The sequence below is a fragment of the Lepisosteus platostomus genome, chromosome 5 (genome assembly GCF_059453375.1).
Source record: "Lepisosteus platostomus isolate fLepPlt1 chromosome 5, fLepPlt1.hap1, whole genome shotgun sequence".
Classification (NCBI taxonomy): Eukaryota; Metazoa; Chordata; class Actinopteri; order Semionotiformes; family Lepisosteidae; genus Lepisosteus; species Lepisosteus platostomus.
In genome coordinates this window covers 25,996,446-26,140,624 of record NC_142615.1, presented here as the reverse complement: position 1 = coordinate 26,140,624, position 144,179 = coordinate 25,996,446, and positions in this window count along the sequence as shown.

Genomic DNA, 144,179 nt, shown 5'->3' with positions numbered 1-144,179 from the left:
GCGCGCCTCCTGACCATCCTGAGACTCAGCCCGGACAACCACGGAACGGCCAGTGTGTTGGCGTGCCAGTGTGTTGTGTGCCTGACACCCTCCCCTCTACTCTCTGCGTTAAGTAGTGTTGTCAAGCCCTGACATCCCACCCCTTCCACTCTCTGCGTAAAGAAGTGTCGTATGGCCCTCACATGCACCCCTCCACTCTTTGCATTAAGCAGTGTCATATGGCCCTGACATTCCACCCCCGCCACTCTCTGCATAAAGCAGTTTCATCAAGCCCTGACATCCCACCCCCGCTACTCTCTGAGTAAAGCAGTACCATCAAGTCATGACATCCCACCCCCGCCACTCTCTGCGTAAAGCATTCTCATCAGGCCCTGACATCATACCCCCGCCACTCTCTGCGTAAAGCACTGTCATATGGCCCTAACATCCAACCCTCGCCACTCTCTGCGTTAAGAAGTGTCGTATGGCCCTGACACCCACCCCTCCACTCTCTGCTTAAAGCACTGTCGTATGGTCCTGACGTTGAACCCCCGCCACTCTCTGCGTAAAGCACCCACCTTTACACTCTCTGCATGAAGTAGTCTAGTCAGGCCCTGACATCCCACCCCCGCCACTCTCTGCGTAAAGCACTGTCGTATGGCCCTGACACCCACCCCTCCATTCTCTCCCTTGAGCTGCGTAGTCAGGCCCTGACATCCCACCCCCTCCACTCTCTGCGTAAAGCAGTATCGTTAGGCCCTGACATCCCACCACTGCCACTCTCTGCGTAAAGAAGTGTCGTATGGCCCTTACACCTACACCTCCACTCTGTGCTTTAAGCAGTGTTGTCAGGCCCTGACTTCCTACCCCTGCCACTCTTTGCGTAAAGAAGTGTCGTATGGCCCTGACATCCCGCCCCTGCCACTGTCTACATAAATAAGTGTCGTATGGCCCTGACACCCACCCCTCCACTCCTTGCATAAAGCAGTCTCATCAGGCCCTGACATCCCATCAACGCCACTCTCTGCGTAAAGCACTGTCATATGGCCCTAACATCCAACCCTCGCCACTCTCTGCATAAAGTAGAGTCTTCAAGCCCTGACATCCCACCCCCACCACTCTGCGTAAAGCAGTATCGTTAGGTCCTGACATTCCACCCCTGTTGCTCTCTGCGTAAAGAAGTGTCGTATGGCCCTGACACCCACCCCACTACTCATTGCATAAAGCAGTGTCGTCATACCCTGACATCCCACCCCCGCCACTCTCTGCGTAAATCAGTATGGTCAGGCCCTGACATCGCACCCCTCCACTCTCTGCGTTAAGCAGTGTTGTCAGGCCCTGACATACCGCATCCTCCACTATCTGCGTAAAGCACTGTCGTGTGGCCCTGACATCCAAGCCTCGCCACTCACTGGGTTAAGCACTGTCGTATGGGCCTGACACCAATCGCTCCACTTTCTGCGTAAAGAATTGTCGTATGGCCCTGACACACACCCCCGCCACTATCTGCGTAAAGCAGTATCGTCAGTCCCAGACATCTCACCCCCGCCACTCACTGCGTAAAGCAGTATGATCAGGCCCTGACATCCCACCCCCGCCTCTCTCTGCATAAAAGCACTGTCGTCAAGCCCTGAAATCCCACCCCGCCATTCTCTGCGTAAAGCAGTATGGTCAGGCCATGACATCCTACCCCCTACACTCTCTGCATAAAGCATTGTCGTATGACCCTGACATCCCACCCGACCCGCTCACTGCGTTAAGCACTTTCGTATGGCCCTGAAACCAATCCCTCCACTCTCTGCTTAAAGAATTGTCGTATGGCCCTGACACCCAACCCTCCACTCTCTGCGTTAAGCAGTGTTCTCAGGCTCTAACATCCCACCCCTGCCACTTTCTGCGTAAAGAAGTGTCGTATGGCTCTGACACCCACCCCTCCACTTTCTGCTTAAAGCAGTGTCGTCAAGCCCTGATAACCCACCACCGCCACTCTCTGCGTAAAGCAGTATGATCAGGCCCTGACATCCCACCCCCGCCTCTCTCTGCATAAAACAGTGTCGCCAATACCTGACATCTCACCCCTGCCACTCTCTGCGTAAAGCAATATGGTCAGGACATGATATCCCACCCCCGCAACTCTCAACCTAAAGCACTGCCATATGTCCCTGACACCCACCCCTCCACTCTCTGCGTTAAGCAGTGTTCTCAGGCTCTGACATCCCACCCCTGCCACTGTCTACGTAAAGAAGTGTCGTACGGCCCTGACATCCCTCCCCCTACACTCTCTGCATAAAGCACTCTCGTATGGCCCTGACATCCCACCCCCGCCACTCTCTGTATAAAACAGTGTCGCCAAGTCCTGACATCCCACCCCCACCACTCTCTGCGTAAAACAGTATGGTCAGGCCATGACATCGCACCCCCGCCATTCTCTGCCTAAAGCACCGTCATATGGCCCTGATACCCACCTCTCCACTCTCTGCGTTAAGGAGTGTTGTCAGGCCCTGACATCCCTCCCCCTGTACTCTCTGCGTAAAGCACTATCCTATGGCCGTGACATCCCAGCCTCACCACTCACTGCGTTAAGCACTTTCGTATGGCCCTGAAACCAATCCCTCCACTCTCTGCGTAAAGAAGTGGCGTATGGCACTGACATCCCACCCCCGCCACTCTCTGCATAAAGCAGTGTCGTCAAACCCTGACAACCCACCCCCTCCACTCTCTGCGTAAAGCAGTATCGTCAGGCCATGACATCTCACACCTGCCACTCTCTGCGTAAAGCAGTATCGTCAGGCCCTGACACCCACCCCTCCACTCTCTGCGTAAAGCAGTATGGTTTGCCCTGACATCCCACACCTGTCACTCTCTGCGAAAAGAAGTGTCGTATGGCCCTTACACCCTCCCCTCCACTCTCTGCGTTAAGCAGTGTTGTCAGGCCCTGACATCCCACCCCTGCCACTCTCTGCGTAACGAAGTGTCGTATGGCCCTGACATCCCACCCCCGCCACTCTCTGCATAAAGCAGTTTCGTCAAGTCCTGACATCCCACCCCTGCCACTCTCTGCGTTACCCCATTCGTATGGCCCTGACACCCACCCCTCCACTCTCTGCGTAAAAAAGTTTTGTCTAGCCCTGACATCCCACCCCCGCCACTATCTGCGTAAAGCAATGTTCTATGGTCCTGACATCCGACCCCCACCACTCTCTGCGTAAAGCAGTATCGTCAGGCCCTGACATCCCACCCCTGCAACTCTCTGCCTAAAGAAGTGTCATATGGTCCTGACACCCACCCCTCCACTCTCTGCGTTAAGCAGTGTTGTCAGGCCCTGACATCCCACCCCCTCCACTCTCTGCGTAAAGCAGTTTCGTCAGGCCCTGACATCCCAACCCCTCCACTATCTGCGTAAAGCTCTATCGTATGTCCCTGACATCCCAGCCTCGCCACTCACTGCGTTATGCACTGTCGAATGGCCCTGACACCCACCCCTCCACTCTCTGCGTAAAGAAGTATCGTCAGGCCCTGACATCCCACCCCTGCTACTCTCTGCCTAAAAAATTGTTGTATGGTCCTGACACCCACCCCTCCACTATCTGCGTTAAGCAGTGTTTTCAGGCCCTGATATCCCACCCCCTCCACTCTCTGCGTAAAGCAGTTTCGTCAGGCCCTGACATCCCACCCCCGCAACTCTCTGCCTAAAGCACAGTCATATGGCCCTGACACCCACCCCTCCACTCTCTGCGTTAAGCAGTGTCGTCAAGCCCTGACATACCACCCCCTCCACTCTCTGCTTAAAGCTGTATCGTCAGGCCCTGACATCCCTCCCCTGCCACTCTCTGCCTAAAGAAGTGTCGTATGGCCCTGACACCCACCCCTCCACTCTCTGCGTTAAGCAGTGTTGTCATGCCCTGACACCCACCCCTCCACTCTCTGCGTTAAGCAGTGTCGTCAAGCCTTGACATCCCACCCCCTCCACTCTCTGCGTAAACAGTTTCGTCAGGCCCTGACATCCCACCCCCGCAACTCTCTGCCTAAAGCACAGTCATATGGCCCTGACACAAATACCCTCCATTCTCTGCGTTAAGCAGTGTTGTCAGGCCCTGACATCCCACCCCTGCCACTCTCTGCGTAAAGAATTGACGTATGGCCCTGACACCCACCCCTCCACTTTCTGCATAAAGCAGTGTCTTCATGGCCTGACATCCCACCCCCACCACTCTCTACGTAATGCACTGTCGTATGGCCCTGATATCCAACCCCCGCCATTCTCTGCGTTAACCCCTGTCGTATGGCCCTGACACCCACCCTTCCACTCTCTGCATAAAGCAGTCTCATCAGGCCCTGAGATCCCACCCCCGCCACTCTCTACGTAAAGCACTGTCGTATGGCCCTGAAATCCAACCCCCGCCATTCTCTACGTAAACACTGTCGTATGGCCCTGTAATCCATCCCCTAACACTCTGTGCGTAAGGAAATGTCGTATGGCCCTCACACCCACTCCGCAACTCTCTGCATAAAGCCGTGTCGTCAAACCCTGATATCCCATCCCTGCCACTCTCTGCGTAAAGGAGTATCGTCAGGCCCTGACATCCCACCCCTGCCACTCTCTGCGTAAAGACGTGTCGTATGGCTTTGACATCCCACCCCCACCACTCTCTGCATAATGCAGTGTCGTCAAGCCCTGACATCCCAACCCCGCCACTCTCTGCCTAAAGGAGTATCGTCAGGGTCTGACATACCACCCCCGCCACTCTCTATGTAAATAAGTGTCGTCAGGCCCTGACATCCCACCCCCGCCACGCTCTGCTTAATGCGGTATCTTAAGGCTCCAACATCCCAGCCCCTCCACTATCTGCGTAAAGCAGTATCGTCAGGCCTTAACACAAATCCCTCCAGTCTCTGCATAAAGCATTGTCTTATGGCTCTGTCACCCACCCCTCCACTCTCTGCATAAAGCAGGGCCGTCAAGACCTGATAGTCCACCCTCGCCACTCACTGCGTAAAGGAGTATCGTCAGGCCCTGACATCCCGCCCCTGCCATTCTTTGCGTAAAGAAGTGTCGTATGGCCCTTATATCCCACAACCGCCACTCTCTGCATAAAGTAGTGTGGTCGTGCCCTGAAATCCCACCCCCGCCACTCTCTGCCTAAAGCACTGTCGTATGGCCCTGACACCCACCCTTCCATTCTCTGCATAAAGCAATGTCGTCAAGCCCTGACATCCACCCCTCCACTCTTGCATAAAGCAGTCTCATCAGGCCCTGACATCCCACCCCCGCCAGTCTCTGCTTAAAGCAGATTCGTATGGCCCTGACATACAACCCCCGCCACTCTATGAGTAAAGCACTATCATCAGGCCCTGACATCCTACCCCTGCCACTCTCTGCCTAAAGAAGTGTCGAACGGCCCTGACACCCAACTCTCCACTCTCTGCGTAAAGCAGTATGGTCAGGCCTTGATATCCCAGCCTCGCCACTCACTGCGTTAAGCACTTTCGTATGGCCCTGACACCAATCCGGCTACTCCCTGCGTAAATAATTGTCGTATGGCCCTGACAATCACCCCTCCCCTCTCTGCATGAAGCAGTGTCTTCATGCCTTGTCATCCCACCCCCGCCACTATCTGCGTAAAGCAGTATCGTCAGGCCCTGACATCCCACCCCTGCCACTCTCTGCGTAAAGAAGTGTCGTATGGCTCTGAAACCCACCCCTACACTCTCTGCATTAAGCTGTGTTCTCAGGTTCTCACATTCCACCCCCGCCACTGTTTATGTAAAGAAGTGTTGTATGGCCCTGACATCCACACCTCCACTCTGTCCATAAAGCCTTGTCTTCATGCCCAGACATCCCCCCACCGCCACTATCTGTGTTAAGTAGTATCGTCAGGCCTTGACATCCCAGCTCTGCCACTCTCTGTGTAAAGAAGTCCCGTATCGTCCTGACACCCACCCCTCCACTCTCTGAATGAAGCAGAGTCGTCAATCCCTGACATCCCACCCTCACCACAAACTGCGTAAAATTGTGTCGTAGGGCCCTGACATCTCACTCCTGCCACTCTCTGCGTGAAGCACTGTCGTATGGCCCTGATATCCCACCCTCGCCACTCACTGCGTTAAGGAGTATCGTCAGGCCATGACATCCCACCCCGGCCACTCTCTGCATAAAGCCGTGTCGTCAAACCCTGATATCCCATCCCTACCACTCTCTGCGTAAGGAGTATCGTCAGGCCCTGACATCCCACCCCGGCCACTCTCTGCATAAAGCCGTGTCGTCAAACCCTGATATCCCATCCCTGCCACTCTCTGCGTAAGGAGTATCGTCAGGCCCTGACATCCCACCCCTGCCACTCTCTGCATAAAGACGTGTCGTATGGCTTAGACATCCCAACCCTCGCCACTCTCTACGTAAATAAGTGTCGTCAGGCCCTGACATCCCACCCCCGCCACTCTCTGCTTAATGCGGTATCTTAAGGCCCCAACATCCCAGCCCCTCCACTATCTGCGTAAAGCAGTATCGTCAGACCCTAACACAAATCCCTCCACTCTCTACATAAAGCAGTGTCTTATGGCTCTGTCACCCACCCCCGCCACTCTCTGCATAAGGCAGTGTCTTCAAGCCCTGATATCCCACCACTGCCACTCTCTGCGTAAAGGAGTATCGTCAGACCCTGACATCCCACCCCCACCACTCTCTGCATGAAGCAGTCTCGTCAGGTCCTGACATCCCACCCCCGCCACTCTCTACGTAAAGCAGTATGGTCATGCCCTGAAATCCCACCCCCGCCACTCTCTGCCTAAAGCACTGTCATATGACTCTGACACCCACCCCTCCACTCCCTGCGTTAAGCAGTGTCTTCATGCCCTGACATCCCACCCCCGCCTCTCTCTGTGGAAAGCATTATCATCAGGCCCTGAAATCCCACCCCCGCCACTCTCTGCCTAAAGCACTGTCATATGACTCTGACACCCACCCCTCCACTCTCTGCGTAAAGCAGTATCGTCAGGCCCTGACATCCCACCCCTGCCACTCTCTGTATAAACAATTGTCGTATGACCCTGACACCCACACCTCCACTCTCTGCATAAAGCAGTGTCTTCATGCTCTGACATCCCACCCCTGCCACTCTCTACGTAAATAAGTGTAATATGGCCCTGACATCCCACCCCCTCCACTCTCTGCATAAAGCAGTATCGTCAGGCCCTGACATCACACCCCTGTAACTCTCTGCGTAAAGAATTGTCACATGGCCCTGACACCCACCCCTCCACTCTCTGCGTTAAGCCATGTTTTCAGGCCCTGACATCCCACCCCTGACACTCTCCACGTAAATAAGTGTCGTCAATCCCTGACACCCACTCCTCTCACCATGAAATCCCACCCCCAACACTCTCTGCGTGAAGCAGTATCGTATAGCCCTGAAACCCACCCCTCCACTCTCAGCGTATAGATGTGTCGTATGGCCCTGACATCCCACCTCCGCCACTCTCTGCATGAAGCAGTGTTCTCAAGGCTTGATTTCCCACCCCCGCCACTCTCTGCATAAAGCAGTGTCGTTAAGCCCAGACATCCCACCTCCTCCACTCTCTGCATAAAGAAGATTCATCAGACCATGAAATCCCACCCCCAACACTCTCTGCGTGAAGCAGTATCGTATAAGCCCTGAAACCCACCCCGCCACTCTCTGTGTAAAGCATTATCATCAGGCCCTGAAATCCCACCCCTGCCACTCTGCCTAAAGCACTGTCATATGACTCTGACACCCACCCCTCCACTCTCTGCGTAAAGCAGTATCGTCAGGCCCTGACATCCTACCCCAGCCACTCTCTGCGTAAAGCAGCATCGTAAGGCCATGACATCCCACCCCTGCCACTCTCTACGTAAATAAGATTCGTCAGACCATGAAATCCCACCCCCGACACTCTCTGCGTAAAGCAGTATCGTATAGCCCTGAAACCCACCCCTCCACTCTCTGAGTTAAGCAGTATCGTCAGGCCCTGACATCCCACCCTCGCCACTCACTGCGTAAATCAGTGTCTTCATGCCCTGATTTCCCACCCCTGCCACTCTCTGCGTTAACCCCTCTCGTATGGCCCTGACACCCACCCCTCCACTTTCTGCATAAAGCAGTGTCGTCAAGCCCTGAAATCCCACCTCCTCCACTCTCTGTGTAGAGCAGTATCGTCAGGCCCTGACATCACACCCCTGTAACTCTCTGCGTAAAGAAGTGTCGTATGGACCTGCCATCCCACCCCCGCCACTCTCTGCATAAAGCAGTGTTGTCAAGACTTGACATCCCACCCCCGCCACTCTCTGCATAAAGCAGTGTTGTCAAGACTTGACATCCCACACCCGCCACTCTCTGCATAAAGTAATATCGTCAGGCCCAGACATCCCACCCCGCCACTCTCTGCGTAAAGCAGTATCGTCAGGCCCTGACATCCCACCGCCGCCACTCTCTGCGTAAAGCACTGTCGTATGGCCCTGACATCCAACCCCGCCACTCTCTGCGGAAAGAAGTGTCGTATGGCCTTAAAATCCCACCCCCGCCACTCTCTGCGTAAAGCAGTATCGTCAAGCCCTGACATCCCACCCCTAACAAACTCTGCGTAAAGAAGTGTCGTATGGCCCTGACATCCCACCCCCTCCAGTCTCTGCGTTAAGCAGTGTTGTCAGGCCCTGACATCCCACCTCTGCCACTCTCTGCATAAAGCAGTGTCGTCAAGCCCTGACATTCCACCCCTCCACTCTCTGCGTAAAGCAGTATCGTCAGGCCCTCTTATCCCACCCCTGCCACTCTCTGCGTAAAGAAGTGTCGTACGGCCCTGACATCCCAGCCCCGCCACTCTCTGCATAATGCAGTGTCGTTAAGCCCTGACATCCCACCCCCGCCACTCTCTGCATAAAATAGTATCGTCAGGCCCTGACATCCCACCCCGCCACTCTCTGAATAAAACAGTGTCGTGAAGCACTGACATCCCAACCCCGCCACTCTCTGCGTAAAGCAGTTTCCTCAGGCCCTGACATCCCACCCCTCCACTCTCTGCGTAAAGAATTGTCGTATGGCCCTGACATCCACCACTCCACTCTCTGCATAAAGCAGTATCGTCAGGCCCTGACATCCCAACCCTGCCACTCTCTGCGTAAAGAATTGTCGTATGGCCCTGACATCGAACCCCGCCACTCTCTGCGTTAAGCAGTTTCGTCAGGGCCTGACATCCCACCCCTGTCACTCTCTGCCTAAAGAAGTGTCGTATGGCCCTGACACCCACCCCTCCACTCTCTGCGTTAAGCAGTGTTGTCAAGCCCTGACATCCCAACCCTGCCACTCTCTGCGTAAAGAATTGTCGTATGGCCCTGACATCGAACCCCGCCACTCTCTGCGTTAAGCAGTTTCGTCAGGGCCTGACATCCCACCCCTGTCACTCTCTGCCTAAAGCAGTGTCTTATGGCCCTGACATCCCACCCCCCCACTCTCTGCGTAAAGCACTGTCGTATGGCCCTGACACCAATCTCTCCACTCTCTGCGTAAAGAATTGTCGTATGGCCCTATCACCCACCCCTGTACTCTCTGCATAAAGCAGTCTCATCAGGCCCTGACATCCCACACCCGCCACTTTCTGCGTAAAGTACTGTCCTATGGCCCTGACATCCAACCCCACCACTCTCTGCGTAAAGAAGTTTCGTCAGGCCCTGACATTCCACCCCTGCCACTCTCTGCATGAAGCAGTTTCGTCAGGCCCTGACATCCCACCCCTGCCACTCTCTGCATGAAGCAGTGTCTTATGGCCCTGACATCCCTCCCCCGCCACTCACTGCGTGAAGCACTGTCGTATGGCCCTGACACCAATCCCTCCACTTTCTGCGTAAAGAATTTTCACATGGCCCTGACACCCACCATTCCACTCTCTGCTTAAAGCAGTATCGTCAGGCCCTGACATCCCACCCCCGCCACTCTCTGCGTAAAGCAGTTTCGTCAGGCCCTGACATCCCACCCCTGCCACTCTCTGCGTAAAGAAGTGTCGTATGGCCCTGACACCCACCCCTCCACTCTCTGCATAAAACAGTGTCGTCAAGCCCTAACATCCCACCCCCGCCACTCTCTGCGTAAAGCACTGTCTTATGGCCCTGACATCCAACCCCCGCCACTCTCTGCGTAAAGAAGTGTCGTATGGACTGACACCCACCCCTCCACTCTCTGCATAAAGCAGTCTCATCAGGCCCTGATATCCCGCCCCCACCACTCTCTCCGTAAAGCACTGTCGAATGGCCCTAACATCGAACCCCTCCACTCTCTGCGTAAAGCAGTTTCGTCAGTCCCTGACATCCCACCCCTGTCACTCTCTGCCTTAAGAAGTGTCGTATGGCCCTGACACCCACCCCTCCACTCTCTGCGTTAAGCAGTGTTGTCAGGCCCTAACATCCCACCCCCGCCACTCTCTGCGTAAAGCACTGTCGTTTGGCCCTGACATCCAACCCCCGCCACTCTCTCTGCCATAAGACACTCCTTTATGCAGAGAGTAGAGGTGTGGGTGATAGGGCCATACGACAATTCTTTACGCAGAGAGTGGAGGGATTGGTGTCAGGGCCATACGACAGTGCTTTACGCAGTGAGTGGCGAGGCTTGGATGAAAGAGCCATACGACAGTGCTTTACGCAGAGAGTAGAGGGGGTGGGATGTCAGGGCCTGACAACACTGCTTAACGCAGAGAGTGGCGGGGTTCGATGTCAGGGCCATACGACAATTCTTTACGTAGAGAGTGGCGGGGTTGGGATGTCAGGGCCTGACGAAACTGCTTAACGCAGAGAGTGGCGGGGTTCGATGTCAGAGCCATACGACAATTCTTTACGCAGAGAGTGGCAGGGTTGGGATGTCAGGGCCTGACGATAATGCTTTATGCAGAGATTGGAGTGGTGGATGTCAGGGCCATGCGACAATTCTTTACGCAGAGAGTGGAGAGATTGGTGTCAGGGCCATACGACAGTGCTTTACGCAGAGAGTGGCGGGGATGGGATGTCAGGGCCATAAGACACTGCTTTACACAGATAGTGGCAGGGGTAGGATGTCAGAGCTTGAAGACACTGCTTTATGCAGAGAGTGGTGGAGTTGAGATGTCAGGGCTATAAGACACTCCTTTATGCAGAGAGTAGAGGGTTGGTGATAGGGCCATACGACAATTCTTTATGCAGAGAGTGGTGAGGGTGGGATGTCAGTGCCTGACGAATCTGCTTTACGCAGGAAGTGGCGGGGGAGGGATGTCAGGGCATGTAGACACTGCTTTATGCAGAGAGTGGAGTGGTGGATGTCTGGGCAATGTGACAATTCTTTACGCAGAGAGTGGAGGGATTGGTGTCAGGGCCATACGACAGTGCTTTACGCAGTGAGTGGCGAGGCTTGGATGAAAGGGCCATACGACAGTGCTTTACGCAGAGAGTAGAGGGGGTGGGATGTCAGGGCCTGACAACACTGCTTAACGCAGAGAGTGGAGGGGTGGGTGTCAGGGCCATACGGCACTTATTTACGTAGAGAGTGGCGGGGGTGGGATGTCAGGCCCTGACGAAACTGCTTAACGCAGAGAGTAGCAGGGTTCGATGTCAGGGCCATACGACAATTCTTTACGCAGAGAGTGGCAGGGTTGGGATGTCAGGGCCTGACGATACTGCTTTATGCAGAGAGTGGAGTGGTGGATGTCAGGGCCATACGACAATTCTTTACGCAGAGAGTGGAGAGATTGGTGTCAGGGCCATACGACAGTGCTTTACGCAGAGAGTGGCGGGGGTGGGATGTCAGGGCCATAAGACACTGCTTTACACAGATATTGGCAGGGGTAGGATGTCAGAGCTTGACGACACTGCTTTATGCAGAGAGTGGAGGGATTGGTGTCAGGGCCATTCAACACTTCTTTATGCAGAGAGTGGCAGGGGTGCGATGTCAGGGCCTGACGATACTGCTTTACGCAGAGAGTGGCGGGGGTGGGATGTCAGGACTTGACGACACTTCTTTACGCAGAGAGTGGCAGGGGTGGGATGTCAGGGCCTAACGACACTGCTTTATGCAAGAGTGGAGGGGTGAGTGTAAGGGCCATACGACAATTCTATACGCAGAGAGTGGTGAGGGTGGGATGTCAGAGCCTGACGATACTGCTTGACGCAGAGAGTGTCAGGGGTGGGATATTAGGGCATGAAGGCACTGCTTTATGCACAGAGTGGAGTGGTGGGTGTCAGGGCCATGCGACATTTCTTTACGCAGAGAGTGGAGGGATTGGTGTCAGGGCCATACAACAGTGCTTTACGCAGTGAGTGGCGAGGCTTGGATGAAAGGGCCATACGAAAGTGCTGTACGCAGAGAGTAGAGGGGGTGGGATGTTAGGGCCTGACAACACTGCTTAACGCAGAGAGTGGAGGGGTGGGTGTCCGGGCCATACGACACTTCTTTAGGCAGAGAGTGACAGGGGTGGGATGTCAGGGCCTGACGAAACTGCTTTATGCAGAGAGTGGCGGGATTTGATGTCAGGGCCATACGACAGTGCTTTACGCAGAGAGTGGCGGGGGTGGGATGTCAGGGCTTAATGAGACTGCTTTATGTAGAGAGTGGAGGGGTGGGTGTCAGGGCCATACGACACGTCTTAACACAGAGAGTGGTTGGGATGGGATGTCAGGGCCTGACGACACTGCTTTATGCAGAGAGTGGCAGGGGTGGGATGTCAGGGACTGACAATACTGCTTTATGCAGAGAGTGGCAGGGGTGGGATGTCACGGCCATAGGACAGTATTTTATGCAGAGAGTAGAGGGGTGGATGATAGAGCAATACGACAATTCTTTACGCAGAGAGTGGTGAGGGTGGGATGTTAGGGCATGAAGACACTGCTTTATGCAGAGAGTTGAGTGGTGGGTGGTCAGGGCCATGCGACAAATCTTTACGCAAAGAGTAGAGAGATTTGTGTCAAGGCCATATGACAGTGCTTTACGCAGTGAGTACAGGGGGTTGGATGTCAGGTCCACAAGACAGTGCTTTACGCAGAGAGTGGCGGGGGTGGGATGTCAGGGCTTGACGACACTGTTTTATGCAGAGAGTGGAGGGGTGGGTGTCAGGGCCATACAACACTTCTTTACGCAGAGAGTGGCAGGGGTGGGATGTCAGGGTCTGACGACACTGCTTTATGCAGAGAGTGGCAGGGGTGGGATGTCAGGGCTTGACGACACTGTTTTATGCAGAGAGTGGAGGGGTGGGTGTCAGGGCCATACAACACTTCTTTACGCAGAGAGTGGCAGGGGTGGGATGTCAGGGTCTGACGACACTGCTTTATGCAGAGAGTGGCAGGGGTGGGATGTCAGGGCCTGACGAAACTGCTTTACGCAGAGAGTGGCAGGGCTGGATGTCACGGCCATAGGACAGTACTTTACGCAGAGAGTGGCAGGGGTGGGATGTCAGAGACTGCTTTATGCAGAGAGTGGCGGGATTTGATGTCAGGGCCATACGACAGTGCTTTACGCAGAGAGTGGCGGGGGTGGGATGTCAGGGCTTGATGAGACTGCTTTATGCAGAGAGTAGAGGGGTGGGTGTCAGGGCCATACGACACGTCTTTACACAGAGAGTGGTTGGGATGGGATGTCAGGGCCTGACGACACTGCTTTACGCAGAGAGTGGCGGAATTTGATGTCAGGGCCATACGACAGTGCTTTACGCAGAGAGTGGCGGGGGTGGGATGTCAGGGCTTGATGAGACTGCTTTATGCAGAGAGTAGAGGGGTAGGTGTCAGGGCCATACGACACGTCTTTACACAGAGAGTGGTTGGGATGGGATGTCAGGGCCTGACGACACTGCTTTATGCAGAGAGTGGCAGGGGTGGGATGTCACGGCCATAGGACAGTACTTTATGCAGAGAGTACAGGGGTGGGTGACAGGGCAATACGACAATTCTTTACGCAGAGAGTGGTGAGGGTGGGATGTTAGGGCATGAAGACACTGCTTTATGCAGAGAGTTGAGTGGTGGGTGTCAGGGCCATGCGACAAATCTTTACGCAAAGAGTAGAGAGATTGGTGTCAAGGCCATATGACAGTGCTTTACGCAGTGAGTACAGGGGGTTGGATGTCAGGTCCATAAGACAGTGCTTTACGCAGAGAGTGGCGGGGGTGGGATGTCAGGGCTTGACGACACTGTTTTATGCAGAGAGTGGAGGGGTGGGTGTCAGGGCCATACGACACTTCTTTACGCAGAGAGTGGCAGGGGTGGGATGTCAGGGCGTGACGACACTGCTTTATGCAGAGAGTGGCAGGGGTGGGATGTCAGGGCCTGATGAAACTGCTTTACGCAGAGAGTGGCGGGGTTGGATGTCACGGCCTAGGACAGTACTTTACGCAGAGAGTGGCGGGGGTGGGATGTCAGAGATTGCTTTATGCAGAGAGTAGAGGGGTGGGTGATAGGGCCATACGACAATTCTTTACGCAGAGAGTGGTGAGGGTGGGATGTCAGGGCCTGACGAGACTGCTGTACGCAGAGAGTGGAGGTGTGGGTATCAGGGTCATACGACAATTGTTTATACAGAGAGTGGCAGGGGTGGGATGCCAGGGCCTGATGATACTGCTTTACGCAGAGAGTGGAGGGGTGGGTGTCAGAGTCATATGACAGTGCTTTAGGCAGAGAGTGGCGGGAGTGGGATTTCAGGGCCTGATGATAATGCTTTACACAGAGAGTGGCGGGGGTGGGATGTCAGGGCATGAAGACACTGCTTAACGCAGGGAGTGGAGGGGTGGGTGTCAGAGTCATATGACAGTGCTTTAGGCAGAGAGTGGCGGGGGTGGGATTTCAGTTCATGACCATACTGCTTTACGTAGAGAGTGGCGGGGGTGGGATGTCAGGACCTGACGAGACTGCTTCATGCAGAGAGTGGCAGTGGTGGGATATCAGGGCTTGAAGACACTGCTTTATGCAGAGAGTGGCGGGGGTGGGATTTCAGGGCCATACGACACTTCCTTACGCAGTGAGTGGCGAGGGTGGGATATCAGGGCTTGACGACCCTGCTTTATGCAGAGAGTGGAGGGGTGGGTGACAGAGCTATAAGACACTGCTTTATGTAGAGAGTGGAGGGATTTGTGTTAGGGCCTGACGATACTGCTTTACGCAGATAGTGGAGGGGCTGGGATATTGGGGCCTTAAGATACCACATTAAGCAGAGAGTGGCGGGGGTGGGATGTCAGGGCCTGACGACACTTATTTACGTAGAGAGTGGCAGGGGTGCGATGTCAGGGCCATACAACACTTCTTTACGCAGAGAGTGGCAGGGGTGCGATGTCAGGGCCTGACAACAGTGCTTAACGCAGAGAGTGGAGGGGTGGGACTCAGGGCAATATGACACTGCTTTATGCAGAGAGTGGAGGGGTGGTTGTCAGGGCCATACGACAGGGGTTAACGCAGAGAGTGGCGGGGGTGGGATGTCAGGCCATGAAGACACTGCTTTATGCAGAGAGTGGAGGGGTGGGTGTCAGGACCATACGACAATTCTTTACGCAGAGAGTGGCAGGGGTGGCATGTCAGGGCCTGACAACACTGCTTAACGCAGAGAGTGGTGGGGGTTGGATGTCAGGACCATACGACTGTGCTTTAGGCAGAGAGTTGCGGGGGTGGGATGTCAGGGGTGACGAAACTCCTTTACGCAGATAGTGGAGGGGGTGGGATATCAGGGCCTGAAAACACTGTTAACACACAGAGTGGAGGGGTGGGTGTCAGGACCATATGACACTTCTTTAGGCAGAGAGTGACAGGGGTGGGATATAAGGGCCTGGCGATACTTCTTTACGCAGAGAGTGGTGGGGGTTGGATGTCAGGACCATACGACTTTGCCTTACGCAGAAAGTGGCGGGGGTGGGATGTAAGGGCTTAACGACACTGTTTTATGCAGAGAGTGGAGGGGTGGGTGTCAGGGCCATACGACACTTCTTTACGCAGAGAGTCGCAGGGGTGGGATGTCAGGGCTTTACAGCACTGCTTAACGCAGAGTGTGGAGGGGGTGGGATGTCAGGACATGACAAAACTGCATAACGCAGAGAGTGGAGAGGTGGGTGTCAGGACCATACGACACTTCTTTAGGTAGAGAGTGGCAGGAGTGGGATGTCAGACCCTGACGATACTCCTTTCCGCAGAGGGTGGGGTGTCAGGGCTTGACGACACTGCTTTACGCAGAGAGTGGAGGGGGTGGGATGTCAGGGCATGACAACACTGCTTAACGCAGAGAGTGGAGAGGTGGGTGTCAGGACCATACGACATTTCTTTAGGCAGAGAGTGGCAGGGGTGGGATGTCAGGGCCTGATGATACAGCTTTAAGCAGAGAGTGGAGGGGGTGGGATGTCAGGGCTTGACGACACTGCTTTATGCAGAGAGTGGAGGAGTGGGTGTGAAGGCCATAAGACAATTCCTTACGCACAGAGTGGTAGGGGTTGGATTTCAGGGCCATACGACAGTGCTTTACGTAGAGAGTGGCGGGGGTTGGATTTCAGGGCCATACGACAGTGGTTTACGTAGAGAGTGGCGGGGGTGGGATGTCAGGGCATGACAGAACTGCTTAACGCAGAGAGTGGAGAGGTGGGTGTCAGGGCCATACGACAGGGGTTAACGCAGAGAGTGGCGGGGTTGGGATGTCAGGCCATGAAGACACTGTTTAACGCAGAGAATGGAGAGGTGGGTGTCAGGACCATACGACATTTCTTTAGGCAGAGAGTGGCAGGGGTGGGATGTCAGGGCCTGATGATACAGCTTTAAGCAGAGAGTGGAGGGGGTGGGATGTCAGGGCTTGACGACACTGCTTTACGCAGAAAGTGGAGGGGGTGGGATGTCAGGGCATGAGAACACTGCTTAACGCAGAGAGTGGAGAGGTGAGTGTCAGGAGAATACGACACTTCTTTAGGCAGAGAGTGGCATTGGTGGGATATCAGGGCCTGACAATACAGCTTTAAGCAGAGAGTGGAGGGGGTGGGACGTCAGGACTTGACGGCACTGCTTTTTGCAGAGAGTGGAGGAGTGGGTGTGAGGGCCGTACGACAATTCTTTACGCAGAGAGTGGTGGGGGTGGGATGTCAGAGCCTGACGATAGTGCTTTACGCAGAGAATGGCGGGGGTGGGATCTCAGGGGCTGATGAGACTGCTTTACGCATAGAGTGGAAGGGTGGGTGTCAGGGCCATACGACAGGGGTTAACGCAGAGAGTGGCGGGGGTGGGATGTCAGGCCATGAAGACACTGCTTTATGCAGAAAGTGGAGGGGTGGGTGTCAGGGCCATACGTCAATTCTTTACGTAGAGAGTGGCAGGGGTGGGATGTCAGGGCCTGAAAACACTGCTTAACGCAGAGAATGGAGGGTATGGGTGTCAGGCCCATATGACTGTGCTTTAGGCAGAGAGTTGCGGGGGTGGGATGTCAGGGCCTGACGAAACATTTTACGCAGAGAGTGGAGGGGGTGGGATGTCAAGGCTTGACGAGACTGCTTTATGCAGAGAGTGGAGGGTTGGGTGGCAGGGACATACGACACTTATTTACGTAGAGAGTAGCGGGGGTGGGATGTCAGGGCCTGACGATACTGCTTTACGCAGATAGTGGCGGGGGTGGGATGTCAGGGCATGGAGACACTGCTTTATGCAGAGAGTGGAAGGGTGGGAGTCAGGACCATACGACAGAGCTTTACACAGATAGTGGAGGGGGTGGGATGTCAGGGCTTAACAACACTGCTTAACGCAGAGAGTGGAGGGGTGGGTGTCAGGGCCTGACAACACTGCTTAACGCAGAGAGTGGAGGGGTGGGTGTCAGGGCCATACGACACTTCTTTAGGCAGAGAGTGGCAGGGGAGGGATATCAGGGCCTGACGATACAGCTTTAAGCAGAGAGTGGAGGGGCGGGTGTCAGGGCCAAATGACTGTGCTTTAGGCAGAGAGTTGCGGGGGTGGGATGTCAGGGCCTGACGAAACTGCTTTACGCAGAGAGTGGAGGGGGTGGGATATCAGGGCCTGAAAACACTGCCTAACGCAGATAGTGGAGGTGTGGGTGTCAGGACCATATGACACTTCTTTAGGCAGAGAGTGGCAGGTGTGGGATGTCAGGGCCTGACGATACTGCTTTACGCAGAGAGTGGTGGGGGTCGGATGTCAGGACCATAGAACATTTCTTTACGCAGATAGTGGCGGGGGTGGGATGTCAGGGCTTGACAAAACTTTTTTACGCAGAGAGTGGAGGGGTGGGTGTCAGGGCCATACGAATGGGGTTAATGCAGAGAGTGGCAGGGGTGGGATGTCAGGACTTGACGAAACTGCTTTATGCAGAGAGTGGCGGGGGTGGGATGTCAGGGCCATACGACACTTCTTTACGCAGAGAGTGGCAGGGGTGGGATGTCAGGGCCTGACAACACTGCTTAACGCAGAGAGTGGAGGGGTGGGTGTCAGAGCCATACGACACTTCTTTACGCAGAGAGTGGCATTGGTGGGATATCAGGGCCTGACAATACAGCTTTAAGCAGAGAGTGGAGGGGGTGGGACGTCAGGACTTGACGGCACTGCTTTTTGCAGAGAGTGGAGGAGTGGGTGTGAGGGCCGTACGACAATTCTTTACGCAGAGAGTGGTGGGGGTGGGATGTCAGAGCCTGACGATAGTGCTTTACGCAGAGAATGGCGGGGGTGGGATCTCAGGGGCTGATGAGACTGCTTTACGCATAGAGTGGAAGGGTGGGTGTCAGGGCCATACGACAGGGGTTAACGCAGAGAGTGGCGGGGGTGGGATGTCAGGCCATGAAGACACTGCTTTATGCAGAAAGTGGAGGGGTGGGTGTCAGGGCCATACGTCAATTCTTTACGTAGAGAGTGGCAGGGGTGGGATGTCAGGGCCTGAAAACACTGCTTAACGCAGAGAATGGAGGGTATGGGTGTCAGGCCCATATGACTGTGCTTTAGGCAGAGAGTTGCGGGGGTGGGATGTCAGGGCCTGACGAAACATTTTACGCAGAGAGTGGAGGGGGTGGGATGTCAAGGCTTGACGAGACTGCTTTATGCAGAGAGTGGAGGGTTGGGTGGCAGGGACATACGACACTTATTTACGTAGAGAGTAGCGGGGGTGGGATGTCAGGGCCTGACGATACTGCTTTACGCAGATAGTGGCGGGGGTGGGATGTCAGGGCATGGAGACACTGCTTTATGCAGAGAGTGGAAGGGTGGGAGTCAGGACCATACGACAGAGCTTTACACAGATAGTGGAGGGGGTGGGATGTCAGGGCTTAACAACACTGCTTAACGCAGAGAGTGGAGGGGTGGGTGTCAGGGCCTGACAACACTGCTTAACGCAGAGAGTGGAGGGGTGGGTGTCAGGGCCATACGACACTTCTTTAGGCAGAGAGTGGCAGGGGAGGGATATCAGGGCCTGACGATACAGCTTTAAGCAGAGAGTGGAGGGGCGGGTGTCAGGGCCAAATGACTGTGCTTTAGGCAGAGAGTTGCGGGGGTGGGATGTCAGGGCCTGACGAAACTGCTTTACGCAGAGAGTGGAGGGGGTGGGATATCAGGGCCTGAAAACACTGCCTAACGCAGATAGTGGAGGTGTGGGTGTCAGGACCATATGACACTTCTTTAGGCAGACAGTGGCAGGTGTGGGATGTCAGGGCCTGACGATACTGCTTTACGCAGAGAGTGGTGGGGGTCGGATGTCAGGACCATAGAACATTTCTTTACGCAGATAGTGGCGGGGGTGGGATGTCAGGGCTTGACAAAACTTTTTTACGCAGAGAGTGGAGGGGTGGGTGTCAGGGCCATACGAATGGGGTTAATGCAGAGAGTGGCAGGGGTGGGATGTCAGGACTTGACGAAACTGCTTTATGCAGAGAGTGGCGGGGGTGGGATGTCAGGGCCATACGACACTTCTTTACGCAGAGAGTGGCAGGGGTGGGATGTCAGGGCCTGACAACACTGCTTAACGCAGAGAGTGGAGGGGTGGGTGTCAGAGCCATACGACACTTCTTTACGCAGAGAGTGGCAGGGGTGGGATGTCATGGCCTGAGAACACTGCTTAACGCAGAGAGTGGAGGGTTGGGTGTCAGGGCCATACGACACTTCTTTACGCAGAGAGTCGAGGGGTGGGTGTCGGGGTCTTACGACGATGCTTTATGCAGAGAGTGTAGGGGGTAGGATGTCAGGGCCTGACCATACTGCTTTACGCAGAGAGTGGCGGGGTGGGATTTCAGGGCTTGACGACACTGCTTTATGCAGAGAGTGGCGGGATGGGATGTCAGGGCCATACGACACTTCTTTACGCAGAGAGTGGAGGGGTGGGTCTCAGGGCCTTATCATACTGCTTTACGCAGTGAGTGGCGGGGGTGGGATGTCAGGGACTGACGATACTGCTTTACGCAGATAGTGGCGGGGGTGTGTGTCAGGGCCATATGATAGTGCTTTAGGCAGAGAGTTGCGGGGGTGGGATGTCAGGGCCTGACGAAACATTTTACGCAGAGAGTGGAGGGGGTGGGATGTCAAGGCTTGACGAGACTGCTTTATGCAGAGAGTGGAGGGTTGGGTGGCAGGGACATACGACACTTATTTACGTAGAGAGTAGCGGGGGTGGGATGTCAGGGCCTGACGATACTGCTTTACGCAGATAGTGGCGGGGGTGGGATGTCAGGGCATGGAGACACTGCTTTATGCAGAGAGTGGAAGGGTGGGAGTCAGGACCATACGACAGAGCTTTACACAGATAGTGGAGGGGGTGGGATGTCAGGGCTTAACAACACTGCTTAACGCAGAGAGTGGAGGGGTGGGTGTCAGGGCCTGACAACACTGCTTAACGCAGAGAGTGGAGGGGTGGGTGTCAGGGCCATACGACACTTCTTTAGGCAGAGAGTGGCAGGGGAGGGATATCAGGGCCTGACGATACAGCTTTAAGCAGAGAGTGGAGGGGCGGGTGTCAGGGCCAAATGACTGTGCTTTAGGCAGAGAGTTGCGGGGGTGGGATGTCAGGGCCTGACGAAACTGCTTTACGCAGAGAGTGGAGGGGGTGGGATATCAGGGCCTGAAAACACTGCCTAACGCAGATAGTGGAGGTGTGGGTGTCAGGACCATATGACACTTCTTTAGGCAGAGAGTGGCAGGTGTGGGATGTCAGGGCCTGACGATACTGCTTTACGCAGAGAGTGGTGGGGGTCGGATGTCAGGACCATAGAACATTTCTTTACGCAGATAGTGGCGGGGGTGGGATGTCAGGGCTTGACAAAACTTTTTTACGCAGAGAGTGGAGGGGTGGGTGTCAGGGCCATACGAATGGGGTTAATGCAGAGAGTGGCAGGGGTGGGATGTCAGGACTTGACGAAACTGCTTTATGCAGAGAGTGGCGGGGGTGGGATGTCAGGGCCATACGACACTTCTTTACGCAGAGAGTGGCAGGGGTGGGATGTCAGGGCCTGACAACACTGCTTAACGCAGAGAGTGGAGGGGTGGGTGTCAGAGCCATACGACACTTCTTTACGCAGAGAGTGGCAGGGGTGGGATGTCATGGCCTGAGAACACTGCTTAACGCAGAGAGTGGAGGGTTGGGTGTCAGGGCCATACGACACTTCTTTACGCAGAGAGTCGAGGGGTGGGTGTCGGGGTCTTACGACGATGCTTTATGCAGAGAGTGTAGGGGGTAGGATGTCAGGGCCTGACCATACTGCTTTACGCAGAGAGTGGCGGGGTGGGATTTCAGGGCTTGACGACACTGCTTTATGCAGAGAGTGGCGGGATGGGATGTCAGGGCCATACGACACTTCTTTACGCAGAGAGTGGAGGGGTGGGTCTCAGGGCCTTATCATACTGCTTTACGCAGTGAGTGGCGGGGGTGGGATGTCAGGGACTGACGATACTGCTTTACGCAGATAGTGGCGGGGGTGTGTGTCAGGGCCATATGATAGTGCTTTAGGCAGAGAGTAGCAGGGGGGCAATGCCAGAGCCTGACAACACTGCTTAAGGCAGAGAGTGGCGGGGTGGGATGTCAGGGCCTGATCATACTGCTTTACGCAGAGAGTGGCGGGGGTGGGTTATCAGGGCTTGACGACACTGCTTTAAGCAGAGAGTGGAGGGGTGGGTGTCAGAGCCATACGACACTTCTTTACGCAGAGAGTGGCAGGGGTGGGATGTTAGAGCCTGAGAACACTGCTTAACGCAGAGAGTGGAGGGTTGGGTGTCAGGGCCATACGACAATTCTTTAAGCAGAGAGTGGAGGGATTGGTTTCAGGGCCATACGAAAGTGCTTAACGCAGTGAGCGGGTCGGGTGGAATGTCAGGGCCATCCGACAATGCTTTATGCAGAGAGTGTAGGGGGTAGGATGTCAGGGCCTGACCATACTGCTTTACGCAGAGAGTGGCGGGGTGGGATATCAGGGCTTGACGACACTGCTTTATGCAGAGAGTGGCGGGGTGGGATGTCAGGGCCATACGACACTTCTTTACGCAGAGAGTGGAGGAGTGGGTCTCAGGGCCTTATCATACTGCTTTACATAGTGAGTGGCGGGGGTGAGATGTCTGGGACTGACGATACTGCTTTACGCAGATAGTGGCGGGGGTGTGTGTCAGGGCCATACGACAATTCTTTACGCAGAAAGTGGAGGGATTGGTGTCAGGCCCATACGACAGTGCTTAACGCAGTGAGTGGCGAGGCTTGGATGTCAGGGCCACACGACAGTGCTTTACGCAGATAGTGGAGGATGCGGTATGTCAGGGCCTGACAACACTGCTTAACGCAGAGAGTGGAGGGGTGCGATGTCAGGGCCTGACCATACTGCTTTACGTAGAGAGTGGTGGGGGTGGGATGTCAGGGCATGACGACACTGCTTTATGTAATGAGTAGTGGGGTGGGTGTCAGGGCCATACGACACTTCTTTACGCAGAGAGTAACAGGGGTGGGATGTCAGGACCTAACGATACTGCTTTACGCAGAGTGGGGGGGGTGGGATGTCAGGGCTTGAAGACTCTGCTTTATGCAGAGAGTGGCGAGGGTTGGATGTTAGGGCCATATGAAAGTGCTTTACGCAGAGAGTGGCGTTGATGGGATGTCAGGGACTGATGAGACTGCTTTATGCAAAGAGTGGAGGGGTGGGTGTCAGGGCCATACGACACTTATTTATGTAGACAGTGGCGGGGGCGGGATGTCAGGGCCATACGACACTTCTTTACGCAGAGAGTGGCAGGTGTAGGAAGTCAGGGCCTGACAACACTGCTTAAAGCACAGAGTTGAGGTGTAGGTGTAAGGGCCATACGACACTTCTTTACGCAGAAAGTGGCAGGGGTGGGATGTCAGGGCCTGACGATACTGCTTTACGCAGAGAGTGGAGGGGGTGGGATGTCAGGGCCTGACTACACAGCTCAACGGAGAGAATGGAGGGGTGGGTGTCAGGGCCATACGACAGTGCTTTACGCAGAGAGTGGCGGGGTTGGGATGTCAGGGCCTGACGATACTGCTTTTCGATGAGAGTGGCGGGGGTAGGATGTCAGGGCCTGACTAGACTACTTCATGCAGAGAGTGTAAAGGTGGGTGTCAGGGCCATACGACACTTATTTACGTTGAGAGTGGCTGGGGTGGGATGTCAGACCCTGACGATACTCCTTTACGCAGAGAGTGGCATTGGTGGGAAGTCAGGGCCTGACAACACTGCTTAACGCAAAGAGAGGAGGGGTGGTTGTCAGGGCCATACGACACTTCTGTAAGCAGAGAGTTACAGGGGTGTGATGTCAGGGCCTGACGATAATGCTTTATGCAGAGAGTGGAGGGGTGGGTGTCAGGGCCATACGACTTCTTAAGGCAGAGATTGGCGGGGGTGGGATGTCAGAGCCTGAGAATACTTCTTTACGAAGAGAGTGGAGGGGTGGGTGTCAGGGCCATACGACACTTCTTTAGGCAGAGATTGGCGGGATTGGGATGTCAGGGCCTGACGATACTTCTATACGAAGAGAGTGGAGGGGGTGGGATGTCAGGGCCTGACTACACAGCTTAACGGAGAGAATGGAGGGGTGGGTGTCAGGGCCATACGACAGTGCCTTACGCAGAGAGTGGCAGGGGTGGGATGTCAGGGCCTGACGATACTGCTTAACGCAGAGTGTGGCGGAGGTAGGATGTCAGGGCCTTATGTGACTGCTTTATGCAGAGAGTGGAGGGGTGCGTGTCAGGGCCATACGACACTTCTTTACGCAGAGTGTGACAGGGGTGGGATGTCAGGGCCTGACAACACTGCTTAACGCAGGGAGTGGAGGGGTGGGTGTCTGCACCATGCGACACTTCTTTAGGCAGACAGTGGCAGGGGTGGGATGTCAGGGCCTGATGATACTGCTTTACGCAAAGAGTGGCGGGGGTTCAACGTCAGGACCATACGACAGTGCTTTAAGCAGAGAGTGGAGGGGTGGGTGTCAGGTCCATACGACAGTGGTTAATTCAGTGAGTGGCAGGGGTGGGATGTCATGGTCTGACGAATCTTCTTTATGCAGAGAGTTGCGGGGGTGGGATGTCATGACCTGATGGTACTGCTTTACTCAGAGAGTAGCGGGGGTGGGATGTCAGGGCTTGATGAAACTGCTTTATGCAGAGAGTGGCGGGGGTGGAATATCAGGGCCATATGACACTGCTTAATGCAGAGAGTGGAGGGGTGGATATGAGGCCATACGACACTTCTTTACGCAGAGAGTGGCAGGGTTGGGATGTCAGGGCTTGACAACACTACTTAATGCAGAGAGTAGAGGGGTGGGTGTCAGTGCCTGACAACACTGCTTAACGCAGAGAGTGGAGGGGTGGGTGTCAGGGCCATACGACACTTCTTTATGCAGAGAGTGGCGGGGTTGGGATGTCAGGGCTTGACTACACTGTTTTATGCAGAGAGTGGCAGGGGTGGGGATGTCAGGGCCATACGAAACTTCTTTATGCAGAGAGTGGCATTGGTGGGATGTCAGGACCTGACAACACTGCCTAACACAGAGAGTGGAGGGGTGGGTATCAGGGCTATACGACACCTTTTTAAGCAGAGATTGACAGGGGTGGGATGTCACGGCCTGACAATACTGCTTTACGAGAGAGTGGCGGGGATGGGATGTCAGTGCCTGACGACACTGCTTTATGCAGAGAGTGGAGGGGTGGGTGTCAGGGCCATTCGACACTTCTTTACGCAGGGAGTGGCGGGGTTGGGATGTCAGGGCTTGACTACACTGTTTTATGCAGAGAGTGGAGGGGTGGGTATCAGGGAATACGACAGGGGTTAACACAGAGAGTGGCAGGGGTGGGATGTCAGTGCATGAATACACTACTTTATGCAGAGAGTGGAGTGGTGGGTGTCAGGGCCATACGACACTCATTTACGTAGAGAGTGGCGGGGGTGGGATGTCAGGGCCTGACGATACTGCTTTACGCAGAGAGTGGCGGGGGGGGGGGGATGTCAGGGCCATACGACACTTCTTTACGCAGAGAGTGGCATTGGTGGGATGTCAGGACCTGATAACACTGCTTAACGCAGAGAGTGGAGGGGTGGGTTTCAGGGCAATACGACACCTTTTTAAGCAGAGAGTGACAGGGTTGGGATGTCACGGCCTGACGACACTGCTTTATGCAGAGAGTGGAGGGGTGGGTGTCAGGGCCATACGACACTTCTTTAGGCAGAGAGTTGCAGTGGTGGGATGTGAGGGCATGACTATACTTCTTTACGCAGAGAATGGAGGGGTGGGTGTCAGGGCCATATGACACTTCTTTAGGCAGAGAGTTACAGGGTTGTGATGTCAGGGCTTGACGACACTGCTTTATGCAGAGAGTGGAGGGGTGGGTGTCATTGCCATACGACACTTCTTTAGGAAGATATTGGCGGGGGTGGGATGTCAGAGCCTGACAACACTGCTTAACGCAGAGAGTGGAGGGGTTGGATATCATGGCCTGACGATACCACTTTACGCAGCGAGTGGCGGAGGTGGGATGTCAGGGCCATACGACCCTTCTTTAGGCAGAGAGTGACAGTGTTGGAATGTCAGGGCCTGACGAAACTGCTTTACACAGAGAGTGGTGGGAGTTGGATGTCAGGGCTTGAAGACATTGCTATATGCAGAGAGTGGCGGGGGTGGGATGTCAGGGCCTGATGAGACTACTTTATGCAGAGAGTGGAGGGATGGGCGTCAGGGCCATACGACAGTGCCTTACGCAGAGAGTGGCAGGGGTGGGATGTCAGGGCCTGACGATACTGCTTAACGCAGAGTGTGGCGGAGGTAGGATGTCAGGGCCTTATGTGACTGCTTTATGCAGAGAGTGGAGGGGTGCGTGTCAGGGCCATACGACACTTCTTTACGTTGACAGTGGCGGGGGTGGGATGTCAGAAACTTACAACACTGCTAAACGCACAGAGTGGAGGGGTGGGTGTCAGGGCCATACGACACTTCTTTACGCAGAGTGTGGCAGGGGTGGAATGTCAGGGCCTGACAACACTGCTTAACGCAGGGAGTGGAGGGGTGGGTGTCTGCACCATGCGACACTTCTTTAGGCAGACAGTGGCAGGGGTGGGATGTCAGGGCCTGATGATACTGCTTTACGCAAAGAGTGGCGGGGGTTCAACGTCAGGACCATACGACAGTGCTTTAAGCAGAGAGTGGAGGGGTGGGTGTCAGGTCCATACGACAGTGGTTAATTCAGTGAGTGGCAGGGGTGGGATGTCATGGTCTGACGAATCTTCTTTATGCAGAGAGTTGCGGGGGTGGGATGTCATGACCTGATGGTACTGCTTTACTCAGAGAGTAGCGGGGGTGGGATGTCAGGGCTTGATGAAACTGTTTTATGCAGAGAGTGGCGGGGGTGGAATATCAGGGCCATATGACACTGCTTAATGCAGAGAGTGGAGGGGTGGATATGAGGCCATACGACACTTCTTTACGCAGAGAGTGGCAGGGGTGGGATGTCAGGGCTTGACAACACTACTTAATGCAGAGAGTAGAGGGGTGGGTGTCAGTGCCTGACAACACTGCTTAACGCAGAGAGTGGAGGGGTGGGTGTCAGGGCCATACGACACTTCTTTATGCAGAGAGTGGCGGGGTTGGGATGTCAGGGCTTGACTACACTGTTTTATGCAGAGAGTGGCAGGGGTGGGGATGTCAGGGCCATACGAAACTTCTTTATGCAGAGAGTGGCATTGGTGGGATGTCAGGACCTGACAACACTGCCTAACACAGAGAGTGGAGGGGTGGGTATCAGGGCTATACGACACCTTTTTAAGCAGAGATTGACAGGGGTGGGATGTCACGGCCTGACAATACTGCTTTACGAGAGAGTGGCGGGGATGGGATGTCAGTGCCTGACGACACTGCTTTATGCAGAGAGTGGAGGGGTGGGTGTCAGGGCCATTCGACACTTCTTTACGCAGGGAGTGGCGGGGTTGGGATGTCAGGGCTTGACTACACTGTTTTATGCAGAGAGTGGAGGGGTGGGTATCAGGGAATACGACAGGGGTTAACACAGAGAGTGGCAGGGGTGGGATGTCAGTGCATGAATACACTACTTTATGCAGAGAGTGGAGTGGTGGGTGTCAGGGCCATACGACACTCATTTACGTAGAGAGTGGCGGGGGTGGGATGTCAGGGCCTGACGATACTGCTTTACGCAGAGAGTGGCGGGGGGGGGGGGATGTCAGGGCCATACGACACTTCTTTACGCAGAGAGTGGCATTGGTGGGATGTCAGGACCTGATAACACTGCTTAACGCAGAGAGTGGAGGGGTGGGTTTCAGGGCAATACGACACCTTTTTAAGCAGAGAGTGACAGGGTTGGGATGTCACGGCCTGACGACACTGCTTTATGCAGAGAGTGGAGGGGTGGGTGTCAGGGCCATACGACACTTCTTTAGGCAGAGAGTTGCAGTGGTGGGATGTGAGGGCATGACTATACTTCTTTACGCAGAGAATGGAGGGGTGGGTGTCAGGGCCATATGACACTTCTTTAGGCAGAGAGTTACAGGGTTGTGATGTCAGGGCTTGACGACACTGCTTTATGCAGAGAGTGGAGGGGTGGGTGTCATTGCCATACGACACTTCTTTAGGAAGATATTGGCGGGGGTGGGATGTCAGAGCCTGACAACACTGCTTAACGCAGAGAGTGGAGGGGTTGGATATCATGGCCTGACGATACCACTTTACGCAGCGAGTGGCGGAGGTGGGATGTCAGGGCCATACGACCCTTCTTTAGGCAGAGAGTGACAGTGTTGGAATGTCAGGGCCTGACGAAACTGCTTTACACAGAGAGTGGTGGGAGTTGGATGTCAGGGCTTGAAGACATTGCTATATGCAGAGAGTGGCGGGGGTGGGATGTCAGGGCCTGATGAGACTACTTTATGCAGAGAGTGGAGGGATGGGCGTCAGGGCCATACGACAGTGCCTTACGCAGAGAGTGGCAGGGGTGGGATGTCAGGGCCTGACGATACTGCTTAACGCAGAGTGTGGCGGAGGTAGGATGTCAGGGCCTTATGTGACTGCTTTATGCAGAGAGTGGAGGGGTGCGTGTCAGGGCCATACGACACTTCTTTACGTTGACAGTGGCGGGGGTGGGATGTCAGAAACTTACAACACTGCTAAACGCACAGAGTGGAGGGGTGGGTGTCAGGGCCATACGACACTTCTTTACGCAGAGTGTGGCAGGGGTGGGATGTCAGGGCCTGACAACACTGCTTAACGCAGGGAGTGGAGGGGTGGGTGTCTGCACCATGCGACACTTCTTTAGGCAGACAGTGGCAGGGGTGGGATGTCAGGGCCTGATGATACTGCTTTACGCAAAGAGTGGCGGGGGTTCAACGTCAGGACCATACGACAGTGCTTTAAGCAGAGAGTGGAGGGGTGGGTGTCAGGTCCATACGACAGTGGTTAATTCAGTGAGTGGCAGGGGTGGGATGTCATGGTCTGACGAATCTTCTTTATGCAGAGAGTTGCGGGGGTGGGATGTCATGACCTGATGGTACTGCTTTACTCAGAGAGTAGCGGGGGTGGGATGTCAGGGCTTGATGAAACTGTTTTATGCAGAGAGTGGCGGGGGTGGAATATCAGGGCCATATGACACTGCTTAATGCAGAGAGTGGAGGGGTGGATATGAGGCCATACGACACTTCTTTACGCAGAGAGTGGCAGGGGTGGGATGACAGGGCTTGACAACACTACTTAATGCAGAGAGTAGAGGGGTGGGTGTCAGTGCCTGACAACACTGCTTAACGCAGAGAGTGGAGGGGTGGGTGTCAGGGCCATACGACACTTCTTTATGCAGAGAGTGGCGGGGTTGGGATGTCAGGGCTTGACTACACTGTTTTATGCAGAGAGTGGCAGGGGTGGGGATGTCAGGGCCATACGAAACTTCTTTATGCAGAGAGTGGCATTGGTGGGATGTCAGGACCTGACAACACTGCCTAACACAGAGAGTGGAGGGGTGGGTATCAGGGCTATACGACACCTTTTTAAGCAGAGATTGACAGGGGTGGGATGTCACGGCCTGACAATACTGCTTTACGAGAGAGTGGCGGGGATGGGATGTCAGTGCCTGACGACACTGCTTTATGCAGAGAGTGGAGGGGTGGGTGTCAGGGCCATTCGACACTTCTTTACGCAGGGAGTGGCGGGGTTGGGATGTCAGGGCTTGACTACACTTTTTTATGCAGAGAGTGGAGGGGTGGGTATCAGGGAATACGACAGGGGTTAACACAGAGAGTGGCAGGGGTGGGATGTCAGTGCATGAATACACTACTTTATGCAGAGAGTGGAGTGGTGGGTGTCAGGGCCATACGACACTCATTTACGTAGAGAGTGGCGGGGGTGGGATGTCAGGGCCTGACGATACTGCTTTACGCAGAGAGTGGCGGGGGGGGGGATGTCAGGGCCATACGACACTTCTTTACGCAGAGAGTGGCATTGGTGGGATGTCAGGACCTGATAACACTGCTTAACGCAGAGAGTGGAGGGGTGGGTTTCAGGGCAATACGACACCTTTTTAAGCAGAGAGTGACAGGGTTGGGATGTCACGGCCTGACGACACTGCTTTATGCAGAGAGTGGAGGGGTGGGTGTCAGGGCCATACGACACTTCTTTAGGCAGAGAGTTGCAGTGGTGGGATGTCAGGGCATGACTATACTTCTTTAAGCAGAGAATGGAGGGGTGGGTTTCAGGGCCATATGACACTTCTTTAGGCAGAGAGTTACAGGGTTGTGATGTCAGGGCTTGACGACACTGCTTTATGCAGAGAGTGGAGGGGTGGGTGTCATTGCCATACGACACTTCTTTAGGAAGATATTGGCGGGGGTGGGATGTCAGAGCCTGACAACACTGCTTAACGCAGAGAGTGGAGGGGTTGGATATCATGGCCTGACGATACCACTTTACGCAGCGAGTGGCGGAGGTGGGATGTCAGGGCCATACGACCCTTCTTTAGGCAGAGAGTGACAGTGTTGGAATGTCAGGGCCTGACGAAACTGCTTTACACAGAGAGTGGTGGGAGTTGGATGTCAGGGCTTGAAGACATTGCTATATGCAGAGAGTGGCGGGGGTGGGATGTCAGGGCCTGATGAGACTACTTTATGCAGAGAGTGGAGGGATGGGCGTCAGGGCCATACGACACTTCTTTACGTAGAGAGTAGTAGGGGTGGGATTTCAGTGCCTGACGATACTGCTTTACGCAGAGAGTGGCAGGGGTTTTATGTCAGGGCCAAACGACAGTGCTTTACGCAGAGATTGGCGGGTGTGGGATGTCAGGGCTTGACGACACTGTTTTATACAGAGAGTGGAGGGGTGGGTGTCAGGTCCATACGACAAATCTTTATGCAAGAGTGGCGGGGGTAGGATGTCAGGGCCTGACGATACTGCTTTACGCAGAGAGTGGCGGGGGTGGGATGTCAGGGCATGACGACACTGCTTTATGCAAAGAGTGGTGGGGTGGGTGTCAGGGCCATACGACACTTCTTTACGCAGAGAGTGGCGAGGGTTGGGTGTTAGGGCCATATGACAGTGCTTTACGCAGAAAGTGGCGGGGGTGGGATGTCAGGGCCTGATGAGATTGCTTTACGCAGAGAGTGGCAGGGGTGGGAAGTCAGGGCCTGACAACACTGCTTAAAGCACAGAGTGGAGGTGTAGGTGTAAGGGCCATACGACACTTCTTTACGCAGAGACTGGCAGGCGTGGGATGTCAGGGCCTGACGATACTGCTTTACGCAGAGAGTGGAGAGGGTGGGATTTCAGGGCCTGACTACACAGCTCAACGGAGAGAATGGAGGGGTGGGTGTCAGGGCCATACGACAGTGCTTTACGCAGAGAGTGGCGGGGTTGGGATGTCAGGGCCTGACGATACTGCTTTTCGATGAGAGTGGCGGGGGTGGGATGTCAGGGCATGAAGACACAGTTTTATGCAGAGAGTGGAGGGGTGGGTTTTAGGGCCATACGACACTTATACTCGTAGATAGTGGCGGGTGTGGGATGTCAGGGCCTGACGATACTCCTTTACGCAGAGAGTGCCGGGGGTGGGATGTCAGGGCATGAAGACACAGCTTTATGCAGAGAGTGGAGGGGTGGGTTTTAGGGCAATACGACACTTATACTCGTAGATAGTGGCGGGGGTGGGATGTCAGGGCCTGACGATACTGCTTTACGCAGAAAGTGGCGGGGGTGGGATATCAGGGCTTGACGACACTGCTTTATGCAGAGAGTGGAGGGGTGGGTGTCAGGGCCATACGACACTTCTTTAGGCAGAGATTGGCGGGGGTGGGATGTCAGCGCCTGACGATACTTCTTTACGCAGAGAGTGGCAGGGGTGGGATATCAGGGCTTGACGACACAGCTTCATGCAGAGAATGGAGGGGTGGGTGTCGGGGCCATCCGACACTTCTTTACGCTGAGAGTGACAGGGGTGGGATGATAGGGCCTGACGTTACTGCTTTACGTAGAGAGTGGCTGGGATGGGATGTCAGGGCTTGACGACACTGCGTTATGCAAAGAGTGGAGGGGTGGGTGTCAGGGCCATATGGCACTTCTTTACACAGAGAGTGGCAGGGGAGGGATGTCAGGGCCTGACGATACTCCTTTACGCAGAGAGTGGCAGGGGTGGGATATCAGGGCTTGACGACACAGCTTCATGCAGAGAATGGAGGGGTGGGTGTCAGGGCCATACAACACTTCTTTACATAAACAATGGTGGGGGTGGGATGTGAAAACCTGAGAACACTGCTTAATGCAGAGAGTGTAGGGGTGGGATGTCATTGCCATACGACAGTGCTTTACGCAGAGAGTTGAGGGTTGGGTGTTAGGGTCATACGACAATTCTTTATGCAGAGAGTGGAGGGATTGGTATCAGGGCCATATGACAGTGCTTTAGGCTCAGAGTGGAGGGGGAAGGATGTCAGGGCCTGATGAGACTGCTTTATGCAGATAGTTGAGGGGCGGGTGTCAGGGCCATACGACACATCTTAACGCAAAGAGTGGCTGGGGTAGAATGTCAGAGCCTGATGAAAGTGCTTTACGTAGAGATACTGTCAGGGCCTGACGATACTGCTTTACGCAGAGAGTGGCGGGGGGGGGGATGTCAGGGCCATACGACACTTCTTTACGCAGAGAGTGGCATTGGTGGGATGTCAGGACCTGATAACACTGCTTAACGCAGAGAGTGGAGGGGTGGGTTTCAGGGCAATACGACACCTTTTTAAGCAGAGAGTGACAGGGTTGGGATGTCACGGCCTGACGACACTGCTTTATGCAGAGAGTGGAGGGGTGGGTGTCAGGGCCATACGACACTTCTTTAGGCAGAGAGTTGCAGTGGTGGGATGTCAGGGCATGACTATACTTCTTTACGCAGAGAATGGAGGGGTGGGTTTCAGGGCCATATGACACTTCTTTAGGCAGAGAGTTACAGGGTTGTGATGTCAGGGCTTGACGACACTGCTTTATGCAGAGAGTGGAGGGGTGGGTGTCATTGCCATACGACACTTCTTTAGGAAGATATTGGCGGGGGTGGGATGTCAGAGCCTGACAACACTGCTTAACGCAGAGAGTGGAGGGGTTGGATATCATGGCCTGACGATACCACTTTACGCAGCGAGTGGCGGAGGTGGGATGTCAGGGCCATACGACCCTTCTTTAGGCAGAGAGTGACAGTGTTGGAATGTCAGGGCCTGACGAAACTGCTTTACACAGAGAGTGGTGGGAGTTGGATGTCAGGGCTTGAAGACATTGCTATATGCAGAGAGTGGCGGGGGTGGGATGTCAGGGCCTGATGAGACTACTTTATGCAGAGAGTGGAGGGATGGGCGTCAGGGCCATACGACACTTCTTTACGTAGAGAGTAGTAGGGGTGGGATTTCAGTGCCTGACGATACTGCTTTACGCAGAGAGTGGCAGGGGTTTTATGTCAGGGCCAAACGACAGTGCTTTACGCAGAGATTGGCGGGTGTGGGATGTCAGGGCTTGACGACACTGTTTTATACAGAGAGTGGAGGGGTGGGTGTCAGGTCCATACGACAAATCTTTATGCAAGAGTGGCGGGGGTAGGATGTCAGGGCCTGACGATACTGCTTTACGCAGAGAGTGGCGGGGGTGGGATGTCAGGGCATGACGACACTGCTTTATGCAAAGAGTGGTGGGGTGGGTGTCAGGGCCATACGACACTTCTTTACGCAGAGAGTGGCGAGGGTTGGGTGTTAGGGCCATATGACAGTGCTTTACGCAGAAAGTGGCGGGGGTGGGATGTCAGGGCCTGATGAGATTGCTTTACGCAGAGAGTGGCAGGGGTGGGAAGTCAGGGCCTGACAACACTGCTTAAAGCACAGAGTGGAGGTGTAGGTGTAAGGGCCATACGACACTTCTTTACGCAGAGACTGGCAGGCGTGGGATGTCAGGGCCTGACGATACTGCTTTACGCAGAGAGTGGAGAGGGTGGGATTTCAGGGCCTGACTACACAGCTCAACGGAGAGAATGGAGGGGTGGGTGTCAGGGCCATACGACAGTGCTTTACGCAGAGAGTGGCGGGGTTGGGATGTCAGGGCCTGACGATACTGCTTTTCGATGAGAGTGGCGGGGGTGGGATGTCAGGGCATGAAGACACAGTTTTATGCAGAGAGTGGAGGGGTGGGTTTTAGGGCCATACGACACTTATACTCGTAGATAGTGGCGGGTGTGGGATGTCAGGGCCTGACGATACTCCTTTACGCAGAGAGTGCCGGGGGTGGGATGTCAGGGCATGAAGACACAGCTTTATGCAGAGAGTGGAGGGGTGGGTTTTAGGGCAATACGACACTTATACTCGTAGATAGTGGCGGGGGTTGGATGTCAGGGCAATACGACAGTGCTTTTCGCAAAGACTGGCGGGGTGTGGAAAGTCAGGGCCTGATGAGACTGCTTTATGCAGAGAGTGGAGGGGTGGGTGTCAGGTCCATACGACACTTCTTTACGTAGACAGTAGCGGGGGTGGGATGTCAGAGCCTTAGAACACTTCTTAACACAGGGAGTGGAGGAGTGGGTGTCAGGGCCAAATGACACTTCTTTACGCAGAGAGTGGCAGGGGTGGGAAGTCAGGGCCTGATGAGACTGCTTAACGCAGAGAGTGGAGGGGTGGGTGTCAGGGCCATATGACACTTCTTTACGCTGATAGTGGCAGGGTTGGGATGTCAGGACTTTACAACATTGCTATATGCAGAGAGTGGAAGGTTGGGTGTCAGGGCCATACGACGGGTTAACGCAGAGAGTGGCGAGGGTGGGATGTTAGGGCCATACTACAATTCTTTACGCAGGTCAGGATTGGTGTCAGGCCCATACGACAGTGCTTAACCCTAACCCTAACCCTAACCCTAACCCTAACCCTAACCCTAACCCTAACTCTAACCCTAACCCTAACCCTAACCCTAACCCTAACCCTAACCCTAACAACGCCTGAAGAAGACCCAGGCAGGTCGAAACGTCGCGACACTAAGAAAAGCAAGATTGCCTTTTCACGGAGCCACAGACTCTACAGAGGTAAATTGCCTAACAGTGGAAACCTAACGGTGCCAACGAAGCTTTAGGCATTTAACTGGTAAGTATGGATCGTTATGGTATGCGTCAACCCGGAGTTGACAACGCACGCTGCCGTACGGTCACTCTCCACACCGCCGCCCACACCGCCTACACACCAAACCACACCACATCAAACACATCAAACAGACAGGATACCTTCCAACTAGGAACCAGGATCATCTACAAAATGATCCAGACAGTCCACCACCTAAAAAACACAGCAGTTTCCGGAGGGGAGAACCAGGCACCCGCCAGCCTACGACGGAAGACAGAGGAACTCAAGCACCTCATAAGACCGGCCAACCCAACCGCACTCACATGTTTGAAGCTAGTAAGCAATGCCAAAAACTGGCTCCACACCTCATTGCAGATCCTCGAAGAGCACTACGAGGAAACTCTCACACATCTGTCCAGACGACTGGAGGACCTGGAGCTTCCCCGCTGGGAACAAGCTTTCGCGGTTGCCTCCAACTGGGCAAAGAAAAATTATGGGAGGAAAATACAGAAGGACACGTTGGACCATACACAAGCTATGGTTACTGCTACACTTAGCAACAAGGAATCCACTATCCCCACGTCTCCAAACAGATTCCAAATACTCGACACACTAATCAGGGAAGAGGTAAATGGCTCGGAAGAGACATACGTAACCCAGGCAGAATCCCATCCAGAACCAGTGAAGAGACACTGGGAAAGCAGACATCCAACCCAGAAATCTGGCCCCATGAGAGCCAGAGCATATACTCCGGAAATAGATGACTTTCCTCCGATCCCCATGCCACAAAGGATCCGAAGAGAGCAGAGAAGACAAGAGGGAACCATGAGAAACACCCTAACTGGAATCTGTATCCCAAACAGCACCACCAGGGTACACCTCTCCCAGGACTCTAGCTCTGACCCTAACCTCAGCCCTAACCCTAACGCTTATACTGACGTTAACACCAACCCCGACACCAACCCTAACCCTAACCTTATCCCCAACCCTAATCCTAACCCTGACATTAACCCCGATCCTAACCCCGACCCTGATCCTAACCCTAACCCTAATACTAACACTGACATTAACCCTGATCCTAACCCCGACCCTGATCCTAACCCTAACCCTAATACTAACACTGACATTAACCCTGATCCTAACCCCGACCCTGATCCTAACCCTAACCCTAATCTTAACCCTGACATCAACCCTGATCCTAACCCCGACCCTGATCCTAACCCTGACTCCGACCCCGACTATTACCCCCCCACACCACCACCAGCCCAACCAAGATACAGACCACATCGACATGACAAGACCACAAGAAAGCTAACGGACTGGAAGCTGGAAACCCACAAACGCTGGCTCTGCATAGGGGACTCCAATTTATCAAGAATACCCCCCTATGAAAATCCAGATCTACAGATAGAAAGCTACCCAGGAGCATCATTTTACAATGCAGCAAACCTCCTACAACACACCCCCCGGAACACAGGAGTGGAGAAAATCATTCTGTCCTTTGGAATCAATAACAAGGCACAAAAAGCAAAGGAAACAGCCATCAAACAACTACAACAGATGCTACGGGAAGCTAAGGGAACCTTCCCATCTGCAGAAATATACATCCCACTGATTAATTACTCCAGAGACCTGGAACCAGGATTCAGGAAAAACCTGGACACAATAAACAATCACATACAGCAAAACATGCCATACCTCCCCAAACTGGAAGAAGCCCTTTTCAAGACAGAAAGAGATGGAATTCACTGGACCACCGCAACAGCTCAAAAAATGCTAGACCACTGGTCACAACATTTAAACTGGTAAGCCCCAAAGCCGCAGAACAAGATGGGGACAAGAACAACAAAAACATTGTAAATCTAAGCAACAACTTCCACCCCACAACTGAACAAATAAACCTCCTCAATAAGGGCTTATCATTTCTCCCCACAGTAGGGACAAAGAAAGGTCAGAAAACCCGACTGAAAAGCGAAATCCGACAATACCACCGTCGCCTTAAACTGACCGCCTTCTTTGAGGATAAAGACACCGACACAGAAAGGGTTCCCTTCCTGCCTAAATCCACTTGGGAACCAAGGGAAAACCAACTGCCACCAGAAATCCAGGAAATAATCCAAGAGGACAACACAATTCTACAGAAACTCCGACCATACAGGGACTCACACAACATAACAAAGGAGGAAACCGTAGCCTTAAAACATTTAAAGGAAAACAAACATATAGTCATAAAACCAGCAGACAAAGGGAGTGCAATAGTTATCATGGATAGAGAACAATACATTGCAGAAGCACACAGACAATTAAATAATCAGGAACACTATACTACTTTGGAAGAACCGCTGTACAAACAAACAGCACTAGAAATAGGGCAAATCCTACAAACTCTGGTTGAACTAAAACACCTAACAAAAAAACAGGCATTCTACCTAAGAGGAGAGGAATCACCACGACCGAGGATCTTCTACCTCCTCCCAAAAATTCATAAAGCCCCAGAAACATGGCCACTCCCCTACGAAATTCCACCTGGGAGGCCCATAGTGTCCGACTGCAACAGTGAATCCTACAGAATAGCAGAATATCTAGACCATTTCCTCAACCCCATTTCTAAACACCACCCAAGTTACATCAAAGACACCTATGACTTTGTAGCCAAAGTCAAAAATGCTACAATACAACAGGAAGCCTTCCTGTTCACCATTGACATTGACAGTTTATACACCAACATTGAAACTACGGAGGGACTGAAAGCAGTCCGGGAGTGGTTTCTCAAATACCCTGACCGCAACAGACCAGAAACCCAAATTCTGAAGCTATTGGAAATTAGCCTCAACAAAAACGATTTTGAATTTGAAGAGCATCACTACTTACAAATAAAAGGAACTGCTATGGGGAAGCGCTTTGCTCCGGCCTATGCTGACATCTATATGGCCCATTGGGAAGCCACAGTATTCCCAAAATGCACACACAAACCTACACACTACTTCAGGTACCTCGACGACATCTGGGGAACCTGGACGCACGGCCCACAGGCCTTTCAAGAATTCATTAACACCCTCAACACACACCACAGGTCCATTAAACTCAAATACACCAAGCAGGAAAACCAGATAGATTTCCTAGACACCACCACATACAAGGGTTCCTCCTTCAACAACACAGGCAAACTGGACATTAAGGTATATTTCAAAGACACGGACACACACGGCTTACTGCACAAAGACAGCTTCCATCCAAAACATACTTTCAAAGGACTGGTAAAATCACAACTCCTACGCTTCCACAAAATCTCCACACAACAACAAGACTTTGAGGAAGCCAAACACACACTCTTCCAAGCTCTACGCCTGAGAGGATACACACGAAGTTTCCTCAGAAATGTGGCACAAACATTTCTAAACAGAAAAACACCTGATGACAGCAAAATAATACCCCTCATCACAACATACTCCCAACTCAGCGTAATAACCAACCAAAAACTAAAGTCTACATTCACCACGATATTAGAAAACACAAACCTACTGAGGGAACACAAAATCATATCTGCATATAGAAAAAACAAAAACCTACAGGATTATTTAGTCCAAAGCAAACTAAAACCTGTACAAAACAGATCAAATACACCAAAAGCCAAACACTTCAAACAGAAAACAACGATCCAAAACAACAAAACCAAAGAAATCTTCCAGTTGCAAAGGGCGCTCTCAGAAAACACCAATAACGCTGTCTATGGCATCCAGTGCAAAACGTGCGGGGTGACCTATGTGGGGGAAACAGGTAACTCCATCCGAACCCGACTGGCACAACACAGGTACAACATCCGGAACCAGCGGGAAAGGAGGACTCACCTGGTGGCACACTTCCTACAGCACGGGCTGGAAGCGCTGGACGCCACAGCACTGGAGAGCAACCCCAACTGGACAGAGATGGAAAGAAAGAAAAAGGAAACGGAGTGGATCAAAAGACTTCATACTACCTTTCCACAAGGCCTGAACATCAGAAAATAAACTGGGAGGGTTTCAGTCGTTGGAAGGAGAGTGCAACACTCCTTGTCCCAGATGGTCCCTTTTTAGAGAAAATCTGGGAGAAAGAGCTTTGTTCCCCTACCCTAACTAGCCAGATCCTACAGGGACTGGAACTCTTCACAGTCACTGTTTCAGCACTCAGGCAACAAACAAAAGAAGACCTAAAACCAATTGAAACTTTCACAGCCCACACACCAGTCCTACCAGGAAGGAAAACAAAAGACCCTAACGGCCTATTGAGAGGTTAACGGCCCATACATAATCCTAAGCAGGAAAGCAGAAACCCATTCACCCACTGAAACTGCACCTACAAACACAGAAACAAAAGGAATAGGATTCAAACCACCCCCCTGGGAGGAACTACACTCACCGCCCCTTTGAAAACAAGATAAAAACAGGCCAACAGGGACACAGTGCCCCATAACAACGCCTGAAGAAGACCCAGGCAGGTCGAAACGTCGCGACACAAAGAAAAGCAAGATTGCCTTTTCACGGAGCCACAGACTCTACAGAGGTAAATTGCCTAACAGTGGAAACCTAACGGTGCCAACGAAGCTTTAGGCATTTTACTGGTAAGTATGGATCGTTATGGTATGCGTCAACCCAGAGTTGACAACGCACGCTGCCGTACGGTCACTCTCCACACCGCCGCCCACACCGCCTACACACCAAACCACACCACATCAAACACATCAAACAGACAGGATACCTTCCAACTAGGAACCAGGATCATCTACAAAATGATCCAGACAGTCCACCACCTAAAAAACACAGCAGTTTCCGGAGGGGAGAACCAGGCACCCGCCAGCCTACGACGGAAGACAGAGGAACTCAAGCACCTCATAAGACCGGCCAACCCAACCGCACTCACATGTTTGAAGCTAGTAAGCAATGCCAAAAACTGGCTCCACACCTCATTGCAGATCCTCGAAGAGCACTACGAGGAAACTCTCACACATCTGTCCAGACGACTGGAGGACCTGGAGCTTCCCCGCTGGGAACAAGCTTTCGCGGTTGCCTCCAACTGGGCAAAGAAAAATTATGGGAGGAAAATACAGAAGGACACGTTGGACCATACACAAGCTATGGTTACTGCTACACTTAGCAACAAGGAATCCACTATCCCCACGTCTCCAAACAGATTCCAAATACTCGACACACTAATCAGGGAAGAGGTAAATGGCTCGGAAGAGACATACGTAACCCAGGCAGAATCCCATCCAGAACCAGTGAAGAGACACTGGGAAAGCAGACATCCAACCCAGAAATCTGGCCCCATGAGAGCCAGAGCATACACTCCGGAAATAGATGACTTTCCTCCGATCCCCATGCCACAAAGGATCCGAAGAGAGCAGAGAAGACAAGAGGGAACCTTGAGAAACACCCTAACTGGAATCTGTATCCCAAACAGCACCACCAGGGTACACCTCTCCCAGGACTCTAGCTCTGACCCTAACCTCAGCCCTAACCCTAACGCTTATACTGACGTTAACACCAACCCCGACACCAACCCTAACCCTAACCTTATCCCCAACCCTAATCCTAACCCTGACATTAACCCCGATCCTAACCCCGACCCTGATCCTAACCCTAACCCTAATACTAACACTGACATTAACCCTGATCCTAACCCCGACCCTGATCCTAACCCTAACCCTAATACTAACACTGACATTAACCCTGATCCTAACCCCGACCCTGATCCTAACCCTAACCCTAATACTAACACTGACATTAACCCTGATCCTAACCCCGACCCTGATCCTAACCCTAACCCTAATACTAACACTGACATTAACCCTGATCCTAACCCCGACCCTGATCCTAACCCTAACCCTAATCTTAACCCTGACATCAACCCTGATCCCAACCCCGACCCTGATCCTAACCCTGACTCCGACCCCGACTATTACCCCCCCACACCACCACCAGCCCAACCAAGATACAGACCACACCAACATGACAAGACCACAAGAAAGCTAACGGACTGGAAGCTGGAAACCCACAAACGCTGGCTCTGCATAGGGGACTCCAATTTATCAAGAATACCCCCCTATGAAAATCCAGATCTACAGATAGAAAGCTACCCAGGAGCATCATTTTACAATGCAGCAAACCTCCTACAACACACCCCCCGCAACACAGGAGTGGAGAAAATCATTCTGTCCTTTGGAATCAATAACAAGGCACAAAAAGCAAAGGAAACAGCCATCAAACAACTACAACAGATGCTACGGGAAGCTAAGGGAACCTTCCCATCTGCAGAAATATACATCCCACTGATGAATTACTCCAGAGACCTGGAACCAGGATTCAGGAAAAACCTGGACACAATAAACAATCACATACAGCAAAACATGCCATACCTCCCCAAACTGGAAGAAGCCCTTTTCAAGACAGAAAGAGATGGAATTCACTGGACCACCGCAACAGCTCAAAAAATGCTAGACCACTGGTCACAACATTTAAACTGGTAAGCCCCAAAGCCGCAGAACAAGATGGGGACAAGAACAACAAAAACATTGTAAATCTAAGCAACAACTTCCACCCCACAACTGAACAAATAAACCTCCTCAATAAGGGCTTATCATTTGTCCCCACAGTAGGGACAAAGAAAGGTCAGAAAACCCGACTGAAAAGTGAAATCCGACAATACCACCGTCGCCTTAAACTGACTGCCTTCTTTGAGGATAAAGACACCGACACAGAAAGGGTTCCCTTCCTGCCTAAATCCAGTTGGGAACCAAGGGAAAACCAACTGCCACCAGAAATCCAGGAAATAATCCAAGAGGACAACACAATTCTACAAAAACTCCGACCATACAGGGACTCACACAACATAACAAAGGAGGAAACCGTAGCCTTAAAACATTTAAAGGAAAACAAACATATAGTCATAAAACCAGCAGACAAAGGGAGTGCAATAGTTATCATGGATAGAGAACAATACATTGCAGAAGCACACAGACAATTAAATAATCAGGAACACTATACTACTTTGGAAGAACCGCTGTACAAACAAACAGCACTAGAAATAGGGCAAATCCTACAAACTCTGGTTGAACTAAAACACCTAACAAAAAAACAGGCATTCTACCTAAGAGGAGAGGAATCACCACGACCGAGGATCTTCTACCTCCTCCCAAAAATTCATAAAGCCCCAGAAACATGGCCACTCCCCTACGAAATTCCACCTGGGAGGCCCATAGTGTCCGACTGCAACAGTGAATCCTACAGAATAGCAGAATATCTAGACCATTTCCTCAACCCCATTTCTAAACACCACCCAAGTTACATCAAAGACACCTATGACTTTGTAGCCAAAGTCAAAAATGCTACAATACAACAGGAAGCCTTCCTGTTCACCATTGACATTGACAGTTTATACACCAACATTGAAACTACGGAGGGACTGAAAGCAGTCCAGGAGTGGTTTCTCAAATACCCTGACCGCAACAGACCAGAAACCCAAATTCTGAAGCTATTGGAAATTAGCCTCAACAAAAACGATTTTGAATTTGAAGAGCATCACTACTTACAAATAAAAGGAACTGCTATGGGGAAGCGCTTTGCTCCGGCCTATGCTGACATCTATATGGCCCATTGGGAAGCCACAGTATTCCCAAAATGCACACACAAACCTACACACTACTTCAGGTACCTCGATGACATCTGGGGAACCTGGACGCACGGCCCACAGGCCTTTCAAGAATTCATTAACACCCTCAACACACACCACAGGTCCATTAAACTCAAATACACCAAGCAGGAAAACCAGATAGATTTCCTAGACACCACCACGTACAAGGGTTCCTCCTTCAACAACACAGGCAAACTGGACATTAAGGTATATTTCAAAGACACGGACACACACGGCTTACTGCACAAAGACAGCTTCCATCCAAAACATACTTTCAAAGGACTGGTAAAATCACAACTCCTACGCTTCCACAAAATCTGCACACAACAACAAGACTTTGAGGAAGCCAAACACACACTCTTCCAAGCTCTACGCCTGAGAGGATACACACGAAGTTTCCTCAGAAATGTGGCACAAACATTTCTAAACAGAAAAACACCTGATGACAGCAAAATAATACCCCTCATCACAACATACTCCCAACTCAGCGTAATAACCAACCAAAAACTAAAGTCTACATTCACCACGATATTAGAAAACACAAACCTACTGAGGGAACACAAAATCATATCTGCATATAGAAAAAACAAAAACCTACAGGATTATTTAGTCCAAAGCAAACTAAAACCTGTACAAAACAGATCAAATACACCAAAAGCCAAACACTTCAAACAGAAAACAACGATCCAAAACAACAAAACCAAAGATATTTTCCAGTTGCAAAGGGCGCTCTCAGAAAACACCAATAACGCTGTCTATGGCATCCAGTGCAAAACGTGCGGGGTGACCTATGTGGGGGAAACAGGTAACTCCATCCGAACCCGACTGGCACAACACAGGTACAACATCCGGAACCAGCGGGAAAGGAGGACTCACCTGGTGGCACACTTCCTACAGCACGGGCTGGAAGCGCTGGAGGCCACAGGACTGGAGAGCAACCCCAACTGGACAGAGATGGAAAGAAAGAAAAAGGAAACGGAGTGGATCAAAAGACTTCATACTACCTTTCCACAAGGCCTGAACATCAGAAAATAAACTGGGAGGGTTTCAGTCGTTGGAAGGAGAGTGCAACACTCCTTGTCCCAGATGGTCCCTTTTTAGAGAAAATCTGGGAGAAAGAGCTTTGTTCCCCTACCCTAATCTTAACCCTGACATCAACCCTGATCCTAACCCCGACCCTGATCCTAACCCTGACTCCGACCCCGACTATTACCCCCCCACACCACCACCAGCCCAACCAAGATACAGACCACACCGACATGACAAGACCACAAGAAAGCTAACGGACTGGAAGCTGGAAACCCACAAACGCAGGCTCTGCATAGGGGACTCCAATTTATCAAGAATACCCCCCTATGAAAATCCAGATCTACAGATAGAAAGCTACCCAGGAGCATCATTTTACAATGCAGCAAACCTCCTACAACACACCCCCCGGAACACAGGAGTGGAGAAAATCATTCTGTCCTTTGGAATCAATAACAAGGCACAAAAAGCAAAGGAAACAGCCATCAAACAACTACAACAGATGCTACGGGAAGCTAAGGGAACCTTCCCATCTGCAGAAATATACATCCCACTGATTAATTACTCCAGAGACCTGGAACCAGGATTCAGGAAAAACCTGGACACAATAAACAATCACATACAGCAAAACATGCCATACCTCCCCAAACTGGAAGAAGCCCTTTTCAAGACAGAAAGAGATGGAATTCACTGGACCACCGCAACAGCTCAAAAAATGCTAGACCACTGGTCACAACATTTAAACTGGTAAGCCCCAAAGCCGCAGAACAAGATGGGGACAAGAACAACAAAAACATTGTAAATCTAAGCAACAACTTCCACCCCACAACTGAACAAATAAACCTCCTCAATAAGGGCTTATCATTTGTCCCCACAGTAGGGACAAAGAAAGGTCAGAAAACCCGACTGAAAAGCGAAATCCGACAATACCACCGTCGCCTTAAACTGACCGCCTTCTTTGAGGATAAAGACACCGACACAGAAAGGGTTCCCTTCCTGCCTAAATCCACTTGGGAACCAAGGGAAAACCAACTGCCACCAGAAATCCAGGAAATAATCCAAGAGGACAACACAATTCTACAAAAACTCCGACCATACAGGGACTCACACAACATAACAAAGGAGGAAACCGTAGCCTTAAAACATTTAAAGGAAAACAAACATATAGTCATAAAACCAGCAGACAAAGGGAGTGCAATAGTTATCATGGATAGAGAACAATACATTGCAGAAGCACACAGACAATTAAATAATCAGGAACACTATACTACTTTGGAAGAACCGCTGTACAAACAAACAGCACTAGAAATAGGGCAAATCCTACAAACTCTGGTTGAACTAAAACACCTAACAAAAAAACAGGCATTCTACCTAAGAGGAGAGGAATCACCACGACCGAGGATCTTCTACCTCCTCCCAAAAATTCATAAAGCCCCAGAAACATGGCCACTCCCCTACGAAATTCCACCTGGGAGGCCCATAGTGTCCGACTGCAACAGTGAATCCTACAGAATAGCAGAATATCTAGACCATTTCCTCAACCCCATTTCTAAACACCACCCAAGTTACATCAAAGACACCTATGACTTTGTAGCCAAAGTCAAAAATGCTACAATACAACAGGAAGCCTTCCTGTTCACCATTGACATTGACAGTTTATACACCAACATTGAAACTACGGAGGGACTGAAAGCAGTCCGGGAGTGGTTTCTCAAATACCCTGACCGCAACAGACCAGAAACCCAAATTCTGAAGCTATTGGAAATTAGCCTCAACAAAAACGATTTTGAATTTGAAGAGCATCACTACTTACAAATAAAAGGAACTGCTATGGGGAAGCGCTTTGCTCCGGCCTATGCTGACATCTATATGGCCCATTGGGAAGCCACAGTATTCCCAAAATGCACACACAAACCTACACACTACTTCAGGTACCTCGACGACATCTGGGGAACCTGGACGCACGGCCCACAGGCCTTTCAAGAATTCATTAACACCCTCAACACACACCACAGGTCCATTAAACTCAAATACACCAAGCAGGAAAACCAGATAGATTTCCTAGACACCACCACATACAAGGGTTCCTCCTTCAACAACACAGGCAAACTGGACATTAAGGTATATTTCAAAGACACGGACACACACGGCTTACTGCACAAAGACAGCTTCCATCCAAAACATACTTTCAAAGGACTGGTAAAATCACAACTCCTACGCTTCCACAAAATCTGCACACAACAACAAGACTTTGAGGAAGCCAAACACACACTCTTCCAAGCTCTACGCCTGAGAGGATACACACGAAGTTTCCTCAGAAATGTGGCACAAACATTTCTAAACAGAAAAACACCTGATGACAGCAAAATAATACCCCTCATCACAACATACTCCCAACTCAGCGTAATAACCAACCAAAAACTAAAGTCTACATTCACCACGATATTAGAAAACACAAACCTACTGAGGGAACACAAAATCATATCTGCATATAGAAAAAACAAAAACCTACAGGATTATTTAGTCCGAAGCAAACTAAAGCCTGTACAAAACAGATCAAATACACCAAAAGCCAAACACTTCAAACAGAAAACAACGATCCAAAACAACAAAACCAAAGAAATCTTCCAGTTGCAAAGGGCGCTCTCAGAAAACACCAATAACGCTGTCTATGGCATCCAGTGCAAAACGTGCGGGGTGACCTATGTGGGGGAAACAGGTAACTCCATCCGAACCCGACTGGCACAACACAGGTACAACATCCGGAACCAGCGGGAAAGGAGGACTCACCTGGTGGCACACTTCCTACAGCACGGGCTGGAAGCGCTGGAGGCCACAGGACTGGAGAGCAACCCCAACTGGACAGAGATGGAAAGAAAGAAAAAGGAAACGGAGTGGATCAAAAGACTTCATACTACCTTTCCACAAGGCCTGAACATCAGAAAATAAACTGGGAGGGTTTCAGTCGTTGGAAGGAGAGTGCAACACTCCTTGTCCCAGATGGTCCCTTTTTAGAGAAAATCTGGGAGAAAGAGCTTTGTTCCCCTACCCTAACTAGCCAGATCCTACAGGGACTGGAACTCTTCACAGTCACTGTTACAGCACTCAGGCAACAAACAAAAGAAGACCTAAAACCAATTGAAACTTTCACAGCCCACACACCAGTCCTACCAGGAAGGAAAACAAAAGACCCTAACGGCCTATTGAGAGGTTAACGGCCCATACATAATCCTAAGCAGGAAAGCAGAAACCCATTCACCCACTGAAACTGCACCTACTCACACAGAAACAAAAGGAATAGGATTCAAACCACCCCCCTAGGAGGAGCTACACTCACCGCCCCTTTGAAAACAAGATAAAAACAGGCCAACAGGGACACAGTGCCTCATAACAACGCCTGAAGAAGACCCAGGCAGGTCGAAACGTCGCGACACAAAGAAAAGCAAGATTGCCTTTTCACGGAGCCACAGACTCTACAGAGGTAAATTGCCTAACAGTGGAAACCTAACGGTGCCAACGAAGCTTTAGGCATTTTACTGGTAAGTATGGATCGTTATGGTATGCGTCAACCCAGAGTTGACAACGCACGCTGCCGTACGGTCACTCTCCACACCGCCGCCCACACCGCCTACACACCAAACCACACCACATCAAACACATCAAACAGACAGGATACCTTCCAACTAGGAACCAGGATCATCTACAAAATGATCCAGACAGTCCACCACCTAAAAAACACAGCAGTTTCCGGAGGGGAGAACCAGGCACCCGCCAGCCTACGACGGAAGACAGAGGAACTCAAGCACCTCATAAGACCGGCCAACCCAACCGCACTCACATGTTTGAAGCTAGTAAGCAATGCCAAAAACTGGCTCCACACCTCATTGCAGATCCTCGAAGAGCACTACGAGGAAACTCTCACACATCTGTCCAGACGACTGGAGGACCTGGAGCTTCCCCGCTGGGAACAAGCTTTCGCGGTTGCCTCCAACTGGGCAAAGAAAAATTATGGGAGGAAAATACAGAAGGACACGTTGGACCATACACAAGCTATGGTTACTGCTACACTTAGCAACAAGGAATCCACTATCCCCACGTCTCCAAACAGATTCCAAATACTCGACACACTAATCAGGGAAGAGGTAAATGGCTCGGAAGAGACATACGTAACCCAGGCAGAATCCCATCCAGAACCAGTGAAGAGACACTGGGAAAGCAGACATCCAACCCAGAAATCTGGCCCCATGAGAGCCAGAGCATATACTCCGGAAATAGATGACTTTCCTCCGATCCCCATGCCACAAAGGATCCGAAGAGAGCAGAGAAGACAAGAGGGAACCATGAGAAACACCCTAACTGGAATCTGTATCCCAAACAGCACCACCAGGGTACACCTCTCCCAGGACTCTAGCTCTGACCCTAACCTCAGCCCTAACCCTAACGCTTATACTGACGTTAACACCAACCCCGACACCAACCCTAACCCTAACCTTATCCCCAACCCGAATCCTAACCCTGACATTAACCCCGATCCTAACCCCCACCCTGTTCCTAACCCTAACCCTAATACTAACACTGACATTAACCCTGATCCTAACCCCGACCCTGATCCTAACCCTAACCCTAATACTAACACTGACATTAACCCTGATCCTAACCCCGACCCTGATCCTAACCCTAACCCTAATACTAACACTGACATTAACCCTGATCCTAACCCTAACCCTAATCTTAACCCTGACATCAACCCTGATCCTAACCCCGACCCTGATCCTAACCCTGACTCCGACCCCGACTATTACCCCCCCACACCACCACCAGCCCAACCAAGATACAGACCACACCGACATGACAAGACCACAAGAAAGCTAACGGACTGGAAGCTGGAAACCCACAAACGCAGGCTCTGCATAGGGGACTCCAATTTATCAAGAATACCCCCCTATGAAAATCCAGATCTACAGATAGAAAGCTACCCAGGAGCATCATTTTACAATGCAGCAAACCTCCTACAACACACCCCCCGGAACACAGGAGTGGAGAAAATCATTCTGTCCTTTGGAATCAATAACAAGGCACAAAAAGCAAAGGAAACAGCCATCAAACAACTACAACAGATGCTACGGGAAGCTAAGGGAACCTTCCCATCTGCAGAAATATACATCCCACTGATTAATTACTCCAGAGACCTGGAACCAGGATTCAGGAAAAACCTGGACACAATAAACAATCACATACAGCAAAACATGCCATACCTCCCCAAACTGGAAGAAGCCCTTTTCAAGACAGAAAGAGATGGAATTCACTGGACCACCGCAACAGCTCAAAAAATGCTAGACCACTGGTCACAACATTTAAACTGGTAAGCCCCAAAGCCGCAGAACAAGATGGGGACAAGAACAACAAAAACATTGTAAATCTAAGCAACAACTTCCACCCCACAACTGAACAAATAAACCTCCTCAATAAGGGCTTATCATTTGTCCCCACAGTAGGGACAAAGAAAGGTCAGAAAACCCGACTGAAAAGCGAAATCCGACAATACCACCGTCGCCTTAAACTGACCGCCTTCTTTGAGGATAAAGACACCGACACAGAAAGGGTTCCCTTCCTGCCTAAATCCACTTGGGAACCAAGGGAAAACCAACTGCCACCAGAAATCCAGGAAATAATCCAAGAGGACAACACAATTCTACAAAAACTCCGACCATACAGGGACTCACACAACATAACAAAGGAGGAAACCGTAGCCTTAAAACATTTAAAGGAAAACAAACATATAGTCATAAAACCAGCAGACAAAGGGAGTGCAATAGTTATCATGGATAGAGAACAATACATTGCAGAAGCACACAGACAATTAAATAATCAGGAACACTATACTACTTTGGAAGAACCGCTGTACAAACAAACAGCACTAGAAATAGGGCAAATCCTACAAACTCTGGTTGAACTAAAACACCTAACAAAAAAACAGGCATTCTACCTAAGAGGAGAGGAATCACCACGACCGAGGATCTTCTACCTCCTCCCAAAAATTCATAAAGCCCCAGAAACATGGCCACTCCCCTACGAAATTCCACCTGGGAGGCCCATAGTGTCCGACTGCAACAGTGAATCCTACAGAATAGCAGAATATCTAGACCATTTCCTCAACCCCATTTCTAAACACCACCCAAGTTACATCAAAGACACCTATGACTTTGTAGCCAAAGTCAAAAATGCTACAATACAACAGGAAGCCTTCCTGTTCACCATTGACATTGACAGTTTATACACCAACATTGAAACTACGGAGGGACTGAAAGCAGTCCGGGAGTGGTTTCTCAAATACCCTGACCGCAACAGACCAGAAACCCAAATTCTGAAGCTATTGGAAATTAGCCTCAACAAAAACGATTTTGAATTTGAAGAGCATCACTACTTACAAATAAAAGGAACTGCTATGGGGAAGCGCTTTGCTCCGGCCTATGCTGACATCTATATGGCCCATTGGGAAGCCACAGTATTCCCAAAATGCACACACAAACCTACACACTACTTCAGGTACCTCGACGACATCTGGGGAACCTGGACGCACGGCCCACAGGCCTTTCAAGAATTCATTAACACCCTCAACACACACCACAGGTCCATTAAACTCAAATACACCAAGCAGGAAAACCAGATAGATTTCCTAGACACCACCACATACAAGGGTTCCTCCTTCAACAACACAGGCAAACTGGACATTAAGGTATATTTCAAAGACACGGACACACACGGCTTACTGCACAAAGACAGCTTCCATCCAAAACATACTTTCAAAGGACTGGTAAAATCACAACTCCTACGCTTCCACAAAATCTGCACACAACAACAAGACTTTGAGGAAGCCAAACACACACTCTTCCAAGCTCTACGCCTGAGAGGATACACACGAAGTTTCCTCAGAAATGTGGCACAAACATTTCTAAACAGAAAAACACCTGATGACAGCAAAATAATACCCCTCATCACAACATACTCCCAACTCAGCGTAATAACCAACCAAAAACTAAAGTCTACATTCACCACGATATTAGAAAACACAAACCTACTGAGGGAACACAAAATCATATCTGCATATAGAAAAAACAAAAACCTACAGGATTATTTAGTCCGAAGCAAACTAAAGCCTGTACAAAACAGATCAAATACACCAAAAGCCAAACACTTCAAACAGAAAACAACGATCCAAAACAACAAAACCAAAGAAATCTTCCAGTTGCAAAGGGCGCTCTCAGAAAACACCAATAACGCTGTCTATGGCATCCAGTGCAAAACGTGCGGGGTGACCTATGTGGGGGAAACAGGTAACTCCATCCGAACCCGACTGGCACAACACAGGTACAACATCCGGAACCAGCGGGAAAGGAGGACTCACCTGGTGGCACACTTCCTACAGCACGGGCTGGAAGCGCTGGAGGCCACAGGACTGGAGAGCAACCCCAACTGGACAGAGATGGAAAGAAAGAAAAAGGAAACGGAGTGGATCAAAAGACTTCATACTACCTTTCCACAAGGCCTGAACATCAGAAAATAAACTGGGAGGGTTTCAGTCGTTGGAAGGAGAGTGCAACACTCCTTGTCCCAGATGGTCCCTTTTTAGAGAAAATCTGGGAGAAAGAGCTTTGTTCCCCTACCCTAACCCTAATCTTAACCCTGACATCAACCCTGATCCTAACCCCGACCCTGATCCTAACCCTGACTCCGACCCCGACTATTACCCCCCCACACCACCACCAGCCCAACCAAGATACAGACCACACCGACATGACAAGACCACAAGAAAGCTAACGGACTGGAAGCTGGAAACCCACAAACGCTGGCTCTGCATAGGGGACTCCAATTTATCAAGAATACCCCCCTATGAAAATCCAGATCTACAGATAGAAAGCTACCCAGGAGCATCATTTTACAATGCAGCAAACCTCCTACAACACACCCCCCGGAACACAGGAGTGGAGAAAATCATTCTGTCCTTTGGAATCAATAACAAGGCACAAAAAGCAAAGGAAACAGCCATCAAACAACTACAACAGATGCTACGGGAAGCTAAGGGAACCTTCCCATCTGCAGAAATATACATCCCACTGATTAATTACTCCAGAGACCTGGAACCAGGATTCAGGAAAAACCTGGACACAATAAACAATCACATACAGCAAAACATGCCATACCTCCCCAAACTGGAAGAAGCCCTTTTCAAGACAGAAAGAGATGGAATTCACTGGACCACCGCAACAGCTCAAAAAATGCTAGACCACTGGTCACAACATTTAAACTGGTAAGCCCCAAAGCCGCAGAACAAGATGGGGACAAGAACAACAAAAACATTGTAAATCTAAGCAACAACTTCCACCCCACAACTGAACAAATAAACCTCCTCAATAAGGGCTTATCATTTGTCCCCACAGTAGGGACAAAGAAAGGTCAGAAAACCCGACTGAAAAGCGAAATCCGACAATACCACCGTCGCCTTAAACTGACCGCCTTCTTTGAGGATAAAGACACCGACACAGAAAGGGTTCCCTTCCTGCCTAAATCCACTTGGGAACCAAGGGAAAACCAACTGCCACCAGAAATCCAGGAAATAATCCAAGAGGACAACACAATTCTACAAAAACTCCGACCATACAGGGACTCACACAACATAACAAAGGAGGAAACCGTAGCCTTAAAACATTTAAAGGAAAACAAACATATAGTCATAAAACCAGCAGACAAAGGGAGTGCAATAGTTATCATGGATAGAGAACAATACATTGCAGAAGCACACAGACAATTAAATAATCAGGAACACTATACTACTTTGGAAGAACCGCTGTACAAACAAACAGCACTAGAAATAGGGCAAATCCTACAAACTCTGGTTGAACTAAAACACCTAACAAAAAAACAGGCATTCTACCTAAGAGGAGAGGAATCACCACGACCGAGGATCTTCTACCTCCTCCCAAAAATTCATAAAGCCCCAGAAACATGGCCACTCCCCTACGAAATTCCACCTGGGAGGCCCATAGTGTCCGACTGCAACAGTGAATCCTACAGAATAGCAGAATATCTAGACCATTTCCTCAACCCCATTTCTAAACACCACCCAAGTTACATCAAAGACACCTATGACTTTGTAGCCAAAGTCAAAAATGCTACAATACAACAGGAAGCCTTCCTGTTCACCATTGACATTGACAGTTTATACACCAACATTGAAACTACGGAGGGACTGAAAGCAGTCCGGGAGTGGTTTCTCAAATACCCTGACCGCAACAGACCAGAAACCCAAATTCTGAAGCTATTGGAAATTAGCCTCAACAAAAACGATTTTGAATTTGAAGAGCATCACTACTTACAAATAAAAGGAACTGCTATGGGGAAGCGCTTTGCTCCGGCCTATGCTGACATCTATATGGCCCATTGGGAAGCCACAGTATTCCCAAAATGCACACACAAACCTACACACTACTTCAGGTACCTCGACGACATCTGGGGAACCTGGACGCACGGCCCACAGGCCTTTCAAGAATTCATTAACACCCTCAACACACACCACAGGTCCATTAAACTCAAATACACCAAGCAGGAAAACCAGATAGATTTCCTAGACACCACCACATACAAGGGTTCCTCCTTCAACAACACAGGCAAACTGGACATTAAGGTATATTTCAAAGACACGGACACACACGGCTTACTGCACAAAGACAGCTTCCATCCAAAACATACTTTCAAAGGACTGGTAAAATCACAACTCCTACGCTTCCACAAAATCTGCACACAACAACAAGACTTTGAGGAAGCCAAACACACACTCTTCCAAGCTCTACGCCTGAGAGGATACACACGAAGTTTCCTCAGAAATGTGGTACAAACATTTCTAAACAGAAAAACACCTGATGACAGCAAAATAATACCCCTCATCACAACATACTCCCAACTCAGCGTAATAACCAACCAAAAACTAAAGTCTACATTCACCACGATATTAGAAAACACAAACCTACTGAGGGAACACAAAATCATATCTGCATATAGAAAAAACAAAAACCTACAGGATTATTTAGTCCAAAGCAAACTAAAACCTGTACAAAACAGATCAAATACACCAAAAGCCAAACACTTCAAACAGAAAACAACGATCCAAAACAACAAAACCAAAGAAATCTTCCAGTTGCAAAGGGCGCTCTCAGAAAACACCAATAACGCTGTCTATGGCATCCAATGCAAAACGTGCGGGGTGACCTATGTGGGGGAAACAGGTAACTCCATCCGAACCCGACTGGCACAACACAGGTACAACATCCGGAACCAGCGGGAAAGGAGGACTCACCTGGTGGCACACTTCCTACAGCACGGGCTGGAAGCGCTGGAGGCCACAGGACTGGAGAGCAACCCCAACTGGACAGAGATGGAAAGAAAGAAAAAGGAAACGGAGTGGATCAAAAGACTTCATACTACCTTTCCACAAGGCCTGAACATCAGAAAATAAACTGGGAGGGTTTCAGTCGTTGGAAGGAGAGTGCAACACTCCTTGTCCCAGATGGTCCCTTTTTAGAGAAAATCTGGGAGAAAGAGCTTTGTTCCCCTACCCTAACCCTAACCCTAACCCTAATTTCAAAAAGCATTTTCTGCACATATTTACTGACTACACTACACCGGTATAAATAAAGTTTTCAATACTGTGGACTTTTTTCTGCATCACTTAAAAATGAACAAATTAACCTCAAAGAATAAGGTTACATACAGAAATTTTTTAACGTAGTGAGTGGAGAGGTTGGGATATTAGGGCCATACGACTGTGCTTTACGCAGAGAGTGGAGGGGGCGGGACGTCAGGGGCTGACAACACTACTTAACGCAGAGAGTGGAGGGGTGGGTATCAGGGCCATATATCAGTGCTTTAGGCAGAGAGTGGCAGGGGTAGGATGTCAGGGCCTGACCATACTGCTTTACGCAGAGAGTGGCGGGGGTGGGATTTCAGGGCCTGACCATACTGCTTTACGCAGAGTGTGGCAGGGGTGGTATGTCAAGGCTTGACGACACTGCTTTATGTAGAGAGTGGCGGGGGTGGGATGTCAGGGCCATACAACACTTCTTTACGCAGATAGTGGCAGGGGTGCGATGTCAGGGCCTGACAACAGTGCTAAACGTAGAGAGTGAAGGGGTGGGACTCAGGGCCATACGACACTGCTTTATGCAGAGAGCGGCAGGGGTGGGTGTCAGGGCAATACAACATGGGTTAACGCAGAGAGTGGAGGGGGTGGGATGTCAGAGCCTGAAAGCACTGCTTAACTCAGAGAGTGGAGGGGTGGGTATCAGGGCTATACGACACTTCTTTACGCAGAGAGTGACAGGGGTGGGATGTCAGGGCTTGACGATACTGCTTTACGCAGATAGTGGCGGGGGTGGGATGTCAGGGCTTGGCGACACTGCTTTATGCAGAAAGTGGAGGGGTGGGTTTCAGGGCCATACGACAGGGGTTAACGCAGAGAGTGACCGGGCTGGGATGTCAGGACCTGACGAGACTGCTTTACGCAGAGATTGGCGGGGGTGGGATGTCAGAGCTTGAGGAAACTGCTTCATGCAGAGAGTGGCGGTGGTGGGATGTCAGGGCTTGACGAAACTGCTTTTTGCAGAGAGTGGCAGGGGTGGGATGTCAGGGCTTGACGAAACTGCTTCATGCCGAGAGTGGCAGGGGTGGGATGTCAGGGCCTGACCATACTGCCTTACGCAGAGAGTGGCGGGGGTGGGATGTCAGGGCCTGACCATACTGCTTTACGCAGAGAGTGGCGGGGTCGGGATGTCAAGGCTTGATGACACTGCTTTATGTAGAGAGTGGCGGGGGTGGGATGTCAGAGCCATACAACACTTCTTTATGCTGAGAGTGGCAGGGGTGCAATGTCAGAGCCTGAAAACAGTGCGCAAAGCAGAGAGTGGAGGGGTGGGACTCAGGGCCATACGACACTGCTTTACGCAGAGAGTGGAGGGGTGGTTGTCAGGGCCATACGACACTTCTTTATGCAGAGAATGGCAGGGGTGGGATGTCAGGGCCTGATGATACTGCTTTATGCAGGAAGTGGCAGGGGAGGGATGTCAGGGCATGAAGACACTGCTTTATGCAGAGAGTGGAGTGGTGGATGTCTGGGCCATGTGACAATTCTTTACGCAGAGAGTGGAGGGATTGGTGTCAGGGCCATACGACAGTGCTTAACCCTAACCCTAACCCTAACCCTAACCCTAACAACGCCTGAAGAAGACCCAGGCAGGTCGAAACGTCGCGACACAAAGAAAAGCAAGATTGCCTTTTCACTGAGCCACAGACTCTACAGAGGTAAATTGCCTAACAGTGGAAACCTAACGGTGCCAACGAAGCTTTAGGCATTTTACTGGTAAGTATGGATCGTTATGGTATGCGTCAACCCAGAGTTGACAACGCACGCTGCCGTACGGTCACTCTCCACACCGCCGCCCACACCGCCTACACCACATCAAACCACACCACATCAAACACATCAAACAGACAGGATACCTTCCAACTAGGAACCAGGATCATCTACAAAATGATCCAGACAGTCCACCACCTAAAAAACACAGCAGTTTCCGGAGGGGAGAACCAGGCACCCGCCAGCCTACGACGGAAGACAGAGGAACTCAAGCACCTCATAAGACCGGCCAACCCAACCGCACTCACATGTTTGAAGCTAGTAAGCAATGCCAAAAACTGGCTCCACACCTCATTGCAGATCCTCGAAGAGCACTACGAGGAAACTCTCACACATCTGTCCAGACGACTGGAGGACCTGGAGCTTCCCCGCTGGGAACAAGCTTTCGCGGTTGCCTCCAACTGGGCAAAGAAAAATTATGGGAGGAAAATACAGAAGGACACGTTGGACCATACACAAGCTATGGTTACTGCTACACTTAGCAACAAGGAATCCACTATCCCCACGTCTCCAAACAGATTCCAAATACTCGACACACTAATCAGGGAAGAGGTAAATGGCTCGGAAGAGACATACGTAACCCAGGCAGAATCCCATCCAGAACCAGTGAAGAGACACTGGGAAAGCAGACATCCAACCCAGAAATCTGGCCCCATGAGAGCCAGAGCATATACTCCGGAAATAGATGACTTTCCTCCGATCCCCATGCCACAAAGGATCCGAAGAGAGCAGAGAAGACAAGAGGGAACCATGAGAAACACCCTAACTGGAATCTGTATCCCAAACAGCACCACCAGGGTACACCTCTCCCAGGACTCTAGCTCTGACCCTAACCTCAGCCCTAACCCTAACGCTTATACTGACGTTAACACCAACCCCGACACCAACCCTAACCCTAACCTTATCCCCAACCCTAATACTAACACTGACATTAACCCTGATCCTAACCCCGACCCTGATCCTAACCCTAACCCTAATACTAACACTGACATCAACCCTGATCCTAACCCCGACCCTGATCCTAACCCTAACCCTAATACTAACACTGACATCAACCCTGATCCTAACCCCGACCCTGATCCTAACCCTGACTCCGACCCCGACTATTACCCCCCCACACCACCACCAGCCCAACCAAGATACAGACCACACCGACATGACAAGACCACAAGAAAGCTAACGGACTGGAAGCTGGAAACCCACAAACGCTGGCTCTGCATAGGGGACTCCAATTTATCAAGAATACCCCCCTATGAAAATCCAGATCTACAGATAGAAAGCTACCCAGGAGCATCATTTTACAATGCAGCAAACCTCCTACAACACACCCCTCGGAACACAGGAGTGGAGAAAATCATTCTGTCCTTTGGAATCAATAACAAGGCACAAAAAGCAAAGGAAACAGCCATCAAACAACTACAACAGATGCTACGGGAAGCTAAGGGAACCTTCCCATCTGCAGAAATATACATCCCACTGATTAATTACTCCAGAGACCTGGAACCAGGATTCAGGAAAAACCTGGACACAATAAACAATCACATACAGCAAAACATGCCATACCTCCCCAAACTGGAAGAAGCCCTTTTCAAGACAGAAAGAGATGGAATTCACTGGACCACCGCAACAGCTCAAAAAATGCTAGACCACTGGTCACAACATTTAAACTGGTAAGCCCCAAAGCCGCAGAACAAGATGGGGACAAGAACAACAAAAACATTGTAAATCTAAGCAACAACTTCCACCCCACAACTGAACAAATAAACCTCCTCAATAAGGGCTTATCATTTGTCCCCACAGTAGGGACAAAGAAAGGTCAGAAAACCCGACTGAAAAGCGAAATCCGACAATACCACCGTCGCCTTAAACTGACCGCCTTCTTTGAGGATAAAGACACCGACACAGAAAGGGTTCCCTTCCTGCCTAAATCCACTTGGGAACCAAGGGAAAACCAACTGCCACCAGAAATCCAGGAAATAATCCAAGAGGACAACACAATTCTACGAAAACTCCGACCATACAGGGACTCACACAACATAACAAAGGAGGAAACCGTAGCCTTAAAACATTTAAAGGAAAACAAACATATAGTCATAAAACCAGCAGACAAAGGGAGTGCAATAGTTATCATGGATAGAGAACAATACATTGCAGAAGCACACAGACAATTAAATAATCAGGAACACTATACTACTTTGGAAGAACCGCTGTACAAACAAACAGCACTAGAAATAGGGCAAATCCTACAAACTCTGGTTGAACTAAAACACCTAACAAAAAAACAGGCATTCTACCTAAGAGGAGAGGAATCACCACGACCGAGGATCTTCTACCTCCTCCCAAAAATTCATAAAGCCCCAGAAACATGGCCACTCCCCTACGAAATTCCACCTGGGAGGCCCATAGTGTCCGACTGCAACAGTGAATCCTACAGAATAGCAGAATATCTAGACCATTTCCTCAACCCCATTTCTAAACACCACCCAAGTTACATCAAAGACACCTATGACTTTGTAGCCAAAGTCAGAAATGCTACAATACAACAGGAAGCCTTCCTGTTCACCATTGACATTGACAGTTTATACACCAACATTGAAACTACGGAGGGACTGAAAGCAGTCCGGGAGTGGTTTCTCAAATACCCTGACCGCAACAGACCAGAAACCCAAATTCTGAAGCTATTGGAAATTAGCCTCAACAAAAACGATTTTGAATTTGAAGAGCATCACTACTTACAAATAAAAGGAACTGCTATGGGGAAGCGCTTTGCTCCGGCCTATGCTGACATCTATATGGCCCATTGGGAAGCCACAGTATTCCCAAAATGCACACACAAACCTACACACTACTTCAGGTACCTCGACGACATCTGGGGAACCTGGACGCACGGCCCACAGGCCTTTCAAGAATTCATTAACACCCTCAACACACACCACAGGTCCATTAAACTCAAATACACCAAGCAGGAAAACCAGATAGATTTCCTAGACACTACCACATACAAGGGTTCCTCCTTCAACAACACAGGCAAACTGGACATTAAGGTATATTTCAAAGACACGGACACACACGGCTTACTGCACAAAGACAGCTTCCATCCAAAACATACTTTCAAAGGACTGGTAAAATCACAACTCCTACGCTTCCACAAAATCTGCACACAACAACAAGACTTTGAGGAAGCCAAACACACACTCTTCCAAGCTCTACGCCTGAGAGGATACACACGAAGTTTCCTCAGAAATGTGGCACAAACATTTCTAAACAGAAAAACACCTGATGACAGCAAAATAATACCCCTCATCACAACATACTCCCAACTCAGCGTAATAACCAACCAAAAACTAAAGTCTACATTCACCACGATATTAGAAAACACAAACCTACTGAGGGAACACAAAATCATATCTGCATATAGAAAAAACAAAAACCTACAGGATTATTTAGTCCAAAGCAAACTAAAACCTGTACAAAACAGATCAAATACACCAAAAGCCAAACACTTCAAACAGAAAACAACGATCCAAAACAACAAAACCAAAGAAATCTTCCAGTTGCAAAGGGCGCTCTCAGAAAACACCAATAACGCTGTCTATGGCATCCAGTGCAAAACGTGCGGGGTGACCTATGTGGGGGAAACAGGTAACTCCATCTGAACCCGACTGGCACAACACAGGTACAACATCCGGAACCAGCGGGAAAGGAGGACTCACCTGGTGGCACACTTCCTACAGCACGGGCTGGAAGCGCTGGAGGCCACAGGACTGGAGAGCAACCCCAACTGGACAGAGATGGAAAGAAAGAAAAAGGAAACGGAGTGGATCAAAAGACTTCATACTACCTTTCCACAAGGCCTGAACATCAGAAAATAAACTGGGAGGGTTTCAGTCGTTGGAAGGAGAGTGCAACACTCCTTGTCCCAGATGGTCCCTTTTTAGAGAAAATCTGGGAGAAAGAGCTTTGTTCCCCAACCCTAACCCTAACCCTAACCCTAACCCTAATTTCAAAAAGCATTTTCTGCACATATTTACTGACTACACTACACCGGTATAAATAAAGTTTTCAATACTGTGGACTTTTTTCTGCATCACTTAAAAATGAACAAATTAACCTCAAAGAATAAGGTTACATACAGAAATTTTTTAACGTAGTGAGTGGAGAGGTTGGGATATTAGGGCCATACGACTGTGCTTTACGCAGAGAGTGGAGGGGGCGGGACGTCAGGGGCTGACAACACTACTTAACGCAGAGAGTGGAGGGGTGGGTATCAGGGCCATATATCAGTGCTTTAGGCAGAGAGTGGCAGGGGTAGGATGTCAGGGCCTGACCATACTGCTTTACGCAGAGAGTGGCGGGGGTGGGATTTCAGGGCCTGACCATACTGCTTTACGCAGAGTGTGGCAGGGGTGGTATGTCAAGGCTTGACGACACTGCTTTATGTAGAGAGTGGCGGGGGTGGGATGCCAGGGCCATACAACACTTCTTTACGCAGAGAGTGGCAGGGGTGCGATGCAGGGCCTGACAACAGTGCTAAACGTAGAGAGTGAAGGGGTGGGACTCAGGGCCATACGACACTGCTTTATGCAGAGAGCGGCGGGGGTGGGATGTCAGGGCCTGATGAGACTGCTTTATGCAGAGAGTGGAAGGGTGGGTGTCAGGGCAATACGACATGGGTTAACGCAGAGAGTGGAGGGGGTGGGATGTCAGAGCCTGAAAGCACTGCTTAACTCTGAGAGTGGAGGGGTGGGTATCAGGGCTATACGACACTTCTTTACGCAGATAGTGGCGGGGGTGGGATGTCAGGGCTTGGCGACACTGCTTTATGCAGAAAGTGGAGGGGTGGGTTTCAGGGCCATACGACAGGGGTTAACGCAGAGAGTGACCGGGCTGGGATGTCAGGACCTGACGAGACTGCTTTACGCAGAGATTGGCAGGGGTGGGATGTCAGAGCTTGACGAAACTGCTTCATGCAGAGAGTGGCGGTGGTGGGATGTCAGGGCTTGACGAAACTGCTTTTTGCAGAGAGTGGCAGGGGTGGGATGTCAGGGCCATACGACAGGGGTTAACGCAGAGAGTGGCGAGGTGGGATGTCAGGGCTTGACGAAACTGCTTCATGCCGAGAGTGGCAGGGGTGGGATGTCAGGGCCTGACCATACTGCTTTACGCAGAGAGTGGCGGGGGTGGGATGTCAGGGCCTGACCATACTGCTTTACGCAGAGAGTGGCGGGGTCGGGATGTCAAGGCTTGACGACACTGCTTTATGTAGAGAGTGGCGGGGGTGGGATGTCAGGGCCATACAACACTTCTTTATGCTGAGAGTGGCAGGGGTGCGATGTCAGAGCCTGAAAACAGTGCGCAAAGCAGAGAGTGGAGGGGTGGGACTCAGGGCCATACGACACTGCTTTATGCAGAGAGTGGAGGGGTGGTTGTCAGGGCCATACGACACTTCTTTATGCAGAGAATGGCAGGGGTGGGATGTCAGGGCCTGATGATACTGCTTTACGCAGGAAGTGGCAGGGGAGGGATGTCAGGGCATGAAGACACTGCTTTATGCAGAGAGTGGAGTGGTGGATGTCTGGGCCATGTGACAATTCTTTACGCAGAGAGTGGAGGGATTGGTGTCAGGGCCATACGACAGTGCTTTACGCAGTGAGTGGCGAGGCTTGGATGAAAGGGCCATACGACAGTGCTTTACGCAGAGAGTAGAGGGGGAGGGATGTCAGGGCCTGACAACACTGCTTAACGCAGAGAGTGGAGGGGTGGGTGTCAGGGCCATACGACACTTATTTACGTAGAGAGTGGCAGGGGTGGGATGTCAGGGCCTGACGAAACTGCTTAACACAGAGAGTGGCGGGGTTCGATGTCAGGGCCATACGACAATTCTTTACGCAGAGAGTGGCAGGGTTGGGATGTCAGGGCCTGACTATACTGCTTTATGCAGAGAGTGGGGTGGTGGATGTCAGGGCCATGTGACAATTCTTTACGCAGAGAGTGGAGAGATTGGTGTCAGGGCCATACGACAGTGCTTTACGCAGAGAGTGGCGGGGGTAGGATGTCAGGGCCATACGACACTGCTTTACACAGATAGTGGCAGGGGTAGGATGTCAGAGCTTGACGACACTGCTTTATACAGAGAGTGGTGGAGTTGAGATGTCAGGGCCATAAGACACTGCTTTATTCAGAGAGTGGAGGGATTGGTGTCAGGGCCATACAACACTTCTTTATGCAGAGAGTGGCAGGGGTGGGATGTCAGGGCCTGACGATACTGCTTTACGCAGAGAGTGGCGGGGGTGGGATGTCAGGACTTGACGACACTTCTTTACGCAGAGAGTGGCAGGGGTGGGATGTCAGGGCCTAACGACACTGCTTTATGCAAGAGTGGAGGGGTGGGTGTAAGGGCCATACGACAATTCTATACGCAGAGGGTGGTGAGGGTGGGATGTCAGAGCCTGACAATACTGCTTGACGCAGAGAGTGTCAGGGGTGGGATATTAGGGCATGAAGGCACTGCTTTATGCAGAGAGTGGAGTGGTGGGTATCAGGGCCATGCGACATTTCTTTACGCAGAGAGTGGAGAGATTGGTGCCAGGGCCATACAACAGTGCTTTACGCAATGAGTGGCGAGACTTGGATGAAAGGGCCATACGAAAGTGCTGTACGCAGAGAGTAGAGGGGGTGGGATGTCAGGGCCTGACAACACTGCTTAACGCAGAGAGTGGAGGGGTGGGTGTCAGGGCCATACGACACTTCTTTAGGCAGAGAGTGACAGGGGTGGGATGTCAGGGCCTGACGAAACTGCTTTACGCAGAGAGTGGCGGGGTTTGATGTCAGGGCCATACGACACTTCTTTACGCAGAGAGTGGCAGGGGTGGGATGACAGGGCCTGACGACACTGCTTTATGCAGAGAGTGGCAGGGGAGGGATGTCACGGCCATAGGACAGTACTTTATGCAGAGAGTAAAGAGGTGGGTGATAGGGCAATACGACAATTCTTTACGCAGAGAGTGGTGAGGGTGGGATGTTAGGGCATGAAGACACTGCTTTATGCAGAGAGTTGAGTGGTGGGTGTCAGGGCCATACAACACTTCTTTACGTAGAGAGTGGCAGGGGTGGGATGTCAGGGTCTGACGACACTGCTTTATGCAGAGAGTGGCAGGGGTGGGATGTCAGGGCCTGACGAAACTGCTTTACGCAGAGAGTGGCGGGGTTGGATGTCACGGCCATAGGACAGTACTTTACGCAGAGAGTGGCGGAGGTGGGATGTCAGAGACTGCTTTATGCAGAGAGTAGAGGGGTGGGTGATAGGGCCATACAACAATTCTTTACGCATAGAGTGGTGAGGGTGGGATGTCAGGGCCTGACGATACTGCTTTACGCAGGAAGTGGCAGGGGAGGAATGTCAAGGCATGAATACACTGCTTTATGCAGAGAGTGGAGTGGTAGATGTCAGGGCCATGTGACAATTCTTTACGCAGAGAGTGGAGGGGTGTGTGTCAGGGCCTGACAACACTTATTTACGTAGAGAGTGGTGGAGGTGGGATGTCAGGGATTGGCGACACTGCTTTATGCAAAGAGTGGAGTGGTGGGTGTCAGGGCCATGCAACAATTCTTTACGCACAGAGTGGAGAGATTGGTGTCAGGGCCATACGACAGTGCTTTACGCAGAGAGTAGCGGGGGTGGGATGTCTGGGCTCGATGAGACTGCTTTATGCAGAGAGTAGAGGGGTGGGTGTCAGGGCCATACGACACGTCTTTACACAGAGAGTGGTTGGGATGGGATATCAGGGCCTGACGACACTGCTTTATGTAGAGAGTGGCAGGGGTGGGATGTCACGGCCATAGGACAGTACTTTATGCAGAGAGTAGAGGGGTGGGTGATAGGGCAATACGACAATTCTTTACACAGAGAGTGGTGAGGGTGGGATGTTAGGGCATGAAGACACTGCTTTATGCAGAGAGTTGAGTGGTGGGTGTCAGGGCCATGCAACAATTCTTTACGCACAGAGTGGAGAGATTGGTGTCAGGGCCATACGACAGTGCTTTACGCAGAGAGTGGCGGGGGTGGGATGTCAGGGCTTGATGAGACTGCTTTATGCAGAGAGTGGATTGGTGGGTGTTAGGGCAATACGACAATTCTTTACGGAGAGAGTGGTGAGGGTGGGATGTCAGGGCCTGACGATACTGCTTTACGCAGAGAGTGGAATGGTGGGTGTCAGGGATATGCGATAATTCTTTACGCAAAAAGTGGAGGGATTGGTGTCAGGGCCATACGACAGTGCTTTACGCAATGAGTGGCGAGGCTTGGATGACAGGGCCATACGACAGTGCTTTACACAGAGAGTGGCGGGGGTGGGATGTCAGGGCCTAACGATACTCCTTTACGCAAAGAGTGGTGGGGGTGGGATGTCAGGGCTTGACGACCCTGCCTTATGCAGGCAGTGGAGTGGTGGGTGTCAGGGTCATATGAAAATTCTTTACGCAGAGAGTGGAGAGATTGGTCTCAGGGCCTTACGATAGTACTTTACCCACTGAGTGACGAGGCTTTAATGAAAGGGCCATACGACAGTGCTTTACGCAGAGATTGACAGGGGTGGGATGTAAGGGCCTGATGATACTGTTTTACGCTGAGAGTGGAGGGGTGGGTGTCAGGGCCTGACAATACTCCTTTACGCAGAGAGTGGCAAAGGTGGGACGTTAGGGCCATACGACAGTACTTTACGCAGAGAGTGGCGGGGGTGGGATGTCAGGGCCTGAAGACACTTCTTTTCACAGAGAGTGGCGGGGGTGGGATGTCATTGCCTGAAGACACTGCATTTCGCAGAGAGTTCTGGTGGTGGGATGCCAGGGCATGACAACACTGCTAAAAGCAGAAAGTGGAAGGGTGCGTGTCAGGGCCATATGACACTGCTTTACGCAGAGAGTGGTGTGGGTGGGGTGTCAGAGCCATATGACACTGGTTTACGCAGAGTGTAGTGGCGGTGGGATGTCAGGGCCATACGACAGTGCTTAACGCAGAGACTGGCGGAGGTGGGATGTCAGCGCTGTACGACAGTGCTTCACGCAGAGAGTGGCGGGGGAGGGATGTCAGGGCCATAAGACACCGCTTTACACAGATAGTGGCAGGGGTGGTTGTCAGGGCCGTACGACACTTCTTTATGCAGAGAGTGGCGGGGGTGGGATGTCAGGGCCTGACGATACTGCTTTACGCAGAGAGTGGTGGGGGTGGGATGTCAGGGCATGACGAAACTGCTTTATGCAAAGAGTGGTGGGGTGGGTGTCAGGGCCATATGACACTTCTTTACGCAGAGAGTAACAGGGGTGGGATGTCAGGACCTGACGATACTGCTTTACACAGAGAGTGGAGGGGGTGGGATGTCAGGGCTTGAAGACACTGCTTAACGCAGAGAGTGGCGAGGGTTGGATGTCAGGGCCATATGACAGTGCTTTATGCAGAGAGTGGTGGGGATGGGATGTCAGGGCCTGATGAGACTGCTTTATGCAAAGAGTGGTGGGGTGGGATTTCAGGGTTTGACAACACTGCTTCATGCAGAGATTTGCGGGGGTGGGATGTCAGAGCCTGAAAACGCTGCTTAACGCAGACAGTGGAGGGGTGGGATGTCATGGCCTGACGATACCGCTTTACTCAGAGAGTGGCGGGGGTGGGATGTCAGGGCCATACCACCCTTCTTTACGCAGAGAGTGGCGGGGGTTGGATGTCAAGGCCAAACGACAGTGCTTTACGCAGAGACTGGCGGGTGTGGGATGTCAGGGCTTGACGACACTGTTTTATTCAGAGAGTGGAGGGGTGGGTGTCAGGTCCATACGTCAAATCTTTATGCAAGAGTGGCGGGGGTAGGATGTCAGGGCCTGAAGATACTGCTTTACGCAGAGAGTGGTGGGAGTGGGATGTCAGGGCATGACGACACTGCTTTATCCAAAGAGTGGTGGGTTGGGTGTCAGAGCCATACGACACTTCTTTACGCAGAGAGTAACAGGGGTGGGATGTCAGGACATGACGATACTGCTTTACCCAGAGAGTGGAGGGGGTGGGATGTCAGGGCTTGAAGACACTGCTTTATGCAGAGAGTGGCGAGGGTTGGATGTTAGGGCCATATGACAGTGCTTTACGCAGAGAGTGGCGGGGGTGGGATGTCACGGCCTGATGAGACTGGTTTATGCAAGGAGTGGAGGGGTGGGACTCAGGGCCATACGACACTTATTTATGTAGACAGTGGCGGGGGCAGGATGTCAGGGCCATACGACACTTCTATACGCAGAGAGTGGCAGGGGTAGGAAGTCAGGGCCTGAAAACACTGCTTAAAGCACAGAGTGGAGGAGTAGGTGTAAGGGCCATACGACACTTCTTTACGCAGAGAGTGGCAGGGGTGGGATGTCAGGGCCTTACGATACTGCTTTACGTAGAGAGTGGAGGGGGTGGGATGTCAGGGCCTGACTACACTGCTTAACGGAGAGAATGGAGGGGTGGGTGTCAGGGCCATACGACACTTCTTTACGCAGAGTGTGGCAGGGGTGGGATGTCAGGGCCTGACAACATTGCTTAACGCAGAGAGTAGAGGGGTGGGTGTCAGGGCCTGACAACACTGCTTTATGCAGAAAGTGGAGGTGTGGGTGTCAGGGCCATACGACAGGGGTTAACGCAGATAGTGACCGGGCTGGGATGTCAGGGCCTGACGAGACTGCTTTACGCAGAGATTGGCGGGGGTGGGATGTCAGAGCTTGAGGAAACTGCTTCATGCAGAGAGTGGCAGGGGTGGGATGTCAGGGCCTTACGACACTTCTTTACGCAGAGAGTGGAGAGATTGGTGTCAGGGCCATACGACAGGGGTTAACGCAGAGAGTGGCGAGGTGGGATGTCAGGGCTTGACGAAACTGCTTCATGCAGAGAGTGGCAGGGGTGGGATGTCAGGGCCTTACGACACTTCTTTACGCAGAGAGTGGAGAGGTGGGTGTCAGGGCCATAGGACACTTATTTACGCAGAGACTGGCGGAGGTGGGATGTCAGGTCTTGGCGACACTGTTTTATGCAGAGAGTGGCGGGGGTGGGATGTCAGGGCCTAACAACACTTCTTTACGCAGATAGTGGCAGGGTTGGGATGTCAGGACTTGACAACATTGCTATATGCAGAGAGTGGAAGGTTGGGTGTCAGGGCCATGCGATGGGTTAACGTAGAGAGTGGTGAGGGTGGGATGTTAGGGCCATACGACAGTGCTTTACGCAGAGAGTGGAGGGGGCGGGATGTCAGGGGCTGACAACACTACTTAACGCAGAGAGTGGAGGGGTGGGTATCAGGGCCATATGTCAGTGCTTTCCGCAGAGAGCGGCAGGGGTAGGATGTCAGGGCCTGACCATACTGCTTTACGCAGAGAGTGGCGGGGGTGGGATGTCAGGGCTTGACGACACTGCTTTATGTAGAGAGTGGCGGGGGTGGGACTCAGGGCCATACGACACTGCTTTATGCAGAGAGTGGAGGGGTGGTTGTCAGGGCCATACGACACTTCTTTATGCAGAGAGTGGCAGGGGTGGGATGTCAGGGCCTGACGAAACTGCTTTACGCAGAGAGTGGCGGGGTTGGATGTCAGGGTCATAAGACATTGCTTTACGCAGAGAGCGGCGGGGCTGGGATGTCAGGGCCTGATGAGACTGCTTTATGCAGAGAGTGGAAGGGTGGGTGTCAGGGCAATACGACATGGATTAACGCAGAGAGTGGAGGGGGTGGGATGTCAGAGCCTGAAAGCACTGCTTAAAGCACAGAGTGGAGGAGTAGGTGTAAGGGCCATACGACACTTCTTTACGCAGAGAGTGGCAGGGGTGGGATGTCAGGGCCTTACGATACTGCTTTACGTAGAGGGTGGAGGGGTGGGTATCAGGGCTATACGACATTTCTTTACGCAGAGAGTGGCAGGGGTGGGTATCAGGGCTATACGACACTTCTTTACGCAGAGAGTGGCAGGGGTGGGATGTCAGGGCCTGACGATACTGCTTTACGCTGATAGTGGCGGGGGTGGGATGTCAGGGCTTGACGACACTGCTTTATGCAGAAAGTGGAGGGCTGGGTGTCAGGGCCATACGACAGCGGTTAACGCAGAGAGTGACCGGGGTGGGATGTCAGGGCATGAGGACACTACTTTATGCAGAGAGATTTTAGGGGTTAGTGTCAGGGCCATACGACAGTGCTAAATGCAGTGAGTGGCGAGGCTGGGATGTCAGGCCCATACGACAGTGCTTTACGCAGAGAGTGGCGAAGTTGGGATATTTGGGCCATACGACAGTGCTTTACGCAGAGAGTGGAGGGGGCGGGATGTCAGGGCCTGACAACAATTCTTAACGCAGAGAGTGGAGGGGTGGGTATCAGGGCCATATGTCAGTGCTTTAGGCAGAGAGTTGCAGGGGTAGGATGTCAGGGCCTGACCATACTGCTTTACGCAGAGAGTGGCGGGGATGGGATGTCAGGGCCTGACCATGCTGCTTTACGCAGAGAATGGCGGGGGTGGTATGTAAAGGCTTGACGACACTGCTTTATGTAGAGAGTGGCGGGGGTGAGATGTCAGGGCCATACAACACTTCTTTACACAGAGAGTGGCAGGGGTGCGATGTCACGGCCTGACAACAGTGCTTAACGCAGAGAGTGGAGGAGTGGGACTCAGGGCCATACGACACTGCTTTATGCAGAGAGTGGCAGGGGTGGGATGTCAGGGCATGACGATACTGCGATACGCAGAGAGTGGCAGGGGTTTGGATGTCAGGGTCATAAGACATTGCTTTACGCAGAGAGTGGCGGGGGTGGGGTGTCAGGGCCATACGACATGGGTTAACGCAGAGAGTGGAGGGGTGGGTATCGGGGCTATACGACACGTCTTTACGCAGAGAGTGGCAGGGGTGGGATGTCAGGGCCTGACGATACTACTTTACGCAGATAGTGGCGGGGGTGGGATGTCAGGGCTTGACGACACTGCTTTATGCAGAGAGTGGAGGGGGTGGGATGTCAGGGCCTGACAACACTGCTTAACGCAGAGAGTGGAGGGGTGAGTGTCAGGGCCATATGACAGTGCTTTACGCAGAGAGTGGCGGGGCTGGTATGTCAGGGCCTGACGAGACTGCTTTACGCAGAGATTGGCGGGAGTGGGATGTTGGACCTTGACGAAACTGCTTCATGCAGAGAGTGGCGGGGGTGGGATGTTAGGGCTTGACGAAACTGCTTTATGCAGAGAGTGGCAGGGGCGGGATGTCAGGGCCTTACGACACTTCTTTACGTAGAGAGTGGTAGGGGTGGGATTTCAGGGCCTGACAACACTGCTTAAAGCAGAGAGTGGAGAGGTGGGTGTCAGTGCCATACGACACTAATTTACGCAGAGACTGGCGGGGGTGGGATGTCAGGTCTTGGCGACACTGTTTTATGCAGATAGTGGCGGGGGTGGGATGTCAGGGCCTAACAACACTGCTTAACGCAGAGAGTGGTGGGGTGGGATGTCAGGGCTTGACGACACTACTTTATACAGAGAGTGGAGGGTTGGGTATCAGGGCTATACGACAATTCCTTATGCAGAGAGTGGAGGGATTGGTGTCAGGGCCATACGACAGTGCGTTACGCTGAGAGTGGAGGGGGATGGATGTTAGGGCTTGACGGTACTGGTTTACGGAGATAATGGCGGGGATGGGATGTCAGGGCTTGACAACATTGCTTTATGCATAGAGTGGAACGTTGTGTGTCAGGGCCATACGACAGTGCTAAATGCAGTGAGTGGCGAGGCTGGGATGTCAGGCCCATACAATACTGCTTTACGCAGAGAGTGGAGGGGCTGGGGTGTTAAGGCCTGACAACATTGCTTAACGCAGAGAGTGGAGGGGTGAGTGTCAGGGCCATATGACAGTGCTTTAGGCAGAGAGTGGCGTGGCTGGGATGTTAGGGCCTGACGAAACTGCTTTACGCATTTAGTGGCGGGGCTGGGATGTTAGAGCTTGACGAAACTGCTTCATGCAGAGAGTGGCGGGGGTGGGATGTCAGGGCTTGACGAAACTGCTTTATGCAGAGAGTGGCAGGGGTGGGATGTCAGGGCCATACGACAGGGGTTAACGCAGAGAGTGGCAGAGGTGGGATGTCAGGGCTTGACGAAACTGCTTCATGAAGAGAGTGGCGGGGGTGGGATGTTAGGGCTTGACGAAACTGCTTTATGCAGAGAGTGGCAGGGGTGGGATGTCAGGGCCTTACGACACTTCTTTACGCAGAGAGTGGTATTGGTGGGATGTCGGAGCCTGACAACACTGCTTAAAGCAGAGAGTGGAGAGGTGGGTGTCAGGGCCATACGACACTAATTTACGAAGAGACTGGCGGGGGTGGGATGTCAGGTCTTGGCGACACTGTTTTATGCAGAGAGTGGCGGGGGTGGGATGTCAGGGCCTGACGATACTGCTTTACGCAGGAAGTGGCGGGGGAGGGATGTCAGGGCATGAAGACACTGCTTTATGCAGAGAGTGGAGTGGTGGATGTCTGGGCAATGTGACAATTCTTTACGCAGAGAGTGGAGGGATTGGTGTCAGGGCCATACGACAGTGCTTTACGCAGTGAGTGGCGAGGCTTGGATGAAAGGGCCATACGACAGTGCTTTACGCAGAGAGTAGAGGGGGTGGGATGTCAGGGCCTGACAACAATGCTTAACGCAGAGAGTGGAGGGGTGGGTGTCAGGGCCATACGACACTTATTTACGTAGAGAGTGGCGGGGGTGGGATGTCAGGCCCTGACGAAACTGCTTTATGCAGAGAGTGGAGTGGTGGATGTCAGGGCCATACGACAATTCTTTACGCAGAGAGTGGCAGGGTTGGGATGTCAGGGCCTGACAATACTGCTTTATGCAGAGAGTGGAGTGGTGGATGTCAGGGCCATACGACAATTCTTTACACAGAGAGTGGAGAGATTGGTGTCAGGGCCATACGACAGTGCTTTACGCAGAGAGTGGCGGGGGTGGGATGTCAGGGCCATAAGACACTGCTTTACACAGATATTGGCAGGGGTAGGATGTCAGAGCTTGACGATACTGCTTTATGCAGAGAGTGGTGGAGTTGAGATGTCAGGGCCATAAGACACTGCTTTATGCAGAGAGTGGAGGGATTGGTGTCAGTGCCCTACAACAATTCTTTATGCAGAGAGTGGCAGGGGTGGGATTTCATGGTCTGACGAATCTTCTTTATGCAGAGAGTGGAGGGGTGGGTGTCAGGGATTGACGACACTTATTTACGTGGAGAGTGGCAGGGGTGGGATGTCAGGGCCTGACAACATGGCTTAACGCAGAGAGTGGAGGGGTGGGTGTCAGGGTCATACGACAATTCTTTACGCAGAGAGTTAGAGGGGTGTGATGTCAGGGCCTGACGATTCTGCTTTACGCAGAGAGTGGAGGAGGTGGGATGTCTGGGCTTAACGACACTGCTTTATGCAGAGAGTGGCGGGGGTGGGAAATCAAGCCTTGAGAACACTGCGTCATGCAGAGAGTGGCGGAGGTGGGATGTCAGGGCCATACGACACATCTTTACGCTGAGAGTGGCAGGGTTGGGATGCCAGGGCCTTTTAACACTGCTTAACTCAGAGAGTGGAGGGGTGGGTTTCAGGGCTATACGATACTGCTTTATGCAGAGAGTGTTGGGGGTGGGATTTCATGGTCAGACGAATCTTCTTTATGCAGAGAGTGGAGGAGTGGGTGTCAGGGATTGACGACACTTATTTACGTGGAGAGTGGCAGGGGTGGGATGTCAGGGCCTGAAAACATGGCTTAATGCAGAGAGTGGAGGGGTGGGTGTCAGGGTCATATGACAATTCTTTACGCAGAGAGTTACAGGGGTGTGATGTCAGGGCCTGAAGATACTGCTTTATGCAGAGAGTGGAGGGGGTGGGATGTCTGGGCTTAACGACACTGCTTTATGCAGAGAATGGGAGGGGTGGGATGTCAGGGCCATATGACACTTATTTACGTAGAGAGTTGCAGGGGTGGGATGTCAGCGCCTGACAACACTGCTTAACGCACAGAGATGAGAGGTGGGTGTCAGGGCCACTCGACACTTCTTTACGCAGAGAGTGGCAGGGGTGGGATGTCTGGGCATGAAGACACTGCTTTATGCAGAGAGTGGAGGTGTGGGTGTCAGGGTCATACGACAATTGTTTATACAGAGAATGGCAGGGGTGGGATGTCAGGGCCTGACGATACTGCTATACGCAGAGAGTGGAGGGGTGGGTGTCAGAATCATATGACAGTGCTTTAGGCAGAGAGTGGCGGGGGTGGGATTTCAGGGCATGACCATACTGCTTTACGTAGAGAGTGGCGGGGGTGGGATGTCAGGGCATGAAGACACTGCTTAACGCAGGGAGTGGAGGGGTGGGTGTCAGAGTCATATGTCAGTGCTTTAGGCAGAGAGTGGCGGGGGTGGGATTTCAGGGCATGACCATACTGCTTTACGTAGAGAGTGGCGGGGGTGGGATGTCAGGACCTGACGAGACTGCTTCATGCAGAGAGTGGTGGGGGTGGGATGTCAGGGCCTGACGATACTCCTTTACGCAGAGAGTGGCAGTTGTGGGATATCAGGGCTTGAAGACACTGCTTTATGCAGAGAGTGGCGGGGGTGGGATTTCAGGGCCATACGACACTTCTTTACGCAGAGAATGGCAGGGGTGGGATGTCAGGGCCTGACGATACTCCTTTACGCAGTGAGTTGCGAGGGTGGGATATCAGGGCTTGACGACCCTGCTTTATGCAGAGAGTGGAGGGGTGGGTGACAGAGCCATAAGACACTGCTTTATGTAGAGAGTGGAGGGGCTGGGATGTTGGGGCCTTAAGATACCGCATTAAGCAGAGAGTGGCGGGGGTGGGATGTCAAAGCCATATGACAAGTCTTTATGCAGGGAGTGGCAGGGGTGGGATGTCAGGGCCTGACGATACTCCATACGCAGAGAGTGGCAGGGATGGGATATCAGGGTTTGACGACACGGCTTTATGCAGAGAGTGGACGGGGTGGGATGTCAGGGTCTGACGATACTCCTTAACGCAGTGAGTGGTGAGGGTGGGATGTCAGGGACATACGACAGTGCTTTACATAGAGAGTGGAGGGGTGGGATATCAGGGCCATACGACAGTGCTTCACGCAGAGAGTGGCAGGAGTGAGATGTCAGGGCCCTACGACACAATTTTACGCAGTTAGTGGTGAGGGTGGGATGTCAGGGATTGACGACTCTGCTTCATGCAGAGAGTGGAGGGGTGGGTGTCAGGGCCATACGGGACTTCTTTACACAGAGAGTGGCAGAGGTGGGATGTCAGAGCCTGACGATACTGCTTAACGCAGATAGTGGCGGGGGGGGGGATGTCTGGGCATAAAGATAAGGCTTTATGCACAGAGTGGAGGGGTGGGTGTCAGGGCCATACGACAATTGTTTACGCAGAGAGTGAAGGGATTGGTGTCAGGGCCATACGAAAGTGCTTAACGCAGTGAGTGGAGAGGCTGGGATATCAGGGCCATATGACACTGCTTAACGCAGAGAGTTGAGGTGTGGGTGTCAGGGCCTGACGATACTGTTTTACGCAGATAGTGGCGGGGGTGGGATGACAAGGCATGAAGACACTGCTTCATGCAGAGAGGGGAGGGGTGGTTGTCAGGGCCATACGACAATTCTTTACGCAGAGAGTAGCCGGATTGGTGTCAGAGCCATACGAAAGTGCTGAAAGCAGTGAGTGGCGATGCTGGGATATCAAGGCCTGACCATACTGCTTTACGCAGAGAGTGGAGAGTTGGGTGTCAGGGCCGTTCGACATTGTTTTAAGCAGAGAGTGGAGGGGGTGGGATGTCAGGGCTTGACGACACTGCTTTACGCAGAAAGTGGAGGGGGTGGGATGTCAGGGCATGAGAACACTGCTTAACGCAGAGAGTGGAGAGGTGAGTGTCAGGAGAATACGACACTTCTTTAGGCAGAGAGTGGCATTGGTGGGATGTCAGGGCCTGACGATACAGCTTTAAGCAGAGAGTGGAGGGGGTGGGACGTCAGGACTTGACGACACTGCTTTATGCAGAGAGTGGAGGAGTGGGTGTGAGGGCCATACGACAATTCTTTACGCAGAGAGTGGTGGGGGTGGGATGTCAGAGCCTGACGATAGTGCTTTACGCAGAGAATGGCGGGGGTTGGATTTCAGGGCCATACGATAGTGCTTTACGTAGAGAGTGGCGGGGGTGGGATCTCAGGGCCTGATGAGACTGCTTTATGCAGAGAGTGGAAGGGTGGTTGTCAGGGCCATACGACAGGGGTTAACGCAGAGAGTGGCGGGGGTGGGAATTCAGGCCATGAAGACACTGCTTTATGCAGAAAGTGGAGGGGTGGGTGTCAGGGCCATACGTCAATTCTTTACGCAGAGAGTGGCAGGGGTGGGATGTCAGGGCCTGACGAAACTGTTTACGCAGAGAGTAGAGGGGGTGGGATGTCAAGGCTTGACGACACTGCTTTATGCAGAAAGTGGCGGGGGTGGGATGTCAGGGCATGAAGACACTGCTTTACGCAGATAGTGGCGGGGGTGGGATGTCAGGGCATGAAGACACTGCTTTATGCAGAGAGTGGAGGGGTGGGTGTCAGGGCCATTCGATAGTGCATAACGCAGTGAGTGGCGAGGCTGGGATGTCAGGGACATACGACAGAGCTTTACGCAGATAGTGGAGGGGGTGGGATGTCAGGGCTTAACAACACTGCTTAACGCAGATAGTGGAGGGGTTGGTGTCAGGACCATGCGGCACTTTTTTAGGCAGAGAGTAGCAGGGGTGGGATGTCAGGGCCTGACGATACAGCTTTAAGCAGAGAGTGGAGGGGGTGGGATGTCAGGGCTTGACGACACTGCTTAACGCAGAGAGTGGAGGGGTGGGTGTCAGGGCCATATGACTGTGCTTTAGGCAGAGAGTTGCGGGGGTGGGATGTCAGGGCCTGACGAAACTGCTTTACGCAGAGAGTGGAGGGGGTGGGATGTCAGGGCCTGACAACACTGCTTAACGCAGAGAGTGGAGGGGTCGGTGTCAGGACCATATGACACTTCTTTAGGCAGAGAGTGGCAGGGGTGGGATAACAGGGCCTGACGATACTGCTTTACGAAGAGAGTGGTGGGGGTCGGATGTCAGGACCATAGAACATTGCTTTACGCAGATAGTGGCGGGGGTGGGATGTCAGGGCTTGACGACACTGTTTTATGCAGAGAGTGGAGGGGTGGGTGTCAGGGCCATACGAATGGGGTTAACGCAGAGAGTGGCAGGGGTGGGATGTCAGGACTTGACGAAACTGCTTTATGCAGAGAGTGGCAGGGGTGGGATGTCAGGGCCATACTACACTTCTTTACGCAGAGAGTGGCAGGGGTGGGATGTCAGGACTTGACGAAACTGCTTTATGCAGAGAGTGGCGGGGGTGGGATGTCAGGGCCATACTACACTTCTTTACGCAGAGAGTGGCAGGGGTGGGATGTCAGGGCCTGACAACACTGCTTAACGCAGAGAGTGGAGGGGTGGGTGTCAGGGCCTGACGATACTGCTTTACGCAGAGAGTGGCAGGTGTGAGATGTCATGGCCTGACGATACTGCTTTACGCAGAGAGTGGAGGGGGTGGGATGTCAGGGTTTGACAACACTGCTTTATGCAGAGAGTGGCGGGGGTGGGTGTCAGGGCTGGACGACACTGTTTTAAGCAGAGAGTGGAGGGGGTGGGATGTCAGGGCCGTACGACACTTCCTTAGGCAGACAGTGGCAGGGGTTGGATGTTAGGGCCTGAAAACAATCATTAACGCAGAGAGTGGAGGGGTTGGATGTCAGGGCCATATAACAGTGCTTTAGGCAGAGAGTGGCGGGGGTGGGATGTCATAGCCTGACCATACTGCTTTACGCAGAGAGTGACGGGGATGGGATGTCAGGGCCTGACAACACTCCTTAACGCAGAGAGTGGAGAGGTGGGTATCAGGGCCATATGACGGTGCTTTAGGCAGAGATTCCTTCTGTTTCCTCTGGACAAGAAATAAAAATATTTTCTTGTTCCCCGGATATACAGGGAAGTCGTGTGCCGGCTGAGGTCACAACAGCCTCCCTGCCACAGGAGCGGTGCTCCAAGCAGCCGCCTGATCCACCAGGTAAAGCACACACCTTTTACATCCCTAAAGAGGAGCAGATCTCCCCACCTGGCGATGAAAAGGAGCTTTCCCTGTGCACCCTGGCACCCAAGAGGGGTCAGGACCACCACCCTGCAGTGGTGGAAGGGATCCAGATGGCAGGAGAGCAGGTTGGTGATGTAGCCCTCACCCTTAGCCCTGAGAGGTCCTCTATTAGTGAGGATCTGCTTGAGCAGCTGTCACAGGGCCACCGCCAGGTGCCCCTGGTGCAACATTCACAGGTTAGACAGGAGGTCCAGCTGGACGCTGAGACTACTGCGCTGTGGACACACCTGATCCCAGATGCAGATTCCCTCTGCTGTGACCCAGGGAACCTGCAGTCAGGTAACATTATTTCTCACAACTACCAGGTAGTGAGTGAGACTGACCTGATTGTTCCTGCCTCAACGGTAGGGTTGCCAACACACCCAGTCCCCCAGAAGGGACAGGGAATGAAAGCCGAGCCGGTTTTCTTACAGCCACCAGCTCAGTCTGTCAGTCTGAGTCCGACCAACAGTGGTTCAGCCAGACTGGAGCTGGATGGTCAAGTCACCCGCCTGCCAGTGCAGGACATCGCAAAGAGGGGTGTCAGAATCCCCGCCTGCACTGACATGGGCCTGGTGAGTGATAGTAAGTTCAAAGACAGTGAACTAGCTATCCCAGTGCTGGGGCAGCTCCCTGAACCCCTAGCGAGGGAAGGGGGGAGCGAGCAGGTGTCTTACACCCATGCCCAGCGAACGACTGTAAACATGCCGATAGAGGGATTCCTCAATCAGGAGGTGTGCAGGGTGGACCTGAACAGTGAGAATGGGATAACAATCCCAGATCACTCAGGTGCTCCAGATGACCACTCAGCCGAGGGTCAGGCATGCTCCACCGCTGCACCGCCCCCTGCAGGGTTCCTAGAGCACAGGCATGAACAAATCGAAAAAGCAGATGCCCTGGAAAAGGAGGAGCAGCATCAGCAGCTGTGTCAGATCTCCCCAGATTTCCAGGATGTTGGTGCCCAAGATGCCACATGGCATACTGAGAAAGACACCATGTACACGCTGCACCAGCTTAGAAAGGCAACAGTCACTCAGAAGGAGATGACTGGGATCAGCCACCCGAAAAGACTTTTGGGAGGACTGATTGCTGCCGCCACTGTTGCACGTTTGCTTTTTCTGGTAGGTTTCTTGTGCTACTGGCACTCTCACCCTGACTGCCCCAAGAAGGCAGGTGTCAGAGATGCCAGAGGGTAGTGAGAGACTGTATCGACAGCAGCAAAAGTTGGAAAGCTTAGGGAAAACCCTACAGCCAACTTCCTATGCAACAGGGTTAAACCTTATTCCCCAACCAGTGGACATGATTGTTGGTGTTGTACAGTGGGTTTATGCTTGTGTGCAACAGGCCAGAATGTTGACACAAGACCTGTTAAGGGAGTTTAGTGCCACTGTAGCCAGCCTAGCTATGGCACAATTCCCAACCCACTTGATTCCACTCTTCTCAGTAGAGGAGTATGTGACATTAACCCCATCGATCATAGCTCACCCAGAAGGCAATCCAAGATTGAATTCGGTTCCAAATCTTGAGATGGGTATGGCTACCAAAGCTATCCATTGGCTGTGTCTAAACGATTCACCAATGAAGGGTGTAAAGCTACTAACGAGCAGAGGGAGGTTAATGAACCCCATGAAGAGCAGGTGGGAAGTAAATGGCTGGTCAGCACACCACATTTAACTGTCACCATGACTTGTGACAGGCATGATACAGCTACCACAATGCAGCTACCTAATCAAACAGTTTTCCTGTAAGTTCCCGAGGAGGCCATAGTACAGCTTGAACTTAACACTGTACTGTCTAGAACCAGACAACATAAGACCAAACTTGAGGTCGTGGATGCCTTCAGGTGCCACACTATTGAATTGGATAGAAATCCAAGAAACCGTAAGCCCTGAAGAGGTACAGGTAGTTGAGTTTGCTTTAATGGAACAAACCTCCAAATCACCCTAGCAGATACCCAACACAGGTGCCGTGGGTCATCAGGGGGGCTGGGAACAGGAACCGTTGTTATTGTAATACTGCTGCTGGGTAGCTGGATAATGACTGACAGTGTACTCTGAATGCAGTACTCTCACATCAAGATGTACTCCGGGTAGCACGAATGAGTCAAAGGTAGCATGTCAAAAGAAAGGAAGTGACTTCTCCCCAAATATCTACTACAGAGGTATCAGATATTGACAGTGAACTTCCTGATGTGTAATTCCTAGACATAGATAATGTCTCCTACCGTGTTTATACATACTCCAGATGTTATTCATCCTGTTTGTTCCCAATGCTGGTTCCAGTATGAATTCTCGAGGAGTAATGTGGACATTTAAGGTTAATGTTCTAATGGCAAGGGACATCACTTAACTCTGTTTTGTTTTGTAGGAAACAACGCCTCAGGACCTCGTGACCTTCAAAAAGGGGGGATATGTAGCGGCGAGGCTTATTAATAAGAAAGAATTAAGTGTTCTGAGCCTTCCCAAATGAGGCCCCATTTCTCTGTTCATCTCTGTGGTGCAGCCACAGAGAAACTATTCATGCAAGCTGATTTAGGGTTCCTTTGAAAAGGACAGCTCCCAAAGGGGGATGCACTTAGCTAAGCCTGGCTATCATGATCAATGGTCATCCATTGGCGCCTATCTGTCTAGGGAGTGCCAGATGGACATCTGGACTGCATTCCTAGGTGTCAGGAGTAAGTGACTCATATCTCACCTTGATCAACCAATCAGGGACTGGTAGGGCCGAGTAACCCATGTGGGACTCTGATGCCCATGGAACTTTCAGCCAATCAACGAGCTGAAGTTCCTCCAGGTAAAAACAGGCAACACAGAGAGCCTGAAAGAGTAAGATTCAGTGAGATTCAGAAGGGATTCAGTGGAGAATTCTGTGGACTTTTCTAAAGGGAATTCAAAGGAGAATTCCAGGGCAGGACGGCCCAGGAGCAGAAGGCTCCCAAGGGCAGGACATTCTCGCAGCGCGCCTCCTGACCATCCTGAGACTCAGCCCGGACAACCACGGAACGGCCAGTGTGTCTGAGTGCCAGAACTTTCCTTTGTTCTAAGAGTCTAGAGTGGAGGTTGCCAGAGAGTAACCAGAGAATCCACCCGAGGTTAGCACCAGCAGCAAGCCTCATAAACAGGTCAGAACTGTGGACAGCTGAATCACTATTCAGAACTAGCTCTTCATCAGGAACGAACCGGTCCTCTTCCCGACTTGCTGGGACCCACAGTCATCTTTTCTCCTGTGCACAAACTTTGCTAGTTAAAGCCAACACTAACTATCCGGTCAGTGAGCATCTGCAGCGCACCGTCGCAAGCCGCACAACACAGCCTGGCACCGAGCCAGACAGCGCGGATTGGACAGCAACAGCCTGCAACTGTTTCTTTGTGCCCGCAGGAGATCTGAATCCCCAGAGATTGGATGAGTATTCAACTTCACTGCATTACAGCTCGAGAATTCAATTGTTATCCAAACCAGTTGATATCAATTTAATTCCTAAGAGTTATGTACTTGTTTTGAGTATCTAATGTAGAAGTTGTAACCAAGATCACTTTACGAAACGGTCTAAATGAATGATATACTGAACGTACGTCCTCTTGATATGTGTAACACTTTGTAACTGACTGAATATATACCTTTTGTATTCTGATAACCCTCTCGGTAAGATCTGTTAGTTTTATATGCATATTCTATGTATTAATAAATGTATCCTCGTGTATTAGTACCTGTGTGTGTGCGTTGTTTGAGTTATGTCGCATGGTTGGATTCTAAAGCCATTAAAATAATCAACGTTGTGATTTACTGCTTCAATTAATAATTGTCTCAGTAAATGCCCAAACCCTACAGAACTGGTGCCTTCAGAGAGCCACTATGATTATATATTTGGCATCCCTGAGCCGGTTTTCTTACAGATGTCAGGGCCATACGACAGTGCTTTACGCAGAGAGTGGTGGGGGTGAGATGTCAGGGCCTGATGAGACTGCTTTATGCAGAGAGTGGAGGGTTGGGTGTTAGGGCCATACAACAATTCTTTACGGAGAGAGTGCTGAGGGTGGGATGTCAGGGCCTGACGATACTGCTTTACGCAGAGAGTGGAATGGTGGGTGTCAGGGCCATACGACAGTGCTTTACCTAGACAGTGGCGGGGGTGGGATGTCAGAGCCTGAGAACACTGCTTAACGCAGAGAGTGGAGGGTTGGGTGTCAGGGCCAAAGACACTTCTTTACGCAGAGAGTCGAGGGGTGGGTGTCAGGGTCTTACGACAATTCTTTAAGCAGAGAGTGGAGGGATTGGTTTCAGGGTCATACGAAAGTGCTTAACGCAGTGAGCGGGTGGGGTGGGATGTCAGGGCTTGACGACACTGTTTTATGAAGAGAGTGGCGGGGGTTGGATGTCAGGGCCATACGACAGTGCTTTATGCAGAGAGTGTAGAGGGTAGGATGTCAGGGCCTGACCATACTGCTTTACGCAGAGAGTGGCGGGGTGGGATTTCAGGGCATGATGACACTGCTTTATGCAGAGACTGGCGGGGGTGGGATGTCTGGGCCATATGACACTTCTTTACGCAGAGAGTGGAGGGGTGGGTCTCAGGGCCATACGACACTGCTTTACGCAGTGAGTGGCGGGGGAGGGATGTCAGGGCCATAAGACACTGCTTTACACAGATAGTGGCAGGGGTAGGATGTCAGAGCTTGACGACACTGCTTTATGCAGAGAGTGGTGGAGTTGAGATGTCAGGGCCATAAGACACTGCTTTATGCAGAGAGTGGAGGGATTGGTGTCAGGGCCATACAACACTTCTTTAAGCAGAAAGTGGCGGGGGTGGGATGTCAGGGCCTGACGATACTGCTTTACGCAGAGAGTGGCGGGGGTTGGATGTCAGGGCCAAACGACAGTGCTTTACGCAGAGAGTGGCGGGGGTGGGATGTCAGGGCCTGACAACACTGCTTAACGCAGAGAGTGGAGGGGTGGGTGTCAGGGCCATACGACACTTCTTTAGGCAGAGAGTGACAGGGGTGGGATGTCAGGGACTGACGAAACTGCTTAACGCAGAGAGTGGAGGGGTTCGATGTTAGGGCCATTCGACAGTGCTTTACGGAGAGAGTGGTGGGGGTGGGATATCAGGGCCTGATGAGACTGATTTATGCAGAGAGTGGAGGGGTGGGTGTCAGTCCATACGACACTTCTTTATGCAGAGAGTGGCGGGGGTTGGATGTCAGCGCCATAAGACAGTGCTTTACGCAGAGAGTGGTGGGGGTGGGATGTCAGGGCTTGACGACACTGTTTTATGCAGAGAGTGGAGGGAGGGTGTCAGGGCCATACGACACTTCTTTACGCAGAGAGTGGCAGGGGTGGGATGTCAGGGCCTGACGACACTGCTTGATGCAGAGAGTGGCAGGGGTGGGATGTCAGGGCCTGACGAAACTGCTTTACGCAGAGAGTGGCGGGGTGGGATGTCAGGGCCATACGACACTTCTTTAGGCAGAGAGTGGCAGGGGTAGGATGTCAGGGCCTGACGATACTGCTTTACGCAGAGAGTGGTGGGGGTGGGATGTCAGGGCTTGACGACACTGCTTTATGCACAGAGTGGCAGGGGTGAGATGTCAGGGCCATACGACACTTCTTTACGCAGAGAGTGGAGGGGTGGGATGTCAGGGCTTGACGACACTGCTTTATGCAAAGAGTGGAGAGGTGGGTGTCAGAGCCATAAGACACTGCTTATGGCAGAGAGTGATGGGATTGGTGTCAAGGCCTGATGATACTGCTTTAAAGCAGGGATGGGATGTCAGGGACTGACGATACTGCTTAACGCAGAGAGTGGAGGGGTGGGTGTCAGGGTCATATGACAGTGCTTTAGGCAGAGAGTGGCGTGGGTGGGATGTCAGGGCCTGACCATACTGCTTTACGCAGAGAGTGGCGGGGGTGGGATGTCAGGGCCTGACGAGACTGCTTAATGCAGAGAGTGGAGGTTTGGGTGTCAGGGCTATACGACACTTATTTATTTAGAGAGTGGCGGGGGTTGGATTTTAGGGCCATACGACACTGCTTTATGCAGACAGTGGCAGGGGTGGGATGACACGACCATACGACAGTGCTTTACGCAGAGAGTGGAGTGGTGGGATGTCAGGGCCATACGACAGTGCTTTATGCAGATACTGGAGGGGGCCGGGATATCAGGGCTTGACGACACTTCTTTACGCAGAGAGTGACAGGGGTGGGGTGTCAGGGCCTGACGATACTGCTTTACGCAGAGAATGGCGGTGGTTGGATGTTAGAGCTGTTGTAACAGAAGAAATAAGGTTCTTGATCCCGAGATGAAGTAAAACAGATGAGTTTATTGCATGCAAGGAACAATAAAGCCGAAGTCTTGTTTCCCGCAAGAAACAACAAAACCGAAGTATTGTTCAACGTACTGTTACAAACTTTTGGGTTATATAGTGTTTTCTTCTCCGTTTCTGATGTCACTCGGTCTGATGGTAAAGAGGGGGGTTCATGGTATTTGGCCAGTTTACGATGTTCTGGACAAATGGTCAGTTTAACATTACACCCAGGGGGGTTCCTAGCTTGCATCTGCAATCCTAATGTTAATGTTTAATGTTTCTTTATTAGCCCTATACAATTTCTTGCATTAGGAATGCGTCTTTTCGCATACCCCAGCTTTTCTCCAGGGAGACACAGACACAGAGACAGGGAGAGAAGCTGGGGGTCAGAGCGCAGGGTCTGCCATTGTACGGCGCCCCTGGAGCAGTTGGGGTTAAGGGCCTTGCTCAGGGGCCCAACGGAGTAGGATTCCTCTGCCGGCCGCGGGATTTGAACCGGCAACCTTCCGGTCACAGGCGCAGATCCTGAGCCACAGAGCCACCACTCCGCCCCGATAATCCTTATCAGTTAACCCCCTTTCCTGCCATAAACCCCAGCTTGTGACTTAGAAGTCTAAACCCCCTACAGAAAGGATTAAATTCAAACCCCCATCTTCACATCTTTCTTCATTCCCCCCTTATAAAATATGGCATACGTCAGTGTAGCCTATTTGTATACATACAATGTCAGGGCAGATATTTCCTTTCTTGGCGAACAGGTATGTATTGCCATGACATTGTACGTTCCACGGTTATAGCAAGATGTGATACATGTGTTTGTGAACGTGATGATTACAATTATACATATAAACAATACTATTCCTACAAATAAACACTGTAAAAAGGTTCCACCCCAGGCCCCAAACACAGACTTTACCCAAGACCCAGTTCCCCAATTTTCAGTATAATAGTCCTGATATTTCTGTCCCTCATTGTAAATGTGTTGGGCCAGATCTGAGATGTGCTCAGAATTATCAGGAATATATGTGCGGCATTCAGTGCCAATTACTGCACAAGTTCCTCCTTGGGCCGCCAGTACATAATCTAAAGCTAGTCGGTTCTGCATGGCCACTGTTCTGAGGGCTACCATCTCATCATTAACAGCCTTCAGACTAGATGAGGTAGAATTTGCTAATTCTTCTAAAGTCGAGGCCATTTGAATTAACTCTCGACTCAGAAAGTTCATGCCGGCTTGTGGAAATATTATACCTAACTAATATTCCCAATCAGCCAATTTTCTTTGTGGTCTGTGGTTAGGTCCGAAGGGGCTGTGGATTTGAACACAGATATGAGGAACCACATATCCTAAATAACATGAGCCAGACCACTGGGCTGGCAACCATGGGTAGGCTCGTTTTCCACAAATGAAATATGTTCCGTTTGGCGCTCCCCATGCCTCTGAAAATAAGAAGCTTATACCGAATTGTGGGGTGTGCCGATCCCATCCTGGAATTTGGAAGGTAGAGGTGGATATATTTGCAGCGATGGTAAGGTTGCAACGACTCCATCCAACCAAGTGCAGACCATTAGTGTGCTGAAAACATATGTTTCCCTCACGTTCCTTATTTAGAGTCAGGTATGGTGGTGTATGGCTTCTGTTATATTTAGGAGCGTAAGAGCCTGTGAAACTCGTGGGCTCTAAGCCTCGCTCCTGTAGATATTGTAATGTTGTGCAGGTTAAAGTCGTGTTATGGCAAGCCCCATGGTTTGTCATATTAAAATCTCCTAAATTATCCCTCCAAATGATCATGCCTATGACTTCCTCGCGACGCCAAGGAATGGCTCCCATAGGAAGTCCTCCCTGTACATATTTGGGTAATGCGGGACACACCCAGCAGGCAATTTGATTGGTTTTCTTAGCTGTCAGATAGGAGAGGCCTAAAAAGGAATTAATTCCATGTTCTCCTTTGTGGGAGAGATGATCATTAATTCCTGCGGAACATAGTCCTACAGCAACAATTATCGTTATTAACAGAAATGATTTCATTCTGAGTCTGTAAATGGGGATGAGGCTCGTCGGCAGTGTGGCGCGTGGATCCAGCGATCTTTTCCTTCCACTCGAACCGCAGACTCGGTTGTCAACAGGATCTGGTAGCCTAGAAACAGCGTTTCAGCATGTCTGGTTTCGAGACATTCGAATAAAACCAAATTGTTTCCACTATTGCAACTAATTGTATAAAAATACAAAAATTGTTTAACTACTTTTACGTCCACCTGTACTGTACTTATACGTTTCAGACGCTCTTATATTTTCCAATCTCCTTAAGTTGATTTTCGTCAAGTCTCTTTAGTTACGTCTCTAGCCAGTCCCGCTGGCTAAACACACTCACACCGTCTTTTAGTATACCAAAACTCACAGTTACACACATACATGCCGACACACAAATTCATAAAACACACATACACATCGAGAATATATTTTTCTCTTCGTACTACAATGTGCTGTATTCTTGTTTTACTTCTACATTAATCCTTTTAATTCCTGAAGCGCACTCCACGTTCGCTGCATTTCTAATTTCGGGTGCGGTACTTTAGCCCACCCGGTCAATATCTTCCGGTTTTGGATTTGATCGTATGGGGGAAATCAGGGAAGGTAGGTGCGAGTGCAGACCCCCTCGACGGGGTGCGAGACAGTGTTAGAGTGGCGCTGTCATCAACGGCGCCAGCCCCTGCTACATCAAGTCCTTTCCCACTTCGAGTGAGAGTACAGATCTGCGGGCGCCCTCCCTCTAACAGGGGAGACCCTGATCAGTCTTTATCACACTCATACCAAGTGTTATCCCAATCAGACCCCCCTTCTCCATATGGCCACTGTGGGAATTGATCCCAATTATTTTCGTTTCCTGCCTGTTTGTTCCCCTGTGGGAGAGCAGGATATAACTTAGTCGCCGGCTGTAGCACATTAACCAGTGCAGCGTGACCAGGAGTTAATTCCTTCTTTAGTTTCTCATTCTCCTGTACTGCCTCTTTTAGCTTTTTTTCTATACTCTTTCGTAGCGAGTAAAGTATCTTTTCTTCCAGGTTTTTGTTTTCCCCGTAAACACACTTTTAAGTCACATCCCAATTTCTTTCTTTTTCCTCATGTATCTGCCACCACTGGTGCCGGCCGTGCACCAGGGTGGGAGCTACATGCTTGTGCTTTTGCCAATCAATACTCATATGCTTTCTTTACAGGCGTCTTCGCCCCAGACTCCCCCTGAAAAACTCAACTTTTCGCATATTTTTCTCCTTTTTTTTTTCGTCAACTTACACTTCTCCGATATATAAACGGACCCTTCCAGCACTTTCTCAAACCACCAGTTAGCACACATGTTCGGTCTCTTTTACTTTTGTCGTGTGTGAGGTAACAGCTCATACAGTAAGGGGATGCGTTCACTTGAAAAATCTGTGCATTCCTGCACTCATTCAGCCAAGGGCGTCTGTTACCTCCAGATCTAAATACCTCTCAGAGACTTTAGAGAGGACTTACACCGCACTGTTCACAGCCTCGAAAACCCCCTTTCTTGATCAGTAATTCACCATCCCCAGAACGCCAGCATCGCTGCTTTTGCCCTGGGGTGGACTTACGCACTGAGCTCAATCAGGGCGATTCTCGGGTCTCAACGTCCTTTAAATCCTGCTACTTAATGCTTTGCTCTTTTATTATGAGGTGTGTTTATGTTAGTGTCGTGCGTGTGTATATGTGTAGGGAAAACCGGATCAGGGACGCCAAATATGTAATCATAGTGGCTCTCTGAAGGCACCAGTTCTGTAGGGTTTGGGCGTTTACTGGGACAATTATCAATTGTAGCAGTAAATCACAAAATTGATTCTTTTGATGGCTTTAGAATCCAACCATGCGATATAGTTCAAACAACGCACACACACAGGTACTAATACACGAGGAAACCCTGCCAGACCAAATTCTGGGCTTACAGCAAACAACCCATTACATACACCGGTGTCTTCCCCGGGCCAGAGGAATTCAGAAACTCATGTTTACTCCGTCATCTCGGGCGATTCTCGCAGGGAGCAGAGATTTCCCAATCGGTCAGAGAGAGTCGGGACTTTTTTTTTAAAAAGAGGAGTCCTTACCTCTTAGTAATGTGAGCGCTGACCGTCTCTCCTGCCGATGGGAAGTTCTGTGCCTTTTGGAGCATCCGCCGACTAAGCCAAATTTGTTGTAACAGAAGAAATAAGGTTCTTGATCCCGAGATGAAGTAAAACAGATGAGTTTATTGCATGCAAGGAACAATAAAGCCGAAGTCTTGTTTCCCGCAAGAAACAACAAAACCGAAGTGTTGTTCAACGTACTGTTACAAACTTTTGGGTTATATAGTGTTTTCTTCTCCGTTTCTGACGTCACTTGGTCTGATGGTAAAGAGGGGGGTTCATGGTATTTGGCCAGTTTACGATGTTCTGGACAAATGGTCAGTTTAACATTACACCCAGGGGGGTTCCTAGCTTGCATCTGCAATCCTTATCAGTTAACCCCCTTTCCTGCCATAAACCCCAGCTTGTGACTTGGAAGTCTAAACCCCCTACAGAAAGGATTAAATTCAAACCCCCGTCTTCACATCTTTCTTCAGAGCCATACAACAGGGGTTAACACAGAAAGTGGAGGGGGTGGGATGTCAGAGCCTGACAGCACTGCTTAACACAGAGAGTAGAGGGGTGGGTATCAGGGCCATATGACACTTCTTTACGCAGAGAGTGGCAGGGGTGGGATGTCAGGGCCTGACGATTCTGATTTACGCAGAGAGTGGAGGGGTGAGTGTCAGGGCCATATGACAGTGCTTTAGGCAGAGAGTGCCGTGGGTGGGATGTCAGGGCCTGACGAGACTGCTTAATGCAGAGAGTGGAGGGGTGGGTGTCAGGGCTATACGACACTTATTTATTTAGAGAGTGGCGGGGGTGGGATGTCAGGGCGATACGACAGTGCTTTTCGCAAGGACTGGCGGTGTTGGGAAGTCAGGGCCTGATGAGACTGCTTTATGCAGAGAGTGGAGGGGTGGGTGTCAGGGCCATACGACACTTCTTTACGTAGACAGTGGCGGGGGTGGGATGTCAGAGCCTGAGAACACTGCTTAACGCAGAGAGTGGAGGGGTGGGTGTCAAGGCCATATGACACTTCTTTACGCAGATAGTGGCAGGGTTGGGATGTCAGGGCTTGACAGTACTGCTTATCGCAGAGAGTGGCGGGGGTGGGATGTCAGGACATGACAACATTGCTATATGGAGAGAGTGGAAGGTTTGGTGTCAGGGCCATATGACGGGTTAACGCAGAGAGTGGCGAGGCAGGGATGTCAGGGCCATACGACAGTGCTTTACGCAGAGAGTAGAGGGGTGGGTGTCAGGGCCATATGACTATTCTTTAGGCAGAAAGTGGCGGGGTTGGGATTTCATGGCCTAACAACCCTGGTTAACGCAGAGAGTGGCGGGGTGGGATGTCAGGGCTTGACGACACTACTTTATGCAGAGAGTGGACGAGTGCGTGTAAGGGCCATACGACAATTCTTTACGCAGAGAGCGGTGGAGGTGGGATGTCAAAGCCTGAGAACACTGCTTAACACAGAGAGTGGAGGGGTGGGTGTCAGGGCCATACGATACTTCCTTACGCAGAGAGTGGCAGGGGTGGGATGTCAGGGTTTGACAACATTGCTTTATGCAGAGAGTGGAAGGTTGGGTGTCAGGGCCATATGACAGGGGTTAACGCAGAGAGTGGCGGGGTGGGATGTCAGGGCTTGACGACACTGATTTATGCAGAGAGTGGCGGTGGTGGGATGTCAGGGCCATACGACACTTCTTTACGCAGAGAGTGGCAGTGATGCGATGTCAGGGCATGACAACACTGCTTAACGCAGAGAGTGGAGGGGTGGGTCTCAGGGCCATTTGACACTTTTTAAGGCAGAGAGTGGCGGGGTGGGATATCAGGGACTGATGATACTTCTTCACTCAGATAGTGGCTGGGGTGGGATATCAGGGCTTGACGACACTGCTTTATGCAGACAGTGGAGGGGTGGGTGTCATGGCTATAAGACACTGCTTTATGCAGAGAGTGGAGGGGTGGGTGTCAGGGCCATATGACACTTCTTTATGCAGAGAGTGGCAGGGGTGGGATGTCAGGGCCTGACGATACTGCTATACGCAGAGAGTGGCAGGGGTTGGATGTCAGGGCCATACGACATTGCTTTACGCAGAGAGTGGCGGAGGTGGGATGTCAGGGCCATACGACATGGGTTAATGCAGAGAGTGGAGGGGGTGGGATGTCAGGACCCTAACAGTGCTTTACGCAGATAGTGGAGGGGGTGGGATGTCAGGGCCTGATGAAACTGCTTTACGCTGATAGTGGCGGGGGTGGGATGTCAGTTCTTGACGACATTGCTTTATGCAGAGAGTGGAGGGGTGGGTGTCAGGGCCATAGGACAGGGGTTAACGCAGAGAGTGACGGAGGTGGGGTGACAGGGCATGAAAACACTACTTTATGCAGAGAGTGGAGGGGTGGGTGTCAGGGCCATACGACAGGGGTTAACGCAGAGAGTGACGGAGGTGGGGTGACAGGGCATGAAAACACTACTTTATGCAGAGAGTGGAGGGGTGGGATGTCAGGGCATGACCATACTGCTTTACGCTGATAGTGGCGGAGGTGGGATGTCAGGGATTGACAACACTGCTTTATGCAGAGAGTGGAGGGGCGGGTGTCTGGGCCATACGACAGGGGTTAACGCAGAGAGTGGCGGGGGTGGGATGTCAGGGCCTGACGAGACTGCTTAATGCAGAGAGTGGAGCGGTGGATGTCAGGGCTATACGAAACGTATTTATATAGAGAGTGGCGGTGGTGGGATGTCAGGTCCTGACGATAGTGTTTTAAGCAGAGAGTGGCAGGTGTTGGAAGTCAGGGCGTGACGATAGTGCTTTACACAGATTGGGATGTCAATGCTTGATGACATTGCTTTATGCAGAGAGTGGAAGGGTGTGTGTCAGGGCCATACGAGAGGGATTAACGCAGAGAGTGACGTGGGTGTGATGTCAGGGCTTGACGACACTGCTTAACGAGTCTAGAGCGGAGGTTGCCAGAGAGTAACCAGAGGATCCACCCAAGGTTAGCACCAGCAGCAAGCCTTATCAACAGGTCAGAACTGTGGAGAGCTGAATCACTATTCAGAACTAGCTCTTCATCAGGAACGAACCGGTCCTCTTCCCGACTTGCTGGGACCCACAGTCATCTTTTCTCCTGTGCACAAACTTTGCTAGTTAAAGCCAAAACTAACTAGCCGGTCAGTGAGCATCTGCAGTGCACCGTCGCAAGCCGCACAACACAGCCTGGCACCGAGCCAGAGAGCGCGGATTGGACAGCAACAGCCTGCAACTGTTTCTTTGTGCCCGCAGGAGATCTGAATCCCCAGAGATTGGATGAGTATTCAACTTCAATGCATTACAGCTCGAGAATTCAATTGTTATCCAAACCAGTTGATATCAATTTAATTCCTAAGAGTTATGTACTTGTTTTGAGTATCTAATGTAGAAGTTATAACCAAGTTCATTTTTGAAACGGTCTTAATGAATGATATACTGAACGTATGTCCTCTTGATATGTGTAACACTTCGTAACTGACTGAATATATATCTTTTGTATTCTGATAACCCTCTCGTTAAGATCTCTTAGGATTATATGCATATTCTATGTATTAATAAATGTATCCTCGTGTATTAGTACCTGTGTGTGTGCGTTGTTTGAACTATATCGCATGGTTGGATTCTAAAGCCATCAAAAGAATCAATTTTGTGATTTACTGCTACAATTGATAATTGTCCCAGTAAACGCCCAAACCCTACAGAACTGGTGCCTTCAGAGAGCCACTACATTACATTTTGGCTATGGCAACGTTACATTTATGGCGTCCCTGGGTGGGCTATGATTACATTTATGGCGTCCTTGGACTGGCGTGGCAAGACTGAAATGAGTCAACCAAGCGGAATAATTCAATATAAAACGCCGCGGGTTTCATACACGACAATACAGTGTGCTGAAAGCCGAAAGGAAAAAAAAAGTTCCCCTTGCTCTTTAAGCAGTGCTTGATTGTTATGTGATCTTTTGCAATCTACCAGGTTGATTGCATACTTGATCTTGTGGTTTTCTGTGGTAAAACTGTGATTTCATACTTAAAAGTAATACCCTTTAAGTTTAATGATGGTTGCTAAAAGGTCTGAATTCGAGTCGCTATTAAGCACTCTCTGTAGCAGCGACAAGTCTGACCACGATCTCTTCCATATCTCCGTCAGCAGAGAAGCTAGGAGAATAAATCTCCATTCTCTGAGAGAGCTAGCGAAGGACATAGAGAGATTTGACCCCGCAGTGTCAGAGAATAATATCGAGAGTTATATTCAGGACCTCAGGTATACCCTGCAGTATCTGCCAAAGGCCACAGAACAGGAGAAAGTGTTTCTGGTCAGGAAAACTACCAGCAGAGCTGTACATGAGTGGATGGCTAGGCAGATGAAAGAAGTCTGTAATGATTTAGAGGAGCTGTGTCAAGCACTTATCGAAGAATACAGTACGTTTATTGACCCGACTGCCGGGATAGCCGACGCCCTTAACATTAAGCACGAGAGAGCAGAGTCCCCTCGCGAATATTACAAGAGACTTAGACAAACTTATTTTGCAGGGCGAAATGATGAGGGTTGCGAAGAGAACAAACATTTCAAGGGTTTATTCATTGCGAATCTCCACCCGTCAGTCAGAAAGATGATTTTAATGCATACAGATGCACAGAACATGAAAATGACTGATATTAAGAGATTTGTGCAGAAAGCCTGGGAGTATGATGTCCAAAATCGCTCTGAGAAAAAAGCTGTTAAAGCGACTGTGTTCGCCGTCAGAGCCAGCAGGGTTAACTCCCTCCTGCTCTAAGGAGCACAGGCTCCTGAGCTGGCTAAGCCCCGTTCCAAAGCACTCACACAGGACCGCACCCAGCGTCCTAAGTGCCATGAGAACGCCGAGGGAGGGAAAGGGCTAGAAAAGGCTGAACAAAAGGATTCAGTAGCCGCCCGCCTGGCCAGGCTTGAACAAGCTTTATTAGGACAGGGACAACCGCTCCCCAAGGCTGCCGGAAGCGTGAATGAGCTGATACTCTCCACTGGAGGAGGCGGAGACCCGCCCCCTCTCCCTCCCTCAGTCTATCTGATTGAGCGGAAGGGTTCCTGCCTGGATGAATTCAGCCACTCCCAAGTGAGTGCTGACTCCACCCCTGAAGTCACAGAGCAGGCAGTAAAACAGAGAGGAAAAGCAGGAAGCTTTTACCTCAAGGCTGCCATGGGAGATGTCTTACACAGTGAGACACTGATTGACACTGAGGTTGAGAGGTGTTTGATGTCACACGGCAAGCTCAAACGGGTAGAAAAAGAAAAGGGCATGCGACTCAGAGAGGAACCTTTGGTGGATCGCCAGAAAGGCAAAGTGTGGAAACAGGTCAAGGCTCCTAAGCCTTCTGTACAGAAGGAAAGGGGGGCCAAGAGGCAGACTGTGCTCAGACAGTGCCCACCGAACACAGAAGCCTATGCGGAGATTCCTTCTGTTCCCTCTGGACAAGAAATAAAAATATTTTCTTGTTCCCCGGATATACAGGGAAGTCGTGTGCCGGCCGAGGTCTCAACAGCCTCCCTGCCACAGGAGCGGTGCTCCAAGCAGCCGCCTGATCCACCAGGTAAAGCACACACCTTTTACATCCCTAAAGAGGAGCAGATCTCCCCACCTGGCGATGAAAAGGAGCTTTCCCTGTGCACCCTGGCACCCAAGAGGGGTCAGGACCACCACCCTGCAGTGGTGGAAGGGATCCAGATGGCAGGAGAGCAGGTTGGTGATATAGCCCTCACCCTTAGCCCTGAGAGGTCCTCTATTAGTGAGGATCTGCTTGAGCAGCTGTCACAGGGCCACCGCCAGGTGCCCCTGGTGCAACATTCACAGGTTAGACAGGAGGTCCAGCTGGACGCTGCGACTACTACGCTGTGGACACACCTGATCCCAGATGCCGATTCCCTCTGCTGTGACCCAGGGAACCTGCAGTCAGGTAACATTATTTCTCACAACTACCAGGTAGTGAGTGAGACTGACCTGATTGTTCCTGCCTCAACGGTAGGGTTGCCAACACACCCAGTCCCCCAGAAGGGACAGGGAATGAAAGCCGAGCCGGTTTTCTTACAGCCACCAGCTCAGTCTGTCAGTCTGAGTCTGACCAACAGTGGTTCAGCCAGACTGGAGCTGGATGGTCAAGTCACCCGCCTGCCAGTGCAGGACATCGCAAAAAAGGGGTGTCAGAATCCCCGCCTGCACTGACATGGGCCTGGTGAGTGATAGTAAGTTCAAAGACAGTGAACTAGCTATCCCAGTGCTGGGGCAGCTCCCTGAACCCCTAGCGAGGGAAGGGGGGAGCGAGCAGGTGTCCTACACCCATGCCCAGCGAACGACTGTAAACATGCCGATAGAGGGATTCCTCAATCAGGAGGTGTGCAGGGTGGACCTGAACAGTGAGAATGGGATAACAATCCCAGATCACTCAGGTGCTCCAGATGACCACTCAGCCGAGGGTCAGGCATGCTCCACCGCTGCACCGCCCCCTGCAGGGTTCCTAGAGCACAGGCATGAACAAATCGAAAAAGCAGATGCCCTGGAAAAGGAGGAGCAGCATCAGCAGCTGTGTCAGATCTCCCCAGATTTCCAGGATGTTGGTGCCCAAGATGCCACATGGCATACTGAGAAAGACACCATGTACACGCTGCGCCAGCTTAGAAAGGCAACAGTCACTCAGAAGGAGATGACTGGGATCAGCCACCCGAAAAGACTTTTGGGAGGACTGATTGCTGCCGCCACTGTTGCACGTTTGCTTTTTCTGGTAGGTTTGTGTGCTACTGGCACTCTCACCCTGACTGCCCCAAGAAGGCAGGTGTCAGAGATGCCAGAGGGTAGTGAGAGACTGTATCGACAGCAGCAAAAGTTGGAAAGCTTAGGGAAAACCCTACAGGCAACTTCCTATGCAACAGGGTTAAACCTTATTCACCAACCAGTGGACATGATTGTTGGTGTTATACAGTGGGTTTATGCTTGTGTGCAACAGGCCAGAATGTTGACACAAGACCTGTTAAGGGAGTTTAGTGCCACTGTAGCCAGCCTAGCTATGGCACAATTCCCAACCCACTTGATTCCACTCTTCTCAGTAGAGGAGTATGTGACATTAACCCCATCGATCATAGCTCACCCAGAAGGCAATCCAAGATTGAATTCGGTTCCAAATCTTGAGATGGGTATGGCTACCAAAGCTATCCATTGGCTGTGTCTAAACGATTCAACAATGAAGGGTGTAAAGCTACTAACGAGCAGAGGGAGGTTAATGAACCCCATGAAGAGCAGGTGGGAAGTAAATGGCTAGTCAGCACACCACATTTAACTGTCACCATGACTTGTGACAGGCATGATACAGCTACCACAATGCAGCTACCTAATCAAACAGTTTTCCTGTAAGTTCCCGAGGAGGCCATAGTACAGCTTGAACTTAACACTGTACTGTCTAGAACCAGACAACATAAGACCAAACTTGAGGTCGTGGATGCCTTCAGGTGCCACACTATTGAATTGGATAGAAATCCAAGAAACAGTAAGCCCTGAAGAGGTACAGGTAGTTGAGTTTGCTTTAATGGAACAAACCTCCAAATCACCCTAGCAGATACCCAACACAGGTGCCGTGGGTCATCAGGGGGGCTGGGAACAGGAACCGTTGTTATTGTAATACTGCTGCTGGGTAGCTGGATCATGACTGACAGTGTACTCTGAATGCTGTACTCTCACATCAAGATGTACTCCGGGTAGCACGAATGAGTCAAAGGTAGCATGTCAAAAGAAAGGAAGTGACTTCTCCCCAAATATCTACTACAGAGGTATCAGATATTGACAGTGAACTTCCTGATGTGTAATTCCTAGACATAGATAATGTCTCCTACCGTGTTTATACATACTGCAGATGTTATTCATCCTGTTTGTTCCCAATGCTGGTTCCAGTATGAATTCTCGAGGAGTAATGTGGACATTTAAGGTTAATGTTCTAATGGCAAGGGACATCACTTAACTCTGTTTTGTTTTGAAGCAAACAACGCCTCAGGTCCTCGTGACCTTCAAAAAGGGGGGATATGTAGCGGCGAGGCTTATTAATAAGAAAGAATTAAGTGTTCTGAGCCTTCCCAAATGAGGCCCCATTTCTCTGTTCATCTCTGTGGTGCAGCCACAGAGAAACTATTCATGCAAGCTGATTTAGGGTTCCTTTGAAAAGGACAGCTCCCAAAGGGGGATGCACTTAGCTAAGCCTGGCTATCATGATCAATGGTCATCCATTGGCGCCTATCTGTCTAGGGAGTGCCAGATGGACATCTGGACTGCATTCCTAGGTGTCAGGAGTAAGTGACTCATATCTCACCTTGATCAACCAATCAGGGACTGGTAGGGCCGAGTAACCCACGTGGGACTCTGATGCCCATGGAACTTTCGGCCAATCAATGAGCTGAAGTTCCTCCAGGTAAAAACAGGCAACACAGAGAGCCTGTGAGATTCAGATTCAGATTCAGATTCAGATTCAACAAGATTCAGTAAGATTCAGGAGAATTCTGTGGACTGTTCTAAAGGGAATTCAAAGGAGAATTCCAGGGCAGGACGGCCCAGGAGCAGAAGGCTCCCAAGGGCGGGACATTCTCGCAGAGCGCCTCGTGACCATCCTGAGACTCAGCCCGGACAACCACGGAACGGCCAGTGTGTCTGAGTGCCAGAACTTTCCTTTGTTCTAAGAGTCTAGAGTGGAGGTTGCCAGAGAGAAACCAGAGAATCCACCCGAGGTTAGCACCAGCAGCAAGCCTCATCAACAGGTCAGAACTGTGGACAGCTGAATCACTATTCAGAACTAGCTCTTCATCAGGAACGAACCGGTCCTCTTCCCGACTTGCTGGGACCCACAGTCATCTTTTCTCCTGTGCACAAACTTTGCTAGTAAAGCCAACACTAACTAGCCGGTGAGTGAGCATCTGCAGCGCACCGTCGCAAGCCGCACAACACAGCCTGGCACCGAGCCAGAGAGCGCGGATTGGACAGCAACAGCCTGCAACTGTTTCTTTGTGCCCGCAGGAGATCTGAATCCCCAGAGATTGGATGAGTATTCAACTTCACTGCATTACAGCTCGAGAATTCAATTGTTATCCCAACCAGTTGATATCAATTTAATTCCTAAGAGTTATGTACTTGTTTTGAGTATCTAATGTAGAAGTTGTAACCAAGATCACTTTACGAAACGGTCTAAATGAATGATATACTGAACGTATGTCCTCTTGATATGTGTAACACTTTGTAACTGACTGAATATATACGTTTTGTATTCTGATAACCCTCTCGGTAAGATCTGTTAGTTTTATATGCATATTCTATGTATTAATAAATGTATCCTCGTGTATTAGTACCTGTGTGTGTGCGTTGTTTGAGTTATGTCGCATGGTTGGATTCTAAAGCCATTAAAAGAATCAACTTTGTGATTTACTGCTTCAATTAATAATTGTCTCAGTAAATGCCCAAACCCTACAGAACTGGTGCCTTCAGAGAGCCACTATGATTACATATTTTGCGTCCCTGAGCCGGTTTTCTTACAGATGTCAGGGCCATACGACAGTGCTTTACGCAGAGAGTGGTGGGGGTGAGATGTCAGGGCCTGATGAGACTGCTTTATGCAGAGAGTGGAGGGGTGGGTGTTAGGGCCATACAACAATTCTTTACGGAGAGAGTGGTGAGGGTGGGATGTCAGGGCCTGACGATACTGCTTTACGCAGAGAGTGGAATGGTGGGTGTCAGGGCCATGCGAAAATTCTTTACGCAGAAAGTGGAGGGATTGGTGTCAGAGCCATACGACACTGCTTTACGCAGTGAGTGGCGGGGGAGGGATGTCAGGGCCATAAGACACTGCTTTATGCAGAGAGTGGAGGGATTGGTGTCAGGGCCATACAACACTTCTTTAAGCAGAGAGTGGCGGGGGTGGGATGTCAGGGCCTGACGATACTGCTTTACGCAGAGAGTGGCGGGGGTTGGATGTCAGGGCCAAACGACAGTGCTTTACGCAGAGAGTGGCGGGGGTGGGATGTCAGGGCCTGACAACACTGCTTAACGCAGAGAGTGGAGGGGTGGGTGTCAGGGCCATAGGACAGTACTTTACGCAGAGAGTGGCGGGGGTGGGATGTCAGGGCCTGATGAGACTGCTTTATGCAGAGAGTAGAGGTGTGGGTGATAGGGTCATACGAAAATTCTTTACGCAGAGAGTGGTGAGGGTGGGATGTCAGGGCCTGACGATACTGCTTTACGCAGGAAGTGGCGGGGGAGGGATGTCAGGGTATGAAGACACTGCTTTATGCAGAGAGTGGAGTGGTGGATGTCTGGGCCATGTGACAATTCTTTACGCAGAGAGTGGAGGGATTGGTGTCAGGGCCATACGACAGTGCTTTACGCAGTGAGTGGCGAGGCTTGGATGAAAGGGCCATACGACAGTGCTTTACGCAGAGAGTAGAGGGGGTGGGATGTCAGGGCCTGACAACACTGCTTAACGCAGAGAGTGGAGGGGTGGGTGTCAGGGCCAAACGACACTTATTTACGTAGAGAGTGGCGGGGGTGGGATGTCAGGGCCTGACGAAACTGCTTAACGCAGAGAGTGGCGGGGTTCTATGTCAGGGCCATACGACAATTCTTTACGCAGAGAGTGGCAGGGTTGCGATGTCAGGGCCTGACGATACTGCTTTATGCAGAGAGTGGAGTGGTGGATGTCAGGGCCATGCGACAATTCTTTACGCAGAGAGTGGAGAGATTGGTGTCAGGGCCATACGACAGTGCTTTACGCAGAGAGTGGCGGGGGTGGGATGTCAGGGCCATAAGACACTGCTTTACACAGATATTGGCAGGGGTAGGATGTCAGAGCTTGACGACACTGCTTTATGCAGAGAGTGGTGGAGTTGAGATGTCAGGGCCATAAGACACTGCTTTATGCAGAGAGTGGAGGGATTGGTGTCAGGGCCATACAACACTTCTTTATGCAGAGAGTGGCAGGGGTGGGATGTCAGGGCCTGACGATACTGCTTTACGCAGAGAGTGGCAGGGGTGGGATGTCAGGACTTGACGACACTTCTTTACGCAGAGAGTGGCAGGGGTGGGATGTCAGGGCCGAACGACACTGCTTTATGCAAGAGTGGAGGGGTGGGTGTAAGGGCCATACGACAATTCTATACGCAGAGAGTGGTGAGGGTGGGATGTCAGAGCCTGAAGATACTGCTTGACGCAGAGAGTGTCAGCGGTGGGATATTAGGGCATGAAGGCACTGCTTTATGCAGAGAGTGGAGTGGTGGGTATCAGGGCCATGCGACATTTCTTTACGCAGAGAGTGGAGGGATTGGTGTCAGGGCCATACAACAGTGCTTTACGCAGTGAGTGGCGAGGCTTGGATGAAAGGGCCATACGAAAGTGCTGTACGTAGAGAGTAGAGGGGGTGGGATGTCAGGGCCTGACAACACTGCTTAACGCAGAGAGTGGAGGGGTGGGTGTCAGGGCCATACGACACTTCTTTAGGCAGAGAGTGACAGGGGTGGGATGTCAGGCCCTGACGATACTGCTTAACGCAGAGAGTGGCGGGGTTCGATGTCAGGGCCATACGACAATTCTTTATGCAGAGAGTGGCAGGGTTGGGATGTCAGGGCCTGACGATACTGCTTTATGCAGAGAGTGGAGTGGTGGATGTCAGGGCCATACGACAATTCTTTACGCAGAGAGTGGAGAGATTGGTGTCAGGGCCATACGACAGTGCTTTACGCAGAGAGTGGCGGGGGTGGGATGTCAGGGCCATAAGACACTGCTTTACACAGATAGTGGCAGGGGTAGGATGTCAGAGCTTGACGACACTGCTTTATGCAGAGAGTGGTGGAGTTGAGATGTCGGGGCCATAAGACACTGCTTTATGCAGAGAGTGGAGGGATTGGTGTCAGGGCCATACAACACTTCTTTATGCAGAGAGTGGCAGGGGTGGGATGTCAGGGCCTGACGATACTGCTTTACGCAGAGAGTGGCGGGGGTGGGATGTCAGGACTTGACGACACTTCTTTACGCAGAGAGTGGCAGGGGTGGGATGTCAGGGCCTAACGACACTGCTTTATGCAAGAGTGGAGGAGTGGGTGTAAGGGCTATACGACAATTCTATACGCAGAGAGTGGTGAGGGTGGGATGTCAGAGCCTGACGATACTGCTTGACGCAGAGAGTGTCAGGGGTGGGATATTAGTGCATGAAGGCACTGCTTTATGCAGAGAGTGGAGTGGTGGGTGTCAGGGCCATGCGACATTTCTTTACGCAGAGAGTGGAGGGATTGGTGTCAGGGCCATACAACAGTGCTTTACGCAGTGAGTGGCGAGACTTGGATGAAAGGGCCATACGAAAGTGCTGTACGCAGAGAGTAGAGGGGGTGGGATGTCAGGGCCTGACAACACTGCTTAACGCAGAGAGTGGAGGGGTGGGTGTCAGGGCCATACGACACTTCTTTAGGCAGGGTGTGACAGGGGTGGGATGTCAGGGCCTGACGAAACTGCTTTACGCAGAGAGTGGCGGGGTTTGATGTCAGGGCCATACGACACTTCTTTACGCAGAGAGTGGCAGGGGTGGGATGACAGGGCCTGACGACACTGCTTTATGCAGAGAGTGGCGGGGGTGGGATGTCACGGCCATAGGACAGTACTTTATGCAGAGATTAGAGGGGTGGGTGATAGGGCAATATGACAATTCTTTACGCAGAGAGTGGTGAGGGTGGAATGTTAGGGCATGAAGACACGGCTTTATGCAGAGAGTTGAGTGGTGGGTGTCAGGGCCATGCGACAAATCTTTACGCAAAGAGTAGAGAGATTGGTGTCAGGTCCATAAGACAGTGCTTTACGCAGAGAGTGGCGGGGGTGGGATGTCAGGGCTTGACGACACTGTTTTATGCAGAGAGTGGCGGGGGTGGGATGTCAGGGCTTGACGACACTGTTTTATGCAGAGAGTGGAGGGGTGGGTGTCAGGGCCATACAACACTTCTTTACGCAGAGAGTGGCAGGGGTGGGATGTCAGGGTCTGACGACACTACTTTATGCAGAGAGTGGCAGGGGTGGGATGTCAGGGCCTGACGAAACTGCTTTACGCAGAGAGTGGCGGGGTTGGATGTCACGGCCATAGGACAGTACTTTACGCAGAGAGGGGCGGGGGTGGGATGTCAGAGACTGCTTTATGCAGAGAGTAGAGGGGTGGGTGATAGGGCCATATGACAATTCTTTACGCAGAGAGTGGTGAGGGTGGGATGTCAGGGCCTGACGATACTGCCTTACGCAGGAAGAGGCAGGGGAGGGATGTCAAGGCATGATAGGGCCATGTGACAATTCTTTACGCAGAGAGTGGAGGGGTGTGTGTCAGGGCCTGACAACACTTATTTACGTAGAGAGTGGCGGGGGTGGGATGTCAGGGCCTGACGATACTCCTTTACGGAGAGAGTGGTGGGGGTGGGATGTCAGGGCTTGACGACACTGCTTTTTGCAGAGAGTGGAGTGGTGGGTGTCAGGGCCATGCAACAATTCTTTACACACAGAGTGGAGAGATTGGTGTCAGGGCCATACGACAGTGCTTTACGCAGAGAGTGGCGGGGGTGGGATGTTAGGGCTTGATGAGACTGCTTTATGCAGAGAGTAGAGGGGTGGGTGTCAGGGCCATACGACACTTCTTTACACAGAGAGTGGTTGGGATGGGATGTCAGGGCCTGACGACACTGCTTTATGCAGAGAGTGGCAGGGGTGGGATGTCAGGGCCTGATGAGACTGCTTTATGCAGAGAGTGGATTGGTGGGTGTTAGGGCCATACGACAATTCTTTACGGAGAGAGTGGTGAGGGTGGGATGTCATTGCCTGAAGACACTGCATTTCGCAGAGAGTTCTGGTGGTGGGATGCCAGGGCATGACAACACTGCTAAAAGCAGAGAGTGGAAGGGTGCGTGTCAGGTCCATATGACACTGCTTTACGCAGAGAGTGGCGAGGGTTGGATGTTAGGGCCATATGACAGTGCTTTATGCAGAGAGTGGTGGGGGTGGGATGTCAAGGCCTGATGAGACTGCTTTATGCAAAGAGTTGAGGGGTGGGATTTCAGGGTTTGACAACACTGCTTCATGCAGAGATTTGCGGGGGTGGGATGTCAGAGCCTGAAAACACTGCTTAACGCAGAGAGTGGAGGGGTGGGATGTCATGGCCTGACGATACCGCTTTACTCAGAGAGTGGCGGGGGTGGGATGTCAGGGCCATACCACCCTTATTTACGCAGAGAGTGGCGGGGGTTGGATGTCAAGGCCAACCGACAGTGCTTCACGCAGAGATTGGCGGGTGTGGGATGTCAGGGCTTGACGACACTGTTTTATGCAGAGAGTGGAGGGGTGGGTGTCAGGTCCATACGATAAATCTTTATGCAAGAGTGGCGGGGGTAGGATGTCAGGGCCTGAAGATACTGCTTTACGCAGAGAGTGGTGGGAGTGGGATGTCAGGGCATGACGACACTGCTTTATCCAAAGAGTGGTGGGGTGGGTGTCAGCGCCATACGACACTTCTTTACGCAGAGAGTAACAGGGGTGGGATGTCAGGACATGACGATACTGCTTTACCCAGAGAGTGGAGGAGGTGGGATGTCAGGGCTTGAAGACACTGCTTTATGCAGAGAGTGGCGAGGGTTGGATGTTAGGGCCATATGACAGTGCTTTACGCAGAGAGTGGCGGGGGTGGGATGTCAGGGCCTGATGAGACTGCTTTATGCAAGGAGTGGAGGGGTGGGTGTCAGGGCCATACAACACTACTTTACGTTGACAGTGGCGGGGGTTGGATGTCAGGGCTGACATCACTGCTTAACACAGAGAGTGGTGGGGCCGGTGTCAGGGCCATATGACACTTATTTATGTAGACAGTGGCGGGGGCAGGATGTCAGGGCCATACGACACTTCTTTACGCAGAGAGTGGCAGGGGTAGGAAGTCAGGGCCTGACAACACTGCTTAAAGCACAGAGTGGAGGAGTAGGTGTATGGGCCATACGACACTTCTATACGCAGAGAGTGGCAGGGGTGGAATGTCTGGGCCTGACGATACTGCTTTATGCAGAGAATGGAGGGGTGGGTGTCAGGGCCATACGACACATCTTTACGCAGAGTGTGGCAGGGGTGGGATGTCAGGGCCTGACAACATTGCTTAACGCAGAGAGTAGAGGGGTGGGTGTCAGGGCCTGACAACACTGCTTAACACAAGGAGTGGAGAGGTGGGTGTCAGGGCCATACGACACGTCTTTAGGCAGAGAGTGGCAGGGGTGGGATGTCAGGGCCTGAGGAAACTGCTTTACGCAGAGAGTGGCGGGGTTGGGATGTCAGTGCTTCACGACACTGTTTTATTCAGAGAGTGGCGGGGAGGGATGTCAGGGCCTGACGATACTACTTTATGCAGAGAGTGGCGGGGGTGGGATGTCAGGGCTTAACGACACTGCATTATGCAGAGAGTGGAGGGGCTGGGATGTCAGGGCCGTACGACACTTCTTTACGCAGAGAGTGGCAGGGGTGGGATGTCAGGGCCTGACAACACTGCTTAACGCAGAGAGTGGAGGGGTGGATATCAGGGCCTAACAACACTGCTTAACGCAGGGAGTGGAGGGGTCGGTGTCAGGGCCATACGACACGTCTTTAGGCAGAGAGTGGCAGGGGTGGGATGTGAGGGCCTGACGATACTGCTTTACGCAGAGAGCGGAGGGGTGGAATGTCAGGGCTTGACGTTACTGCTTTATGCAGAGAGTGGCAGAGGTGGGATGTCAGGGCCTGACAACACTGCTCAACGCAGAGAGTGGAGGGGGTGGGATGTCAGGGCCATACGACACTTCTTTACGCAGAGTGTGGCAGGGGTGGGATGTCAGGGCTTGACGATACTGCTTTATGCAGAGAATGGCGGGGGTGGGATTTTAAGGACATACGACACTTCTTTACGCAGAGAGTGGCGGGGTTGGATGTCAGGGCCATACGACAGTGCTTTACGCAGAGAGTGGAGGCGGTGGGATGTCAGGGCCTGACGATACTGCTTTACGCAGAGAGTGGCGGGGTGGGATGTCAGGGCCTGACGATACTACTTTATGCAGAGAGTGGCGGGTGTGGGATGTCAAGTCTTGACAACACTGCTTTATGCAGAGAGTGGCGGGGGTGGGATGGCAGGTCCATACGACACTTCTTTACGCAGAGAGTTACAGGGGTGTGATGTCAGGGCCTGACGACACTGCTTTATGTAGAAAGTGGAGGGGTGGGTGTCAGGGCCATACGAGAGGGGTTAACGCAGAGAGTGGCAGGGGTGGGAAATCAGGGCATGAAGACACTGCTTTACGCAGAGAGTGGAGGGGTGGGTGTCAGGGCCATACGACACTTATTTACGTAGACAGTGGCGGGGTTGGGACGTCAGAGCCTGACGATTCTGCTTTAAGCAGAGAGTGGCAGGGTTGGGATGTCAGGGCTTAACGACACTGCATTATGCAGAGAGTGGCGGGGCTGGGATGTCAGGGCCATACGACACTTCTTTACGCAGAGAGTGGCAGGGGTGGGATGTCAGGGCCTGACAACACTGCTTAACGCAGAGAGTGGAGGGGTGGGTATCAGGGCCTGACAACACTGCTTAACGCAGAGAGTGGAGGGGTGGGTGTCAGGGCCATACGACACTTCTTTACGCAGAGAGTTACAGGGGTGTGATGTCAGGGCCTGACGATACTGCTTTACGCAGAGAGTGGAGGGGTGGAATGTCAGGGCTTGATGACACTGCTTTATGCAGAGAGTGGAGGGGTGGGTATCAGGGACATACGACACTGATTTACGCAGTGAGTTGCGAGGGTGGGATGTCAGGGCCATACGACAGTGCTTTCTGCAGAGAGTGGAGGAGGTCGGATGTCAGTACCTGAGAACACCGCTTAACGCAGGGAGTGGAGGGGTGGGTGTCAGGGCCATACGACACGTCTTTAGGCAGAGAGTGGCAGGGGTGGGATGTCAGGGCCTGACGATACTGCTTTACGCAGAGAGTGGCGGGGTTGGGATGTCAGGGCTTCACGACACTGTTTTACGCAGAGAGTGGAGGAGGTGGGATTTCAGGGCTTGACGACAATGCTTTATGCAGAGAGTGGAGGGGTGGGTGACAGAGCCATAAGACACTGCTTTATGTAGAGAGTGGAGGGATTTGTGTTAGGGCCTGACGATACTGCTTTACGCAGATAATGGAGGGGCTGGTTTGTTGGGGCCTTAAGATACCGCATTAAGCAGAGAGTGGCGGGGGTTTGATGTCAGGGCCTGACGACACTTATTTACGTAGAGAGTGGCGGGGGTGGGATGTCTAAGCCATACGACACGTCTTTACGCAGAGAGTGGCAGGGGTGGGATGTCAGGGCCTGACGATACTCCATACGCAGAGAGTGGCAGGGATGGGATATCAGGGTTTGACGACACGGCTTTATGCAGAGAGTGGCCGGGGTGGGATGTCAGGGCCTGACGATACTCCTTAACGCAGTGAGTGGCGAGGGTGGGCTGTCAGGGGCATACGACAGTGCTTTACATAGAGAGTGGAGGGGTGGAATATCAGGGCCATACGACAGTGCTTCACGCAGAGAGTGGCAGGAGTGAGATGTCAGGGCCCTACGACACAATTTTACGCAGTTAGTGGTGAGGGTGGGATGTCAGGGATTGACGACTCTGCTTCATGCAGAGAGTGGAGGGGTGGGTGTCAGGGCCATACGGGACTTCTTTACACAGAGAGTGGCAGAGCTGGGATGTCAGAGCCTGACGATACTGCTTAACGCAGATAGTGGCGGGGGGGGGATGTCTGGGCATGAAGACAAGGCTTTATGGACAGAGTGGAGGTGTGGGTGTCAGGGCCATACAACACTTCTTTACATAAACAGTGGCGGGGGTGGAATGTGAGAACCTGAGAACACAGCTTAATGCAGAGAGTGTAGGGGTGGGTTTCAGAGCCATACGACACTTCTTTACGCAGAGAGTGGCAGGGGTGGGATGTCAGAGCCTGACGATTCTGCTTAACGTAGATAGTGGCGGGGGTTGGATGTCATTGCCATACGACAGTGCTTTACGCAGAGAGTGGTGGGGGTGGGATGTCAAGGCCTTATGAGACTGCTTCATGCAGAGAGTGGAGGGGTGGGTGTCAGGGCCATACGACACTTCTTTACGCAGAGAGTGGAAGGGGTGGGATGTCAGGGCCTGACGATACTGCTTTACACAGATAGTGGCGGGGGTGGGATGTTAGGGCATGAAGACAAGGCTTTATGCACAGAGTGGAGGGGTCGGTGTCAGGGCCATACGACAATTGTTTACGCAGAGAGTGAAGGGATTGGTGTCAGGGCCATACGAAAGTGCTTAACGCAGTGAGTGGAGAGGCTGAGATATCAGGGCCATATGACACTGCTTAACGCAGAGAGTTGAGGTGTGGTGTCAGGGTCATACGACACTTCTTTACGCAGAGAGTGGCAGGGGTGGGATGTCAGGGCCTGACGATACTGCTTTACGCAGATAGTGGCGGGGGTGGGATGACAAGGCATGAAAAGACTGCTTCATGCAGAGAGGGAAGGGGTGATTGTCAGGGCCATACGAAAGTGCTTAACGCAGTGAGTGGCGATGCTGGGATATCAAGGCCTGACCATACTGCTTTACGCAGAGAGTGGAGAGTTGGGTGTCTGATCCGTTCGACACTTCTTTAGGCAGAGAGTGGCAGGGGTAGTATGTCAGGGCCTGATGATAGTGCTTTACTCATAGAGTGGCGGGGGTTGTATGTCAGGGCCATACGAATCTGCTTTAAGCAGAGACTGGCGGGGGTGGGATGTCAGGGCCTGATGAGACTGCTTTTTGCAAGAGTGGAGGGGTGGATGTCAGGGCTTGACGACATTGCTTTATGCAGAGAATGGAAGGGTGGGTGTCAGGGCCATACGACAGTGCTTTAGGCAGAGAGTGGCGGGGGTGGGATGTCAGGACCTGACGAGACTGCTTCATGCAGAGAGTGGTGGGGGTGGGATGTCAGGGCCTGACGATACTCCTTTATGCAGAGAGTGGCGGGTGTGGGATATCAGGGCCATACGACACTTCTTTACGCAAAGAATGGCAGGGGCGGGATGTCAGGGCCTGACGATACTCCTTTACGAAGTGAGTGGCGAGGGTGGACTATCAGGGCTTGACGACCCTGCTTTATGCAGAGAGTGGAGGGGTGGGTGACAGAGCCATAAGACAATGCTTTATGCAGAGACTGGAGGGATTTGTGTTAAGGCCTGACGATACTGCTTACGCAGATAGTGGAGGGGCTGGGATGTTGGAGCCTTAAGATACCGCATTCAGCAGAGCGTGGCGGGGGTGGGATGTCAGGGCCTGACGACACTTATTTACATAGAGAGTGGCGGGGGTGGTATGTCAGACCCTGACGATACTCCTTTACGCAGAGAGTGGCGGGGGGTGGGATGTCAGGGCTTCACGACACTGCTTTATGCAGAGAGTGGTGGGGGTGGGATGTCAAAGCCATACGACACGTCTTTACGCAGAGAGTGGCAGGGGTGGGATGTCAGGGCCTGACGATACTCCTTTACGCAGAGAGTGGCTGGGATGGGATATCAGGGTTTGACGACAAGGCTTTATGCAGAGAGTTGCGGGGGTGGGATGTCAGGGCCTTACGATACTCCTTTACGCAGTGAGTGGCGAGGGTGGGATGTCAGGGACATACAATAGTGCTTCACGCAGAGATTGGCAGGAGTGAGATGTCAGGGCCCTACGACACAATTTTACGCAGTGAGTGGCGAGGGTGGGATGTCAGGGATTGACATTCAACACTTACTACACAACATACAACACTTCTTTACATAAACAGTGGGGGGTGGAATGTGAGAACCTGAGAACACAGCTTAATGCAGAGAGTGTAGGGTTGGGTGTCAGAGCCATACGACACTTCTTTACGCAGAGAGAGGCAGGGGTGGGATGTCAGAGCCTGACGATACTGCTTAACGCAGATAGTGGCGGGGGTTGGATGTCATTGCTATACGACAGTGCTTTACGCAGAGAGTGGCTGGGGTGGGATGTCAAGGCCTGATGAGACTCCTTCATGCAGAGAGTGGAGGGGTGGGTGTCAGGGCCATACAACACTTCTTTACGCAGAGAGTGGCAGGGGTGGGATGTCAGGGCATGACTATACTGCTTTCCGCAGAGGGTGGGATGTCAGGGCTTGACGACACTGCTTTACGCAGAGAGTGGAGGGGTGGGTGTCAGGGCCATACGAATGGGGTTAACGCAGAGAGTGGCAGGGGTGGGATGTCAGGACTTGACGAAACTGCTTTATGCAGAGAGTGGCGGGGGTGGGATGACAGGGCCATACAAAACTTCTTTACGCAGAGAGTGGCAGGGGTGGGATGTCAGGGCCTGACAACACTGCTTAACACAGAGAGTGGAGGGGTGGGTGTCAGGGCCTGACGATACTGCTTTACGCAGAGAGTGGCAGGTCTGAGATGTCATGGCCTGACGATACTGCTTTACGCAGAGAGTGGAGGGGGTGGGTTGTCAGGGTTTGACGACACTGCTTTATGCAGAGAGTGGCGGGGGTGGGTGTCAGGGCTGGACGACACTGTTTTAAGCAGAGAGTGGAGGGGGTGGGATGTCAGGGCCGTACGACACTTCCTTAGGCAGACAGTGGCAGGGGTTGGATGTTAGGGCCTGAAAACAATCATTAACGCTGCTTTATGCAGAGAGTCGAGGGGTGGGTGTCAGGGCCATACGACACTTCTTTACGCAGAGAGTGGCAGAGGTGGGATGTCATGGCATTACGATACTGCTTTACGCAGATAGTGGCGGGGGTGGGATGTCAGGGAATGAACACACTGCTTTATGCAGAGAGTGGAGGGTTGGGTGTCAGGGCCTTACGACAATTCTTTACGCAGAGAGTGGAGGGATTGGATTCAGGGCCATATGAAAGTGCTTAATGCATTGAGTGGCGAGGCTGGGATGTCAGGGCCATATGACAGTGCTTTAGGCAGAGAGTGGCGGGGGTGGGATGTCATAGCCTGACCATACTGCTTTACGCAGAGAGTGGCGGGGGTGGGATGTCAGGGCCTGACAACACTCCTTAACGCAGAGAGTGGAGAGGTGGGTATCAGGGCCATATGACGGTGCTTTAGGCAGAGAATGGCGGGGGTGCGATGTCATGGCCTGACCATACTGCTTTACGCAGAGAGTGGCTGGGGTGGCATGTCAGGTCTTGGCGACACTGTTTTATACAGAGAGTGGCGGGGGTGGGATGTCAGGGCCATACAACAGTGCTTTATGCAGAGAGTGTAGGGGGAGGGATGTCAGGGCCATACGACACTTCTTTACGTAGACAGTGGCAGGGGTGGGATGTCAGAGCCTGAGAACACTGCTTAACGCAGAGAGTGGAAGGGTGGGTTTCAGGGACATATGGCAGTGCTTTAGGTTGAGAGTTGCGGGGGTGGGATGTCAGGTATTGGCGACACTGTTTTATGCAGAGAGTGGCGGGGGTGGGATGTCAGGGCCTGATCATACTGCTTTACGCAGAGAGTGGCGGTGGTGGGATATCAGGGCTTGACGACACTGCTTTAAGCAGAGAGTGGAGGGGTGGGTGTCAGAGCCATACGACACTTCTTTACGCAGAGAGTGGCAGGGGTGGGATGTCAGGGCCTGAGAACACTGCTTAACGCAGAGAGTCGAGGGGTGGGTGTCAGGGTCTTACGACAATGCTTAATGCACAGAGTGTAGGGGGTAGGATGTCAGGGCCTGACCATACTGCTTTACGCAGAGAGTGGCGGGGTGGGATTTCAGGGCTTGACAACACTGCTTTATGCAGAGAGTGGCGGGGTGGGATGTCAGGGCCATACGACACTTCTTTACGCAGAGAGTGGAGGGGTGGGTCTCAGGGCCTTATCATACTGCTTTACGCAGTGAGTGGCGGGGGTGTGTGTCAGGGCCATACGACAATTCTTTACGCAGAAAGTGGAGGGATTGGTGTCAGGCCCATACGACAGTGCTTAACGCAGTGAGTGGAGAGGCTTGGATGTCAGGGCCACACGACAGTGCTTTACGCAGAAAGTGGAGGATGGGGTATGTCAGGGCCTGACAACACTGCTTAACGCAGAGAGTGGAGGGGGGGTGTCAGTGCCATATGATAGTGCTTTAGGCAGAGAGTAGCAGGGGGGCAATGCCAGAGCCTGACAACACTGCTTAAGGTAGAGAGTGGAGGGGTGCGATGTCAGGGCCTGACCATACTGCTTTACGCAGAGAGTGGCGGGGGTGGGATGTCAGGGCTTGACGACACTGCTTTATGCAGAGAGTGGCGGGGGTGGGATGTCAGGGCAATATGACACTTCTTTAAGCAGAGAGTGGCAGGGGGGCAATGTCAGGGCCTGACAACACTGCTTAACGCAGAGAGTGGAGGGGTGGGATGTCAGGGACTGACCATACTGCTTTACGCAGATAGTGGCGTGGGTTGGATGTCAGGGCCAGACGACAGTGCTTTACGCCGAAAGTGGAGGATGGGATATGTCAGGGCCTGACAACACTGCTTAACGCAGAGAGTGGAGGGGTGGGATGTCAGGGCCTGATGATACTGCTTTACGCAGATAGTGGCGGGGGTGGGATGTCAGGGCATGAAGACACTGCTTTAAGCAGAGAGTGGAGGGGTGGGTGTCAGGGCCATTCGATATATGAAAGTGCTTAATGCATTGAGTGGCGAGGCTGGGATGTCAGGGCCATATGACAGTGCTTTATGCAGAGAGTGGTGGGGGTGGGATGTCAGGTCTTGGCGACACTGTTTTATGCAGAGAGTGGCGGGGGTGGGATGTCAGGGCCATTCGATAGTGCTTTATGCAGAGAGTGTAGGGGGTGGGATGTCAGGACCTAACAACACTGCTTAACGCAGAGAGTGGAGGGTTGGGTGTCAGGGCAATACGACAATTCTTTATGCAGAGAGTGGAGGGATTGGTGTCAGGGCCATACGACAGTGCTTTACGCTGAGAGTGGAGGGGGAGAGATGTCAGGGCCTGATTAGTCTGCTTTATGCAGAGAGTGGAGGGGTGGGTATCAGAGTCATACGACATTTCTTTCCGTAGACAGTGGCGGGGGTGGGATGTAAGAGCCTGAGAACACTACTTAACGCAGAGAGTGGAGGGGTGGGTGTCAGGGCCATACGACACTTCTTTACGCAGAGAGTCGAGGGGTGGGTGTCAGGGTCTTACGACAATTCTTTAAGCAGAGAGTGGAGGGATTGGTTTCAGGGCCATACGAAAGTGCTTAACGCAGTGAACGGGTGGGGTGGGATGTTAGGGCTTGACGACACTGTTTTATGAAGAGAGTGGCGGGGGTGGGATGTCAGGGCCATACGACACTTCTTTAGGCAGAGAGTGGCGGGAGTGGCAGGGCCTGACCATACTGCTTTACGCAGAGAGGTGCGGGGTGGGATTTCAGGGCTTGACGACACTGCTTTATGCAGAGTGTGGCGGGGGTGGGATGTCAGGGCCATACGACACTTCTTTACGCAGAGAATGGAGGGGTGGGTCTCAGGACCATACGACACATCTTTAGGCAGAGAGTGGCGGGGGTGGGATGTCAGGGCCTTATCATACAGCTTAACGCAGTGAGTGGCGGGGGTGGGATGTAAGGGACTGACGATACTGCTTTACGCAGATAGTGGCGGGGGTGTGTGACAAGGCCATACGATATTCTTTATGCAGAAAGTGGAGGGATTGGTGTCAGGCCCATACGACAGTGCTTAACGCAGTGAGTGGCGAGGCTTGGATGTCAGAGCCACACGACAGTGCTTTACGCAGAAAGTGGAGGATGCGGTATGTCAGGGCCTGACAACACTGCTTAACGCAGAGAGTGGAGGGGGGGGTGTCAGTGCCATATGACAGTGCTTTAGGCAGAGAGTGGCGGGGTAGGATGTCAGGGCCTGACCATACTGCTTTATGCAGAGAGTGGCGGGGGTGGGATGTCAGGGCTTGACGACAGTGCATTACGCAGAGAGTGGCGGGGGTGGGATGTCAGGGCCATATGACACTTCTTTAAGCAGAGAGTGGCAGGGGGGCAATGTCAGGGCCTGACAACACTGATTAACGCAGAGAGTGGTGGGGTGGGTTGTCAGGGACTGACCATACTACTTTACGCAGATAGTGGCGTGGGTGGGATATCAGGGCTTGAGGACACCGCATTCTGCAGAGAGTGGAGGGGTGGGTGTCAGGGTCATACGACACTTCTTCACGCAGAGAGTGGCAGGGGTGGGATGTCAGGGCCATACGACGGTGCTTTACGTAGATAGTGGCGGGGGTGGGATGTCAGAGCCTGAGAACACTGCTTAACGCAGTGAGTGGAGGGGTGGGTGTCAGGGCCATACAACACTTCTTTAGGCAGAGAGTATCAGGGGTGGGATGTCAGAGCCTGAAGACACTGCTTTTCACGGAGAGTGCCGGCGGTGGGATGTCAGGGCCTGACGACACTGCATTTCGTAGAAAGTTCTGGTGGTGGGATGTCAGAGCCTGACGACAGTGCTTTAAGCACAGAGTGGAAGTGGTGGGATGCCAGGGCCTGACAACACTGCATAAGGCACAGATTGGAAGGGTGCGTGTCAGGGCCATATGACACTGCTTTACGCAGAGAGTGGTGGGGTTGGGGTGTCAGAGCCATACGACACTTCTTCACGCAGAGAGTAGCAGAGGTGGGATGTCAGGGCATGACGATACTGCTTTACGCAGAAAGTGGAGGGTGCGGTATGTCAGGGCCTGACAACACTGCTTAACGCAGAGAGTGGAGGGTTGGGTGTCAGGGCCCTATAACAGTGCTTTAGGCAGAGAGTGGCGGGGGTGGGATGTAAGGGCCTGACCATAATGCTTTACTCAGAGATTGGCGGGGGTGGGATGTCAGGGCCATACGACACTTCTTTAAGCAGAGAGTGGCAGGGGTGGGATGTTAGGGCCTGACAACACTGCATAACGCAGAGAGTGGATGGGTGGGTGTCAGAGCCATACGACAGTGCTTTATGCAGAGAGGGTAGGGGGTGGGATGTCAGGGCCCAACAACACTGCTTAACGCAGAGAGTTGAGGGCTGGGTGTTAGGGTCATACGACAATTCTTTATGCAGAGAGTGGAGGGATTGGTATCAGGGCCATACGACAGTGCTTTAGGCTCAGAGTGGAGGGGGAAGGATCAGGGCCTGTTGAGACTGCTTTATGCAGAGAGTTGAGGGGCGGGTGTCAGGGCCATACGACACATCTTAACGCAAAGAGTGGCAGGGGTAGAATGTCAGAGCCTGATGATAGTGCTTTTCGCAAAGACTGGCGGGGGTGGGAAGTCAGGGCCTGATGAGACTGCTTTATGCAGAGAGTGGAGGGGTGGGTGTCAGGGCCATACAACAATTCTTTACGCTGGTCAGGATTGGTGTCAGGCCCATACGACAGTGCTGAACGCAGTGAGTGGCGAGGCAGGGATGTCAGGGCCATACGACAGTGCTTTACGCAGAGAGTGGAGGGGTGGGTGTCAGGGCCATATGACTATTCTTTAGGCAGAGAGTGGTGGGGTTGGGATTTCATGGCCTAACAACACTGCTTAACGCAGAGAGTGGCGGGGTGGGATGTCATGGTCTGACGAGACTTCTTTATGCAGAGAGTGGAGGGGTGGGCGTCAGGGCCATACGACACTTATTTACGTAGAGAGTGGCGGGGGTGGGATGTCAGGGCTTGACGATACTGCTTTACACAGAGAGTGGCGGGGGTGGGATGTCAGGGCTTTACGAAACTGCTTTATGCAGAGAGTTGCGGGGGTGGGATGTCAGGGCCTGACGTAACTGCGTTACACAGAGAGTGGAGGGGGTGGGATGTCAGGGCCTGACAACACTGCTTAACGCAGAGAGTGGAGAGGTGGGTATCAGGACCATACGACACTTCTTTAGGTAGAGAGTGGCAGGGGTTGGATGTCAGGACCATACGACAGTGCTTTACGCAGATAGTGGCGTGGGTGGGATGTCAGGGCTTGACGACACTGTATTATGCAGAGAGTGGAGTGGTGGGTGTCAGGGCCATACGACAGGGGTTAACGCAGAGAGTGGCAGAGGTGGGATGTCAGGGCTTGACGAAACTGCTTTATGCAGAGAGTGGCGGGGGTGGGATGTCAGGGCCTTACGACACTTCTTTATGCAGAGAGTGGTAGGGGTGGGATGTCAGGGCCTGACAACACTGCTTAAAGCAGAGAGTGGAGAGGTGGGTGTCAGGGCTATACGACACTACTTTATGCAGAGAGTGGAGGGTTGGGTATCAGGGCCATACGACAATTCCTTATGCAGAGAGTGGAGGGATTGGTGTCAGGGCCATACGACAGTGCTTTACGCTGAGAGTGGAGGGGGATGGATGTCAGGGCGATACGACAGTGCTTTACGCAGAGACTGGCGGGGTAGAGATGTCAGGGCTTGACGGTACTGGTTTACGGAGATAGTGGCGGGGGTGGGATGTCAGGGCTTGACAACATTGCTTTATGCATAGAGTGGAAGGTTGTGTGTCAGGGCCATTCGACAGGGGTTAACGAAGAGAGTGGGGAGGGTGGGATCTCAGGGCCATCCGACAATTCTTAACGCATAGAGTGGAGGAATTGGTGTCAGGCCCATACTACATTGCTTAACGCAGAGAGTGGAGAGGTGGGTGTCAGGGCCATATGACAGTGCTTTAGGCAGAGAGTGGCGGGGGTAGGATGTCAGGGCTTGACGACACTAATTTATGCAGAGAGTGGCAGGGGTGGGATGTCAGGGCCATACGACACTTCTTTACGCAGAGAGTGGCAGGGGTGCGATGTCAGGGCCTGACAACACTGCTTAACGCAGAGAGCGGAGGGGTGGGAATCAGGGCCATACGACACAGCTTTATGCAGAGAGTGGTGGGGTGGTTGTCAGGGCCATACGACACTACTTTATGCAGAGAGTGGCAGGGGTGGGATGTCAGGGCCTGACGATACTGTTATACGCAGAGAGTGGAAGGCTGGGTGTCAGGCAATACGACATGGGTTAACGCAGAGGGTGGAGGGGGTGGGATGTCAGAGCCTGAAACACTGCTTAACTCAGAGAGTGGAGGGGTGGGAATCAGGGCCTGACGACACTGCTTTATGCAGAAAGTGGAGGGGTGGGTGTCAGGGCCATATGACAGGGGTTAACGCAGAAAGTGACCGGGGTGGAATTTCAGGACATGAAGACACTACTTTAAGCAGAGAGATTTTAGGGGTGGGTGTCAGGGCCATACGACAGTGCTAAATGCAGTGAGTGGCGAGGCTGGGATGTCAGGCCCATACGACAGTGCTTTACGCAGAGAGTGGAGGGGGTGGGATGTCAGGGCCTGACAACACTGCTTAAGCAGAGAGTGGAGGGGTGAGTGTCAGGGCCATATGACAGTGCTTTAGGCAGAGAGTGGCGTGGCTGGGATGTTAGGGCCTGACCATACTGCTTTACGCAGAGAGTAGCGGGGCTGGGATGTCAGGGCCTGACGAGACTCCTTTACGCAGAGATAGCGGGGGTTGGATGTCAGGGCCTGATGAGACTGCTTTATGCAGAGAGTGGAGGGGTGGGTGTCAGGGCCATACGACACTTTTTTATGCAGAGTGTGGAGGGATGGGTGTCAGGGCCATACGACACTTCTTTAAACAGAGAGTGGCAGGGGTGGGATGTCAGGACCATACGACAGTGCTTTACGCAGATAGTGGAGGGGGTGGGATGTCAGGGCCATACGACAGTGCTTTATGCAGAGAGCGTAGGGTGGGTGTCCGGGCCAAACGACACTTCTTTACGCTGAGAGTGGCAGGCGTAGGATGTCAGGGCCTGACGATACTGCTTTACGCAGATAGTTGCGGGGGTGGGATGTCAGGGCTTGACGACACAACTTTATGCAGAGAGTGGAGTGGTGGGTGTCAGGGCCATACGACACTTCCTTATGCAGAGAGTGGAAGGATTGGTGTCAGGGCCATACGACACTGCTTTACGCTGAGAGTGGAGGGGGATGGATGTCAGGGCGATACGACAGTGCTTTACGCAGAGACTGGCGGGGTAGGGATGTCAGGGCTTGACGGTACTGGTTTACGGAGATAGTGGCGGGGGTGGGATGTCAGGGCTTGACAACATTACTTTTTGCATAGAGTGGAAGGTTGTGTGTCAGGGCCATACGACAGTGCTTTACCCTGAGAGTGGAGGGGGATGGATGTCAGGGCGATACGACAGTGCTTTACGCAGAGACTGGCGGGGGTGGGATGTCAGGGCTTGACAACATTACTTTATGCATAGAGTGGAAAGTTGTGTGTCAGGGCCATACGACAGGGGTTAACGCAGAGAGTGGGGAGGGTGGGATCTCAGGGCCATACGACAATTCTTTACGCAGAGAGTGGAGGAATTGGTGTCAGGCCCATATAACATTGCTTAACGCAGTGAGTGGCAAGGCTGGGATGTCAGAGCCATACGACAGTGCTTTACGTAGATAGTGGAGGGGGAGGGATGTCAGGGCCTGACAACACTGCTTAACGCAGAGAGTGGAGAGGTGGGTGTCAGGGCCATATGACAGTGCTTTAGGCAGAGAGTGGCGGGGGTAGGATGTCAGGGCTTGACGACACTGATTTATGCAGTGAGTGGCGAGGTTGGGATATTAGGGCCATACGACAGTGCTTTACGCAGAGAGTGGAGGTGGCGGGATGTCAGGGCCTGACAACACTACTTGACGCAGAGATTGGAGGGGTGGGTATCAGGGCCATATGTCAGTGCTTTAGGCAGAGAGTGGCAGGGGTAGGATGTTAGGGCCTGACCATACTGCTTTACGCAGAGAGTGGCGGGGGTGGGATGTCAAGGCTTGACGACACTGCTTTATGCAGAGAGTGGCGGGGGTGCGATGTCAGGGCCTGACAACAGTGCTTAACGCAGAGAGAGGAGGGGTGGGACTCAGGGCCATACGACACTGCTTGATGCAGAGAGTGGAGGGGTGGTTGTCAGAGCCATAAGATACTGCTTAATGCAGAGAGTGGTGGGGGTGGGATGTCAGGGCTTGACGACATTGCTTTATGCAGAGAGTGGAGGCGGGGTGTCAGGGCCATACGACACTTCTTTATGCAGAGAGTGGCAGGGGTGGGATGTCAGGGCCTGACGATACTGCTATACGCAGAGAGTGGCAGGGGTTGGATGTCAAGGCCATAAGATATTGCTTTACGCAGAGAGTGTCGGGGGTGGGATGTCAGGGCCTGATGAGACTGCTTTATGCAGAGAGTGGAAGGGTGGGTGTCAGGGCAACCCGACATGGGTTAACGCAGAGAGTGGAGGGGGTGGGATGTCAGAGCCTGAAAGCACTGCTTAACTCAGAGAGTGGAGGGGTGGGTATCAGGGCTATACGACAATTCTTTACGCAGAGAGTGGCAGGGGTGGGATGTCAGGGCCTGACGATACTGCTTTACGCAGAGAGTGACCGGGGTGGGATGTCAGGGCATGAAGACACTACTTTATGCAGAGAGATTTTAGGGGTGGGTGTCAGGCCCATACGACAATGCTTTACGCAGAGAGTGGAGGGGGTGGGAGGTCAGGGCCTGACAACACTGCTTAATGCAGAGAGTGGAGGGGTGAGTGTCAGGGCCATATGACAGTGCTTTAGGCAGAGAGTGGCGTGGCTGGGATGTTAGGGCCTGACCATACTCCTTAACGCAGAGATTGGCGGGGGTTGGATGTCAGGGTCATACGACGGTTCTTTACGCAGAGAGTGGTGGGTGTGGGATGTCAGGGCCTGACGATACTGCTTTACGCAGAGAGTGGCGGGGGTGGGATGTCAGGGCCTGACGAGACTGGATTCTGCAGAGAGTTGAGGGGAAGGTGTCACTTCTTTATGCAGAGAGTGGCAGGGGTGGGATGTCAGGGCCTGACGATACTGCTTTACACCGAGAGTGTAGGGGGTGGGATGTCAGGGCCGTAAGACACTGCTTTATGCTGAGAGTGGCGGGGGTGGGATGTCAGGGCCAAACGACATTGCTTTTTATAGCGAGTGGTGGGGGTGGGATGTCAGGGGCTGAAGGTACTGCTTTACACAGAGAGTGGCGGGGCAGGGATGACAGGGCTTGCCGACACTACTTTATGCAGAGAGAGGAGGGGTGGGTGTCAGGGCCATACGACACTTCTTTACGCAGAGAGTGGCGGGGGTGGGATGTAAGTGCCTGACCATACTTCTTTATGCAGAGAGTGGCGGGGGTGGGATGTCAGGGCCTGAAGATACTGCTTTTCGCAGAGAGCGGTGGAGGTGGGATGTCATAGTTATATGACAGTGCTTTCTACTGAGAGTGGTGGGGGTGGAATGTCATGGCCATAAGACACTGCTTTAAGCAGAGAGTTGAGGGATTGATGTCAGGGCCATACGACAGTGCTCCACTCAGGCCTCTGCTTGAATTTGTACTCCTCCTCTCTCTCCCTACCTCTACCTCTCCCTCTCTCTACCTCTCCCTTTTCCCCTCCCTACCTCTACCTCTCCCTCTCTGTGGGGCCAGCAGGGGATGCTCACCCTGCGGTCTGTGTGGGTCCTATTGCCCCAGTATAGTGACGGGGGACACTATACACAACAACACAACACAGGCGTCGGCATGCGTGGGCTACAAAAGGAACAAGTGAAATGTTTCTTCCAGGCTGAAAAGAGAAGGAAGGAAAATACAACGTTGCGGCGCTACGACAGGAAGACGCCGAGCCAGTTGAGCACAGCAAACCCAACCTGTTCTCACAAGTTGCCTGCGCTTCATGCGAAATAAAAGCAGCTGAGCTAAATCAGGAAAGCGGTAACTATTAGGACTGCTCACTGTTCCTCAGGCTGGGACAGGAGAGCACACACTGTATTATTATTATTGAGAGACAGGCTCACTTTCTGTTCCCCAGACAGGAACAGGAGATCACACACTATATTATTATTACTGAGAGACAGGCTCACTTTCTGTTCCCCAGACAAGAACAGGAGATCACACACTGTATTATTATTGAGAGACGGGATCACTGTGTCTTCGTTTGGGCTGGGACAGTAGATCACACACTGTATTATTATTACTGAGAGAGAGGCTAACTGTATGTTCCCCAGGCTGGGTCAGGAGCTCACACAGTATTATTATTATTGAGAGACAGTCTCACTGTCTGTTCCTCAGGCTGGGAAAGGAGATCACACACTGTATTATTATTATTGAAAGACAGGCTCACTGTCTGTTCCCCAGGCTGGGACAGGACATAACACTGTATTATTATTGAAAGACAAACTCACTGTCTGTTCCTCAGGCTGGGACAGTAGATCACACTGTATTTTTATTATTATTGAGACCCTGGCTCACTGTTCCCCAGGCTGGGACAGGAGATCCCACACTGTATTATTATTATTTAGAGACATGCTCACTGTCTTTTCCTCAGGCTGGGACAGAGGATCACAAAGTGTGTTATTATTATTTAGAGACAGGCTCACTGTCTGTTCCCCAGGCTGGGACAGGAGATCGCACACTGAATTATTGTTATTGAGAGACGGGCTCACTGTCTGTTCCTCTGGCTGGGACAGGGGATCACACAGTGTATTATTATTATTGAGAGACAGGCTCACTGTCTGTTCCTCAGGCTGGGACAGAGGATCACAAAGTGTATTATTATTATTTAGAGACAGGCTCACTGTCTGTTCCCCAGGCTGGGACAGGAGATCGCACACTGAATTATTATTATTGACAGATAGGCTGACTGTCTGTTCCTCAGACTGGGACAGGAGATCACACTGTATTATTATTAAGAGAGACAGACTCACTGTCTTTTCCTCATGCTGGGACAGTAGATCACACTGTATTATTATTATTACTGAGAGTCTGGCTCACTGTTCCCCAGGCTGGGACAGGAGATCACACACTGTATTATTATTATTGAGAGACAGGCTTACTCTCTTTTCCACAGGCTGAGACAGAACATCACATATTGAATTATTATTATTGATTGACAGGTTCACTGTTCTTCAGGCTGGGACAGGGGATCACACACTGTATTATTTTTATTGAGAGACAGGCTCACTCTCTGTTCCTCAGGCTGGGACAGGAGATCACACACTGTATTACTATTATTGACAGATAGGCTCACTGTGTCTTCGCTTGGGCTTGAACAGGAGATCACACACGGTATTATTATTACTGAGAGACAGGCTCACTGTCTGTTCCTAAGAGTTGGACATGAGATCCCACACTGAATTATTATCATAGAGAGACAGTCTCACTGTCTGTTCCTCAGGCTGGAGCAGGAGATCGCATACTGTATTATTATTATTGATTGACAGGCACACTGTTCCTCAGGCTGGGACAGGAGATTGCACCCTGTATTATTATTATTGACAGATAGGCACACTGTGTCGTCGTTTGGGCTGGGACAGGAGATCACACACTGTATTATTATTACTGAGAGAGAGGCTCACTGTCTGTTCCTCATGCTGGGACAAGAGATCACACACTGTATTATTATTATTGAGAGACAGGCTCACTGTCTGTTCCTCAGGTTGGAACAGTAGATCACAGTATATTAGTATTATTATTGAGAGTCTGGCTCACTGTTCCCCAGGCTGGGACAGGAGATCCCACACTATATTATTATTATTGAGAGACATGCTCACTGTTTGTTCCTCAGACTGGGACAGGACATCCCACTCTGGATTATTATTATTGGGAGACAGGATCACTGTCTGTTCCTCAGGCTAAGACAGGAGATCACATACTGTATTATTATTACTGAGAGAGGCTTACTGTCTGTTCCCCATGCTGGGACAGGAGATCACACGCTGTAGTATTATTATTGAGAGACAAGCTCACTGTCTGTTCCGTAGGCTGGGACAGTAGATCACACTGTATTATAATTATTGAGAGTCTGACTCACTGTTTCCCAGGCTGGGACAGGAGATCACACACTGTATTATTATTATTGAGTATCTGGCTCACTGTTCCACAGGCTGGGACAGGAAATCACACACTGTATTATTATTGAGAGACAGGCTCTCTGTCTGTTCCTCAGGCTGGGACAAGAGATCGCACACTGTATTATTATTATTGTGAGACAGGCTCACGGACTTTTACCCAGGCTGGGAGAGAAGATCACACTGTATTATTATTATTATTGAGAGTCTGGCTCACTGTTCCCCAGGCTGGGACAGGAGCTCCAACACTGTAGTATTATTATTGAGAGACAGGCTCACTGTCTGTTCCTCAGGCTAAGACAGGAGATCACATACTGTATTATTATTATTGAGAGAGGCCTACTGTCTGTTCCTCATACTGGGACAGGAGATCACACGCTGTAATATTATTATTGAGAGACAAGCTCACTGTCTGTTCCTTAGGCTGGAACAGGAGATCACACGCTGTAATATTATTATTGAGAGACAAGCTCACTGTCTGTTCCTTAGGCTGGAACAGGAGATCACACACTGTATTATTATTATTTAGAGACAGGCTCACTGTTCCTCAGGCTGGGACAGGAGATCAGACTGTATTATTATTATTGAGAGACAGGCTCACTGTTCCTCAGGCTGGGACAGGAGGTCACACACTCTGTTATTATTATTGAGTGACAGGCTCACTGTCTGTTCCTCAGGCTTGGACAGGAGATCACACTGTATTATTATTATTGAGAGACAAGCTCTCTGTTCCTCAGGCTGGGACAGGAGATCACACACTGTATTACTATTATTGACAGATAGGCTCACTGTGTCTTCGCTTGGGCTTGAACAGGAGATCACACACGGTATTATTATTACTGAGAGACAGGCTCACTGTCTGTTCCTAAGAGTTGGACATGAGATCCCACACTGAATTATTATCATAGAGAGACAGTCTCACTGTCTGTTCCTCAGGCTGGAGCAGGAGATCACATACTGTATTATTATTATTGATTGACAGGCACACTGTTCCTCAGGCTGGGACAGGAGATTGCACCCTGTATTATTATTATTGACAGATAGGCACACTGTGTCGTCGTTTGGGCTGGGACAGGAGATCACACACTGTATTATTATTACTGAGAGAGAGGCTCACTGTCTGTTCCTCATGCTGGGACAAGAGATCACACACTGTATTATTATTATTGAGAGACAGGCTCACTGTCTGTTCCCCAGGTTGGAACAGTAGATCACAGAATATTAGTATTATTATTGAGATTCTGGCTCACTGTTCCCCAGGCTGGGACAGGAGATCCCACACTATATTATTATTATTGAGAGACATGCTCACTGTTTGTTCCTCAGACTGGGACAGGACATCCCACTCTGGATTATTATTATTGGGAGACAGGATCACTGTCTGTTCCTCAGGCTAAGACAGGAGATCACATACTGTATTATTATTACTGAGAGAGGCTTACTGTCTGTTCCCCATGCTGGGACAGGAGATCACACGCTGTATTATTATTATTGAGAGACAAGCTCACGGTCTTTTACCCAGGCTGGGAGAGAAGATCACACTGTATTATTATTATTATTGAGAGTCTGGCTCACTGTTTCCCAGGCTGGGACAGGAGATCACACACTGTATTATTATTATTGAGTATCTGGCTCACTGTTCCACAGGCTGGGACAGGAAATCACACACTGTATTATTATTGAGAGACAGGCTCTCTGTCTGTTCCTCAGGCAGGGACAAGAGATCACACACTGTATTATTATTATTGTGAGACAGGCTCACGGTCTTTTACCCAGGCTGGGAGAGAAGGTCACACTGTATTATTATTATTATTGAGAGTCTGGCTCACTGTTCCCCAGGCTGGGACAGGAGATCACACACTGTATTATTATTATTGAGTATCTGGCTCACTGTTCCACAGGCTGGGACAGGAAATCACACACTGTATTATTATTATTGAGAGTCTGGCTCACTGTTCCCCAGGCTGGGACAGGAGATCCAACACTGTAGTATTATTATTGAGAGACAGGCTCACTGTCTGTTCCTCATGCTGGGACAAGAGATCACACACTGTATTATTATTATTGAGAGACAGGCTCACTGTCTGTTCCTCAGGTTGGAACAGTAGATCACAGTATATTAGTATTATTATTGAGAGTCTGGCTCACTGTTCCCCAGGCTGGGACAGGAGATCCCACACTATATTATTATTATTGAGAGACATGCTCACTGTTTGTTCCTCAGACTGGGACAGGACATCCCACTCTGGATTATTATTATTGGGAGACAGGATCACTGTCTGTTCCTCAGGCTAAGACAGGAGATCACATACTGTATTATTATTACTGAGAGAGGCTTACTGTCTGTTCCCCATGCTGGGACAGGAGATCACACGCTGTAGTATTATTATTGAGAGACAAGCTCACTGTCTGTTCCGTAGGCTGGGACAGTAGATCACACTGTATTATAATTATTGAGAGTCTGACTCACTGTTTCCCAGGCTGGGACAGGAGATCACACACTGTATTATTATTATTGAGTATCTGGCTCACTGTTCCACAGGCTGGGACAGGAAATCACACACTGTATTATTATTGAGAGACAGGCTCTCTGTCTGTTCCTCAGGCTGGGACAAGAGATCGCACACTGTATTATTATTATTGTGAGACAGGCTCACGGACTTTTACCCAGGCTGGGAGAGAAGATCACACTGTATTATTATTATTATTGAGAGTCTGGCTCACTGTTCCCCAGGCTGGGACAGGAGCTCCAACACTGTAGTATTATTATTGAGAGACAGGCTCACTGTCTGTTCCTCAGGCTAAGACAGGAGATCACATACTGTATTATTATTATTGAGAGAGGCCTACTGTCTGTTCCTCATACTGGGACAGGAGATCACACGCTGTAATATTATTATTGAGAGACAAGCTCACTGTCTGTTCCTTAGGCTGGAACAGGAGATCACACACTGTATTATTATTATTTAGAGACAGGCTCACTGTTCCTCAGGCTGGGACAGGAGATCAGACTGTATTATTATTATTGAGAGACAGGCTCACTGTTCCTCAGGCTGGGACAGGAGGTCACACACTGTATTATTATTATTGAGAGACAGGCTCACTGTTCCTCAGGCTGGGACAGGAGGTCACACACTCTGTTATTATTATTGAGTGACAGGCTCACTGTCTGTTCCTCAGGCTTGGACAGGAGATCACACTGTATTATTATTATTGAGAGACAAGCTCTCTGTTCCTCAGGCTGGGACAGGAGATCACACACTGTATTATTATTACTGAGAGACAGGCTCACTGTCTGTTCCTAAGAGTTGGACATGAGATCCCACACTGAATTATTATCATAGAGAGACAGTCTCACTGTCTGTTCCTCAGGCTGGAGCAGGAGATCACATACTGTATTATTATTATTGATTGACAGGCACACTGTTCCTCAGGCTGGGACAGGAGATTGCACCCTGTATTATTATTATTGACAGATAGGCACACTGTGTCGTCGTTTGGGCTGGGACAGGAGATCACACACTGTATTATTATTACTGAGAGAGAGGCTCACTGTCTGTTCCTCATGCTGGGACAAGAGATCACACACTGTATTATTATTATTGAGAGACAGGCTCACTGTCTGTTCCCCAGGTTGGAACAGTAGATCACAGAATATTAGTATTATTATTGAGATTCTGGCTCACTGTTCCCCAGGCTGGGACAGGAGATCCCACACTATATTATTATTATTGAGAGACATGCTCACTGTTTGTTCCTCAGACTGGGACAGGACATCCCACTCTGGATTATTATTATTGGGAGACAGGATCACTGTCTGTTCCTCAGGCTAAGACAGGAGATCACATACTGTATTATTATTACTGAGAGAGGCTTACTGTCTGTTCCCCATGCTGGGACAGGAGATCACACGCTGTAGTATTATTATTGAGAGACAAGCTCACTGTCTGTTCCGTAGGCTGGGACAGTAGATCACACTGTATTATAATTATTGAGAGTCTGACTCACTGTTTCCCAGGCTGGGACAGGAGATCACACACTGTATTATTATTATTGAGTATCTGGCTCACTGTTCCACAGGCTGGGACAGGAAATCACACACTGTATTATTATTGAGAGACAGGCTCTCTGTCTGTTCCTCAGGCAGGGACAAGAGATCACACACTGTATTATTATTATTGTGAGACAGGCTCACGGTCTTTTACCCAGGCTGGGAGAGAAGATCACACTGTATTATTATTATTATTGAGAGTCTGGCTCACTGTTTCCCAGGCTGGGACAGGAGATCACACACTGTATTATTATTATTGAGTATCTGGCTCACTGTTCCACAGGCTGGGACAGGAAATCACACACTGTATTATTATTGAGAGACAGGCTCTCTGTCTGTTCCTCAGGCAGGGACAAGAGATCACACACTGTATTATTATTATTGTGAGACAGGCTCACGGTCTTTTACCCAGGCTGGGAGAGAAGGTCACACTGTATTATTATTATTATTGAGAGTCTGGCTCACTGTTCCCCAGGCTGGGACAGGAGATCACACACTGTATTATTATTATTGAGTATCTGGCTCACTGTTCCACAGGCTGGGACAGGAAATCACACACTGTATTATTATTATTGAGAGTCTGGCTCACTGTTCCCCAGGCTGGGACAGGAGATCCAACACTGTAGTATTATTATTGAGAGACAGGCTCACTGTCTGTTCCTCATGCTGGGACAAGAGATCACACACTGTATTATTATTATTGAGAGACAGGCTCACTGTCTGTTCCTCAGGTTGGAACAGTAGATCACAGTATATTAGTATTATTATTGAGAGTCTGGCTCACTGTTCCCCAGGCTGGGACAGGAGATCCCACACTATATTATTATTATTGAGAGACATGCTCACTGTTTGTTCCTCAGACTGGGACAGGACATCCCACTCTGGATTATTATTATTGGGAGACAGGATCACTGTCTGTTCCTCAGGCTAAGACAGGAGATCACATACTGTATTATTATTATTGAGAGAGGCCTACTGTCTGTTCCCCATACTGGGACAGGAGATCACACGCTGTAATATTATTATTGAGAGACAAGCTCACTGTCTGTTCCTTAGGCTGGAACAGGAGATCACACACTGTATTATTATTATTTAGAGACAGGCTCACTGTTCCTCAGGCTGGGACAGGAGGTCACACACTGTATTATTATTATTGAGAGACAGGCTCACAGTCTGTTCCTCAGGCTGGGACAGGAAATCACACACTCTATTATTATTATTGAGTGACAGGCTCACTGTCTGTTCCTCAGGCTTGGACAGGAGATCACACTGTATTATTATTATTGAGAGACAAGCTCCAGTGTTCCTCAGGCTGGGACAGGAGATGACACACTGTATTATTATTGAGAGACAGGCTCACTGTCTGTTCCTCAGGCTAGGGTAGGATATCACACACTGTATTATTAGTATTGAGAGACAGCCTCAGTGTTCCCCAGGCTGGGACAGGAGATCACACACTGTATTTTTATTATTGAGAGACAGGTTCACTGTTCCTCAGGCTGGGACAGGAGATGACACACTCTATTATTATTATTGAGAGACAAGCTCACTGTTCCTCAGGCTGGGACAGTAGATCACACTGTATTATTATTATTGAGAGTTTGACTCACTGTTCCCCAGGCTGGGACAGGAGGTCACACTCTGTATTTTTATTATTGAGAGACCTGCTCTTTCCTGACTGTACCTTAGGCTGGGACACCAGATCATAATCTGCTTTATTATTATTGAGAGACTGGCTCACTCCAGTCTGTTCCTCAGGTTGGGACAGGAGGTCACACACTGTATTATTATTATTATTATTATTATTATTATTATTATTATTATTATTGAGAGACAGGCTCACTGTCTGTTCCTCAGGCTGGGACAGGAAGTCACACACTGTATTATTATTATTGAGAGACATGCTCACTGTCTGTTCCTCTGGCTGGGGCAGGAAATGACACACCGTATTATTATTACTGAGATACAAGCTCACTGTCTGTTCCTCAGACTGGGACAGGACATTCCACACTAGGTTATTATTATTGAGAGACAGCTCACTGTTCCTCATCCTGGGACAGGAGGTCACACATTGTATTATTATTATTGACAGACAGGCTCACTGTCTGGTCCTCAGGCTGGGACAGGAGATCATACTGTATTATTATTATTGAGAGACAAGCTCACTGTTCCTCATGCTGGGACAGGAGATCACACTGTATTATTATTATTGACAGATAAACTCACTGTTCCTCAGGCTGGGACAGTAGATCACACTATGATTATTGCTTAGAGTCTGGCTTACTGTTCCCCAAGCTGGGACAGGAGGTCACACACTCTATTATTATTATTGAGATAAAGGCTCACTGTCTGTTCCTCAGGCTGGGACAGTAGATCACACTGTATTTTTATTATTGAGAGTCTGGCTCACTGTTCCCCAGGCTGGGACAGGAAATCACAAACTGTATTATTCTTGAGAGACAGGCTCACTGTCTGTTCCTCAGGCTGGGACAGAGGATTACACACTGTATTATTATTATTGAGAGACAGGCTCACTCTCTGTTCCTCAGGCTGGGACAGGAGATCACAAACTGTATTATTATTATTGACAGATAGGCTGACTGTCTGTTCCTCAGACTTGGACAGGAGATCACACACTGTATTACTATTATTGACAGATAGGCTCACTGTGTCTTCGCTTGGGCTTGAACAGGAGATCACACACGGTATTATTATTACTGAGAGACAGGCTCACTGTCTGTTCCTAAGAGTTGGACATGAGATCCCACACTGAATTATTATCATAGAGAGACAGTCTCACTGTCTGTTCCTCAGGCTGGAGCAGGAGATCACATACTGTATTATTATTATTGATTGACAGGCACACTGTTCCTCAGGCTGGGACAGGAGATTGCACCCTGTATTATTATTATTGACAGATAGGCACACTGTGTCGTCGTTTGGGCTGGGACAGGAGGTCACACACTGTATTATTATTACTGAGAGAGAGGCTCACTGTCTGTTCCTCATGCTGGGACAAGAGATCACACACTTTATTATTATTATTGAGAGACAGGCTCACTGTCTGTTCCTCAGGTTGGAACAGTAGATCACAGTATATTAGTATTATTATTGAGATTCTGGCTCACTGTTCCCCAGGCTGGGACAGGAGATCCCACACTATATTATTATTATTGAGAGACATGCTCACTGTTTGTTCCTCAGACTGGGACAAGACATCCCACTCTGGATTATTATTATTGGGAGACAGGATCACTGTCTGTTCCTCAGGCTAAGACAGGAGATCACATACTGAATTATTATTACTGAGAGAGGCTTACTGTCTGTTCCCCATGCTGGGACAGGAGATCACACGCTGTAGTATTGTTATTGAGAGACAAGCTCACTGTCTGTTCCGTAGGCTGGGACAGTAGATAACACTGTATTTTAATTATTGAGAGTCTGACCCACTGTTTCCCAGGCTGGGACAGGAGATCACACACTGTATTATTATTATTGAGTATCTGGCTCACTGTTCCACAGGCTGGGACAGGAAATCACACACTGTATTATTATTGAGAAACAGGCTCTCTGTCTTTTCCTCAGGCTGGGACAAGAGATCACACACTGTATTATTATTATTGTGAGACAGGCTCACGGTCTTTTACCCAGGCTGGGAGAGAAGATCACACTGTATTATTATTATTATTGAGAGTCTGGCTCACTGTTCCCCAGGCTGGGACAGGAGATCCAACACTGTAGTATTATTATTGAGAGACAGGCTCACTGTCTGTTCCTCAGGCTAAGACAGGAGATCACATACTGTATTATTATTATTGAGAGAGGCCTACTGTCTGTTCCCCATACTGGGACAGGAGATCACACGCTGTAATATTATTATTGAGAGACAAGCTCACTGTCTGTTCCTTAGGCTGGAACAGGAGATCACACACTGTATTATTATTATTTAGAGACAGGCTCAAAGTTCCTCAGGCTGGGACAGGAGATCAGACTGTATTATTATTATTGAGAGACAGGCTCACTGTTCCTCAGGCTGGGACAGGAGGTCACACACTGTATTATTATTGAGAGACAGGCTCTCTGTCTGTTCCTCAGGCTGGGACAAGAGATCACACTGTATTATTATTATTGAGAGACAAGCTCACTGTTCCTCAGGCTGGGACAGGAGATGACACACTGTATTATTATTGAGAGACAGGCTCACTGTCTGTTCCTCAGGCTAGGGTAGGATATCACACACTGTATTATTAGTATTGAGAGACAGCCTCAGTGTTCCCCAGGCTAGGACAGGAGATCACACACTGTATTTTTAATATTGAGAGACAGGTTCACTGTTCATCAGGCTGGGACAGGAGATGACACACTGTATTATTATTATTGAGAGACAAGCTCACTGTTCCTCAGGCTGGGACAGTAGATCACACTGTATTATTATTATTGAGAGACAGGCTCACTGTTCCTCAAGCTGGGACAGGAGATGACACACTGTATTATTATTATTGATAGACGCTCACTGTTCCTCAGGCTGGGACAGTAGATCACACTGTATTATTATTATTGAGAGTCTGGCTCACTGTTCCCAAGGCTGGGACAGGAGGTAACACACTGTATTATTATTATTGAGAGACAGGCTTACTGTCTTTTCCTCAGGCTGGGACAGGAAGTCACATTGTATTATTATTATCGAGAGACCTGCTCTTTCCTGACTGTTCCTTAGGCTGTTACAGGAGATCATAATCTGCTTTATTATTATTGAGAGACTGGCTCACTCCAGTCTGTTCCTCAGGTTGGGACAGGAGGTCACACACTGTATTATTATTATTATTATTATTATTATTATTATTGAGAGACAGGCTCACTGTCTGTTCCTCAGGCTGGGACAGGAAGTCACACACTGTATTATTATTATTGAGAGACATGCTCACTGTCTGTTCCTCTGGCTGGGGCAGGAAATGACACACCGTATTATTATTACTGAGATACAAGCTCACTGTCTGTTCCTCAGACTGGGACAGGACATTCCACACTAGGTTATTATTATTGAGAGACAGGCTCACTGTTCCTCAGGCTGGGACAGGAGGTCACACACTGTATTATTATTATTGACAGACAGGCTCACTGTCTGTTCCTCAGGCTGGGACAGGAGATCATACTGTATTATTATTATTGAGAGACAAGCTCACTGTTCCTCATGCTGGGAAAGGAGATCACACTGTATTATTATTATTGACAGATAAACTCACTGTTCCTCAGGCTGGGACAGTAGATCACACTATGATTATTGCTTAGAGTCTGGCTTACTGTTCCCCAAGCTGGGACAGGAGGTCACACACTGTATTATTATTATTGAGATAAAGGCTCACTGTCTGTTCCTCAGGCTGGGACAGTAGATCACACTGTATTATTATTATTGAGAGTCTGGCTCACTGTTCCCCAGGCTGGGACAGGAAATCACAAACTGTATTATTCTTGAGAGACAGGCTCACTGTCTGGTCCTCAGGCTGGGACAGGAGGTCACACACTGTATTATTATTATCTTTGAGAGACAGGCTCACTGTCTGTTCCTCAGGCTGGGCCAGGAGATCACACTGTATTATTATTATTATTGAGAGACAAGCTCACTGTTCCCCAGGCTGGGACAGTAGATCACACTGTATTATTATTATTGAGAGTCTGGCTCACTGTTCCCCAAGCTGGGACAGGAGGTCACACACTGTATTATTATTATTGAGAGACAGGCTTGCAGTCTGTTCCTCAGGCAAGTACAGTAGATCAGGCACTGTATTATTATTATTGAGATACTGGCTCACTGTCTGTTCCTCAGGCTGGGACAGTAGATCACACTGTATTATAAAAATTGAGAGTCTGACTCACTGTTTCCCAGGCTGGGACAGGAGATCACACACTGTATAATTATTATTGAGTATCTGGCTCACTGTTCCCCAGGCGGGGACAGGAAATCACACACTGTATTATTATTATAGAGAGACCTGCTCTTTCCTGACTATTCCTTAGGCTGGGACAGCAGATCATAATCTGCTTTATTTTTATTGAGAGACTGGCTCACTCCTGTCTGTTCTTCAGGTTGGGAAAGGAGATCACACACTGTATTATTATTATTGAGAGACAGGCTCACTGTCTGTTCCTCAGGCTGGGGTCAGGATATCACACACTGTATTATTAGTATTGAGAGACAGCCTCAGTGTTCCCCAGGCTGGGACAGGAGATCACACACTGTATTATTAGTATTGAGATACAGACTCACTGTCTGTTCCTCTTGCTGGGACTGGAGATCACACACTGTTCTATTATTATTGAGGGACATGCTCACTGTTTGTTCTTCAGACTGGGACAGGACATTCTACATTAGGTTATCATTCTTGAGAGACAGGTTCGCATTGGCGAAGCTCAGCGCTGGGCCGCTGGGCACATCTTACCACCGTTTCCGTAGTGTAGTGGTTATCACGTTCGCCTCACATGCGAAAGGTCCCCGGTTCAAAACCGTGCGGAAACAGACTTCTTTTGTTGCCAGGCACAAAAGGGGATTGGGGATTCGCCTAGCGCTGTGATCGAACAGACCCACTCACCTCTTAGTGTGGCGGGTTCTGCACAGTGCATGTCACAGCGCATCCTGCTTTCACTTCAATGCGCGTCCTGATGTACCCCGGTCTCCCGCGTGACAGGTGGGGACAGGTGACAGGTCCGCGTGACAGATCCTATACTAACGAGGAAGACATCGCTCTCTCCGACCCCCGGCATAGTGTCCCGACCAACTGTGCTGGAAGCCGACGCGTGCTGTGATTCCTTTACGGAGCAGAAATGACAACCGAGGAGCTGAGAGATCATTTCAGCATTTCGCGTCTGAACGGAAAACACAAACGACCAACTCGGAATGACTTGCTTTGGACGCTTTTCAAAGCGTTCTTAGTGCACGACGACTGCGCCGCCTAGCAGATACAAATGGGTTGTACAACTTTGAACTAGCAAATGGAAGAGGGCTGAGCCCCCTCTCTTTTAGCCCAGGTTCGATCTGTCTCCCAGAATCACCAGGGCGCGCACACACACACCCGTGCCGTTGAAGTGCTCTGCTTCATTTCTAAGGGCAACTCAACATTCACTCCTACCCCGAGTGCAGAAAAGACAGCGTCCGCAGCAACAACAGCTCAGGTCTCTGCACAGGAGCTAAGCTGCCCCCATCTCCTCTGCTCTGCGGCTCCTGCGGAGTGGAGTCCTGCCTGGAGCCGTGTTTGCAGGCGGCGGCTCCCCGTGCTCTGTCTGTGCGTCGTGTCCAAGAGCTCCTGGGAGGAAGAGAGAGCCCTCCCACTCGGGGGCTTTTCCACGGTCTGTGTGAGGAGGGGCGGGTGTGTCCAGTAGCTTATCGAGCGGAAGCCTGGGGCGGCGGAGAGCTGTGATCGTGCAGACCTTGAGGTGTCACCTCTTTGTCTGCTTTCCCGCCCCCCCTCCGCCCAAGCTCTGCTCCAAAGTAGCCCGGCAACCCCTCACACCTGCACGTGTCACAACCTAAGGTGTGGTCATGAGACACCCATGGGGTGTCGTTCTGTTCTTGCTAATTGTTTCCTGCCCGTCGCAGGCAGGAGTCCATGCGAGGAAGATGCGCTGGACAGAGCTCAGAGGGCGCAGTTGGGTGGCTTTCCTTCTGAGTGACATTCCTGCAACACTCTCCCACTCCTCTTGGTGCGCTCATGCCGCAACACAGGAAGGCTGGAGCAGGTGGCTGTGTGCTCTTGGCACCGCCGAAATAGCTCAGCTGGGAGAGCGTTAGACTGAAGATCTAAAGGTCCCTGGTTTGATCCTGGGTTTCGGCATTTTGTTTCATCGCGCCCTTTGTTCCTCTCTCCAGCGCCCCCTGCCTAAAGTGACGCTTCCCTTTCTCAGCCCGAAACGCAAGCGAGACACCAGCAGCGGTCCCTGCAGGTTTCCGTAGTGTAGCGGCTATCACGTTCGCCTAACACGCGAAAGGTCCCCGGTTTGAGACCGGGTAGAAACAGCCTCGTTTTGCACGCTCCTGTATTTCAGAGAGTTATTGAGCGACCGGTCATTTGTTCCCAATGTCTTTCCGGTGCCTTCATGCACTCTTGTACCAAACGCACGTTCCTTCTGTACGCGGAGCCGATCATTTGCAATTGGGCTGTGCCGACAGACCAGGACAAGCTCTGTCAGCTCAAAAGCAGCGCAGGACCTGCAAGAACAACAGAAAGATTAGCATCCAGCGGGGGCTTCTTAGTGAGCCCAAGATCTCATCAAGAATCGGCTCCAGCAACAGGGCTGGGCGCATTGTTCTATTCTCTCTCTCGGTGTAGACAAGTCCCTCCTGGTCTCTGTTTGAATTGCACTTTCCTGCGTTTGCTTTGGTGTAACTGGCTTCGCCTGCATGGGCGAATGTGAAGAAGATCCTTAGTAAGTCATTGAAGAAAACCGAGAAGAGGTCGGAGTGGCCTCTGTCGTTCATCAACGATCAAGTCAGGCAGTACTCCTCTGTAAAGCGCCGTTCGTTCACATCGATTGGCTTTTTTTTGCCTTCATTCGTGCAAGTAGTAAAAGCAGACGCCCCTTTAGGGAGCCTGTCAGCACCCGGAGTTTTCCCCTTCTGTAAGCTCTCCATAGCCTCTCAGCTCTTCTACTGTCAAATCCCCCTCAAGTACTTCCCTATCTTCTTCACTCAAAACGTTTTCTAGCTTTGAGGTAAAAAAATGAATTTCTTCATCCTTTACCTCTGTAGAACTGTACAGTCTTGAGTAGAAGTGTCACGCGCTCTGCAGCCAGAGGGCGGTCCTTCTCTGTCCTGTCCCTAGTTTCTGGTCTGCTGTCCTTCTTGCCCTCTCTTTCCCTTGGGCTATATATTTCCGGGTCTTGCACTCTGTCCTCGCTCAGCACTGACGTTCGGATGTCCTGAGACCCGCCTAGCACCAGGGCGCCCCACGTCCGCTCCCTGAGGGCACAGGTTTCTATACGGCATTCCTGAACTCTTTGCACTAATGAGCCCGGGCCTTTTTCCCGTCTCGCCGCTACGAATATGGGTCTTTTTCCGCCCTCCTGCTCCCCACGGTTAGTCCCCTTGGACGTCCGTGACAAGAAGGCCTCAATGCAGGAGAGGATAGCACTCAGCTCTGTACTCTCTCTTCCCTCCTCATCAACTACACTTTCCATGACAGACTTGGAGCCTACCACTTTCCTGAAAAAGAAGCGAGTACACTTCTCATTTTCTTCCAAGAACTGCACTCAGCTTCTTAACAGCACTCCTCGACTACTTTCTTCGACTATGCTCCGGATGTCCTTTTTAAAAGGGTGATATCCTCAAGCACATCGAAGCCACTGTGCAGCATCGTGTAGAGACGCAGCAGCTGCCTCTGTTTCCTGGCTAGCACTCCTCTCCGTCTGGCAGCAGCCTTCCTTCCCTCAGCCATGAAAAAGGCCTTTGTCCTCACCTTCACCTCCTCCCACCACTCTCCTACTGACCCGTACAGACACTGCAAGGACAGCCACTGTGATAGTTTCTCCTTGTAGCGGGATACTACCCCCTCGTTCTCTAGCAGCTTTGTGTTGAGTTTCCAGAGGCCTGGGCCAAAGACAGTCCCGCCCTTGAGTTCCACTCTACACCCTAAAGCCTGATGATCTGAGAAAAAGACAGGCTGAAGAGTGACCCCAACAACTTTCACTCTCTCTGAGACAAAGCAATAGTCAATTCTGATTCCTCCCTGACCATGTATATCCTGCTGTTGTGGGATATATACACATCTATATGTGTCTGAGAGTTTAAAGTCTTGAACTCAGTTTTGCAGGGCCAGTGAGCTGGAATCCAATTTTATCGGAGAGCTAGACTGCCTATCTGTGTGCTCTAAGATACAATTAAAATCCCCTCCCACTATCACGTCTGTGCTACATAACAATAGGGGAGAGAGTGCTTTGAGTAGCTCCACCCTTCCTCCCACGTCAGTAGGACAATACACATTGATTAGACGCAGGTTAATGGTCCCCCATTCCACATCCACACACAGCAACCTGCCATCTATGACCCTCTGAATACTTTTCAATTTGAATGCCCATCCTTTGAAAAGAATGGCCAAGCCAGAGGTTCTGTTGTTATTGTCCCCTGACCAATCAGAAGGCCCTTTATCCCACCTATCTTCAAAGCTTTTATACCTCTCTTGATTTACTTCTTTTTCTTTTTCTTCTTACCAGTTTCCTGCCAGCCATCCTCTGAATGAGCCTTCATCAGGGTGGCAGCAGTAAAAGCGTTCACGGAGTCCATTTCAAGGAGGGGGGTAGAGGGAGGGGTTGAGGGGTTCCAGCTGTCCCCATCACCATGCTCGCCTTCCTCCTCGCTCAGGGAGAAAACAGAGTCATTTTTCCTTTTCCTCAAGTCCAGCTCCTGGGAGCACTGAGGGGAAAGGGGTGCAGCCGATGCACCAGTCTCCTCTTCCCCCTCACCCACCAGCTGCTGCAGATCCTCCGTGATGGACTGGATGGAGGAGAGGAGGGCATCTGTAGGACTTGCAGAGTCTGAGAAAAGCAGCTCCGCTGAATCCTGGGTATCCTCGCTGGACCCGCTCCACCGGGGGGCCCCACACTGGCCCTCGTTCTCAGGAGCAGGAGTGGGGGAGGGGTCCTCGCTGTTCTCGGGGGTTTTCAAACCCTCGTGCTTGTCTGGTGCAGTCTGCAGTTGTGGGGGCGTAGTGGATTTCTCTTCCACCGGCCCCGGAGCCACAGCAGGACTGATCCTGGCTGGAGGCTGAGAGCCTTTGTCCAACAAGGGTTCTTTGTTTGACTTGTTGTTTGCTTTGGCTTTTCGGGCCGGTTTGGCTGAAACAAGCACTGCCTCATCCTTTCTCATTTTGAGTTTATTGGCGTAGGCGTGAGGGCAGTTCTTAAAAATGTGTCCTTCCGAGCCACATAAATTGCACTTTGGCAGCATTGAGCAGTCATAGGCTAAATGTCCCTGTTTGCCACAGGTCTTGCGGCATTTCACAGTGCAGGATGATGCCAGGTGTCCCACAGCACCACAGCGCCGACACACCTTTGGTTGTCCCACATAAAAAACATAGCCATTGCAGGCGCCCAGCCGGATTGTAGAGGGCAGGTGCCTTAAGCCTCCATTTACATTGTCCAATGTAAATGGAGGCAAGCGAACCTCGAATTTCCTTGCTCCTGTTTTTATACCGTCAACATCTCTAACCTCAGTTCCATGGTGGACGGTGCAGTACTGGTTAAGCCAGGTGTGAATGTCCTCCGTCTTTGCCAGTTCCAAGAACATAACAACATGCACCATTTTCCTCTCTCTCTGTGTCAGAGGCTGCAAGTTGATCTTCTCAAGGGCAGGAACTTTCCCTCTTTTTGCCTCAAACACATCCACACATTGTTCAAACAGAGGATAGGTAGCAAATACAACCTCAAATGCTTTCTGACCTGGGAGAGCGAAGATGAAATCCAAGTGCTGAGGTTCAAAGCCAAGTTCCTTCTGCAACACTTTTCTGCTGAACTGCATACGATCCATGAAGAGGTCATCCAAAAGCTCAAAACGCACAGCATTCTTGCGGGATCCAAAAGTTGCCATTTCGTAAACTGCAAAACAAACACTGCTTCCACAAAACAAGAAAACAATCCAACTACTCCACCTACAGGATGATCAAGGTATCACCCCTGCCAGGTAAGTATAAGTTGTATAAGGCCCTGAAAGTGGCCCGCACCCACAGCACAAAGCGCGCAGCCTAGGCCAGCTCCTCGCCCTGCACGCCACTGCCTCCTGCTGGGCCCACTCTTTCGCACACTCACACGCCACACTAACACTCAAAAGGGTGGGCAAAACGAGAAAACGAGCGCGCCGTTTCCTACACATCTGCAGTCGCCAATGCGCAATCACAGCATGTCCCGGGACGCAATTCGGCCTCATTTGCATAACACCAGACCGGCAGATCGCTACGCAAGCTCGCGTCGTGCGCCTGCCACACACCGAACAAACACCGGAGCCTTTTCAGCAATTTCCAAAAAACGGGCCTGCTCGCCTGCCCACAAGGCTTCGTCTCTTACCTGCTCTCCAGAGCCTGCTGCCTTCTGTGCTGTTCTCTCGGCACCGCTGCAGCGCACACAACTCCTGCAGCGCGGGGAGAAAGTTTCCACGCTCTGCCGCAGGGAAGGCTCGCTCCGTGCGCACACGTCCTTTCAATACCAGTTCAACAAGTGCTCCGCATTAGCAGCGTCAGGGCTCCGGCGTGTCACACCTCACCTCACCTCGCACAGCCCCCTCCTTGAATGTCTGGCGCTGGGCATGCCCCGCTCTCCTCCACCTTATCTTATCGCGTGTGACCACCGACAATGGCCACAATGCCAGGGAATGGCACCTGTAAAGTGTTAATTGGGGCACAGGAACAGCCCGTCTCGTCTCGGGGGCCGGCTTCAAAGACAATACAGCAAACACAGCGGGGCGGGGGAAGTAGACGACACGACACATGCAGGTACATTCAGCTCCGGCGGGAACGAGTCATTTGTCGGTCTTTTCAAGTGCTGGGAGCCGAGTAATCCTTCGCTTGTATCGTTTCTCCCCGGTGACTAGATCTCACCCTGCGACTCTCGACTGGGCTCACCCACGGCAGCCCAGCAGGTGTAAGCCTAGCCGGCACCCGGATGGGAGATTCCCCCCGGAAAAGCTCAGGTTGCTGCTGCTCCTGAAAGAGGTGTGACTGGGACCAGTAGGGAGCGCTCACCCTGCGGTCTGTGTGGCTTTCTTATGCCCCAGCATCCTGATGGCGACACTCTGCTGCGCAAACAGGCGCTGTCCTTCGGGGAAGGCGGAAAACTGAGGTCCTGACCCTCCTTGTGTCAGTGTCTCAGGGAGAGGATGGGCACTGTGAGACTGACAGGGCTGTCTGGAAGAAGCTCCTCCTACAGGTCTAGGCACATAAGAGCTTCACCAACAGAGTCACACAGCGAATGTGATAACCGCTACACTACGGAAACATGCAGGGGCTGCTGCTGGTGTCTTGCTTGCGTTTCGGGCTGAGAAAGGGAACGATGGGAACTCGTGCCCAGTGGCCCAGCGCTGAGCTTCGCCAATGCTATTCAGCTGCTTCCAGTATCTTTGTTGGAGTGCGCTGATTGACCGTGCTCTCACACCAGAGCCCAGCATGCCTGTCATGGATGGAGCAGGAAAGGCGGCCCCACATTCTACAGCCCTCTCCACACAATCGACGAAATCGGGCTACTGAAGTGGAGAATATCTCCTCTGCAGAAAGTGCAAATATCGTCTTGAAGAGTATAAATCCTATTGCCGAAAGTCAACACTGTTTACAAGAGTCACCCCTCCCACCTCCTGCAGGTTTCCGAGCTGCAGCGATGATCAGTTCGGCTCACACGCGAGAGGTCCTCGCTTGAAAACATGCGCCCCCTCTTCTCGTATGTTTTGCACATGATCGAGTGGTTTAAATGCGGCTCCTTCGTACATGGTGCTGATCTTTTGGAAAGCAGGAGGCAAAATTGAAAACTTCCCTTACCAGAAGTTGAACCCAGGCCACCTGGGTGAAAATCAGGAATCATAACCACTAGACCATATGAGAGCGTAGAGCCATGCTGTGCCGTGCGTCATGTAAGCAAACTGTAATTGCTGCCTTCATGACCTGCTTGATGGAGAAAACACACAAGAGAGTTGGCACTCAGAGTGTCGAAGGGTCGATGTATACTAGGGCTCAGTTGAAATGCAGCGTCAGGACTTTTCCGACTAGTGTCACACAAAGAGAGCACATCCTTTCCTACTGGTTGTGTCTGTCTCAGTAACTCGCTGTGATCGTATAGTACTCAGTATTTTGTGTTGTGGCCGCAACAACCCCCGTTCGAATCCGCGTCCTGGCAGAATAGGAGGAGTACTGCCTGACTGGATCGTTGATGAACGACAGAGGCCACTCCGACCTCTTCTCGGTTTTCTTCAATGACTTACTAAGGATCTTCTTCACATTCGCCCATGCAGGGGAAGCCAGTTACACCAAAGCAAATGCAGGAAAGTGCAATTCAAGGAGAGACCAGGAGGGACTTGTTTACACCGAGAGTGGTCGGAGAATGGAACAATGCGCCCAGCCCTGTTGCTGGAGCCGATTCTTGATGAGATCTTAGGCTCACTAAGAGGCCCCCGCTGGATGCTAGTCTTTCTGTTGTTCTCGCAGGTCCTGCGCTGCTTTTCAGCCGACAGAGCTCGTCTTGCTCTGTCGGCACAGCCCAATTGCAAATGATCGTCTCCGCGTACAGAAGGAACGTGCGTTTGGTACAAGAGTGCATGAAGGCACCGGAAATACATTGGGAACAAATGACCGGTGGCTCAAGTCCTCTGTGAAGTACAGGAGCGTGCAAGAAGAGGCTGTTTCCACCCGGTCTCGAACGGGGGACTTTTCAGGTGTTAGGTTGACGTGACAGCCGTTACACTACAGAAACCTGCAGGGATTGCTGCTGGTGTCTCGCTTGCATTTCAGGCTGAGAAAGGGAAGCGTCACTTTAGGAAGGGGGCGCTGGAAAGAGGAACAAAGGGCACGATGAAACAGAACACCGAAACCCAGGATTGAACCAGGGACCTTAAAATCTTCAATCTAATGCTCTCCCAACTGAGCCATATCGGCGGTGCACAGAGCCCACAGCCACCTGCTCCAGCCTTCCTGTGTTGCGGCATGAGCGCACCAAGAGGAGCGGGAGAGTGTTGCAGGAACATCACTCAGAAGGAAAGCCACCCAGCTGCGCCCTCTGAGCTCTGTCCAGCGCATCTTCCTCACATGGACTCCTGCCTGCGACGGGCAGGAAACAATTAGCAATAACAGAACAACACCCCACGAGTGTCTCATGACCACACTCTAGGTTGTGACACATGTAGTTGTGAGGGGTTGCCGGGCCACTTTGGACCAGACCTTGGGCGGAGGGGGGGCGGGAAAGCAGACAAAGAGGTGACACCTTAAGATCTGCATGATCACAGCTCTCCGATGCCCCAGGCGTCCGCTAGATAAGCTACTGGACACACCCGCCCCTCCTCACACAGACCGTGGAAAAGCCCCCGAGTGGGAGGGCTCTCTCTTCCTTCCAGGAGCCCTTGGACACGATGCACAGACAGAGCAACGGGAGCCACCGCCTGCGACACGGCTCCAGGCAGGACTCCACTCCGCAGGAGCTGCAGAGCAGAGGAGATGGGGGCAGTTTAGCTCCTATGCAGAGACTCGAGCTGTTGTTGCTGTGGATGCTGTCTTTTCTTTTCTCAGGGTAGGAGTGAATGTTGAGTTGCCCTTAGAAATGAAGCAGAACACTTCAACAGTACTGGTGTGTGTGTGTGTGAGCGCGCCCTGGTGATTCTGGGAGACAGATCGAACCTGGGCTAAAAGAGAGGGGGCTTAGCCCTCTTCCATTTGCTAGTTCAAAGTTGTACAACCCATTTGTATCTGCTAGGCGGCGCAGTCGTCGTGCACAAAGAACGCTTTGAAAAGCATCAAAAGCAAGTCATTCAGAGTTGGTCGTTTGTGTTTTCGAAATGCTGAATTGCTGCGAAATGCTGAAATGATCTCACGGCTCCTCGGTTGTCATTTCTGCTCCGTAAAGGAATTACAGCACGCGTCGGCTTCCAGCATGGTGGGTCGGGACACGATGCCGGGGGTCGACAACCCCGATGTCTTCCTCGTTAGTATAGTGGGGAGTATTTCTGCCCGTCACGCAGGAGGATGGTGTTCGATTCCCCGACAGGGAGTCACTCTTCTTCTACCTCCTTAGAGAAAGGACTGCCTTTCACTGCTCTGTGTCTTCTTTCACAGCGTCGTGCACCTTTTCATTGCTCTCACTTTCAGAGCCTCTGCACGGCACACGACTCGACATAAGGACGCGCATTGAAGTGAAAGCAGGAAGCCCTCACAAGTGACTCTGGACCTCAACAACTAGAAATACACTATACACTATACACTACACAACAACTACAAATACACTATAAATAACACTAATACAAATACCACTAATATTGCAACAGTAACACTATCACTAAGACTTACACTATCATCCTAACACTGACACAAAATACTACTACACTAATAATACTAATAATTACAGTAATGCTATCACTAAAACTAACATGACTACTAGTTTTAATAATCTAACCTTATCTCTGTAATTATCACTAATATTAACAGGAATACTAGCATTAAAACAATCAATAGCACTATCATCATTAATACTCACATGAAAACTATCATTAATATTAAAACTACCGATTATACTCACACTAAATTTAACATGAAGACACTAAGATTAGTATTAGTTGCTGTCTGTGACGTCACACCGCTCTTTGTGACGAAGGCGAGACACCTAGCCGTGGACAGTGACGTGGCGCCTGTTGCTGTGGTTACCATACTGATGATTTGTAAACAGTGGAAAAATGCATTTAAACTGTTACCTACACAAATTTATCAACTTGGAACATAATTTTTAATCATTTGAATAATAATTCTTTAATTTCAGATTGAACATTATTTACACTAAAGGCACTATGGTCGTGCACCTTTTCATTGCTCTCGCTTTCAGAGCCTCCGTACGGCACACGAATCGACATCAGGAAGCACATTGAAGTGAAAGCAGGAAGCGCTGCTATATGCACTGTGCAGATCCCGCCACACTAAGAGGTGAGTGGGTCTGTTCGATCACAGCGCTAGGTGAATCCCCAATCCCCTTTTGTGAGTGGCTACACTACACTATGGAAACCCTTACGATAAGATCTGTTAGGTTTACATGCATATTCTATATATTAATAAATGTATCCTCGTGTATTAGTACCTGTGTGTGCGTTGTTTGAGTTATATCGCATGGTTGGATTCCAAGACCATTAAAAGAATCAATTTTGTGATTTACTGCCACAAAAATAATTGTCCCAGTAAATGCCCAAACCCCTACAGAACTGGTGCCTCGTGAGAGCACACTACAACAGTGTGTTATTCCCTGCCCCAGCCAGTGGAACAGACAGTGAGCCTGTCTCTCAATAATAATAATACAGTGTGTGATCTCCTGTCCCAGCCTGGGAAAAAGTGAGTCAGCCTCTCAATAATTACAATACAGTGTGATCTACTGTCCCAGCCTGAGGAACACACAGTGAGCCTGTATCTCAATAATAATAATAATACAGTGCGTGATCTCCTGTACTAGCCTGAGGAACAAACAGCGAGCCTATCTCTAAATAATAATAATACAGTGTGGGATCTATCCATTGATATATCCAGTTGTGGTTTATCGGGGGGCTGGGAACAGGAACTGTTGTTATTGTAACACTACTGCCGGGTAGCTGGATCATGACTGGATGTACTCTGAATGCTGTACTCTCACATCAAGATGTACTCTGGGTAGCATGAATGAGTCAAAGGTAGCATGTCAAAAGAAGGGAAGTGACTTCTCCCCAAATATCTACTACAGAGGTATCAGATATTGACAGTGAACTTCCTGATGTGTAATTCCTAGACTGAGATGATGTCTCCTACCGTGTTTATACATACTCCAGATGTTATTCATCCTGTTTGTTCCCAATGCTGGTTCCAGTATGAATTCTCGAGGAGTAATGTGGACATTTAAGGTTAATGTTCTAATGACAAGGGACATCACTTAACTCTGTTTTGGTTTGAAGGCAACAACGCCTCAGGACCTCGTGACCTTCAAAAAAGGTGGATATGTAGCAGCAATGATTGTTAATAAGACAGAATTAAGTGTTGCTGTGCTTTCCCAAATGAGGCCTCATCTTCTGTTCACCTCTGTGGTGCAGCCACAGAGAAGCTTTTCATGCAGGCTGATTTAAAGATGTTTTCTTTTGATAAGGGACAGCTCCCAAAGGGGGATGCACTTAGCTAAGCCTGGCTATCATGATCAATGGTCATCCATTGGCGCCTATCTGTCTAGGGAGTGCCAGATGGACATCTGGACTGAATTCCTAAGTGTCATATCTCACCTTGATCAACCAATCATGGACTGGTAGGGCTGAGTAACCCTCGTGGGACTCTGATGCCCATGGAACTTTCAACCAATGAACGAACCAATGAAGTTCCTCCAGGTAAAAACAGGCAACACAGAGCTCCAGTGGAATTCTGTGGACTTTTCTAAAGGGAATTCAAAGGAGAATTCCAGGGCAGGAAAGCCCAGGAGCAGAAGGCTCCCAAGGGCAGGACATTCTCGCAGCACGCCTCCTGACCATCCTGAGACTCAGCCCGGACAACCACGGAACGGCCAGTGTGTCCGAGTGCCAGAACTTTCCTTTGTTCTAAGAGTCTAGAGCTGAGGTTGCAAGAGAGTAACCAGAGGATCCACCTGAGGTTAGCACCAGCAGCAGGCCTCGTGAACAGGTCGGAACTGTGGACAGCTGAATCACTATTCAGAACTAGCTCTTCATCAGGAACGAACCGGTCCTCTTCCTGACTTGCTGGGACTCACAGTCATCTTTTCTCCTGTGCACAAACTCTTGCTAGTTTCAGCCAACACTAACTAGCCGGTCAGTGAGTATCAGCAGCGCACTGTCGCAAGCCGCACAGCACAGCTTGGCACCGAGCCAGAGAGTGCGGATTGGACAGCAACAGCCTGCAACTGTTTCTTTGTGCCCGCAGGAGATCTGAATCCCCAGAGATTGGATGAGTATTCAACTTCACTGCATTACTGCTCGAGAATTCAATTGTTATCCCAACCAGTTGATATCAATTTAATTCCTAAGAGTTATGTACTTGTTTTGAGTATCTAATGTAGAAGTTGTAACCAAGTTCAATTACGAAACGGTCTAAATGAAATGATATACTGAACGTATGTCCTCTTGATGTATGTAACTCTTTGTAACTGACTGAATATATACCTTTTGTATTCTGATAACCCTCTCGATAAGATCTGTTAGGTTTATATGCATATTCTATGTAGTAAGAAATGTATCCTCGTGTATTAGTACCTGTGTGTGTGCGTTGTTTGAGTTATATCGCATGGTTGGATTCTATCAAAAGAATCATTTTGTGATTTACTGCTACAATTAATAATTGTCCCAGTAAATGCCCAAACCCTACAGAACTGGTGCCTTCAGAGAGCACACTACATTTTATTAATACATAAAATATGCATATAAACCTAACCGTAGTGGTCATGAATGAGTTTAGCTCCATTTCAGAATTTAAAATGAATTACAATAAATCTAAGACCATTTCTCTAGGTGGCTTCAATGACACAGGTTCTCTTCCAAATCTCCCAGTTAAATGGTCTAAATTCTGTTTCACTTACCCTAGTCTAAATGTCTCACTAAATCTTAGAGAATTGTGGAAACTAAACATTGCAGCAATAATTCTAAATGTCCAAATAGACTTGGAACTCTGGCTTATTCTCCCTCTTTCCCTTCTGGGCCAAATCAGTTCAGTTCAGATGAAAGTCCTGCTGTACCTTCAGTGCTACCTTTAGTGCCCCCATCTCCTCTCATTGTGTGTTTTCATTGTGTATGTCTTGTGTATTTATTTTGTTGCTGTCATTCTGAAAAGCACTTTGAGAATCCACCTTTGAAGGCACTAAATAAAATAAAGTTCATTATTATTATTATTGAGTCTTTTATACCCTCTGCATTGCTCCCTGTATGGCTGATCAGGAGGGTTATCACTGACGAGCACTTGCCAGGTGTATTTGATCAGTGACAAAGCGGAAATCCTTCCAACTGCCTTTAGAGAGGGGTGGTCTTGGCCTGCCAGACTAACTCATTTACAACTGGGCTTGTCCCTCTCGGTCACTGTGGGTCATTGTTGGTTTCATTTCATTCTCATATTAAAGAAAGATGATATATTATACTGACCTTGGGAATCTTTAAGATGTGGTATAAACATGGTACACAGGTGATTGGGGATTTATTAAGGAACAACACCTTAATGTTCTTTTGGCAAAGGCAAGCACAATTCAATCTTATGCAAGAATGTTTTTGAAAGTGCGTCACTTTATCGTAGATGCTTGTCTCCTTGCAGTGATGTACAAAATGTAATTAGGGTATTAAAAGTCTTAACTCATTTTGTTTCTTCCATCTACTCAGTGTTATACTCACTTGCCACAGATAACAGAGTTGTAGTAAATGAACTCATAAGGAGAAAGGAATCTTGGAAAATAATATATTAAGAATGAGAGAGCTAGAGGTTATACATTTTGTCAGATCAATTTTCACATGCAGTAGACTAAGGGAAACCTGATTTACAGTGCTGTGAAAAAGTAAGGATACCTCATGAACAGGTGTGTGTTTTTCAACATATTTGCATGTATGGATATTTTATCTTCATTTCAACAATATTGATAGATAAAGGTGATCTAATTTAACAACAATGACAATTATTCTTTTCAATCATTTATTCAACAAAAAAAGCCTGAAATGCAACTGTTTGCTGTGGAAAAAATAAGTACAACCCCTAGCTTCAATACCTGGT